The following is a 144,179-nucleotide window of genomic DNA, read 5'->3' as shown; positions in this document are numbered from 1 at the left end:
TCTGTATAGTGTAGGGTAAAAGCCCACAAAAGATGAGGTTTCATGGTGGGAGACCAGATTTCACGGTCCGTGACGCATTTTTCATGGCCGTGAATTTGGTAGGGCCCTACCTATGGTGTCACGGCTCATCCTTCTGCAGCTGTTTCACTCTGGGCTGTGGGATCATATCCCATTTCACAAGATGGCCTGGGATCTCCAAGGGAAGCCCAAGGTGTTACAGGAAGGGATGCTGCAACTTTAGCAAATGGTGCTCTGCACTGAGGCCATATTGAACCAACTTACCAACACGACGTCATGGAGCTCTGTGTGGTTGGAAGTGTCCGTTCTGGATGCGACATGAGACAGTGTTCTCTCCATGAGTGGTCACTAAAGAGCCACAGTTGCTTTTTGCAGGAGCAAGGGTGTCAGCCCCCATGTCCCTGCTTCACTTACATTCTCCTGGAGTTTCAGCTGGACAAAACATCCTCCTGCACATCTTGTCCTAAATAATTGCACATTGTTGATGTACACAAACCTACTCATTCTCACCCAAACCACCCCCTTTCTCCAAAGATAAGTCATCAGTTTAACTCAACCCTCATAAAATAATAAGCTATCCCCTACAGACCATCTCAAATCCACGAAGCCCCTTTCCATTAGCCAGAGACCAAGAAAACAGATGAGCTTTTCAGCATGCCCTATAGGTCATCAAATTCTACGTCAGTTGTACAACAAATATTGTGTTGGAATTTTGCGTCATGTGGTTGAAATGCAGAATAATCATACTAAGAACTTAAGAAGTGCTTTGCAACCTCAAAGATATCTTTGTCCATTAGCTAAATGGCACTGTTTATTACAGGCAGGGGGAGAGATCTTTGTTGTGTGCGCTACAGATTACCTGCGTGTATCAAAGTTAAGTTGGTCTAGAAATTTTCTTTCATATCCTGCAAAACAGGGTTGCAGGTCTTGGAATGCAAACAAGGAAATTGGGACTGTCCTGTGTTTGTTTTTCAGGACCAGAGGCAAGCAGCTGTAGCGGAAATAGGGCTTTGGTTAACTGTAACCCTACTAAATAACATTGCCATGCCAAGTGAGACTGTACTGAAACCCTAAAATTAAGTGACAGCTCCCCCTCCTGGTGGAGGGATTTGTACACATCCATTATCTGTGATATATTCTTACCTTATATGTGTAAAAGGGGGATAATTGTTACACTTAGAGGGATGTGGTGAGGCTTTGACTATTCATGTTAATAAAGTTCTTTGTGATCCCTGGATGCAAGATATCATGGAGAGATAAAGTACCATGTACCATCATATATTTGACATGAATTTGGGAAAACTCCCCTTGACAGTTTTGCTCCAAAAAGGCAGCATTCAAATATGATTTTAAATTAAATGCTTCAAGAGATCCACTTTAAATGGTGCCTTAGAGAAATAGACAGGGAACCCTAAAAAAAACCCTCACCCTCTGTTAAAAGCAACAAGGGTCCAATTACATTTTGTTTTTAAGGTAGATGCGCTCTAAAATAAAAGCAAAGGTTGGAACCAGCGTGGTGAAACAGCAAATCACCAGGCATGCTGCAAAGACTAAAACCTTGAGTCGATTTTTAGAGCTTTCCCAAGGCTTTTTTGCTCTCAGTTCCCCTGCTGACTTGAATGACAGTCATGTGGCTGTGTGTCACTTCAAAATGGGTTTAAGTATCCCAGATAAACAGAGGGGAGAAGCATCCAGACAGAAGGAGAATCTATTCTCTGGACTCCCAGACCAGTCATCCTTTTCTATCTCCCTGGTTTTAACGGGAGAGGTTCACCACCTCAACAACTTTTGAAGAAATCTCTAATCTGAGGGTTTGCCTGGAGCAGTGTTATTTACAGACTCAATCATCCATCTTTAGGTGGCTGGTGTCTCTAGAGAAACCGCGTACGCTACATTAAAGAGCGCTAAGTCAAGGGTTGGGAGACAGGAGCTGGGGGAACTCAAAGTTTCCCACATAGGAAGAAAGATGGTGAAAGGTGAAGTTTAAAGAGCACTGGTAGGGGTAGTTGGACAAACTGAAAGGAGGGCCAGCAGCAGCACAAAAGAGGCAGAGCTAGGTTTTGAAGCAGTTAGATGAGCAATTAACTCAACTGCATGCTTAAACTGGGCAACAGTGCGTGCAGGCGGTCGGCTATGTCATGAGCTGGCAGTGGCAGGTCTCAGTTAACTGAATCCAGAAGGCAAGACATTTAGTTCAGGAACAGTTCGCTGGAGCACCAGGCAACAGATACACAGGGCAAAGACTGCAACTTGTATAAGTAGGTCTAAGTCATCCAGGCTTTGTTGGACTAGCTCCTATTATTCGCCATCCGGCTCATGCCTTCCACCACCAGCAGCAGCACCTCCCAGACATGTTTTTCCCACACTATGGCTCCAGCTGTGTCTGGAACCAATTTATAAAGCCCTGCAGAAGGATCAGCTGGCATGCAGCCAGCCAGTCGGGGCAAACTCCCTGAAGCTTGTGCTGGGCAATTTCATCCTGCTTTACTCCCCCTTCTTTTCTCTTCTTGAGCTTCCCAGTACAGGGGCAGCACATATGGGTCTGTCTGGAACTAACAGTGTGAAGCGCATGGTTTGATTTCCAGCTCTGGGCCTACACCTGTGCACTCGCATTAACATCTACACACGCACTTGCTCAGATCAAAGACTTGGGTATTGTGCTTGCAAATGCTGACAACCATATACACAAGTGCTGGGGACACTCAGCCATGCACAAGTGTGTGTGTGTGTGTGTGTGTGTGTGTGTGTGTGTGTGTGTGTGTGTGTGTGTGTGCGCGTGCAGAATTATCCAAGCAGAAACAGAGTCTGGTTATGGCATCACTGAAAATCAGGCCCTAAACACAATTAAAACCAAATCCCTTCATTAAAAGTCTCGCCGCACTCTTAATGAAAAATCTTGGAAGGCTCTGCACGGTACCCTGAGAATAAGAAAGCAGCTTCTAAAGCCTGTATCAGAAAAGGATCTATTGCAAGCTTAATTCCTGATGATCTAGTTAAATAAAGATACACTTATCTGATTAACTGTGCCCTGAAGCCCTATTGTGCTTCTATCTCATGAGTCAGCAGCCACAAAAAACAATCCCCTGGAGATTTAAAAATTGGGCGAGGGAGCAGACTGTCAGTGGGGAGAGGTCTGACATGCTAATAACTTCCAAAAGCTCAGACTGATTGTGTCCTAAACCAGTGGAGCTCCGAGTTCCTCTCTGCAGTGTGATAACTGTGACCAAGCAGCCGGATGGGAGGAAATGAAAAAATCAGGTAGCAACTTTCATTCCATTTCCCCCTTCAGGGGGAATAGGTCTTGCCATGACCCATCAGAATGCGTCTCACAAGATGTGTGAGTTATGTGCTAAGAACATGGCTCCCAGCGTGTAAGCAATTGTGACAGCTGCCACAGGGAAATCATTGAATCACCCATGGGAGGGACGATGCCCTGCATGCTATGAATGGGAATGCAAGTTGGGCCACGCGCAGTTGTCCATTAAGAGGTGAGCCAGGCTTTCAGAAAGTTCCCAGAGTTGGAGGAAAGGGGTGGGTGCAAGTACAATGCACAATATTAGTAATTTTGCTTTTAATCTGTAGATTTCCAAATGCTTTACAAAGAAGGTCAGCGTTGTTATTCCCAGTGATCAGATGGGGAAACTGAGGCACAGAGAAGGATGGTGACTTGCCCAAGTGGCAGAGGCAGCACTAGAATTCAGGCCAGCACTAGAATTCAGGCCAGTACTTTCTCCACTAGGCCACATTGTCTGTCTCGCTGCTGTTACTTTCCTACAGGAGGGCTCTTTCCAGGCAACATGCCTAATTCACATTGTGCCACTTGTGGTTTTGACTGGAGTAAACGGATGGATACCGATGGAGTTACAGCAGCCTGAAGCTCACATCGCCCCCTGGTGAATGAGAGCTAGCCACTAACACAAACCTGCAGAGAATTGCTCTTTTGTTTAAGAGATGTTCAAGGGTGAAGTGTGTCCGAAAGTGACAGAGGTATAAAGGCATTTAGAGTAAAATCAGGTTTGGTTCCCACCCCCTTCCTCCGTCGGCGTGGAACTGGAAAGCAGGTCGCCACAGTTCAGGAGGAGGCTTTAAATAATACAGCATGCGCTATAAATAAATCATCGAATAAAAGCAAAATGGTGTTTGTCTCCCACCCTTGCCCTTGGTTTGAAGGGAGAGAGGTCAGGCGGGCAGTGCTGGAGGAGTTGAAAAGAGGGAGAGGCCTTTTTTCCACTGCAGAGAACATGCAGAAAACAGGTTAAGCTAGTTTGTTTGGCCAGCACTTTTAGGGAGTTGGGGAGTATGTGTATGTGTGTTTCTTAATTCCTGGCAGTATGACAAGCCTGCACCTAGTTAGCTGAACTCCCTAGTGCAGGAGCTGCATTGTGCAGAGGTATGTTGTTATAAATCTGATAAATATTATCATCCTCACATTTCACCTGCCAACTTTCTGAGAGGGTCATGGGCGGCTAGAGCCAATAGGACATCCCACCCCTTCTTCCTCCCGCTGGTTCTCCTCCCATTGGAGGATGGGGATGCAATTAAAGAAGGGAGCATGCAGGCTGCAGGAGAAGGCCCCTGCTGCTGTTGAGCTCAGGGCTGGGGGCGGGGGCAGGCCCAGGGAAAGCCTGCCTGCATGGCTGCTATGTATAAGCATGCACCATGCTGCACGCAAGGATCAGCCAGCACCCAAAGGGAAGGAGGTGCCCTGATGGGTAACTCAGGCATGGATGTTGGGGGTCACTTGGGCTGTTTCCATGTGAATTTTCTAGGTGAATTCCTGTCTCCTCAAAGACTGTAGGGCAAGGCAAAGGGTGGGAATTTGGGACTAGCTGCCAGAGATGGGAGCCCCAACACATTTGCCGTAGCACCTAGAGGCTGTAGGCAGGGGTCATGGCTCCATAGTGCTAGGTGCTGTACAGACATTCATCAATGCAAAGTTGGCCCCTGCCCCAAAGAGCTGGTAATCGAATGAAAGTAAAAGACTTAGAGCCATTGCTCCCCATCCTCCCAGGCAAGGGGAATCATCAGGGGGGTGATAGGAAACCCCAGGCCTATGGGAAATGAACAGAGACACTGCCCTTCTTTTCCGACAGGCTCCCACAAAATGCAGCCTCTCCTGGACCCTGAGTAACTGAACGCACCTGGCCGCAAAGGGTGGGCTCAGCCAATCAGGACACAGGAAGAAATGTCACTTGACTTCAGCCACTGACCTCATGCCATGGAAATAACCCCACCTTGAAAGTGCACTGTAAAAAAATAAACAAAGATGGGCCCAACTGGAGTGACAAGTTGGCCAATGCAAAGCATTTGTCTGCAACGTGGCCTGTGTGTATAAGCTCTGCAACTCCCTCGACAGGCCACAGGCCACTTTTTTACATCTGGCACTGACTAGCTTGTGACCCTGCCTTGTCGTTGTAATCTGGGGCTCCACACAAGCTTAGGAGCCTACAAGACTCCTGTCCATCTAGCCATCCCGAGCTCAGGTTTGCTTCCATTCCATCGCATGGGGTGGGTTTTAAGAGGACAAATGCCCACGAGCAACCACACGGAGACAGCCAGACATGATCTCAGCAGGATTGGAACCCCAATCTCTGGAAAGGCAGGGCCCATGATTTAAACCTGGGAGCAACCTCGCATCCTTGAGGGAATATTGATTGTTTTTAATGCAAAAACTACATTCCTTTTAGGGAATCAGTTTTTTTTTCTCTATCTGTGCCATTTTGCCAGGTTAAGGCTGTTTTTCTGAATGTGTAAGTAGCAAAAGAGTAACAGTGTGTAATTACATACTGCAGATGTTCTTGATGTTTATTGGTAATTTAAAGCAAGAATATAGTGACTTCCCTCGCAGCATTTATATCAAGGCAAAAGATCATAGTATCAACCACTGCTTACTCTGAATGAAGCTGATATCTCTTTGAAAAACCTCCTGTTTAACTCCAGCCCATTGATGTAAATGAGAAATCCGCATCAGAGACTATCTTTTGTTTCCTCCTTTATTAAAAATGGTGCATTTGTGAAATTCAGGTTCTTGGCTCCTTAAGGATTCATCTGTTCCTGCAATTTATGTGCAATCCGAATTCACGATAATCCTCTCTTTATGATCTCGTCATTATCTCCCACGCAAACATTAATTCTAAGGTCTGAGTGGGCTGGGTAATTCCCAAGGAAATCCATTTGAGTCTGGCAATTTGGTCATTTAATTTAAATTATTGAGCAGGGCCAGGTGGCTTTCTGGATTCTTCTGAGCTGATAAAAATAAAAATCAGAAGAGAAAGCAAATACTTTCAGATCCTGAGTTTGCATGCTGGTGGTGTTCTGACTTTGCCATGAATAATGCTTCCCGTCCTCAAACAGGGTAAGGCAAGCCCCTGGAGATAGCTCAAACGACCATTTAACTGCGTAGGAATGGCTTGATTTTGTTGCTGGTGAACTATGTTAAAACAAATAAAACAAGATATATATATATTTTATTATTTAATCAATCGGCTTTTGAAGCCCCAGCTCTGAAAGCATGGCTTTGTCCAGCAGCACAAGAGACTTCTGTCTCTTGCACCAGCGTTCCCTCTGAGGCGTGTTAGCTCTGCCATCTAGGGGACATTCTTGGTGGCTTGCTCTTGCAGCTTTAGAATGTGTCTGATTTCCTCACTGGGTAAACAAAGGAATGGTGAAGGGTTTGATTAGAAAGGGATGAGCTACTTTGGGCTTTGATTATCTGCGGAGGAAGGAGAGAGAGAGTGTGAAGCAAAAGGAGCCATTTTAATTATTATTTGTATTACTGTGGCACTTAGATTCCCTGATGATAAACAAGGACCACGTGGTGATAGGCACTGTATAAACCCAGAACAAAATTATTTGATTAGGGCTGGATAATAAGAGGCAAGAATGATGGAGGTGCTTCATTTATGATATAATGTACGTGATTTAAAGTGACATCCTGGTGTCCACAGCTTTACAGAGGAAGGGTGGCTTGTTATTTTAGAGAACAAAATGTTGCCAACTCCTGTGACTTTATAGGGAGTCTTATGATATTTAGTGTTTTTCAAAAAGCTCTAGCTCCTGGATTCATGTGATAATTAGGGGGAAGGGACGCAAGCCAAAATATAGGAAAAGAACAGATTAAAGAATATTTAGGTAAGTTGGATGTATTCAACTCGGCAGGGCTTTCTGAAATTCATCGCAGGGTACTTAAACATATAGCTGAAGCCATCTTGGAACTGATAACAATTACCTTTGAGAACACATGGAGGAGAGGTGAGGCCCCAGGCGACTGGAGAAATGAAAAAATAATCCCTATCTCTAAAAAGGGGAATAAAGAGAACACAGGGAATTATAGGCCAGTCAGCCTCACTTTGATACCTGGAAAGATACTAGAACAAATGATAAACAATCAATTTGTAAGCACCTAGAGGATAATAGGGTTATCAGGAACAGCCAGCATGGATTTGTCAAGGATAAATCATGCCAAACCAACCTTATTTCTTTCTTTGACAAGATTACTGGCCTAGTAGATGGGGGGAAACAGTAGATGTGATATATCTTGCTTTTAATAAGACTTTTGACACAGTCCCACATGATATTCTCTTAAGCAAACTAGGGAAAAAGACAGTTACCTTTTCCATAACTGGTGTTCTTTGAGATGTGTTGCTCATGTCCATTCAACTTAGGTGCGTATGCTCGCCATGTGCACTGGTGCTGGAAGTTTTTCCCTCAGCAGTATCCGTAAGGGATCGGCTCCAGTGCCCTCTGGAGTGGCCGCGGTATATAGGGCGCTGCTGGTTCCCCCCACCCTCAGTTCCTTCTTGCCAGAAACTCTGATAGTGGGGAAGGAGGGCAGGTTGTGGAATGGACCTGAGTAACACATCTTGAAGAACACCACTTATGGAAAAAGTAATTGTCTTTTCTTCTTCGAGTGATTGCTTATGTCCATTCAACTTAGGTCACTCCCAAGCAGTACCCCTTGGAGGTGGGTAGGAGTTCACAGACCTGTAGATTGCAACACAGTTCTGCCGAACCCAGTGTCATCCCTGGCCTGCTGAGTGATGGCGTAGTGGGCTGTGAGTGTGCATCGTTGTGGCTCGACAGATGTCCTGGATCAGGAAGTGTGCCAGGAAGGCCGCCGAAGATGCCTATGCTCTGGTCGAGTGGGCTCTGGCAATTGGCGGTGGAGGGACTCTCACTAACTTGTAGCAGGTCCGAATGCAAGAGGTGATACAGTTAGAAATCCGCTGCGTGGACACTGGGAGGCCCTTCATCCTATTAGCTGTAGAGATGAAAAGCTGAGTCAATTTACAGAAAGGTTTTGTCCAATCTAGGTAGAAAGCCAGAGCCCTTCTTATGTCCAAAGCGTGAAGGTGCCTCTCTTCACTAGTCTCATGGGGCTCGGGGCAGAAGACCGGAAGGAAGATGTCCTGGCTCATGTGGAAAGCGGACACCACCTGGGGAAGGAAGGCCGGGTGGGGCTGGAGCTGGACCTTGTCCTTATAGAAGACAGTGTACAGAGGTTCTGAGGTCAGGGCTCGCAGCTCTGAGACTCGCCTCGCCGACGTCACCGTCACCAGGAAAGCTACCTTCCATGATAGGTCAGACAGGGAGCATGAGGCCAAAGGTTCAAAGAGCGGGCCCGTGAGTCTGGACAGAACCAAGTTGAGATCCCACTGAGTGGCCAGGGACCAGACTTGAGGACAAAGTCTGTTGAGGCCTCTAAGGAACCTGACCATCATGTCATGGGAGAACACCTTTTGCCCCTGGATTGGCGGATGAAAGGCCAAAATGGCCGCCAGATGCACCCTGATAGAGGAGTGTGCCAGGCCTTGCTTCCTTAAATGAAGCAGGTAGTCCAAGATCGACTGCACTGAAGAATGAAAAGCGGAGATGCCCCTTTCGGCCGCCCCGCAGGAGAACTTCGTCCACTTTGCCAGGGTAGGTCTGCCTAGTCAAGGGCTTTCTACTCTTGAGGAGACCTTCTGGACCCTGTCTAAACAGCCCCGCTCTTCCGGGTTCAACCATGCAATATCCACACCGTGAGGTGGAGGGACATGAGGTTGGGGTGCAAGAGTCAGCCATGATCCTGTGACAGCAGGTCCGGTCGATTCTGCAGCGGCCAGGGAGGGATCGCTGACAAGCTTGATAGCGTCCCGAACCAGTGCTGGCGAGGCCATGCCAGGGCGATCATGATAACCTGTGACTTGTCCTTCTTGATTTTCGCTCAGACCTTGCTGATGAGCGGAATTGGAGGGAACACGTACATCAGGCTTCCTGCCCATGGCAGGAGGAAGGCATCGGAGAGGAAGCCCTTCCCAGGCCCTGTGTGGAGCAAAACCTGTGGCACCTCCTGTTCTGCCTGGTGGTGAACAAATCCACTTGGGGAGTTCTCCTCTCACCACGAGTGGGTGCTCCACCTGGAGGTAGCCGGCACGATCTTCCAGATGTGGGGAAGTCCCTGCTTAGGTGATCTGCTAGTTGTTCCTGGCACCCAGAAGGTGACACGCCTCTAAATGGATTCCGTGGTCGATGCAGAAGTCCCAGAGATAGAGTGCCTCTCAGCAGAGGGACAGATTTTTTGTCGTTCACCAACAGGCCAAGGCAATGGCAGGTGGCTAACAGCATCGTGACATCCCTTTGGACATGGGACATGGCTCTGCCCTTGACTAGTGAGTCGTTAAGGTACGGGTAGGTCTGGACACCTCAACGTCTGATGTAGGCAGTCACCACCGACATGCACTTGGTAAATACCCACGGTGCTGTCGCTAGGCCAAACGGGAGGACCACAAACTGATAGTGGTTGGGACTTACTGTAAACTGGAGAAAGAGTCTGTGTCCCTTAAGATGGCAATGTGAAAGTACGCATGTTTCAGATCGAGGGCAATGTACCAGTCTCCCGGATCCAAGGAAGGGATGATGGAGGCCAAGGAGACCATGCGGAACTTCAACTTTGCTAGGAAGCAGTTCAGGTCTCGCAGGTCTAGGATAGGTTGTAGACCGCCTTTGGCCTTAAAAAGTAGCAGGAATAGAACCCTTTGTTCCTGAACTCTGGAGGAACAATCTCCACCGTGCCTAGCTGCAGTAACCCCTCTACCTCCTGCATGAGGAGACTCTCATGAAAAGGCTCCCTGAAGAGGGACAGGGTGGGGGGTGAGGAGGGGTAGAAAAAAAACTGAAGGGTGTAACCCCGTGCCACCGTACTGAGGACCTATCAGTCCAATGTTATAGATGCCCACTCAGGGAGGAAAGGAGAAAGGCAATTGGCAAAAATAAGAGATTTATAAACACTAATAGAAAACTGGATAGTGTATATTACAAAAGATAACTAGTTCGTACGAACGAGCAGCTACAGCAGTAACTGAAGCAGCAACAGTTCCAGCACCGTCACTGGTGGCAAGAAGGAACTGAGGGTGGCGGGAACTGGCGGCGCCCTATATACTGTGGCATGTGCACGCCACTCCAGGGGGCGCCAGAGCCGGTCTCTTATGGTTACTGCTGAGGAAAAAACTTCTGGCACCGGTGCATGTGGCGAGCACACATACCTAAGTTGAATGGACATGAGCAATCACTCAAAGAAGAATGTGGTCTTAATGAAAGTATTGTCAGGTGGGTGTAATGAGTAATTATCAATGGTTCACTGTCAAACTGGGAGTGTTGGGAAAATATTTGTACCCAAGTGTGATGCTTTTACTATAGGTATAGTCATTATTTTATATTTTAAATAGATGAAACAGGAAATTAACAAAAAGAATCAAACAGGTAACACGGCTGTTCTTCGTTAATTCTGATAGTGTCATTGTCAACAAGGAGACAGACTCTATGAAATACTTGAATTGATACCCATTTTATCTACCTGAGACATGGAGGAGTAAACTGTGTCAATGCATCTAAAAAGATCTGTTAAATAAATAATCAGCGAATGTATAATTTACTGATGTAGACAATGGGGAATTGCTGTTGGTTCTTTTAGGACTGGGATTAATTTAATTGAAGCTGAAAAATTCCTGATCTTCAAAAGATGCTCCAAAAAAGTTTTTTTTTTTTAATTTCCTTGGCACCAAATCAGTGGTTTTAAAGCATAACCCAGTTAGTATGTTGCTTATATTTAAAAAAATCTTCTGTATGCATTCCCTGCTTTTTACTGTAAGAACAATGTTGTATCAAGGGCAAGTGGTTCAAGGAGCTTGTGGATGACTTCCATGTATAGCAGGGAGTGTGGTAATTTCATGTTCTGTGGCTCACTGAATCTTTTATTTGTGCAAGGTGGCGTAAGTCTCTAAATTGTCTTTTGAATAGCCTCTGACTTTGGCAATAACCTCCACCATATCTAGGAGAAATTCATGCATTATCATTCATATGCACATTCCTAATCTCAAAACTATACATAGAATAAACTGTAATTCAGGAAAGCACATAAGCACGTGCTATGCTTTAAGATCACGCTTAAATCCCATTGATTTAAGCCTGTGCTTCTCTGAATAGAGAGAGGTTTTCCCAAATCAGAGCATAGATGCTCAAGTCTGTTATTTCAACAGGTTTTGGTCTGTGAACCTGATTTGAACCTTCAGAAACTGATTTTGTGCACAGCAAATTTGCACTTGGGATTGTTGTGGCTGTGTATGGGAACTGAGTAACTGCAAATGCGGCTAGTTACCTATTTTTGCCTAGTTACCTGGTTTGTGCGTGCAATCACAGTACATACATGCGTAAGATAGCTGGGCATTTTGTGTGCGCAAGTGCAGACTTAACTAGTTTGAAAGCTTATGCTCCAATACATCTGTTAGTCTTAAAGGTGCCACAGGACTCTCTGTTGCTTTTTAGTTTGAAAATCTCACCTTAACACTATCTTATTCTCAGAAGCCAGCACCTTATTTTCAGTTAGCATTACGTGCAGTTCCACACACTGATGGGGAGTGGTCAGTCTTTCTGCCTTGTCCTCTTGTGGGAGAGCATTGAGACGCTTGAGGAAACTGAGAAGAAATTACAATATTTACATTAGTCAGGCGTGCATAGTCTCACCTTCTGCTTTCTGACCATGCGAGCGTCAGCAAAGTTGCCAGGTGTGGTGATTTCCAGGAAACTGGCTTTTAAAAAATAAGTTCTCATGTCCTGCAATGTAAGTTACCCTGGAAAAGCCTGCAGAAGGGTGTAAGTAGAACTGGTTGAAGCGTAACTTCCCCTCCATGTCCTGGAAGTATGAATATGCTTTGCTGCCCTCTGCTGGTATGTACAGTACTTGGATAACAGTTCTTTAGCTTTCTGGGTAGAATTCTGTGCTTCTGGCACTTCAGCTTGAATCTCCAGGGTACAGAGCTGCCCGGGATGTCTGTATCTATGTGCACGGAGGATTGGATCTCCAGGTATGCCAGAGCAGTGCTCAGTAGACCAGAAGGGGGAGGCCAGCCCAGGTGACTTTCTACCACTGTGCCCCATTGCAAGTTAGAGCTTGAAGACTGCTCTAACTTGCACCAATGGATAATAGTCCCCTAGATACAGCTCCACCAGCTGGAATCCCCATAGTGTTTTGTACTCTGAACCTACTGGGTGAATTCCTGACCCCATTGTAATCAACAGCTTTGCCACTGACTTCAATGGAGCCCCCACCCACTTTCTCCTGGTCCTGAGTCACCCTAGCCCATGCCAATGTTTTTTCTATTACAGACACTGTAGTAAGAAACGTAACTAAGAGCTCTGAATTTCATGTCTGTACTACTTGAGTATACACACAGTGTTGATTAAGCTTCCACAATACTGTCCCAGAATGCACTGGGCTCAATACCAAATTTGGAAAGAATTCACTGGGGACAGTGTATTTTGTTGTTATAAAGTTCTGGATGGGATAGACCCAGGGCATTACATTGCTGCCATGTAAATGGACATAATATTTACCTACTAGATCATGTGTGCAAAGCTCTACGAGACCCTGTGATGGATGGTGCTCGAGAAGGACAGCCTGTTGTGTTGTTAAAGGTAGTCTTTAGTCTTAAAATTAAAAGCTGCTAAAAACAGTACACTGAAATATTCTGCCTGGAGCAGGCCCCAGAATCTGTTATTAAGGCCTGAAAAATGCTTTGCAGTCCTTTTGCAGATCAAGAGTTAAGTGCCTGCTCTGAAATAAAAGTGCTTCAGAAAAACTGTTGACACTTCAGTTTCTATCCCCTAGGGTAATGTTTCCAAAGTCAGTTAAGCAATTTAGGAGTCTAAGTATTTCTCAGGCTAAGGGGTATAATTTTCAAAAACACGTAATGTAGGAACTTAAATCCTGCTGATTTTTAATGGGACTTATGCTCTTATGTGCCTGAGTCACTTCTGAAAATGTGAGTTAGAGTCCTAAGTCACTTAGGTGTTTTGAAAATGCTGCCCTCTGAGATCCAAACTTGTGTCAGGAACTGGTTTTTAACTTTGTGACATTAAAGCCAGCCAGATTTTCCAAACCATTCAGCAACCAGCACCTCCGGTTGTTCTCAGTGCGGGTGGTCTCTATGAGACCAGGACCTGAGGTATAAAATCACCTCATTAGCACATTTTGCTGTTTTTCTTTCCAGAGGGGAGAGAACCCTTGAGTTCTAACTCACATCTCTTTAAAAGGTTCAATATAAAAGTTTTTTTGGTTTTGCAAAATATCAGTGTTCTTTCAACCAATCTGGCTGTGGAAAAGACTGTCACTCTAGGACAGAACCCAACAGCATAACAGAAATGTTGAAAACCAGGACACATTTTTGTTTAGGGCTTATGCTTGGTAAAGTTTATAACTCTTAAGCCATACGACCTTTTCCCAGTTCTGTAGACTGGTCCTGAGCCTACCCTTTTTCAGATGTTACCCGCCTCCACTATTTATAAGGGCGATATGGCCCTTATACATTGTTCCTTTGTCTCTCAGTCAAATCCCTTATCTGTCAGGAAATGACTGATGCTCTGTGCCTTCTCACATAAGCAAATCATTGTTTTCAAAGGGCTCCAATGGAGAAATGTCTTTAGAGTTCAAGAAACCATGAACTTGGAAATCTCCTGAGCTTGATTTTGCCCATCAAAAAGAGAAGCCTTTGTCTAGCTTGGTGTTTGGTCTCACACCACCCCAGTAACTGGCCTCTCGTCTGCGTTTCTTGTTAATAATACACATTTGTCCACATAGCGGTTTTAAATAAAAGAAACACAGTGAACTGCAGGAGAAGTGCAAAGAAAAATAAATGTGTATTTCATCTCACAAAGGTTAAGTCTCTGGCATATTTACTGGATGCAAGTTGTCCATTCTGATGCTTTGAGACAATTTTTTTTAAAAAACTTTCCTCCGTTTCCCTTAAGATTGCAACTATTTTTGTTTGTTTTTTTTAATTTCACACATATACATTTTCTTGGCTGTCTCTCATCCACATGAAGGTACACATTGTTTCATGCTCAATGTTTCTATGTAAAAGTCTGTGCTACATAGCTCTTCAGTGGTAATAATGTAAAATGATCGGTGATTGTGTCATTTTATATCGTAGCTATTCTAATAGAAAACTATAGGTCATTTCCTTGGAATCTATCCCTATAAAATGTACAGTGCACAAAATCCATGATCAAAATGTACAGAGGAAATTACACATTCACAAAAAAAGTCAATTTGCTATATTACAAGAGAAGTGTTTACCATTCAATACATACAAAATGTTTAAAATTGTACATACGTACGAAAGGCATTATGAAATATTCTTTGGAGCTGGAACAAAAGTGCAAAAAAGCCAAGGCAACAGAGCAAATGAAAGGAAGCAAAGCAGCTGCCTTTGCTTTCTAAAGGACAACCAAACTTTAATGCTTAGTTGAGTGTCTGTGGAATTTTATAAACATGCTTGAGAGGGAATACACTATCACCCAGTCAAAACCCTGGAGCAAGGTGAAATTCATCTCTTTGCAGAGAGCCAGCATAAAGTCTATGTGCTATCTATCTTCCAGTTAAACCCTATTCGGACAGATCCTCTGCAGATGTAAACTATCAGAGCTTTACAATGGAACTATGGCAATTTACATGAGCAAAGTCATCTGCCCCTATGTTGAGGACTTATGTGGGACTTCAGTAGTACCTAAGTCTGCTGCAAACCATCTGCTGAGAGACAGATTTCATGCCAAAGAAGAAATGCAATTACAATTCATTCAGATATGTCTTATGTTGGAAATCTTAATTATTATTCTTCAGGTGTTTTATTTTTACTTTAAGTCTTTGGAAGAAAGACAAATGCTACAAGGGCCAAGAGTGTTGGCAACACTTTAAAAGATTAATAAAACCACAGGGGCTGATTTTCCTATGTACTGAGACATGATGGCTTCTATGGATTCAGACTGGAGGCCAGGATGCCGAGCAACCTGGAAAATTAGGTCCTTAATTGCTCAATATTCATTGCTTTATTCATCTCAGCCTTCAGAGATTGAGTGGCGTTTGTGCAGTTACTAGACCAGGGTTTTAAAAAATGGGTGCTTAAATTTAGGCACTGAAGTTCATATGTAGAAACCGAAGTTAAGGGCAAGATTCATGACCCATTGAAGTCAATGGGAGTCAACTGCTGAGATCCATGGAGACATAAGACATTTTTCTCATGAATCTCGGAAATTGACACTTTGTTTTTGTAAAGATTGAGCCCATATCAAGAAGTTTTGCCCATGTAGACAGATATGTCTGAAACTGGCACTCTCTAAGGAATGTTCTATTCCCATTGATGTCAATGGGAGGTTGGCTATTGATCTTGGTTGTGGCAAGTTTTGGATGCAGAATTGGCACAGGTCGATCCAATAGATTTGCTTTAAAAAAAAGAAAACCAAATCAAATATATTATGGCGGTTTTTTAATTTCTAAATGGGATGTGATTCCTTTCGAATTAGACTTCCTAGTTGGGATGTGAATCTGTGTCAGTCCTGTTACAAACCAGAATAGTTTTCCATTTTGATATAAATTTTATCAAAATAGTCTTTCCTTTTGGTTTGACATAGTTACTCTCAATCCTCAGATGAGAAAATAACATACTTTCTTTTCATTTTATATGCATTTTTCGACTTCAAAGCATGCAGTGTATATGTATATGCACACATAAATATAGATACATGTATATATCTACATGTGTGTACAAACACACACACACACCACCTTTTGCAGCCAAAGCTATGTTGTCCTTTTATCTTGCAGTTCATGACCGAGATACTTAATACATCATTTGATCTGTACAGTATTTACAGCTCAGATGAATAACCATGAAGAATATATAGAAATACAGTATTTTAGGTATTTCAAAGAATTAACACTCCAGAAACAGTTTCACTTATTTTTGCTTTCTGGTGAAATATGTTTAGAAGCATTCAGATGCAGTGTCTCTCTTAACAAATGAGGATTCCTCCCCCCCACCCCCGGTACTTTGAGTAACATCACAAAATAGGCAGGTAACACTTTATATTTGGTGTCTATTGAACACATACAGGCTAATTACATATAACAATATCTATCAGCAATTGGCATGTAATGTGCAGTTCTTGTGTGCTTCAGAGAGCTACTGTGCCAAAGTGATACTAACCAGAAATCTCATAAATACAATGCCTTTGCTGATGACACAAGAGTATAGTATATGGGGCATTACTGTTAAAGTAATGTATAGTGAAGTCCGCATATTTGAATTACTGGGAAAAGAATGAAACATTTATAAGAATAATTTATTTCATCTCCCAAACAATTTTATATACGCCTGAATAATGGCAACTATTTAAAAACCTGCTGTTAGATCAAAACAAGGAACATCATAACCCCCACTGTAAATGATCAGTTATACTTTTTATTTCTGAAAACTTCAGATTCTCCACCCAGTGCATGACTTTGGAAGCTGTGTAACCAGCAGAGAATGTTCTGCTTAAATCTTGGGGAAGAGGGTAAGGTAGTTAGCGTAACCATCATGGAATATTCCACATTCTGGTCCTAGAACAGAGGATCTCAATCTCCAGGACAGATGCTAAGCCAGCGAAGGGGACAGTGCTTGCTCATTGGCTGGCACAGAAGAGCCCAAACACCAGGAGGAGTTGTAATGACCATCATCACCAGGGATTGAACTGGAACATCCAGAGCTACAGCTTGAACTAAAGGACAAAGCCATCCAGCTGGCAGCTATAGCAGATTGGTACCCTATGTGGATCAGGCACACAGGGAGATGCGTTACACACACCAAAGGGTGGGTTAGTCAGTGTATTTGTCAGTTTTAAAACATTACAGTAAAAAAACTACTTATACTGTAATAGAAAGTGTCCACTGCATGCTAGAGCAGTGAGAAATTAGCCAGGCTGGGTTCAGACTGGTTGCCCACCTCTCCTTGTTCGGTGGACAGAAGGGGAGATTATCCCCCAAGTTTCAACTTAATTTCAAATGTACCTGAATTTCCAAGTGAAACTCAACTGCTACCACCACGTTTTCACCTGGTTTCAGACCGGAACCATCCAAACTGTAGAGATCAGCATGGTTTCTACCCGAAACCATCAGCCCTGCCCCAGCACCTGAAAAATAGACCCAGCTTGGAACGAAATTCTGCCTGAGCTTTGTACTGAATCATGTCGCAGCTAGCCCCGGTTTCACCGGGAATGAGGGGAGAAGTTGCGACTGCCAGGATGAATCTGGTGCTTTGACTATGGAGACTTAGGAGCAGGCAAAATGCTTCCCTGTGCAGCAGGAGCATGCTTGCTAGCCTCCTTTGAAAATAGCATAGCTTGTGCTATCCACCCAGCCTGGCTCTCCACTATCAAGCTGGTTCCTGGTGCGCATGGCCACGGACATGCAACTTCTGGGAGATGAAACAATTCTGGGTGCACTAAAAAGCTTCCACTTGCACTCGGGGACCAGAAGCAGCCACATTGCTAGGGGCCACATGCTCTTTCTCTGAGCTCAGGGGACCAGTTCTCACATTGTTTTATCATGATCTGCTATTGACGTGATACCAGCAGCATGTTGGGTGCTGAAGAGATGGGCAAAATGGCTCAATCTAAACAACCGAGGGACATTTTGGACCCACAGATGGCTCCATGGGGTGAAAAAGCAATAGCTGACGAAAAGCAAACACCGATCCACGAACTGATATGTATGAGATTGTAGGGGTTACTGTGGGGTGTAGTCACGTGACAAAACTCAAAAATAGGGTTGCAGCTCTGCTAAGGCAGTAGCTTCCTTTGTACGTGCTCTGGACTAGGAACACTGACAGCAAGGGACCCGGTGGGCACAAACAGGGACTAGAATCACACTAGCAAAGAAATAATGCAGCAGGGACTGAGAATTAAGGAGCATGGTAAAATTTTACGGACACTCTCTGGAAGGGGTACTGTGATGCTCTGTGGGAAATAGCATCAAGACATTTAGTGGGCGTTGAGGGCGTTCAGCACCTTGCAAGACCGGGTAGAAAAAGGATCAACTGCACGGTAGAAAAAACTTTTCAAGGGTGGCTTCTCTTGCTACTGGCCCAATTTTCATTCAAAAAGTTTGTACTCTCCTGTTTGCGCCCACAATTGAACTGCAGGCACAAAGGTATAAATACCTGTGGTCCCCATTACCCAATGAGATAATGGTGACATTAGAATGCTCTCATCTCCTCCCGCAGTGAACTGGACAGGCAAAAAATATGCAGGTGCCAGTTCAGTGGTTTCAAGTTGCATCCACTAAAGTGGAGGCCTTAGCTCTTTAACATATGTACCCCAGTATCCCTCCTCCTCAATGCTTTCCACAGCCCTCCAGATGGGGTATTCCCCTTCTCCCTCTCTAGCGTGCTCCTGTTATCTCTGCCCGCGTGAAATCCACAAGATTTCATGCACAGCTAACCACCATTCTTTTTTCCATATGCATATTTCTACAGACCTCTTCACCAGTGGCTGCACATGACACATGTATGCACCCCTCAGAGTCACATGTAGTAGAACCAGAATTTATGCATGTCATACCAGACATAAATAAATTAATCACAGTATCAAAGCCACTTGGTATAGTAGTGTTACCTAAAAAAACCCATTGGGTTGTTAATGAACTTTTGACACCCTATATAATGTATAACTGACAGCATGTTTGGTTTTTAAAAGAAATGTTTTGCAATTGCTTTTTAAATTCTAATTCAGATACAGATATAAGGGTATCAATTTCTACTCATCTCAGACAGCATGCACTAGCAGGCAAAATCGAGAGTACGGTATGTGACATAGGCTAGAAAGCACATTCATATGTTGAAAATGAACTCTCTGCCCCTCCTTGGTTCATCTGATAGGAGGGGGCCGCAAGTGACTCTGGCTGATATCTAAAATCTGAGCTTGGTTACTATTGTATCAAAATATTGCATACGTCCTTTCCCTCTAAACATAATCTAAGGCAAGCAATATAGTGCCAGTGGAGAATCAAACACTAGATACACTAAAGATTCCTATGTATTTATATTAATTCTTGTAAAAAAAAAAACAAAAAACAATCACCAACCCACACCCTGACATTTTAAATAATGTTCAGGTTGTGATATGAAGTGGAGAAGTCAGAGAGGTTGACTGTAAAGGCAAAAGTTCTCCTTTCTCACCATTGAGTAATAAAATGACCCCCACAAGAACGGGACCAAGATGTAGAGGAGTTGGTTTCCATTTGAACATTATCGTTATGTCTCTGCCTTGTGTAAGAGGTTTTGTATCTGATTTCCGTGTTTCACTTTTGTTAAATGAAGTGTATAAAATGAAAGCTATTGACCCGAGAGAGAAGGCAAAGGGAGAGTAATATGGCTCTGGCTTTAACTGGCTGCCACTACAACCCAGGTGCAGTGGAAAGTCAATTCAGGGAGGATTGCAGAGGGACTGAGGTTGTGCTTAAAAGTGGGAGGTGCTGGATGGAGCAGGTAGTGTGGCCAGCACACTCTAAGGAGATGTGCTCACTCAATGCACTCCTTGGGCAACTCCGCAAGGAAGGCTGATGGGAACACTTATGCAGAAGTCCTACAGGGTTTAATAGAACAAGCTAGCCTAGCTATAGAGTTTTAGACCTTTGTCAGAACCTAGTAGAGAATTTATATCCTTGCTAGGTAACTTTATAGGATAGTTAAAAAACAAAACAAAGAAACCTAAAGGAAGGACAGAATTCTTTGTTACATTTTATAGGACTTTGGCCAAAGGGAAGTCCCATCTGAAAACTAAAGCTGCCCTTCTTTGCAAATAGCACCTGCTTTTTCCTAAGAATGAATGTCCCATTTAGGATACAATAACTCCAACTGTGTCTCTGATCACCAGGAAGTAGTGGGGGCAAGAAGCCTAATTGGTTCTAAACTGGAGCTTGATACATTTATGAAAGGGATTATATTATGTGGTTGTCTGCAGTGATGGGGACTGGGCTCCATTACCCTGGAGGTCCCTTTCAGTCCTTTGTTATGGTCTTTCGTGAGACAACAGTATCTCTGCAGGGTAGGGCACTCAACCTCTTTGTGGGGTGTCGGGAATAACTGACATTTCTGAACAGCACCATCTCTGCTTGATTCAGGAAGAACACTAACATTGTTTGGACAGCTGAAAACACAGGGATCATGGAGTAGGGAGTGTAAACACCACAAGTAATTCAAAGATCTTCATTCAGGGGTGTAAGGAAGCTGTGGAACAATTCTCTTCTCTCTTGGATAAATATTACAATTCTTACATTTTAATTAGCATATTTAAATAGTTTAAGTATTATGACTCTTAAAAAGAACAGGAGTACTTGTGGCACCTTAGAGACTAACAAATTTATTTCAGCATAAGCTTTTGTGGGCTACAGCTCACTTCTTCAGATGCATAGAGTGAAGCTGTAGCCCACGAAAGCTTATGCTGAAATAAATTTGTTAGTCTCTAAGGTGCCACAAGTACTCCTGTTCTTTTTGCGGATACAGACTAACACGGCTGCTACTTTGTAACCTATGACTCTTAAGAAATTCTGTTGACCTTTTCCCATCAAATTTCCAACTAAACACAACACCACGCTCAAGTTAAAAGTTTTATAGATTCATAGATTCTAGGACTGGAAGGGATCTCAAGAGGTCATCGAGTCCAGTCCCCTGCCCGCATGGCAGGACCAAATACTGTCTAGACCATCCCTGATAGACATTTATCTAACCTACTCTTAAATATCTCCAGAGATGGAGATTCCACAACCTCCCTAGGCAATTTATTCCAGTGTTTAACCACCCTGACAGTTAGGAACTTTTTCTAATGTCCAACCTAGACCTCCCTTGCTGCAGTTTAAGCCCATTGTTTCTTGTTCTATTCTTAGAGGCTAAGGTGAACAAGTTTTCTCCCTCCTCCTTATGACACCCTTTTAGATACCTGAAAACTTTCTATCATGGCCCCTCTCAGTCTTCTCTTTTCCAAACTAAACAAACCCAATTCTTTCAGCCTTCCTTCATAGGTCATGTTCTCAAGACCTTTACTCATTCTTGTTGCTCTTCTCTGGACCCTCTCCAATTTCTCCACATCTTTCTTGAAATGCGGTGCCCAGATCTTGTTTTAATGACATTAGGTTTCTGACCAAACTGAAAGCCAAGTCATTCAAAATTGTAGGGCCAAATTCTATCTTTGAAACGTGTGTTTATTTGTCACTGACTTTGCCTGGTATACATCTCAGAGCAGACTATGGCCCACCAGTCTTGACTGCACTGGGAATTTACCCTGATCCCAGCCACTGAACATGAAGAGCCATGATTTGCACTGGCACGGCTTCCCTTTGCTTGAAGCATGGCTAAAATCAGAACAAATTCTTCCTGTAGACAAGCCCATAGCTGCCACCGAGTCATTCCAGCAAGATGTAAAGCTGATGTTTCAGCCCTGACTTTAGATTTCCCCATTTGTTCCAATTATGCCAGAAATTTCAATGCTATTTAAATATTTTAATGTATTTTTTTTTATTTCTAATTGACTGGTAGGGGAAAAATCATTTTTAAAATGTCTAAATATCCCTATTTACCCTGCAAATAGAAATGACCCTGCTGAAGATACCTGAATCCATGAAGCTGCTTTAAAAATATTTTTTACGTATCTGATTCATTACATGATTTGCCTAAGTACCTACAATGGCTCTCTGGATCAAACAATATGTTTTTCATTCATTTCCTTGACATTTTTTGTTTGTTTAGAAATTAATGTTAAGAAAATAAGCCAGCAAGGACATTCACATACAAAATCTACATTTAAATAATGTTAAAGTCCTTTCCCAAATGTTGGGAAATTCAGCTTTGGGCTGGTGCTCTTACATTGCAGGGCAATAGTCTCCAAAGGCCTGCTCTGGACTGAGCTTGTGATGTCTGCAACCTCAGTTCTTTGTCAGATGTGCACAAATTGCAAAAATTGCATTCTAACGTGGACTTTGAACACCCCCAAATTCAGTATGGTTTCATACCCAGTTTTTGAACTGGCCCATTACAAAGATGGGGGACCTTTGCAACATTCAAAGCAAGATCTGGGACCAGATTTTGAAAACTTTCAAAGTTTCCTGGGGTTCAGATCCTGGGTTTTGTTTTAAGGACATTTCTTCTTCTGCATCCATGTGGACACACACACAGCTTCTGTATGCCCAAACAGACACAGTTGCCAATACCACAGGTGCAGGTAAGAAGGGCCATTGAAAATTTGGCTCACGGTTTGTCTGGAACAGTGTCATTAACTTTGAATTTCCTAGCTTTTCTTGGGTTTGTTCACAACTTAGCATATCCTAAAACTAGTGTCTGTGTTTGAGTGTACAGAGATTATATAGCTAGAAACACAGAGGTGCAACTGATGCTACACACAGGCTAAGCAGCAGTGAGGCAGAGGGGAGAAGGTTTACTTTGCATTTCTCATTGGAGGACATTTATGAGCCAAAAATCAAACCTTCTCTCCAAAAAATTAATGTTTCTCAACCATCAAACTGAGAAAATGTTGCATTACTGACTCTCCAGCAACTGCATATGCAATGGGAGTGGGGGAAGGAATGGAGATAGAAGGATCATGTGAGGAGTCATGGGGAGGATTAGACTGGAATTTGCAATGAGAAAAACTATGTAAGTGGATGAGCAAAAAAACCATCAGTTAGGTCCAAATTCTGTTCTGAGTTACACCAGTGTAAATATGGAGGAAATCCACTGAAACTGAGCTGTGAGTTTTTCTTTGCTGTGTAGACGTACCCTAGGTTTACTTGCACGTGCAAAAGCACATGTATTCCTCGCATTGGGTAACTGTTTACAGCTGAGCAGTCAGCTATGCAAATGCGGATTTTTGCATAAGTAAATGGAATCCCCTGCAAATATCATGGGGGCATTTCTAGTGGTCCATTAGAAAATGCATCTCTGTGAGCCCCATTGGAGTTTGCCAACATTTTTGTGCTCCCCTATCTACACCCTTTTTTTGCACATTTAAATACAGCTGCAGGTGCAAAAGCCAGATTTACACATTCATTTGCAGCAATTTTCCACGTAAATGTAGCCTGTGGGCCACATCTTATGAAAGTCAGGCCAGGTGAGTTTAGAGAGAGCGTGGGAATAAGCTGCCCTTTATAAATATGGATTTTAATGTATGATAGTTCCAAATTCAAAGCAAACACTCTTATTGAGGTTAGGTGTATCATACAATAATTACTTTTAGTTAGATACATCACAGGAGCTACTCAGGATTCGGAATTCTAGAGGCAAAGGAAGGCTCCAGGCAGCTTGAGTGGGGAAGAAAGAATTGCAGAATATGGCAGGAATGGGGAGGAAGCTCTGGACCTGCAAAGGTCCCTCCTCTCTATCCTTGGAGACATAGATGCACAGGACCCCCTAAGAGCAGGTTATCTACCTCTCACTCATATACTGAGGCTAATTGGATCTGAAGATTATACATCATTTCCCCCCACCACGCCCAGGCAAGTGCTGCATGTTGCCCCTGATTAGCTGTATACAAGAATTATTTTATTTTCCCTCCAGAAGCCGTAAAGACTCACCTCTTCAGTAGGGGATTTCCTGCCCTGGTGGGTGAATCTCACAGACTCAGAGACTTTAAGGCCAGAAAAGACCATCATGATCATCTTGTCTGACCTCCTTCACACTGCAGGCCATAAAACCTCCCCCACCCATGCCTGCAATAGGTAACCTCTGACTGAATTACTGAAGTCCTCAAATCTCGTTTGAAAGACTTCACGTTATAGAGACTCTCATGGAATCACATTGAGTTCCTGGACAAGAGCTGTATGTTTCCCTCTAGGTGGTGTTTTATGGCTGCCAGATTGTGTGCAAACACCCCCCCCACACACACACACACACTGATACCACTGAAATATAGTGTGTTATGCCTAAATTTGTCTTTTCCCTCCTTAGCTTCCCAGGCTGCTTCTCCTAATGACCAGAAGGAACAAATACACCAGGTTTCTCCTTTCACCACCAGCAGGTCAACCTTGCAAAATGGAGGGATTGTATCTGTATTAGGTGCAGCAAGGCCTAAGGGAAATGGGGGGCATGCCATATATTTGAAATATCATGAAAACTGGCCATTGACATTGGCGGGGGGGAGAGAGGGACACAAATAGCTGGCACAGTCCTGACTCCACTGCAATTTTTCCCCTTCAGAAAACACGCAAGGTATAGGGCTCTAGTTAAATGGGTGGATTTGGTGGACATGGCAACGGCTGTTGTGTAGCAGACCTGGCTGTGCATCCCATAATGCACCAGCAGATTTCCTATGACCCATCCAGTTGAGCGACCCCTGCAAGCTCTGTGACAGGAAAGGACCACTTTGTGACTTTGTTTTGGTCCTGAAAGAAACCTTCTGCATCATCAGTTTTCCCCCAGCTTTATGCGCCAGTAACGATGCCATGATCTGGCTTTTCAAGAGGGAGAGAAAGAGAAAAAATAGAAAAACTTCTGCTGCCCGCATTTGTGGATAAATACAGATCACAGGTGTATTAAAAAAAAAAAAAACAGGAGGAAACAAGGAAGCACCTCGGGTCTCAGCATGAAGGATCTAAACAAAGCAATGGAGAAGTCATAGCTTTGTGATCCGGGATGGGGTAGTGGAGGAAAGGAGGAAGGAACTTTGCTGGGAGTCTGGTGCATGCAAAAGCATCCAGGCATAATGCGAACGCTGTACAAAATGGGCAATATTTTGAGTTACAGGGCCCAGCCGCTGCTGGTGCTCTCGTTCCTTGCCGTGATCTCGAGTAACGTCCCTCTCCCCATAGCTCTGTCTCTTGTGGCTGTAAGTTCACCACAGTGCTGCTGGCAATATCAAAAATTACGAGAGCAACTTCAAGTTACTACACCCCCGTAGGTGGAATTATGGCTTCCCGTTCTGTACATTTTGGCAGATACATTATTAAATATAATACATGGTTTAAATGTAAAATGCCTTATCCCCAGTCCTATGTGGTGTTCCTCTTTGCCTTCAAAAACACATTTTGTGTCTTTGACCTTCCTCCTCCACCTAAGCCCCATGACAAATTTAATTTGAAAATCATTCTGGTTCCAAATGGTGCCTGCTAACATTCTACCTCGACTCATCTTGACAGCATACGTCTGTCTTAGGGCAATACCGTAACGTGAATGTAAACACCCCAATTTGACAAGAGCCAACTGGGCTTCCATGTATTATACAGTAATTACACTACATTCCTGAACGGTTAATGGAGGATCACGTTCCATAAATTCAAAAGTAATCATCATGTAACCTGGAATGTTTTACAAGACAGAAATAATCATGTATTTGCGGTGCAACTCCAAAGTATTTGACTGTGTAATCACCCAGTGTCAAGGTAAGGTAATTACCACGTAAAAGATATGTTCAGTCATCACTTAATCCCCCCACTGCCCCCAAAAAAACCTTGCAGGTGATATTTGTGCCCTGTACCCTAAAGGATTACCAAGAAATGTGGTTGCCTACCCTGTACTGTGACATCGTTTCACCTAATTATCTTAGAAAGATAGTATGAAAGAAATCCAGACACTTCAAGGCTCCGAATTATTCACCACAGTGGCATCTTTCTACTGAATGCTGGCTCAGCGTCTGTCCCCAGAGTAAGCTATAAGAAAATATCCACAAGCTAAGTATGTTCTGGAGTCATAAAACCTTAGCTGTAGATCTCCTCCAGAAGTTCGATGTGGGGACGGCATGAGTGGGCGGCTGGCCAGTGCGCTGACTTGGCTCAATAGATGTCAAAATGCTTCACTGTCTAGGGGCCGACCAGCCCATGTCACTGAAAGGTCCTTCACCTGTGGCTGATCTGGGAGGCGGGCCACAAGGTGTGCAGAGGTCAGAATCAGTGTCTGACTCTCCTTCTGCAATGTAGGGTCTGATTTTGGCACAGGGGGCCACTGCTGCATAGCAACCGTTGTTAAGGACATCCAAATTTTCTTTGGACTGGGAAATGCTAAATCCACTAAAGGAGCGTTCCAGTTCCTCATGATCCACCGACGGGATGGAAATGGACGTGTCACTGTCTCTCAAGGCGCTGTCATGGTGTTTAGCTGTAATGTCTTCGTTCCTCAGGTACTCGGCACTGGCCCTATTCCCGCTACTGTAAGCGGACAAGGAGCGCTCATGTGAAGGTGGGGGTGGGATTCTTACCAAAGAGCCAGGATCTCCAACTGGGGAGGATCCATGGCTATGCCGCTGGTATGGCTGGTGCTGCCAGGACGTTGAAGGGGGACACGTGTTGGTTGGCATTGTTGGGGCTGGTGGTGCAGAGAAATTCTTTTGTCCCATTGAACTGGTGGACCTGATGATCTTGATGATGCAGCCATTTTTGTCCATGTGCTCCCGGCTTTCTTCTGGACTGTGGTAGGGTGGCGCCGGGTCTGGTTCTTTGGACCCAAAATAGGCTTCTGCTTCCGTTGGTGCGATACCCATCCGCTGCATGTAAATGTTCACCAGAAAGTCCAGCTTCTTCTCCATGGACAGAACCTGCAAAATGTCACACAGTTCCCTGTGCTGAGTGATGTCTGTGGACCAATACCCTCTATACAAAGAGCTCCACTCCTGTCCATGCTCGAATGGGGATCTGAATTTCATAGATGACCCCTTCCTACACTGGCACAAATCGGACTTCCTTGAACTTTGAGAGAGAGCTGGGATGCAAATCCAGTCTGAACTTTGGCAAGGGCCTCTCTGCTTTTATGGAAGATGGATTTTTAAAAATATTTTTAAGTTGTTGTACCCCAAAATTGTCATTTAGTGCGTTGATTTGTTTCTGCAACGCCCTTCATGTTTTCTTTAAGCAAGCGTAAATGCTTGTGAAATGTGACCGATTTCAATGGGGCTGGAGAACACTCAGCCCCAGGCCAGAGGTGCTCAGCACTTCATTGGGTCAGGCCCTTACAGTGTGTGTATGGGGACTTTGTGTGAGCCTTGTGCTCTGGAGTGAATTTCACCTTGAACGAGGCATGGATCCGGTGGCAATGAAAATCACACCCACGGCCTCACTTGAAGTTGTTTAGGTTAGAAAGGGAACATTTCAAAGGCTCCGAGGTCACTTTGGAACCAATGATCTGTTTTCAAAAGGGACTTTGAGATTGAGGCTCCTAAGGACCTATGACTTTCAACGTGTCTTAGGCCCTTAAGGCTCAGATCCTCAAAAGTATTTTGGTGCCTATCTCCCAGGGGAGTTAGGTACTGACATACCTTTGAGTCTCTGGGCTTTAAGTACCGAAAGATCACTTTTACAAATAGGGTTTAAGCTGCTAAGTTATTTAGGCACCTTTGAAAAATCTTTCATCTATTCTTAATCTTAACTACTTTTAAAATCTCAACACACAACATGAACTTTTCCCTTATAAGAAACATCCCCCCCCATACCTGCTTTTCAACTTTTCCAAGTCTGCCCATCATGCTTGGGTCTTCTGGAAGCTCCCCCTCTGCTGACCCTTTGGTTCGATCCTTGTCGGTCATTGATGTCCCTCGTCCAACAATCTGGTCCACTCTACCAGGAACAGAAACAACCCCCCCACCCAGAAAAGGCCGTTGAGTTAGTCAGATACATCAAGGAAACAGGACTCTGCTAGCTGCTGACTCTTTGTGGACAAAGCAACAACCTCTCTCCCAACGAGCACTCAAAATTACTCACACAACCAGGGAGAGGCAGCTAAGTGTTATCTTCGATGTAAACAAGTCGCTATATTTTCACAGTAGTATTAGCAGAGTTTGAAATCTATCGATTCTGTTTCTATAGATAAAATCTGGCACGTTATGTTCAGTAAATTTGCCCACAGGGAAGAATTTCACTCTAAGCAGGGTTTCTACCAAATTAAATAGCATTTTATTTGTTACTGTTCATAATTTTGTTGTGAATAAAGTTGTCTGCCTGCTTTATCTAGATGAGATTCATGGTTTTCCACATCTTTACAGCCGAATCTTTTGCCTCTATAATAAATAATAATAAATTAATGGAGATATCCCATCTCCTAGAATTAGAAGGGACCTTGAAAGGTCATGGAGTCCAGCCCCCTGCCTTCACTAGCAGAACCAAGTACTGATTTTTCCCCAGATCCCTAAGTAGCCCCCTCAAGGATTAAACTCACAACCTTGGGTTTAGTAGGCCAATGCTCAAACCACTGAGCTATCCCTCCCCCCCACATAGTCATGTCCATCGAGATAAGAGTCTATAATTCAGCACTGGAATGGTTACATACCTTATTTGTAATCCCTTTTCCCCTGTCTAAGAATTTAAGGCTCCACATGGAAGGCGGAGGAGTCCATATAGGAAGTCACAAGCTAATTATATTTAATGCATCAAACCTAAATTTGCTCTATAGGTAATTAAACACGGGCATGTCCTGATCTAATAAAAACCAATAAGACATCTCCAAGCCAGGACATATTCTTAATCTTAACCCGATATATAGCCATCTCCCTAAACATAATCCTGGCAAACTTTACTCATGCATAATGTGCCAGAAGTGTAGGTGACAAAAAACAGATTAATTAATCTGGTTGAAACCAAGTTAGTTGTCTTGAGCAGGAATAAAAAATGCTTCTTATGCAGTTCTGCGGTGTGGGCAATGGATCCATGCACCAGTATGAGACAAAAAATGGGCTGAACGCAGACCGACAAAGGAAAATTAACAAACAAAACACAAGGAAAGGGATGAGACACAAGGCCATTTCCAACAACAGAGCAGTCTAGTTGGCTTTGCTTTTGTGTGTGTGTGTGGGGGGGGGCTAGCTTTTTATACTTTCTTTTTTTAAACTAGGGGGTTAGATCATCAGTTGATACGTAGTAGCACAGCTCCCTGGACCATATTAGAGAGACAGCAGTTTATACTAGGTGAGGATCTGGCTCAGGGAGATAGGGAAGATGAGCACCTCATAGCCAAGGTAGCAAATATATATAAGCAAAAAATATTTGATCCAGGTGAACTGACTTAGGTAATCCTTTATTTAGGCAGAAATTTTCGGTACTACTGCTTCATCTATAAAGTAACGTCTGACCATTTACTTACATGGTGAGTACCATGCGCTATAATTACAAGGGTGAGTAACATACATGCCTTATTTCTGTGTCGTATGCAAAGTGCATGTTATTTACATTTATGAAGACTACCAAATCTTCAGCAGAAGCATGTAATTATCAACATGGTAAAATCCTACAAAAACGTTGCAACCATGTAAGCAAAGAGACATTTAACAGGAAAACTGGGGCTACCTTGATTTGGAATCAGAGGCCATGATGTAGTAAAGTCACACTCTGATCTCCTTCCCTGCATGTATAAACATGGAGACCCAGTAAAACAATAGTCAGGGCATGTGTTTAAAGAAGCTAAAAGTCTAATCACTCCTGATTATTTGGAGAGGTCAAGGAAAGAGGTTGCTTTCTTGTCCTGGTGTAACATCCTGATGTAGTCATTGTACTGGAAGAGTTTTATTATTCTATTTGAAACCAAAACCAAAATGCCCTTCAATAATAATTGCCAACTAAGGAAATGAGAGAGAACAATTTGTAGTATGGAGGAAATTAAGGCAGCCCCACTGGGGTGCCTCAGAGCATGCGCTAACCCTAGAAATACTCTTTTGCTCTTATAACCCTGATCCAGAATGCACAGATGACAACGTAAGACTCCTGTTGACTTTGATGCAAGTGACTTAAGTTAGCCAACTGTTCAAAGGAGGGAGGGAGGGGAAAGCCTGAACAATGGAAAGCCTTCCTGCAACTTCCTCCAAAACCAGCATTTGCCTACACCAGCTTACCAAAAAAGGGCTTAACACACAAGCAAATGAATGCACTATTTCCCAGCTGGTGTGCACAAATATTTGTCCTCCCCAATGGTATTTTTGTACGTGCATTGTTTGTGCATACAAGTGAGCCTCCACTTTTTTTTTTTTTAAGTGGCCCTTACATCTGAACATTTCTGATGAAAGGGAAAAGAGAATTATTTTATAGCCTTCGTGTTTCGTTTCCATTTTAGAAATGTTGTTTGGCTTCATTTGGTGAATTTGGTTACTAATGGCCATCAGGGACTTTCAGCATTGGTTATTAACAGGTATTTTGCAGGCTGGCTGCTATGTAAATTTCCCAAATACATCTCTGCTTATATGTACACATCCTTGGCCTACAGCACACTTTACTAGTCTAGTCTTAGCCCTGGTCTACACTGGGGGCTGGAGGGATCGATCTAAGTTACACAACTTCAGCTACGTGAATAATGTAGCTGAAGTCGACGTACTTAGATCTATTTACCGCAGTGTCTTCACCGTGGTGAGTCGACTGCTGCCGCTCCCACGTCGACTCCACCTAAACTTCTCGTGGCGCTGGAGTGCAGGAGTCGACGGGAGAACGCTCGGGGGTCGATTTATCGCATCTAGACTAGACACGATAAATCGATCCCCGCTGGATTGATCGCTGCCCGCCGATCTGGCAGGTAGAGTAGACATACCTGTAGGCTCTTGCAGGGCACAGATTGTTAACTCTCCCTGTTGCATGGTGTTTTTACTGGGATGTAACTGAGCCTGACCATAGTAATTTCTGCGTAATGCTTTTTCACACAGATTTCTAGAAATGAAAGTTAGTGTTAGGATAGGATTTCTAAAGGGGCACATAAGGAAATTAGACAGCCAATTCCCACTGACCTTCAGTGGGAGTTAGTCCCCAATCCTTAAGGCACTTTTGAAAATCCCTTCACTTACGTATCACTAAGCCCCTTTTTCATCATTTTGTATTGCTGCTTTTTTTTTTTTTTTCAGTTCAACTCCATGGGAAACTAGATGTGCACAAAGTTTCAACGATAAACCAGCACGCTAGGTCTTCTTTCAAACCTGCCATAAAATGAAATCAAAGGCATCAATTCTTAAAGGCAGGTGCCAGAGTTGTGCCCCAAAGTGTTGTGCGCCAACCCTTTGTGCACCCCACTTCCACTAAATGAGCATTTCAACACCCAAGTCCGGTAATTATGTACCTAGCAATCCAGATGTCTGGGCAAATGCTGGATTGCAAGCAAAGGGCCATGTGTGTGTGTGTGTGTGTGTGTGTGTGTGTGTGTGAGAGAGCATGGGTGTGTGCTTAAGGGGGCACCTTTCCCCCTCTTACATCCCTGTGCAGGAATCAGGCACAACTGCAGTCCCTGTGGTCATGCGAGTGCAGAAAAGGCTCCGTTGCCAGCATCCCTGGGGCACCCCACACAGGGCAGGAAGAGGAGCAGAGCAGGTCGAGAACATGTTACACTTTCCTAAGGGCAGTGCAGGGTGAGCATTCTCACTGCTGCTGCGGGGAGAGGGGGGAATTCAGGAGGCCTCAGGCTTAACCTAAGGTGCACAATGTCTCCTGGGAGTTCCCCTGAAGCAGTGTGCTTCTGCACTAGCCCCAGGGAAAAGGCTTGTGCCATAAAGACACTATCTGGCCCCAAGTGGGTGCACTCACAAATTCCTGGGGATTTGTTTTAGGCATCAGCCTTTGAAAAATCTGTCCCTTGCTTTAGATTTGTGACGAAAGAGGATCAAAAGATTGCTGACGCTATGTGACCTACGGTATCACCTGCTAGGTTTGCCTGGTCCTGCTGCACCTTTAGTTTGAAAAAGCTTTATTATTATTTTATTATTTATTATTAAATTTTAAATAATATCTTTCCTTCTTTTGAATGATACAGAAAAATGTAAAATTCTTGCATCAGCCATGGTGCAGTTTTTCTCATGCTTCATGCTTACAGTTCATGCAAAGAGGTGTGTCGAATGCCACCCTCCGGCCAGAAGCAGACATCAAAGGTCAAACGGCTCAAATGAGGAAAAAATGAAAAGTTTGGAAATATTTATTCAGTTTCTTTTTTTTTTTTTTTTTACACAATCCAGGCACAGACACCAAACCCCCTTCATCCATGTCACATGACTGGCTACTTAACTTCTGATTGGTTAATAGTATTTGTACAAGACATATTTAATCTAATAATACCAACTACGCATGTCTATACTGCTCAAAAATATAGCTGGGGCTACCTGGATTTTAAAGTAATTGTATCTTGAATCAGCTGAACATCTGAAGTTCATGAGCATACAGTATGTGCTATACACTATAGGCTAAATTCTGCCCTCAGATACATGCTAGCAGTCCGTTGTCTTCACTGTGAGCTATATACATGTATCTGAAGGCAGAATGTGGTACTTACACACCCTTGGGCTGCCAAATACAATCCAGTCGGTTAAGAGAGTTCATGTGACTTCCAATAGTTTGGAACCACTGTTCTTCTAGCTGACCAAAAGGTGGTTTTTATTTTATTTCATGTTTTTGTAATTGTCTGGCCATCGGTTGGCTGAAATGAGGACATGTGATGTAAAATAGAAGAAGCTCAATGCAGGGTGGCTCGGCTGCTGTGGCACATTTAGGGCAAAACCACCTCAGAGCTGGGGTGATTATCTTATCACCCACTTTGGGCCAAATCTGGGAGGTCTTACTCAGCTATAATGTTTGCTGTAGTTTTGCCTGAATAAGAATGTCTGGATTTGGGGCTTGAATCCCGCAGGGTGCTGAAAGCTCTGGCCCCGCTCCATCAAAGCACTCAAGCAGGCGCTTAACTTTAAGCATCTGAGCAGTCCCCATTCACATAAGTGGGGCTATTCATGTCCTTAAAGTTAAGCCCGTGCTTAAGAGTTGTGCTGGATTGGGACCAGAATGCCTACAGGATTTAACTCTTTTTCACCAGAAGGGTGGTGAAGCACTGGAATGGGTTACCTCGGGAGGTGGTGGAATCTCCTTCCTTAGAGGTTTTTAAGGTCAGGCTTGACAAAGCCCTGGCTGGGATGATTTAGTTGGGGATTGGTCCTGCTTTGAGCAGGGGGTGGGACTAGATGACCTCCTGAGGTCCCTTCCAACCCTGATATTCTATGATTCTATGATTCTTGGTCCTAGGGTCCATTTGGGACTCCTCTGCTGCTTTCTAAGATTGTCAGCTGCACCCTAGTAAACAAAAACGATGGGGAAAATTAAATGAAAATGGGGCAATAAATACAAAATACCCCTAGGAGCCCCAGAGGGTAAAGCTCAATCATGCTGCAGGTAAGAATGGAATTATTTTCTGGTACTAAGGGTCAGAAATTGTTTATATAGCAGGAAAAAAATTCACCCCAAACAGTGACTGTTAATTTTAGCTCTGCAGTCAACTGAGGGAGGGTCAAAGTTCCCTGCAAGCTAAAAATGGAAGCAAGTTATAAAAAAAATATTTCCCAAAGGGTATAATAGTGTTATGCATACAAACATCCTGTTTTCGGTTGCGGGAGTTATATGCTTGTGAAGGAGCAGTATTAGGCTAATACAAAATAGAATTTTTAACATATGGGAGATAATATTATGCCTTGGGTTGAATGAGTGACCTGGAAAGGATAACATAAATACCCTCAGTTTGGCATTTTGGGCATCCTCTCTCATTTTTTCAATCTGCAAGGCAGTAATTTTAGTGTATTACCTCCACTCTAGCCAAGATATTTTGTACATTGTACATAATACGTAGCTACAACTATATACAATCTTTTTTTAAAGTGCATTTCAAAATATTGTTATGGCTGAGGAAACAATTTCATGTTTAAAACCTGTTTTCAGGTCCTGAACTTTCAGAAACAACTGTGACCTTTTGGGTTGAAATTTCTCAAGCTAGACCTAAGTTCAAAGTGGGAGGTTTCTGCAAGGTACAATCCAACTGGTTTTTTTCCATCTTTGAGTTAGCAGAGTGTGAATAAATAGGTTTGAAACAAAATTCACACACGTTTCTCAGGCACAGATAACTCAAAACAGCTTATATGGAAAACTACAGATCTGTCATGTATCTATGTATTTAGTTCTAAGTGAGGGCAAGCATATTTGGAAAAATATTTTGAAGGAATATCATAATTGTGTTTGAAAGCACCTTCCACCTGTGCACAGAATATGGCTTTCTACCAAATATATACATATCTATTCAGGTGTGATGCTCTAGATAAATGGGGAATATTTTGGTCAAAATGTTTGTCCCCATTCTTAAACCCACAGTTCACCTGTGAGTGTAAATCTGAGTATCAGAGGGGTAGCCGTGTTAGTCTGAATCTGTAAAAAGCAACAGAGGGTCCTGTGGTACCTTTAAGACTAACAGAAGTATTGGGAGCATAAGCTTTCATGGGTAAGAACCTCATTTCTTGCATCTGAAGAAGTGAGGTTCTTATCCCGAAAGCTTATGCTCCCAATATTTCTGTTAGTCTTAAAGGTGCCACAGGACCCTCTGTTGCTAAATCTGAGTAGTTACTTTGAACTATCTCATTGGGGTAACTACTCGTGTTTGTGCCTGCAACACATTTTGTTGGTGAAAGCTCACAGACACATAGGCGAGACCTCCCTCCAACTGAAAATGTGCATGTAACTGAGAGCACACTGTTGTTTATTTCACTGATAAGACCTACAGGAGTAAAATTTTCAAAATCACTTGGTGCTTCTGAATATTTTACCCAGAGTGAATCCTCAGTAATGTCAATAGTAAAATTCCCATTGATTTAAATGAGGCAAGGATTTGACAGAGAGTTTATTTTTGTACATATAATTAAGGATTCTTTTGAACACTCGGCCCAGCGTATGTAACATTTTTAGTGATACTATACATTTACTCTGGTCAATAGAGTTCGACCAGAGGTGAAAATGGTTCAGTGCATTTATTCACTTCCTTCCCTATAAATATGAAACACATTTGATTCTAATGTTGCCCACTGAAAAAAACATGGAATATGTTCATTTCAGTGAATATAGATGGGTAGATACACACACACAGAGTGAGAAGTTTTCCATTCTTTAGTTAATCTTAATTTACCTCTTCTTCTAGATGAAAATAACAAATCTTGTTGCTTTTGAAGGTATTTTTGTAGTCTTTTATAATTGGCTGCAATATCACAACAAATTATGATTTTACCATCCCAAACAACTACTTGAGGAAGACTGAATAATGCTCACAGAAGAAATCAATGGCTGTATAATTTTTTTCCTTAGACTTGTCTTAGTGTGAAAACCCATCGCCAAAGTACATCCAAGGGATTTTGAGTTATATGTGTCAGCGAGCTGCCTTATTAAGTGATACATGCCGTCATATACCTGGCATGAAAGGGGTTTGACATTAAGCAAATGAAAAATCCAGAGAAAGCGCCATTTTGGTTAATCCTAACCTAGGCGAGTATTGGGGTGACTCTTTAGAAGAGAGCATGGGTCCTTTGGTTGGATACTTCTTATGCCGGGGAGTTGAAGGGGGCGGGGGACCCACAATCATATCTATCCTGGCAAAGTAAATAAGAAAAAAGACACCAGCAAAATGCATAATGAAGCAACACGTAGAAAAAACTTGGTCGGAAAGTTGCAGAAACATAAGGAACAACTAAAAAAATAAAAAATAAAAGACAGAGAGAGAGAGAGAGAATTGGAAAATATATGCTGCTCGAAAAAGAATGCAGCATTATATTGCCTGATCGTTCGTGGTTAATGCCAAATCTTATCTGGCCAAACATAAGATTCATGGAACTGGGCATCAAAAGAACGTCACCGCTGCTTAAAATGGGAGTCACTCTGCATATAATAGGCAACATACTGTACACACTGGAATATATTTGCATATATGTGGCAATGTCCCATTGGAAATGTCAGATATAAGACAATATATATTCTCCTTTCTATTACAGTGATAGATAAAACATCCTCAGCAAGGTGTAAATGAAGTACACTGTGGACTTGTACACTCAGTGAATGAAATGTATCCATGGTTGGAAAGGTGTTGGAAAGGGAGGTGAGCCAGGGACAGAATACCAAAAAGAACCAATTACAGACACGTCACAAGAGCAGTGACAGAGAGTTATGAATGATTAAAGAGAAAAGTGCATGTAAAGACCACCACACGTTTGCCTGAATAAAGATTTAACCCAACAAAACACTGGCCACAGAAGGCTAATGTTAAACATCATCACAAACTCACTCTCTCTCTCAGAGAGAGAACGTATTGCCTTGGTCCCTCATTCTTGCAGGGAGTATTAATCGATCATAGCTCTACACCAGTGGCAAATTGCATTGTCCCATTTCCCTGCCCCCCATACCAGCTCCACTGTGCTGATCAGCATGTGATGGGGCGCACCCAAGTCTCGGCCTCTTCCCCAGCCATGCCCTGCTCATTCTCCACCAACCTGTTCTGGGGACGGGGGAGTAGGTGAGAGCACAATGTCCTGCGTGCATAAGATGAAGGTCCAGGTAGCCTACATGGGGCTCAAGGAGATAGTTTTACTGCTTCCTTCCTTCCCAGGATAGAAGGAAGTACAGTCTACGTCACAATCTGCCCCAATGATTACTGCATGTCACTGCACAGATGCAACTGAGAGGGGCATTTGGCCTTGTCTTTCAAAACAGCCACTCCCTGTTCCACCCAAAAATCAACGAGCCGCACAACTTTCTTTTTGGAACACACAATCTCAGAACAAGAAAAATGGAGGCAGGACTGGAGAACCTTGCCAGGGACAAGGTTCAGCTGAAGACCCCAAAAAGTATGGGTGCCTATCTAGATCTTCCCTAACCTAGACAGACTATTTTACTGTGCACACCTCGGCTGGAAATCTCAAAAGGAAAGATTTTACTCAAGTGATTTCATACTCTTACAGCTAAGCCTGGGCTTAAGTGCTTTGCTAGACACAGTGGGTTTGTGATACCAAGCTCAGTCCTACTCTTCGAATGACTCTCACAATGACATGACGAATCAAGAATTAACTGGGAATATAAGTAACACACAGTATTCTGGCAACACAAGTACTTTTATGGGGGATATGAGGTAACAGACATTGATTTATCTCCAATTGTGGCTCCATCATTTAGATTTTGAAATTAAAGAACCAAGGACAACGTTCAGTTTCCTGTCATATGCCTTATCCGTGCAAAGGACCCAATCTAATTCCTTTTGAAGTCAATGGAAAAATTTCCATTGGCTTCAATGGGGGTTGGAGAAAGACCCTTTTAGGCTGTAGAGAAGCATCCACTTGAGCACCCATTTTTCATCTATAAGTTTGCAGAGGCAAATATTTACATGACGTTACTTGGTTGTCTCTACCTGATACACAGGCACAAGCAGTTAGTTAGGCATATAAGTGACATTCACTTTGACTGAAAGTAATTTAAGGTGCCTTGAGTTACATGTATCTACACATTGTAGGCCGCAAAGGGCAGGTTTTCTTAATTGACACGATTGAGGGTTATTTGTAAGGAGAGAGGGTAGAGTTCTTACTGTCAATGGCTTTTCTCTCATCCACGGTTCATAGGTTTGAATTCAAACTTTTTCTGAGGTAAAATAATTTGGGCGTTGGAGAGGAAGGGTGGAGTTTAAAGTATCTCTCTCTCTCTCCCTCCTTTTATACTCTTCCTAATGCTTCCTCTTCCATACAGTTTAAACACAAGGAGCTCGATCCTGTCCTGCGTTAGTGCATCCCCTTTATGCAGTCCCTCGTCTACAAAACCAACTCAGTACCCTCGGACAGTTATACAGCGGATGCAGTTTAGTTCCTGTTTCTCTGAGACTACCCAGCTGGGCTGATATGTTAAACTCCCATATTTTTAAGACATTCTTCCCCCATTCCCACCCAATCCAAACAGAGGTCAGACTCCTCCCACTTCCCAGGGCAGAAGCTGTAAAATAATTACAAGAGCCTCTCATACTGGGGCCATTTTTCTAATAGCTCCTTTATTCTTAACAAGAGGGCCAAAAATGGTACTTTCAAGGTAGCTCCTTTATTTTATTTCACTGCTGGAAAGGACACCCGATATGCCACACAGCCCCCCCCCCCCCCCCCGAATGGTGATGTCAAATCGTAAGTATCCAACAACAAAGCACTGAGACGTATGTTCCAAAATGCTTTTGAAAGATTTATGTACACCCCGGTCTGCTCTTTGACCACATGCTGGGCCACAGTGAGGGAAGTTCTTCACATATTCTCTGGTAATGGCTGAAATGTGAACAACCAGCTTGTGTGTGTGGAGTGGGATGGGGAAGGGGAGAGGGCAGGATCCTTCTGTAAGGATTCTCTGGTGGTGCCATGGTATGGGAAGTAACACAGGTTTATTGGCACAAGGAGATGGAACAGAGTTTGCTTCTGTTTCATAACAGAGCCTCAGGCTGTTTCTGGAGCCTGTCTAGCACCCTTACCCAGAATGCACAGCTCCCTCCCCTAGACTGGACACTAGAAATAAGGGGCACTATAAAACTAATCTGTCCTCCCGGCACTCTGTGCCAAAAATTCACCCCATGTGGCCACCTCACAACCAGACGTCATTCAGAAATCCATTGTTTTCCATTACGCTTTTTCTTAGAAAGAAAAATAGGATGTGGCTGTTTAAAGAAAGGACTTTATCTTAACCCCCTCACTCCTATCATCCACCACTGGGATGCTATCACAACAAACAGTGGAGTCTCTTGCCTGGACTGGAGATTTTTAATCCGGGAGAGCATGTCCAAGTGACCGGCTGAATACTGCTCGATGACATCCATCACATCGTAAGGCCGAAGGCTCTCCTTGAACTTCCGTTTGGAAACAAGGAATTTCATGATGCTAGGGGAGAGAGAAAGGAAAAAATAGATTCCCCATGCTGGAGCCGTGTGCTGTAGAGTGACAGGCATGCCAATGCTGCAGAGAGCTACTTGGGAGTCAGAGCGGAAGAAGACATTTGAAAAGCTAACACTGTCTGAGGCTACTTTAGATAAAGCAAAGAGAACCAAAGCTCAAGCTGTAGGGCTCCAAACGCTTCCAGGGCTGCTGGTCTCACTAGCCAGGTTGGTGGAAAATCTTCCAGGTAGGGGAGGAGCCTCAGTAATGCACAGCATCCACAACCCCCAGCTTGCCCCACTGGAGATCTTGGGGGGCAGATTGGACCAACCCAGCTGACCAAGAATAGGGTCTGATCGGGGCACACAGAGAAGGTGCTGATTCAGTGCCTCTCCTAGGTGGCCACAGCAATTTAAAGCTGCTCCCCCTGGCAGAAGCCCCATAGTAGCAGTCAACCCTCCCAGCCCAGAGGTGTGCAAATGGTAATCCCCAATGCCTCAAAGGTGTCGATGCTGTGGGTTAAGGTATCTAGGATGGGGAAAGGGCCAGCGTTTTCTTGAGGCTCTGTGCTTGCTTTAATATCCTCCTTATGCCTTTCATGCTGATGCCAGCAGGAAGCACAGATCCAGCCCCCCCAAAAGTTAATAATTGGACAATATTCTCTGGTGGGTGTGTATTTTTTCCTGCTTATTCTTCAATCCTCATGCGGGGCAGCAATGCATTTAGTGGGGCGGGGAAACGGCATCTATATATCCCTGCCTCACCGAGGATTGAAGCTCAACTCCCCAACCCAGCAAAGGGCCCACTCATAATCCAAGCAGTACAGAAGGGCAAAGCCCTTGGTATTTGGATGGTGCACGTTAGGTGGGGGTTCCCAGTATCTGAATACTGTCTGGATCTCAGATATGAGCCGAATAAGAATAATAGGCCACCCCTTAGCCACAGAACTTTCCTCTCCTAACAACAAGCCCTGTGCTTCTCTTTCTCCGCTTACCTGTAGCCATTTTCTGAGGAGAGACTGATTTTTCAACCCCTCCCAGAAAATTCTGCGGGAAAATGGCTCCTCCTTTAAGGCAGTGGAGAGAAGTGGGACAGACAGCTACTAGGTTTCTATCAGTAAATGGCTGAAAGTAATGGAGCAACCTGGGCCTGTGTGGGGTGGGAGTGGCAGGGGCCTCTGGGAAAGGAAGGGAATGGTTATCCCCTTCTGACCTGGATTGCTTTCCTCAGCCTCTGATGGAAGCCTCCTGTAAAGACATGATATAGTGACAAAGGGTGCCAGATGGTTAGGACATGAGCTCCAGTGGTTCCCAGTGGCTCAGAAAAAAACTTCCTGAGCTGGAGGGCATGTATTATACTGGGTGATCTTGTCTGAGTGTGCATGCCTACCTCACTGATCTCTAGGTGCCAGACAACTAGAGGCTGTAAATCTTAATATTGTTATTACGATAGCTAATAGAGATTATCATTTAGGATGAGTCAGAGGAGCCCATGGTTTTGAAGCCCAGGGGCCTGTGTCCCCTCCCCAGAGCTGCACGTGTGCATTGTAGATGATGACTCTTATGTCTAGATCTGTGCAAATGGCCCATTGGCAACATGGTGGGTGAATTCCAATGTTTTCACTTCTTGAACCTTGCCACTCTCGAGGTGCCCCCAAGGCGCTGTTCTAAAGCTACTCCCACAGTCTTTCCAACAAGAGGAGGCTGGGTCTCAGAATAAGATCTGGATCCTCTAGGTGGCAATTCTGTTTGCTAGGGCGTAGGTCACCGGACAGACATCTTGACTGAACCACACAGGAGAGGAATGGAGATGAGCACCCAGGCCCCAAACTGGTTCTAGCACCCAGGCCCCAAACAATAAGTTTGGCTCTGGATCCAGAGTGTAGCTGAATCCTCCAGCTCTGTGAGGAGGAGGAATACCAGTGCTAGACACTGCCAGATTGTGGGGATGTTCAGCCTAGGATCCAAATTCAAAGTGTGTGGCTTATAGAGAGGGGTAGGCCAGCTGGACCCACCAGTGTAAGTGGGGATTTAGATAAGCATTTTGTGTCCATACTTCTGACAGCTAAAAAGGACAACATAGCCCCGGTGCCCTTCGGTCCGTCAGACTCGTGTGTCCTCTCTCCATCCGGTTTTGTAAATGTCAGCATTTAACCACGAAGCGAGTGATATGATTTGGAAGTAACACTGTTAGGGTGTTTCCCCATTTCTCCCTTTACTCCTCCTCCAAGCAAAAACTGTTTTCCCCGCTTAGCTTTATACAAAGGAAAACAGAGCACCAGGGGGGGATCCAGCCAGCAGCAATGGGATTTCTGCATTATTCAATGCTGCTTGGTTTACAAATACCCTTATTATTTATTTTCCTTTAACATTTCACCATGTAGGGAGGCCTCTCCATCCTCCTTCCTCCTCTCCTCCTTTTCCTTTCTTACCACACTGCCCTGATGCTGACTTTAAGTCCTGGCGTTAAATCTTCCGTCACAAACTCGCAGTTGCAGCTTTTGTTATCATCGGGAATGTCTTCTCCAGGGAGGCTCGCTTCTGGGTTTAAAAGAAAGAATGAAAAAGAGAATCCACAGCTAATCATTGCAGCAGGAGGAATGGGAGCATCAGACTCCAGAAGTGAGCACATGGAAGACATAAATGGCATGTTACCTTTGCATCTTAACAAAAGCTTTCTCTCCCTCTGAGCTAGGCTAAGATGACATCTGATACCACCAGTTTCAGTCCCTATCTGTCTTTAAGGGCAGCACATAACTGAATCCTCTTTCCTCTCCCACCCCAGCATCTTCATGTGGCTAAAACAATACCTTATGACGTGCTAATAAGGGAGAGAACGAAACAGATCAGTAAGTCTAGATGGTTCAAATCCCCTTCACCTCCTCCAAACTGGCTGAGCCAGTAAGGATCCTGTTTAAATGAACTGCCTATTATTAAAATCTTCAAGTAAGAGTAAGAATCATTGGATATAGATTCTCCAACTTCCCCTGCTACTGGGTAATCGGTATCTGATCCCTTTCGTGGTGGGCACATAGATGGTTGGAGACAAAGAGATATGCACAGAATATCCAGAGACAACTCTTGATCAAATTATTCTGAGAAGCTTAAATATCTAAATCAGAAGGTAAATAATTTAAGGATCAAACCCCCCATATTTCCTATGTGAAGCTGAATGCCTTATACTGTACCAAGTAATGGAGACATCCTTATTGACTATCTGCTGGATTCACACCTGCCAGCAAAATTCCTGTTGTGGCAGCACCATGCAGATCTTCCACCCAAGCGCTGACCCAGCCTGACCCCACTTAGCCTGGGAGGAAACCAACAGGATGGCAGTCCATGGTGACAAGGCAAAATGGCTGCCCTCAGAAGCTCTCACCTTCAGAGTTCTGTCGAGACGCAGCTCCCTTGATCCGGAATGCTTGCCGGGCTCGGCTCCGGTCTCCAAAGCTCCAACTTTTGGGCACTTTGCTTGGGCTATCTTCAATGCTCTGATCAGCGCTGGGGGATCTCCGGAGGCTCTGAGCCTGTGGAGAGCTTTTCCCTTTAGTTCCAGAACCTCGGGGACTGGAGAAGACACGGTCTTTCAAGCTGACCTTCTGACTATTCATGGAAACAAATTGAAACAAAGACAAAAAGGAGACAGCAGGGGGAGTCACTCTGGAAACCGCACATCCCTTCCCCGTCAGTCCTTAGAAACCCACGGCATTACAAAGCAGCAGTGAGATGTGTCCAGTTTTTATTTTTTTAGAGCATTTCAGAATGGTTTCCATCATCGTGAATGAAATGCGAGGGATCGTTAATTAGGAAAAAATAATGGAAGTTTAAACAGAAACCCCTCCTATTATTAGAGGGCTTGCTGAACAGAATGGCATGAAACAATGATGTCGATGGTTCCTTCCATCATTTATTGGTTCCTATGATGAGTTATGATGCTTTTTTCCACAGTTTCCATCAAAAATCCTTTTTCGATACGAAAATATTAGCAAAAGTTTACCAAAAAAGTTTAAAGTAAAGTTAAAAAGCTATTTATGCCTTTTCAGGCCAGTCACCTGTCTCTTTTCCCCTTCCGCTCACGCCATCTTTTCTACCGACTGAAAAAGTTCTCAAGCCCTTTTCTATCCTCAGGTTAAAATAAAAATCTTTTTCTGTTCACATAATGAATGTTAACAACACAGTTGTGAATTAAAATCCTAATAAGGATTTGAGGTTAAAAAGCACTTGCATATTTACTAGGGCTGCTCAAATATTTGCAGCAAAATTGGAATACTTCAAAATCTGAGATGTTTGCACTTAATTGCAATTTCTTTAAAATGATCCAATTTTATTGCAAAATATTCTGGTTTTTGCTTGAAAACCATCCTGTTTTTGGAGTAAAGATGATTCCCGTTGATAAACAGTCTTATTGTGGAGCCAAACCTCTCTATTTTCAAATTTCTGAATTCTGAAATTTCAAATGAAGATGATGAATTTTCACATGAAACTTCCAAAAAATGATTTTGTGAAACTTTATGAAAGGGACAAAACTTGATAATTGCAACATTCCCAGGAACAAAACTGAAAATATTTTTAGTTTTGCATAGACCTAATATTTGCCAAATGCCAACTGATTATTAACAGAAGATATTTATTGAGAATAGATAACTACTACAAAGCACTTCCTCATTTATCCAATATTTTATATAAATGTAAATTCAAGCCTGAGTAAAGTTCAGACGTAATTTCCAAGTGGTTTCTACCACAATAACAGTTAACATTCTGCACTGGAACATCTTACAAACTCAGCAGCAGAGGTGCAATGAACTGACTGAATCAAGGCGCTGATTATGCTTAGGAAAGTGACTCAGAGAGAAGGGTATTGTGGGAACTTATCCTATCTCAATGACTTCTAGGTGAAACTTGCTTAGTTAAAGTAGCAAAGATTTATTTTTTCTAGCTGTCAGTGCCGCCACCTCAGATCTAAGAAATAAGCTGCCTCTTATTTCATCGTTAATAATAAAGATTCTGCAGTTACAATATAGCTGTGGATATGTGAGACAGCTTTATCGGCTGCACTGCGCTGCCAGGAGCATTTGGTTTTGTCAGTAAAGGAACCAGACACACAGGGAGCAGATCCGTTGTGCTATTTTTACATAGTCGCTTTATAGTGTGAAACCTCATTGTACAGACTGATCAAAATGCTTAACTAGAACTCTAATTCTATCTAAGAGCAAAACACAGGTGCCCTAAATTAGAGGCACAGGTGAAGCTACTTTTTAAATCTGATCCTAAATGAAGGGTGTTCTTGTAGCCTATTCATTTGCAAGGCTCATTTGTGTTATATGTACAGTTTGATTTCTTTATTCTACAAGGTCTGTTTAAATATTTTATCTGACAAAGTCTGCCAAAAGCTAAAATCCAGAATTCAATCGTATCTCTTAGCGCTTCATCCTGAGAGGTGCTGCATACCTGAATTGGTTTTCTTGAGAATTGTGCATGCTCAGCATGTAAAGATTGTTTATCCCTAAGAACGGCCATACTGGGTCAGATCAAAGGTCCATCTAGCCCAGGGGTCAGCAACGTTCGGCACACGGCTCGCCAGGGTAAGCACCCTAGTGGGCCGGGCCAGTTTATTTACCTGCTGACGCGGCAGGTTCGGCCGATCGCGGCCCCGACTCGCCACGGTTCGCCGTCCTGGGCCAATGGGGGTGGCAGGAAGCGGCGCGGGTGAGGGATGTGCTGGCCGTGGCTTCCCGCTGCCCCCATTGGCCCTGGACAGTGAACCGCGGCTAGTGGGGGCCGCGATCGGCCGAACCTGCCGCGTCAGCAGGTAAATAAACTGGCCCGGCCCGCTAGGGTGCTTACCCTGGCGAGCCACGTGCCGAACGTTGCCAACCCCTGATCTAGCCCAATATCCTGTCTTCCGACAGTGGCCAATGCCAGGTGCCCCAGAGGGAATGAACAGAACAGGTAATCATTAAGTGATCCATCCCCTGTCGCCCATTCCCAGCTTCTGGCAAACAGAGGCTAGGGAAACCATCCCTGCCCATGCTGGTTAATAGCCATTGATGGACCTATCCTCCATGAACTTATCCAGTTCTTTTTTGAACCCTGTTATAGCCTTAGCCTTCACAACATCCTCTGGCAAGGAGTTCCACAGGTTGATTGTGTGCTGTGTGAAAAAATACTTTCCTTTGTTTGTTTTAAACCTGCTGCCTATTAATTTCTTTTGGTGACCCCTAGTTCTTGTGTTATGAGAAGGAGTAAATAACATTTCCTTATTTACTTTCTCCACACCAGGCATGATTTTATAGACCTCTATCATGTTCCCCCTTAGTCGTCTCTTTTCCAAGCTGAAAATTCCCAGTCTTATTAATCTCTCCTCAGAGGGAAGCTGTTCCATACCCCTAATCATTTTTGTTGCCCTTTTCTGAACCTTTTCCAATTCCAATATATCTTTTTTGAGATGGGGCAACCACATCTGCATGCAGTATTCAAGATGTGGGCGTATCATGGATTTATATAGAGGCAATATGATATTTTCTGTCTTATTTCTATCCTTTTCTTAATGATGCCCAACATTCTGTTCGCATTTTTGACTGCCGCTGCACATTGAGTGGATGTTTTCAGAGAACTATCCACAGTGACTCCAAGATCTCTTTCTTGCATGGTAACAGTTAATTTAGACCCCATTATTTTATATGTATAGTTGGGATTATGTTTTCCAATGTGGATTACTTTGCATTTAATTTTATCTGCCATTTTGTTGCCCAGTCACCCTGTTTTGTGAGATCCTTTTATAGCTCTTTGCAGTCTGCCTGGGATTTAATTACCCATCACTGAATAAAACTGGGCCCTTATTCTGGTTGCCCCAATCCCATTTCCCAAGTAAATGTGTTGCAAAAGATTCCATGAATTAAGGATGGCAAATCAGAAAGTACTGAATTTCCTACAGAACATGAGAGAGAGGAATTTCATATTAAGACATCACAAGGTGCAATATTTTACTCATTAAAAATATCACTTATGAATCTGAGGAACATTTAAATCCATTCAGGTCTGATCCCTGAGTACTCAAACTCTCGACATTTGGAATGCCTCCAACATTCCTTTGTATTAAACAAACAAACAAACATTAACAATAAAGACAACATTGGTAATCCATTACGGTTTTCCTTCTGCCATGCAATTTTTTCAATGTAAAAGCTGACTAGAATCTGCATGCAGACACAGGCCCTGCAGTGGAAAATGCAGTTGAGAGGCGGCCGGAGCAGGGGAGGGAAGAATGCAAAAGAAAAGCAAATGCTTTCAGCTAATCTAAGATCATGTCCTCATCCAAGCAGAACGTCATGCAAGGTGAGGTGCAGTGTGTCAGAGAAGTGATACTTAGATGCCAACCACGCAGATGGTAGATGGACATTATTTGGTAGTACAGTATGTGCGTTGAGTGGAAGGGGGAAGGAATGGTTATCCCAACACACACAACTGCAAGAAAGGAGGCTTGTAACTGTGACACTTGCATGAACTGAGGGAGAATGGGACATTCGTTCTGCCTGTTCTAAGGGGAAGGGAGGATAAAGCGAATCACAAGGTTTTGTAACCTGTACCAAAATCTATGGGAAATAATAATAGAATCAGATGGTCTGGTTGGTTTCTGTATCAAAATGAGGTAGCTACTCTTGGTTAATATTTGTTTAAAACCCATTTTTTTTATTATTAAAAAAAGAACCCTACAGCATTACTGCACGGACTTAAATGAGAATTTGCTCAGCGTTTAACCTGAATCCAGTGAAGGGTGGAAATGTATAATTTACCTTTTCTCTGCTACTGAAATGTGCTTTTACTTTCTAAGGCAGATTCCTAGCAAACATCTACTCCAATAAATGAAAGTTCATACCTCACTAGCGCACTTAGGGGCCCAATCAAAATTCCAGTGAAGTTAATGGAAAGACTCCCACTGACTTCAGCAGGCTTTGGATTGGGACCGTCTGGCATGTGATGGTTACAACATTCACCAGAAAAGTGGTTAAGAACTAACCCTCTGTGTACATACACAACACAGAACAGTTGGTTGACACACAATGTGTTTATGGATATTGATGGTTTAAGTTCTTGTTGGAAATCTCCTGGGTTTTGACGGTTCATTTCATAGCCTTAGCAATCTCCTGATGTTCTGTTGTTGCATTCCCTTACTCATTCCTGATTCACAGTAATTTTGGATCAATAAAAATGACTACCTACTGGTTTTTGTCAAGTATTTGAAATTACACTCGTCCAGCTGCTTCATTTTCTCCTTTTGCCTGCATGTAGCAAAATACTAGCCAAACTGATCAATACCATCCAGTATGCAGTGTTGTTGTAGCCATGTTGGTCCCAGGATATTAGAGAGACAAGATGGGTGAGGTGATATCTTTTATTGGACCAACTTCTGGTTGGTTAGAGAAACAAGAAGTTGGTCCAATAAAAGAAAGCTCACCCGCCTTGCCTCTCCAATACCATCCTGGACTAAATAGTCATTTATATACGAACTCAGCTGGCAATAATATTAGTTCTACTGAACAGTATATCCAGGAGAGGGAGGGAGAGAGAGAGCAAGGAAGATTATGTCCTGCTGGAAATGGGGCGGTTGTTCAATCCACAGTTTGTGCCGAGTTCACGGCCTGTCAGACCAGTTTGTTAAAAGTAGGCAGAACTGCTGAGATTGAAATAATAGCCATTGTTGACCACCAGGTTTCTGGTGTGAATAATGGGTAGAAGCCAACTGCTGAAAAGATCAAAGAAAAAAGATGTGGGTACACAATGCTTGCCCTGGCTGGCTTAGAATTCAAAAGAGGACAAAAATTCATGCCTCGAGTATCTCTGGCTTCCATAGAGTTAAAGCAGGGGTGAATATAGCCCAGGGAACAGAGGAGAAGCAGGGCTCACAGAGTAAAAATTCCAAGTAGAATGTGGAAGGAAATCACCCTTTCCCCTGCTATAATCTGAGCGGGCAGCAGTGCTCATACTGGGGTGACTATCTTCATACCTACAGCGCTGAGTTTGAAATAACTGAAAATGCTCGAGCTGCAATGGTGCCTGAGGCCCAAATATTTGAAGGTATTTAGGCATTGCTGCGCTCAGTGCCAGAAGGCCTCACTGATTTAGGAGCCTGTATCTCATTTTCAAAAGGGATTTAGGCACTTAGGAGCTAAAATCCCACTGAGAGTCACTACAATGCTACCTACGCCCTGGAGACCAGACAGAGCAGGGAAGCCAGAGAAGAAACACTCTAGAAATGCATCTGGCTCTTGTAGTGAATCAGGAAACCTATTTAACCCTGTGGTTAGGTATTTTTAAAATACTGCTGACTTTTTCCGCTGTTCTCCACCTCGGCGGTTTCTAGCACACAGCTTTTGTCCCTTGTGTTTTTTTTGGCAGCTAGAACTAGTATTGGAGAGAACATTCTAGAATGCACTATTGCATGACTGAGAATCTTCTAGAAAGTCCTGACATCATCTGCTCTTTGCCAGTTAAGCCAGGTTTGTGCCTGTTTTGCATTGCTGGAACAGTGCTAAGCCTTCAGAGCACATCAGCAAATCTCACCTATTCTTTATTCAACCAGAATCACCTAAACTACTGTATAGAAAAATCCTACATTCCATTTCAGGCATCCCCCCATGCTACCCCATTGTTCTGCAAACACCCTTTGTCCATTATCAGTCCACACATCATTTCCTCCTATGATTGGTAAGAACATCTTTCTTGCTCCACTCTGTCAGGGTAGACTCCAAATACGTCTTCCCCTTCTACAAAACAAAATATGGCATCAATGATTGATGCAAATAATAAAAAAAGATCTAGCTATACCAAAGACCAAGATTCCTTTATGGCTCTAAGTCCCCAATTCTTGGAGACTCCCTCTTGAGATCTTGTATAGATTTGGAAGGATCCTCAGTTAATGAATTGGTTCCTTTCCTCCTCCAGCAGAAGTCAAGAAGGGGGAAATAAAAGAAAAAGCCGAGTTGGAAGGAAGGAGTTAGATTTCTTCTAAAGAAAGCAAGGGTGAACAGTGATTTATACTGCCTTTGCATATAAGAAAGTATCCATAACTAGGAAGTCATACAAATTCACTTGGCCACTGACACCAATGTCAGAATACAAACAAGTGAAGATCAGAGTTTCCAGTTTTCCAGGAGGTGGTATTGTGTAATGACAGGTGAGAAAGAAGTTGTTATTAATATTATTAATATGTGCCAAAAAGAGCCCTAAAATTAAACAGCAGACACCATCAATGCGCAGGAAGGAGGCGCTTTCACCAGCTAGAAGCATACACCTCCAAGGATAGAAAAGTCTGCACTGGTAGATGGGAACACTGAAGATAAGATAACATTTAAATGTTCTGAATGAAGAAATATATTAATAATATGTCTAATTTGAAGCAGACTTTTTGTGATCTCTACATAACTCACCATGCGCCAATGATATTTAAGTCAGACATTCCTAATATAAACTCCACGGGGGCCATAGCACGGCCAGAACATACAGCGGGAGACCATATGAAGATTCTGGCTATTCGTTTAGCTACAGAAGTATCTCACTATGGAGAATTGGTTTCTGTGAACCTTCCCCTTTGTCACCCATTCAGACATCGGATTTACCTCTGATTCTGAACTTTTGGTATATAAAAATATTCCCAGATAAACTAGAAGCTACCCATTCATGGCAGGTATATAGAGTTATATATATAAAAAAACAATAGCAATAAAGGAAAAAAATATACAGGGCGGAATAATTCATTGAGAAAACCAGAGAGATTTCTTTAAAACTCTACTTCAGCTGCTTTCTAACAAAGAGACAAGGACTCGTGATTTTGAGGATTAAAATGGATTCCAAAAAGAGCATGCATAAATCCCATGTCACAATCATGCTGCATCACTCAGCTCCCTGCTGCCCCTGTGCCGGTGATCCTGCACTCATTGCAAGAAATAAATGGGAATTCACGGTCACTATTCAAAGCATGCAAATGCTGGGGATTAGTTGTTCAACCACAAGGCGCTTGTTGGCTGCCTATAAATTCAGTGTTGGGGAGGGGGGCAGTTGAATCTAATGTGAGCAGGAGAATAATGGACATATTTATATGTCAAGAAAAGAAAAAGGACACTGGAAATTCCTTATGATCCTCAGACAAGTGTGTCAAGGAACACAAGTTTGGGAGAAGTCTTTGAAGATGGTTTGCAGTCAAGTTGTCAACTGCGTGTATCAGACTCTAAAGTCTATCTATTTATTCCCCACTCGACCTTTATGCAGGATCACTTTTAATGCAAATAGGAGATATGCCCACAATAGGAGAGACAATATATCCCCTATGTCGATTACAATAGGCTGAAGATTAGTCCTTCTCTAGCTGCGTAGTAGAGGTGCTAGATAGGCAAGCCATGCTTCCAAATGCCACAAGATTGGGAAAGGCCCATTCATAGGGATTCAGAGAGCCAAAGGAACAATGTTTAGTGGAGGTGGAGAGCAGGTGATTTTTCTGTTACTAAATTTGTATTGTTTTATAATATACAATTAACTGTGCAAGGGTTCCTTGTAGCTTAGGGTGGGGTAGAGAGATGATGAATGTTTTTTTTTTTAATGTTCTATTTTCCATCATTGTTTTAAGCTCAGTTCTTGGCCTCCTTCATTGCTACCAGTCTCTGGCTTGCTAGCCCATATCCAGTGTCAGCATTACACATTTCCCCAGCTTCTGTTGATTCTTGTGCGCCGCATTATTGGAAAACAAGAAAGCCTCTGATTTCGGAGAAGGACATGGGGAGGCTCTTCAATTTGTTTTACTCATCTAGTACCTCTATTAAGCAGGGAAGTGATCAGAACGGGTGGTAGCAGGGTAGAGAGAGAATGAGCCGTGCAGCTTTAGATTAGTTCCGTGCGACGCATTTCCCGTGGTACCTAGAGTTTCCTGAGCAGCATCCACATAGTGACTCTCTGCATGGTTTGCTTTTACTGGAAATGAGGGGAGAGTAAAGATTAGACCCGGAAGCAAATGCCAAACAGGAAACTTTGATTATCGTTTCTAGGTTTAAAAGACAGGCTGTTTTGATGGCTGCGTTTGTGATGGGATATTAATATCTGACCATTTAATAAAAAAAGGGGGGTTATTTGTTGCAGTGAGATTCATGAAAGGAATTGCTCTGTAGTAAATTAGGAATGACCCGCTATTAGGAATGACCCCTTCTGCACTCAGTTGGTTGCATTACTTCATCAACTGTTGACTTTACTAAAAAAAATGAATCCGGCAGGTAGATCCTATCACCTGCTTGGAAAAAAAGTAGTCCCTCCTTAATTTCTTGTAAATAAATTTAATCGCTGATTTTTCAGTTCCCCGAGCATGTGGAGTCCACGTTAATGTCCTAGGATAAAAACTGTTTCCTCCAAAGCCATTCAAAGGGTTTATTTCTCTTTTTCCAAGTATTTAGTTATTAATTATTTGCGCCTTCTCTGCTTGCCACAGTGCTATGTGAAATTAGGTGTTAAAAACCCACACCAGTGGAATGTGGCAAATCCCCCCACGCTAAGGAATTGGAATTTCAAAATTCACAAAATCCATTTTTCATGTCACTTGCAAATCAGGACCAAAAAAAGTGTATGGGGAGGGGGGGGCAGTTATGGGCTTGTTAATGAATCAATAAAGTTCCCATGAATCTGACCCGAATCACTTTTTTCTGTGCTCAGGGACTTGCATACTGTTAGCCATTCACCAAGATAGGGTTCCCCTGATACGGAGCTGTCTTCTCTTTGCAAAAAGGTTACGGGGTAGCCCACTGACATAACCTGAAAATGCTTCAGACAGCTGTGCTCAAGTATTACTAGACGACTTTGCAAATACATTTAAATTTCAGAAGGGGGGGGAACCCTATTTGGCATTCCCCCCGTTTTCTTAAATTTGAACTTGGCAGCCTGAGGAGCTCGTGTTTAGTAACAGAAGGAATTTGCAAAATTCTTTCTGCTCTGTAGCAGCCAGGGCAAGTTCAAATGGAATCCACCCTCTCTTTCTTTAGGACTCCGAAGGCCTCTGCAACAAGTTCAGTGCAGACAGACCCTGCACCCACATAGAGTCCAAGTGACAGGTTAGCTGCCTGGATAGCCATTCCGCTGGGCTCTGTAGATAACATCATAGACAGAGAATATTCAGCATGCACAGATTTGGAGAGACACACTGGTTACTTGGTTTCTTAATCTCCTTTTCAGTCTCTAAAGAAAGTAACAGTCCCTTATTTTCAAATAATCAGTCCCCATTATGGCAACTGATTATTCCCAGATTACACACAGTCACAGCATGAATATCTGACACCAGTTTTAATAACAATATCAGTCGAATATTATATATAGATATATACACACACATATTTTTTAAAAGAAATATATTGCAGAGGGACCCAATCCTGCACCCATTCAAGTTCATGGTAAAAATCCCTCTGATTTCAATGGAAGTGAGATGGGGAACCACAATCTACAGCTTGAAGATGACCTTTTAAACTGGTTGCTAGGGTTATTTACACAATCTCAGGTGACCCTAACTCATGCTGGAGCATGTAATCTGCTTCTTCTAACTCTACAGTTCCCTAGAATTCTCCTGTTTCTTTGCACTCTGATTTTTTTTTTCAGTTTGCCTGATCCTGTCCTGAAAAATACAAAAGGAAGGGCATAAATCTCATCACAGGTGCCTATAGATGTTCAACAAACCATTTTTAAAGAACATCTGACATATATTTCACATAGAAATCTCCACAGCCCTAGCTAAGCCATACATGTGCCCCTTAATACTTTGGTCAGAAGACAAAATAAGCAGAGACAACTTGCCACACTGAATTTTCAGCCGGATTAGTACGTGAATAATCACATCCCATTACCCTATCTGAATGGTAAGCCTTGCTTAGTAGGAGTAGTGAGAAAAGTCACACCACGTCCCTTCTGCTTCCCCTGAGGCTATCAGACAGGGCAGCCGGCCGGCCGGCCATACTTTCATCTCCTCCTTTTTAGAGGAAGTGATCATAGGTAGCTACCCTGTATAGGTCAGCCATCAGGACATGCACAGCGCTGCTTCCCCACCCCTGTCATAAGCCAATTGCGATGCAGATGGACAGACAGCACCCAAAGCACTTTGCAACAGAGCAGACTTTATGAGGAGTTTAAAAAAAAAATGTAGCCAAATACCAACATGGTTTGTGTCCATCACAACCTGCACTGCAGGTCACAGAGAAATGAGCTTATGTTTCTTAATAGCTGATCAGCAAACAACTTCACAGAGCTTGGTCACGGGATGAATGCAGACGAGTTTGAGAGTAAAACAAAACAGAGAAATGGCAAAGACAAAACCCATCTCCAAGCTGCGATGCCTAATTCAAATCCAAGGCAAAATAAACTACCTCCCTTGGTAATTAAAAAAAAGATACTAGAGTGCTACACAGTAATAGGATAACCCCAAATAGTGTAACTGCATTATGTGTAAAGGGGCCTTGACTGTCAGTTCTGTACAGCCCCTAGCATATTGGGGCTTTGATGCATGATTGGAGCCCTTATACCATAATACAAATAATAAATTAATAATTGAACCCCTGTGGGCTTCAGGGCACTGCATATGAAATTAGGGATGTGGTCCAGCAGAGTATATACTGGCTTCTATTAGACCTTCCGGTGCTACTCAATGTAAGGGTATTGGGGTCTGTTCTGAAAGGGTCCGGATGTCTATCTGAGTGGAACGAGTTTCTTTATGGGCACTGAGAAGGCTGGCAATTTCAGCCCTCACACGGGAAGATGTGCTGATCTTTGTCAAGTGCCTTCATCAGTTCTGCAGCAGTGTCAGAGTAATGGGGTGGAAGGGAGGATTATTGCTCCACCAAAATATTGGGGGAAAGGTTTGGCTGCGCTAAGGAGGCTGTTGAGAACGATATGAAAAATATTTTAATGCTATTATAAAAGTCAACAGCACATCCTGTAGCCACTGTCCTGGAAGAGCAACAAAAGTGATTAGAAGCATGAGGGGAATATTATAAGGACTAAGAAAACTTAGTTTGGAAAGGAGACAGGTGAGGAAGTTATCGAGAATAATGAATAGGAAAGGCCAGTCATGCCACTCCGATTTACCCTCTCCCCTAACATAAGCATAAAAAGATGCTGGATACAATTAAAAGGGAAAAAATTAAAACCACTAAAAAATATTATTTTAACACGTGTATTAACCTGTGGAGCTTACTGCTGCAGGATGTTAGTGAGATTAAAAGAAAAATGCTTCTCTGATTGAGGATAGCATCTGCAGTTACAGTTACACAGGCTAATATAAAATCACAAAGGGCTATCAATCCTCAGACTTCAGGGTCTGAACAGAACCTTGGCTGAGACCAAGTAGAGATTCTTCCACATGGCCCAATTAGGTGCAGTCTGGGGATTTTAATTTTTCCTCTGAAGCATACAGCACATGCCACTGGCAGAGACAGGATACCAGATTAGCCAGATTCTTGGGCTGACATCCTGGCTCCACTGGACTCACTGGCACTGGGGCCAAGATTTCATGCTTGGTCTCTTCCAGGAAAACACTCCTGTGTTGTTTTCCTTGCTGATGATCAGGGGCGGCTCTAGCTTTTTTGCCGCCCCAAGCACGGTAGTCAGGCAGCCTTCGGCGGCTTGCCTGCAGGAGGTCCCCGGTCCCACGGATTCGGCGTACCTGCCGCCGAATTGCCACCAAATCCGCGGGACCGGCGGACCTCCCGCAGGCATGCTGCTGAAGGCTGCCTCACTGCCGCCCTCGCAGGGCGCCCCCCGCAGCTTGCCGCCCCAGGCACGCACTTGGAGCACTGGTGCCTGGAGCCACCGCTGATGATGATATTTGAAGTGGACTGGAGGACGGGAGGTTACATTCCTTCTCACTGCACAAGGTTAGGCCTCAAAGCAGGAGGAAATAAGGTCTGAACTGTGAAAACGTGATGTTGGTGATTAGATTTATTTGGCAGCTTGCGGATGGAGCACTTTGGAGATCCTACATGCACAGAAAAGCTCAGATGAGTGACAGGAAGGAGATAAAGTGGAAATAATAGTAAAGCTGGGCACTTAATCCTCTTAGTTGGCACCATATCTACTTAAATATCCTTTACTGGATTTTGTGCCAGGGAAAAGTTAACTTGTTTCTAGCCCCTTAGATTGAAAGGTGCAGCAGACCTTTACAGCCAATACAGGAACACCATCCTGAGACAGTTCTGGGTGCCTAACAACTGTCTTGCTATATTTATAATGTTCGTGAACTGCAAGAAGTGTTTAGATCCAACAGTATTTCCTTCTTAACATGTTTAGGTCACCAACTAAGTGGGGTGGAGTGGAGGGTTAAAAACATTCAGTTTGAAATTCAACCTGAAATGACTTCCAAGTAGAACTGGTAGGATACGGAAATGCAATTAACTAGGCTGAGCTGGATGGAAAATGAGGAACATTTGTCTCCAAAATTGTCATCAGCATTTCCCTCGCGCCCGTTTTTCACTGGAAAATCTGTTTAAGCTAAAACTTTCCAGCAGCTCTAGTTGACCGCTAGCATGCAAAAACATTGGTCGCATACATTATTCAGTGAGCTCTAAGGCAGAGAGATCTGTGATCCAATGAGGCGTACCTTACTTTAGGTGATTCCTCAGTTCCACTACCTGCTGCCAATCATGCTAATGGCATCCTCTGTATCTTGCAGTGATGGTTTGAAACAGGTATAAAATATTATGCCCGTGCTCTTTAATTATATTGGGCCAAATCTTGAAGCTTTCCTTATTCATGCAAAACTCCACCTGAAGTCAATGAGTAAAGACTATGGGATTGAGTCCATAGAGTATAATCAGTTATTGCATAATGGGTTCTGGCAAGAAGGGGTAGCCAGGGGAGTGCTGGGAGGTATTTGGAGCTGTTGATGTACAAAGCGATTGCACGGCATGGAGGGCCAGTGGACGTAGGCAATGCTACATTTCTCCTAACTCCATGGCCTGGGAGAGTTCTGAGAGTGTCTGGCTGAACGTGCTTTTGTTTTTTGGTACAGGGACTGAAAGAAGCCAGGGTTAGGTTCAGTCATGGGACATGCGGTGGCAGGGGAACAAAACATGAAGTGTTAAAATTGGGTCTGCGTTGTTATTTCAGCTCCCGGATTCTGGAAACAGGCGGAGGAAAGAGAGGCATAAAACAGTCCCCTTTTCCCATGTATCCTGGACACTCATTTGCCAAAAACTCAGAAGACATCAGCCTGTGACAATACATTTCTGAGGGCAAATTTGACACACCTCAAACTTCATCTGCTGCCAGCACAACCCCCATAAACACTATCCATATAGCTACAAAATATAGTCAAGATATACTGCGAAGAAGGAAAATCTGATTGAAGGCCCAGCATTACATATATGTATGACACACAGAGACATGTCCCACAGCACAGAACAAGCACGTACAACCCGCTAGGCTGGTTTTAATGGCGCTCAGCTCCTTGTTGGTACAGGCATACATAGTGCGCGCACTCTCACGGACATGGAAAGCATGGAAATGGCATGTGGGCAGTGATACAGACCTGGGTGATGGCTCAGGCTGCTGCTCTTTCCTTTAAACAGAAGCAATAGTACATGATCAGTGGTGTCAGGTGGGAAGGAAGCTGCTACATTCACTGTTAAAACATAACGAAAGGACAGTACCAAACAGTACAACTAAGTGAGGTGGATAGAAGGGAGGGCATGGAGCACTTACTCCTGGGGCTTCCGGACTGGAGAGAAGATAGCCGCCGACTCACACCACCTTGGGAGGAGACACACGAGACGTACAGGGTCGAAAAGTCGCAAAACCCACCTCTTTGTGCACAGAGTTCACTATGGAGCCCCGCGGTTACACCACTCGCATGAGCAAATGCGGGACAGTGAATGGTCATGCTCCTTTGAAAATTTGGCCCCCTGAGTTTGTTTCTGAACAACTCCCCAGGACTTTCACAGACCTTTCATAAACTTTCCTTTCAGCTCTTAGGCATAGAACTGACTGTGATGGGGTGTAGCCTGCATTTGCTGCCCCTACCAGAGGCCCCGCCCAACCTTTGCACACCTCTCTCTACGAAGTGGTCCTTTTGGAAATGACAAAAAGTGAGTTTGGACCTCCAGGAATTATCTACAGAGATCTCCCAGGATCAGCTGCCGGTGGAACCAATGAGACTTGGTCTTCCTGCAACTAGAAGGGCTGGGAGCAGGCAGAAGCCAATCAGGGCTCAGCAAGAAAGATAAAAAGAATTGGCTGCTTCTTTCAAGGACCAGTGCTGGGTGAAGCTGTGACAGGGAAGGCAGGCTCTCCCTCTCTTAAACTTAAGAAACCTGGCCTATCAGGGACCTCGCTCTCACACCATTTTGCCTGGCTCAGCAAAGGGATGGTTTTTTTTATGTCATGGTCTTTAATGTCCAGGTGGCCATTTTGAGTTGTGTTAATTTATTTTTCTGTAAAATTAAGGCAAGTCTGTTCTGCAGGACACCCTGGCTCATGCGGGCCTGTTACACTAACTCTAGGAGATGTTGTTTCATCGATGCATCTGCCCCATGCAGTGGGTGAGTAGTGCAGAAGTTTGGGGGGTGGGGTTGGCTGGAAGGTGCACATCACTCTTTTTCCAGCTCCTGCCGGAGCCTCAGCTGTGGCTGAAGGCTCCACATGAAAAATTATCTTTGGCAACTGCTTGTTGAGAGAGAGAGAGAGAGAGGAGCCATGTTTTCAAACTCTGGCAATTTGGGGATGCAGTTGCTGCATGTCATTGAGATGTCTAAATACCCGATTGCCCCAGTAAATCAAGGGCATAGAGGACAAATTGAACTAAATGGCATCTCTACAATTTCAGGCACAAAACCAGAGGCCAAGTTAAGGCCAGGCTGAAAAACTCACCCAGGGTTCATATGCGATTCAGGAATTTCTCTCTCCCAACAAAAAAATAACAAAAAATGGCCTGGCGGCCTAGTGGCTGTTCTTTGCATTTCCACCCAGGAGAGCTTCATTTGATTTCTGGTCCCCATCTCCCATTCTCCATGCTGGCAGGGATTGAGAATCCTGCAGAGGCAGTTCACTTAGTCCTTGGGAGAGAGGGAGCGACACGACATCCCCCAGTGAGTAGGGATTTGCCTGAGCCAGAACACCAGATTTCTCTGGGGAAGTTCAGAGGCAAATCCAGGGACAGATTTCCTAAAACTCTAGTGGAAATACAAATGCAGATCTCCTGGGCCTGGCTCTACTCAGCAGTGACCATTTTAGGTAGTTAAAAAGTGGTCTTGATGAGCTCTGAAGAGAGTCCCATCTAAATTCCCCTGAGCAGAAGGAGAGCAGCCATGATACACGGCCTGGGGGAACATAACACAGATGCCATTTACAAACAAGCCAGGAGCCAGGCCCAATCCTGGGATTAAATATACAAATTGTAAAGACCTTTAGTCAGGCGTGTTAAACTCCTGAGGCTTTAGCAAATTTTCTGAAACATGAGATAACTCCAGAGGTCTTGAAAAGCCCCAACCCCCTTCAGCACTTTGCTCAGTCTGGCCAGGTAGCCAAAGTGGGAACCACTATTATTAAGTGCAGTACTGCACCTTCCAGGGACGACGACTCCGTAGGGGTTCACAGTCCACTGGGGTAGGGAGCCTTGTTAGTTTAAAAAAAGAATGACAAGGGGACCCCCCCCAAAACTCACTCTGAAGATATAAATTGCAGCGGGACAGTCCTTCCAGGTGTGGTCATTTCTAATTTATCATAGAGGGCCTATCAAAAATGAGTTGGATGCTTCTGATTTACATTGATTAATATCCATTGGCCAGTGTTTTTCACCTGGCTAGTTAAGGAAAGAAAAAGAAATCTGCAAATAGCGTCCAAGCTTTGTGGCTGGGGGAAGACAGACCTCAGTGAACGTCCCTTCCATTTCTGGGTTACTAATTCAACCTTATCGGTTCTGGGGGAGCAGCGGAGGTGGGGGATTTAGTGGGCTGCAGAAAGAACAGCAAGCTAAGTAAGGACTGACCCCAGGCTGGGCTTGACACTCCTCTCACACCAGTGAAAATCGGGTGTAACGACCCCCAAGTCATGGGGTTATCCTGGTGTATGTGAAAGGAGAATCAGGCCCTGTATCTCTTATCTACATCAACTCCAGGAATCAACTCCAGGCTTTACCTCATGACATATTCCTTTCTGTTGTCAGCTGCACACCCAGAGAATATTTAATAGAAGATGATGTAGGAAAGGATCTAGGAAAGGAATTTACGAGCATCACCTGGGGAGAGGGATGGGGGCCAAGGCACCACATAACCCATAATATGGCAGCATCCAGGTACACAGAATTCTCCAGGGCTGTGCACATACCATGGAAGGAAGGAAGGAAGGAAGGAAGGAAGGAAGGAAGGAAGGAAGAAAAGAAATTGGTTTGCCAGCTGGGTGTTTTCTGAGCTCTCCCAGCTCTGTTGCTAACCTGAAAGTCAGTCCCGATTTGCTCTTCAGGTTCCTGAGGAGTTCCAGCTGGTTCAGAGGCGGAATGAGTCTAAAGTGAGAAAATGAGAGACAATGACATTCAGGCAGAGACAACATCACAACTTCCTGTGGCGGGAACTTCCCCACCCACCTACTGTCAACCAACCTGAGCTTCGTGTCAGGGTTTGCAAACACTGGGTGGCTTGGGGAGAATGAACAGGGATTGGACCTCTAAGGCCACTTTTCAAAGTGCCCAAAGGTAGGTGCAGGAGAGAGAGATAGCAAGACAGTGAGAGAGAGAGAGAGAAATTTCGTCTGCGTTCTTGTATCTCTAAACTCTCCGAAGTTGAGCAGTGGCCAGTGTTCCTATACAGTACTGTTGCGCTTGGCAAGGCAGGTGTTTACAGCATGTTGTTTAGCAGTTGGTCCTACTGTGTTAGAGGTGCCGTGCAGGCCCCAGAGACATGGGCTGGCAGAACTCAAAGTACACTGTAGTATGTTCCTGTTGCCAGGGGGCAGAACTCCAGAAATTGGGGGTATCCTGGAGGAAGAGGCAGAACCTTCCAGTGGGAGGGGAGACAGACTTCCAGAGGCTGCGAGTATCCAAGGAAACTGGCAGCAGTTTTGAAAACTTTAAACAAATGCTCGGTCTAGCTTTGAATTTGGTTGAATGTTTGATTCATACTTCATATATCCAGTCCTGGTGAAGACAAACTAAATGTATGACACACCTTTTATTTTAGGGTAGAACTGAGGTTTCCTCCTCATCTGTGATCTGAAACTTACAGAAAAAGAGACTGACCCTACCACCCTGATCATCCATTGGTTCATGAAAAATTCTGCCTCTCTGGCTTTATCTTTCTAATAACATCAAACCTACTGAGTTGCAATGGCACGGCAGGTATTAACTGTGCTGCCCACCTTTATGTCAGCTGGCAGAAGTGTAGGAGAGACGTTTATGTAAAGGGCAGAAAGAGTGCTACTGTGAGTTCATGAAACCTTTGGGGATCTGAGGATGGCTCTATAAATATTTTACATTGATATTCACAGTCGAGTTCTCAACTGCGAGAGAAGCAGACTGGAAATGTCGGGAGATGGGATTCGTCTCCGTAAAAGCCACACTTGGCTGGAAAGAGCAGCATCCACCCAAGTGTCTGCCCAGGGACTCTGTGCTCAGGTCCAGATGCTTGTTGAGACTTTCTTTGCACAACCCTGATGTGTCCTTGTCAATATCTGAAACTGCTCCTTCCAGCATGTCTTCCCGGAGGGCATGAAATCAGCACAGATAACCCTCCGTCCTGCCTGTGACAAGTCTCAAAATATTTATACTCTTGCCCGAAATAAATGGGCCCAGATACTAGCTAGCAAAGCCTGGAATGGGTGTAAGAGCCTGTCTTCACTATCACTCTATAATGGTGCAGCTGCGCTGACAAAGCGCATCTGGTGAAGACGCCCTATGTCACTGGGTGAGCGCTCTCCTGTCGACATAATTACTGCACCTCAACAAGAGGTGGAAGCTATGTTGGCAGGAGAGAGTCACACCCTGAACGACGTAAGTTACCTTGGCTTAGATGGTAGTGTAGACAAGCCCTAGCTAGCCAGACCCTTATGCAGCTCTTGGCATCCTAAGGCAGCACATCAAGGAATTTATGCTCATTCAAAGAAGAGTCACCCACTCTGGACTGCTGCCTCTTCCTCAAAATATACAGCACCTCCTACATGGCAGCTGTCTGGGTTCCTTACAAATGTGCCACTCACCGCATGTAGGGGAGGGCAGTTCCTAACGTCAGAATATCAGTGCACAGTTAGCAACTAAGGAGGACAGAGCATCAAAACAAGCTGCACCTTCCCCCACCATCTTCTCTCAGGTGACCACTTCTGTGACACATCCAGACTCCTGGCGAAAAAAGCAAGAAGGTGTCCCCTGCATGGGCAGGATCTCTTTGCTGACATATGACCCAGCAGTTCAGATCTAAAACTGGGCTCTACACTTCAAGTAAAGGAGATTCTGCATTAGCTGTCAGCAGTCGCAGGACTGATATCTAGTCATTACAGGGCAAGAAGCATTACAGCATTTAGATGTTCCACATGGCTTGGATGCACCTGTCCTTCCCAGATGAGCTATCACACTGGTCATAGACACTGGTCCACGTTTCTTATGCACCTACTCAGTCAATCTTGGAACAAAGCAGGGCATAATTATGGACAGTGTTCTTCAGCAGGTTTAAATCAAAAGGGCAACATTTTCAGTGGTCTTGCTTGACTGAACACAAATGATTACAAGAGCATGTGTGCCGCATGTACAAAACTCACATTTAAAAGCACAATGATCTATCCAGGCTAGCCACCCAAGTATGGACCCAGAGGGTCAGGCGGGCTTGTACTCGGGCTGCTAGGCCATGCTACTGCCAGAGCTGCAACGTCTATTTTTAGTGCACAGCTCAAACTGAGCTAGGGTGGGTCTGTCCACCCAGGTTGGGAGGCACGCTCCCAGCGGCAGTATTTCAGTCCCCTGAATGTGCTCAGGTGGAAGAGAATTGTGTGTGAAGTAGGGTGTGGTTGTGTTTTGTGCTAGGAAGTGGAAAAGAACCTGAGATTGTGGTGTTTGACATTTTCTCTCTCTCGTCCCAACATTCGCTTCACTTGCTTGAAGGGTGCATGTTTAAAGACCAGCAAGGCAAGAGGATGCACACACCAAGGTACAGTACTACACATAGCTCATGCTACCCGACACAGCAATGGTTAGAATTCCTGCTTCCTGCACGGGCTCCATTGGTTTGTACTTGTGGCTCCAGAGTGAATCGTCTCATCTCTCTCAGTAAATTGACCGCCCTGCTCTTGTTGATACATCACAAGAAACACAACACTAGCATCCGGCATTCCCTGCCACAGCAAAAGGAGCACAAAATTACTGTTGCTGGGAGCACAAATATTCAAGCATAACAGAGCCAGGGCCGTAGGGTTCTCATGCCTCAAAGCCCTCCACAAAAAAAAAATACAATACCATCGCAAAACACAACACGGGGAAAACAGCTGGACAAGGGAGTGTGCGCACACACACACACACAGAACCGATAGTCATTATTTCATAATGCAGCCCCAGGGAGTGAAAAAGACTGAGTAACAGAGCAATGAGAAGACGTGGATGTCAGAGCTGGGTGGACAGCATGGTACTCTGAGAGGCCCAAGATGCTGCAAGTCCTGTCTCTGAGAGGAACCACACAATGAACCCTCCTTTGCATTGTAGTTTTGTCTTTATGGGACAGAGAATGATATACACAAAATTGATAATAAGGAACCCCGTCTTATAGCTTTTACTCACACAAGCAGTCCCATTGACTTCACTGGAATTACTCTTGTTAGTAAGGCTTGCAGAACTGGACCCTATGGGCTAGATCTTTGTTGGCGTCAATAGAGCTATGCTGATTTATACCAGCTGAGGATCTGTATGCATATGAATTTTGAATGCATATGAATTTTCAGCTGCAGTCCCTGATTTTTGCATGCCCATGTTTGCGTATGCAATTGATTCTGCTTGCAAAAATGCATAGACTCATTCTGCATTTAAATATGGGTACTCTGGGCACTGTTGTCAGGGTAGGCAAAAGTGCACATGCAAAGTTGAAGGCCAATTTGAGGCTGGCGGACGTTTGGGCCCACTAACTTGCATAGGGTTTTCTTAGCTAAATTCCACTTAGTCTCTGCAAAATTGTTATGTACTGTAGCTACTGGGGCCTGATCCTTATTCCAGTGAAGTCAATAGCCTAGGTGGCATTCAGGCCAGAACTAACCATGCAGTTGCTTTATAATTGTAGAGTAGTAAGTCTGTACACAAATGGCTAAAATATAAAAATCGAGGTGAAGTATGTGTCCTGTAAAATAAACTATTTTCTGAAGTATGACTGTGTGGCTCTGACCTGAACAACTCTTCATAAATTTTCCAACTTCGGGAAGTTTGTAAATATCTTTATTTTATGGACTGCAAACAAGAGGCCAGTTTTTTATCTCCATTATACCAGGGTAAAGGCCTGATTTTCAAACCGAGCTTCCATTCTTTGCTGCAGTGAAGTATATCCACAACTCTAGGGTTACCATATTTTGTGCCTCCTAATGGAGGACACTCCCGGGGGGGCCGCCCACGCCCCCGCCCCAACTCCGCCCCCTCCCAAAGTCTCCGCCCCCTCCCCTGCTTGAAGCCTGAAGCAGGTAAGGTAAGGTAAGGGAAGGGAAGGGAAGGGGGGGGGGGAGGGAGAAGGAGGCGCGGCGCGGCCCAGGCTGGCCCCCGGCGGCTCCAGCCTGGGTCGGCTCGGGCCCTGGCCGACCACCCCCGGCGCACCCCCCGGCTCCCAGCCCCGCGGCCCGGCTCCCGGCTCCCCGACCCCGGCCCGGCCCGGCTCCCAGCCCCGGCCCGGCTCCCAGCCCCGCGGCCCGGCTCCCGGCTCCCAGCCCCGCGGCCCGGCTCCCGGCTCCCCGACCCCGGCCCGGCCCGGCTCCCAGCCCCGCGGCCCGGCTCCCGGCTCCCAGCCCCGCGGCCCGGCTCCCCGACCCCGGCCCGGCTCCCGGCTCCCAGCCCCGCGGGCCCGGCTCCCGGCTCCCAGCCCCGCGGCCCGGCTCCCGGCTCCCCGACCCGGGCCCGGCTCGGCTCCCAGCCCCGCGGGCCCAGCCCGGCTCCCAGCCCCGCGGGCCCGGCCCCGTGGGCCCGGACCGGCCCGGCACTGCGACCCTGGCCCGGCCTGGCCCCCGGCCCGGCTCCCGGCCGGGCACCATGCCCCCGGCCCCGCACAAAGAGGCCCCGGCCGAGCCTCCCGATTTTCCCGGACATGCCCGGCTTTGGGGGATTTCCCCCCGGACGGGGATTTGAGCCCCCAAAAGCCGGACATGTCCGGGAAAATCCGGACGTATGGTAACCCTACACAACTCTGTACCTGCAGTTCATTGTTGCTTTTTTCCTGTAAATTCACTGCAGGGACAATGCAGTTCACTGTGGCTGTAAAACGTGCAACTGCAAAAACTGAGGCTGGGTTTGGAAAAACAGGCCTTCAATCAGATTGACATCAATGGAGTTGATGTGGATTTACACTGTCGTAACAGAGAACAGAATCAGGCCTGCAATTTTGAAATGCAAAGCAGCAAATACGTGATCACTGTTCTCCTTCTTAAAATAAATATTTACTTTCCTTCGGGATTTCCCTCATGTATAACATATCCCTGTGATTTGAAAATCCACTTTTACTAGCCACTGAGAAAATATCTATTCATAATAAATCTTTTACCTGTATCATATATAGATCCTTTCAACCTGAACGACCCCAAAAGGTTAGACTCACTGAATGAATTATTTACTGCAAACAGTTCGCTCAGCTCTAGCTCTGACTCAGAGGGAAAAGCGCCACCTACTGAATTGCCAACAACGCTCATAAACCTTGCTGAGGTTAAACTGCCCCTTCAAAAGCCAGCATGGGCTGTCAGGTGAGGTAAAAACGGTCATTTCGATTTAACATATCTTCATTGGTAGCTAGTGGCCACAGCTGCTACAACAAAGAGTGGATTGGGATAAGAGAGGGTTGGAGAGGAGAAAAAAGGGGTGAAGGAGAGGAAAAGTTGAGAGATGGACGTAAGAAAAAAAGGATGGGAAAAGGGCAGAAAAGAACAGGGAGTTTTCTTGTTAACTGTCCTATGAATCTGAAGATGCTCATAACTTGAGCTAAGAAAACCAAGCTCATTGAGAAACCCCCTGTTCTTCTTCCTGACATTGCCACTTAAATGTACAGTTCCCCAACGCTTGTGCAAACCACCAGCTAGACTGTAGATGAAGATGCATGGAATTGAGTGGGGAAGTTGATTTTGGAGATTTAAAAAAAAAAAAAAAAACAACACGGGGTTTTGGTTGTATTACAGGCTTAGCATGTTATGGTCCCAGACGAGGAAGGAGTGACATAACACACGGTTTCAGATTCACATGCGCTTCATACCTGGAGGCACCATACGTTTGCGTTTGCGAGCTTTTCATGTGTTTTCACCAAAGAAAACAAAAGAGGTCAGAGAAAGAAAAACAGCAAAAGGGGGGGAGGGAGGGAGAAAAGAAACAGAAGAAAGAAAATTAGCATGTGAGCTACCGGTATTTCAATGAGCAGGTGTACTGTGAACCAGGCTTACAGGTGGCTGGCAAACCTGAATTGGCTCCGGCATTCCCAACCTCAGTAGGACTACAAATTGCTGCATATCTGCATCACCTTCAATAACGGCTAGTCTAGGGTTTGCTCAGAAAGCAAAGGTGGGCAAAAGAGATTGAGGTAAAAATGTAGAAACCTCCAACCTTTTGCAGACATACCCTGGGGGAATCGTTACACTCGGAGGTTCTGTCAGCAAAAAGCTGGGGCCTCTTCCTGGAATCACATGATCTCCTCACTCTGAAATGCTGACTAACGAGGGACCTCTCCAGAAGCATAGCTCCTGGGTTCAATGTGTCCAAGAATGAGGTTCAGAGGACCTACACTAATTCCATACCATAAGCATATCTCTAGCGGCCGTTGATTTATACATAGGGAGAGCATTCCCATCAGGGATAATAACGTAGTCGAGAGCTGGGTATCGTTATAACTGGTGGTGATGAACACAGTCCTTTTAAACAAATCTGGTTACAAATTTACCCAAAAGTTTCTGACGTCTGGGTGTATAAGTATGTACATGCATAAATGCCCATTACAATGTGCTTTTCGCTGCAGATTGAATATCGGCATGTATCCATATGTTTCACACATTTTATTTACTTGAACTTTGGTACTGACATACTTTGAGTGTAAGGGTTCAATTTTAGATTTTCTAAGAGAATAAAATATCCTCCCAAAAGAAGTGGGCCTAACTCTACTGCAGTAGGTCAATGCAATGAGGTTCCAGAGAAATCTGATGTTCCCCCAAGGCGTACGTAATAATTTTCCAGTATGAAACAATCCATTCTTTGTGGGAGCAACATCGAGAAGACATGTAAGCCCGTGTCACAGGGTTCCTGCTGACAGCTACTTCATGAGCAATAAGCAACACAATGTGAGCAAAAGATGAGTCAGTGCCAACCTACCTGCTTTGTGCCAAGGTACCAGTCACCACAACTTACTTATCACGTGAAGGAAATACCCACTTCCCCATAACCACTTTCAAAACAGACTTATTCATCTGCTAGATTACAGCAGAGGTAACCCACGGCAGGGCTATCCTGTGTCATTTCAGGCCATGGGACATGCCATCAGTGACTTATATTGCTTATTTCATTCGCCAGTTTGAAATATCATATGAATTCCTTAGGGAAGTGGGTAGAAGAGGGCAGAATGGACACTGTGCCCCTGTGTGTGATGAAAGCTACAGCCAGAATATAAAGTTAACCCTCCCCTTTTTTTAAGGGTGGGGGGAACGATCTGTATTGAGCTTAGCCTGATGGATTCCAAGGGATATTGACATGGGAGGTGATACATTACAGAGCGAACCCCATCCCGTCAATCATTCCCTGTGGAAGGCTACTGATGTTTCTGTGAGGCAGCCAGGAGGATGTACCACATCAGATGAGTGACACCGGCACTCAGTGCTCAATTTGTAATGAACGAGGTGCCGGGGCTCTGAACTGCCCAGCCCAGAGGTGCCGGGGCTCTGAACTGCTCAGCCGAGAGGTGCCGGGGGGCTCTGAACTGCTCAGCCGAGAGGTGCCGGGGGGCTCTGAACTGCCCAGCCCAGAGGTGCCGGGCGGCTATGAACTGCCCAGCCCAGAGGTGCCGGGTGGCTATGAACTGCCCAGCCTAGAGATGCTGGGGCTCAACCCTGGCACAAATGAAGCATTGCTGGCACTGTGTTTCCTCCAGCATGTCGGGCACATTATGCAGCAGCACTTCGGTGGTTCATTTATATCATGGTAATTCTGGTTAAATGGCACACCTTTCCCTGTGTCAATTTAGCCACTGTAATAAGAGGATCTTCAGTGGTTTACAAACGTTTACTAATACTGCTGACACCCATCTGAGGCCAGGTTTATTATCCCCATTTACAGTCAGGGAGATTTTGTTATGAAGAGGTTACAGTAAGTGACTTTTCCAAGATCATACCACAAGCCAGTGATAGCGCTGAGAACAGAACTCTGCTGTCCTGGCTCCCACTTCCATATCTATAACCTCCCGATCATACATACTCCCCTGGATATGGTGTTATATGAGACTTCATAGTAATGACAGTATTGCTACATTTAGAAACTGTAGTACAATAGAAACCTGTTAAGCATTAACAAGGTGCAAACCAAATCCCTAGACATGCAGACCTGCCATTTGGGGAAGTTCATCAGATCTTGTTCCATATTCAGATCTGGCTCCAAACTATGTGGCTTAGGCCATATGTAACATATTGGTGGGACATGGTTTTCTTTTGACCTTTTGGGTGACATTCACTGTACCTGCACATAGCACAATAATCAGGGTTTATGCAGGTGAAATTCGGTGGGAAAGGAAAGTGAATGGGAGACAAAATCTACCCTCCCCAACCCAGGGAAAATGCATTGGACTTCAGCCCTAGGGATACAATAATGGCCATCATTTGTGAGGGGTGTGATGGCCAGTGAACCCACGTATTCAAATGTCCCCAACCCTTAGTCACCTCCAGCTCCACCCTATGGGCCAGCCTGTGGAGGACTAGTGGTGACACCTCCTCCAGGGACCACAGCTCATGCAGTTGTCCCTCAAATGGTGCTTAATTGACTTGCATCAACCCCCCCACTCCCACCCGCCATGAGTAACTCTCATCCTTGAGGGGGTTTTATTTAAGATGGCTCTACTCTTTCATAGGCTAAATTTCAATTCCATGCATCCAAAAGGTCTTCATTTAACTGACCAGATTAGCGTTCCACCTGGATTTCAGCTTTTGGTCCATGTGATGCAACAATTTTAACAGGTTAATTGCTTCAGCAAATAGTCATTGAAAAGGGTTTCACTGTATGTCCGGCTCTGTCCATAGGCTTATTCTTTCAAACAGCCTCCAGGCCTGATCCACCACAGCCCACTGAAATCAATGGCTGTGCTGCCACGGACCACAACGGACCTTGGATCAGATCCAACGCTCTCACTCTCGCTGAGAGCTGACTTCGGTAGGAATTATTTAACCTCAATTAAAGGCAAGGAGAAGGGAGGGGGAGACTCAATGAATGAGTGCCATGCTATTGGGAAACAGGTTTTTTAAATAAAACACTGAAGGTGGTTCATAAATGTCTTCAGCTGAAAGAAATAAACATTGGGAATGAATCCGGTTCAAAATTTGCTGACCATAATAGTACTGTGAGTTCCAGTGGAGTTTGAAAATGTATTAACAGACTGGCTGCAGGGTTTCTGATAGGCCCACCCACCCTAGGAAACGTATTCGGATTGGCTGCTAGGATTCCAACACGTACCAATAATCAGGGAGAACAGAAACAGAACAGAAACAGATTTTTCTGCAGAAAAGGACCTAGACGAGAAGTTGGATATTAGTCAACAGTGTGCCCTTGTTGCCAAGAAGGCTAACGGCATTTTGGGCAGTATAAGTAGGGGCATTGCCAGCAGATCGAGGGACGTGATCATTCCCCTCTATTTGACATTGGTGAGGCCTCATCTGGAGTACTGTCTCCAATTTTGGGCCCCACACTACAAGAAGGATGTGGAAAAATTGGAAAGAGTCCAGCGGAGGGCAACAAAAATGATTAGGGGGCTGGAGCACATGACTTATGAGGAGAGGCTGAGGGAACTGGAATTGTTTAGTCTGCAGAAGAGAAGAATGAGGGGGGATTTGATAGCTGCTTTCAACTACCCGAAAGGGGGTTCCAAAGAGGATGGATCTAGACTGTTCTCAGTGGTGGCAGATGACAGAACAAGGAGTAATGGTCTCAAGTTGCAGAGGGGGAGGTTTAGGTTGGATATTAGGAAAAACTTTTTCACTAGGAGGGTGGTGAAGCACTGGAATGGGTTACCTAGGGAGGTGGTGGAATCTCCTTCTTTAGAGGTTATTAAGGTCAGGCTTGACAAAGACCTGGCTGGGATGATTTAGTTGGGGTTGGTCCTGCTTTTAGCTGGGGTTGGTCCTGAGCAGGGGGTTGGACTAGATGACCTCCTGAGGTCCCTTCCAACCCTGGTATTCTATGATTCCATTATATGATTCTAATAGGCAGTTCTACTGTCTGACAGTTCCTCCCTGGGGTAAGAGACCTACCATTCCAATACTGTACCATGCTATTCTCTAGTGGGGTAAATAAGAAATCCGTGGGCTGTCTCAATGCCCAACAATGAGAATGACAAGACAACGGCTGGCACCATTAATCAATTCCTACTGTGGAACTAACCCGGTTGATTCATGTGTAGCTCCAGGTAAGCACATTAAAATGACAGGGCTGCACAATGCTGCCTGGCGATGCATTGCACGTTAAGCCTTGGATGTGTAAAATGACACTCATTTCTATTTTTGGCACCAAGGGAAATCCATAACCGCCCCCACATCTTGGCATTGCTATATTGTGGAGCCTGCCTGTGGGGGAAGGGGAGCACAGTCTGTTTCGCCACATGCAGAGGACAGAGAGGGACTGCTGAAAAGGATTCTTATTTTTGTGAGCTTCTCTTCAGGGCATCATGCCTCATCCTGGGGATTTCCTAGGATTTTCCTAGGGAATTTCAGTGCATCTGCAAGTCCCACCCTGAAGGGAATGCCACTCTCCAGCTATCCCCACTCTAACTGGGGTCATTTAAGCTTCAAATGCTGCCTTAGTATTAACAAGAGGTCATTCCATTTAAACCATGCCAAACTCACACGGATGCCGTTCAAATGTGGTGGCTGCCCTGTAGCCAAGCAAATCAGATTTATTTCTTGCAGCTCTTCAGTCTTTCCCGGTTGTGTGGAGCTGCTCGTGGTGGGAGGGAGGGGCAGTGCACCTGGAAATCTGAATTTTCCCCCTTTGGGACATGAGTTGCGGGGAGAGGGATCTGGCCCATGTGCTGCCTGGCCGTGGGTGCTGCTGGCTTTCTGGGGACTGAGGATCAGTGTATCAGCCGGGGGCTGCATAGAAGATGGCTGGTGGGTAGGTGCTGAGAGCTGTATGGGAAGTGACAGCGTCTGGGGATTGTGAGGAGAAGGATGGAGGCTGTTTGGAGGGGTAGGGGAGAGGGCTGTGTGGGGACTGGCTGGTGGGTGAAGTGAGCTGGGCGCTGTGTGGGGTTCGGGCCTGGATTAGAGGTGAGGGCTGAGAGCTGTATGAGGAGCAGCTGGGGGGCTGACTGGGACAGATGGAGGCTGGGAGTTGCCTGGAGAGTGAGGGTGGTAGGTGGGGGCTGGCAGGGAGAGTTTGGTGACCCTCCTTGAGACCCTCCCCTTCAGTCCCTGCCGATTGCCACCTACTCCTCCTGGATTCAGCAGGGGCAGCAGAGAGGCTGCCTGGATATCAGGCACCACAGCCCCTCCCAACTGCCAGGAGAAGCACCTGCAGCCCTGCCTGATGTGTATGGGGACCCAGATGGGCTGTGTGACAGCACAATGGCACTGCCAGGTGTATGTGTGAGTCACACAAGATGCTGGGCTCTTGGCAGCCCTAGATTGCCCCCCTCCCCAGGGGCAGTTCAGGCTGCAGGCAGAGCTGTGACATACACAAGCAGTTTCTCCTATAGGTCTGATACCGGCAAAGCTGGGAGGTCAAACTTATCCGCAGGCCTCTGATAGGATGGGTCAAGCCTCAGGTCTTAAATAAGCTGTATCCCCCCTGGCGTAAAAGCTATGGAAGATGCCTGGGCATCCAAACCAGTTGTCTGGAAACAAACTTTTCTGCTGCTCTCCTCTTGAAGATGCAGGAGAACTCACTGGGGCTGGGGCAGTCCTGCCTACCGATCCGTCTGAGAGACGCTGTTATCCGATGTCACAAAGGCAAGCCTGGATTTCAGGCTGGGAGCCGTGTGTCCCTGATGCCATGACTGTCAGAAAGTGTCCACTTGCAGGGAAGGCTACAGTGACTATTCTTTTCATTAACATCTACCTTGGGCCATTTAGGATTTCCCTCCTATTGCAAGCAATTATCCGGTCTCAATATTTGAAGAGACACAGAAGGGGAGGCTTTGCCTCATTCAACCCTCCCCCCCCCCCCCCCCCCGGAGAGAGACGTGTGCTCTGTTTAATTTCTGACTGAGAACCATTACAATAAAAATCAACGTGGCTGCCCCAGGGCCTCATCCTCTCTTTACCCCACCAGCCTAGGTGGAATCAGAGGAGGCTGCCAGATCCTGTGAATGCCAATCACGACTCAAGGAAGCAGTAAACAAAGTGCTGCCCTGGGGCAGAATGTCAGGACCAGGCAAGGGATGGGAGCAGAAGTTTGCTGAAAGGCAGAAGAACCATCAGAATCCGGTTACAACGACATGACAGTGCAACTCAGAACAAAGATCTGCATGGCAAGGCAAAGGACGCATTTACCTACTTTCCAAGGCTGCTCTGGAGGAAGTCTTCACACTGCCGTAGCAATTGTCACAACACAATGCAACTACCAATGGATACAGAAAAATAAAGGTGAAAACAACAACACACACAAAAAAGAAAATTAATATCATGGACATTAAAATAAAGCAAAAAATAAATACCAAAAAAAAAAAGCCAAAAAGAAACTTAAAATTACACCAGCTCTTGCAAGCTTTTCAAATCAAATTTAAAAAATTTATTTAATATAAAAAACGAATGGGCTGGATGGAGTCATTGGCATCATGAAACAGGAACCTGTAAGAAGGGGTTTAAAGCAGGTACCTGTACATGGGAACGGTGACTGTCCGTTCATAGTACTGCCAGGTAGAGTGCAGGTCCGTTCGAGAGAGGTTGGTGGCATAGAACCTCCAAGCAGCCTGTGGAGGAGAAGGGAGATGTACATGTGAGTGAAAAACAGCTATAACTGTCCTTCCCACCCCAACCCTCCAATCCACAGCAAGAGAAATATGATGAGCAGATTCATCAGAGGACCAGAGTGCTAACCAGCTGCTAATGGAAGGGTGCTTCTGTTGATTCAGACCAGTATTTTTAAAAGAGATGACCAGACAATGAGCCTATGAAAATATACAGTAATGATTAGTACTGCTGCTCAGTAAACAGTTTAAAATTGTAGATGTATCCCTGGCTCATGGCACCCGCCTCTGAAAATGCTGCCCTCGCTTTGTGGCTGGTTGCGTTAAAAACAAAATAAAACAAACCAACAAGTCTTCGCTGGGGTTGTAAGCACCGGTTCTGAGTCAAGGGGAGCATCTCTGGAAATCTGACCCTTCAAGACTCTCAGAGAACACCATCCTGATAGTCAATATCCATTCAGCTGGGACACACATCAGTTTTCAAGTCAAAGGATTACATGGCTCACAAGTAGTTCAATCTAGTAGCTGAAGAGCCTTTCTGCTTCCTAAACCCACCGAGTCAGTCTGTCACAGATCCACTCTTTGAGTCTGATTCTGATCTTAAATTGGTGCATCTCCATCGACTCCAACAGTGCTGCTACGCCTGATTTATGAGAGTCTGACTGAGATCTGAATCAGACCCTCTGCCTTGAATCAGCAGCTCTCATTGGGTTCCTGCTCTGCTGGGTTTTATTTATAAAGAACAGGGTCTCTGTAGCCTGGAAGACCTGCCAGTCCATGGCTTTACTGCTACAATAGCAGACTGTTACTTAGATTACAATAGTGCCTTATGCACAGACATCTGTTTCCATCAAAAAATGCTTCCAACTGCAGCATCACATTCAGAGACATTTTCTCTTTGCATAAAACCCATTTGGGGAAAACAGGCTGAATTAATGAATTGTCTGCATCGTGTAGTAACTAAATCAGCTTGAATATTGTCTTTTCTCCCCCCAGACTGGCTGACAGCATCTGCTGTCATCCTGTGGATGATTTCCTTGCATTTATTTTCAGGGCTGCTGTCTAGCACCTTTTGAGCTGCCTCAAAATGCCACCTTCCCTCTTCCTCCAGAGAGTCTCAAAGAATAATGAATCGGAAATGATTCGTCTGAGACCGTTTAATATAAAGGTTCCTTGCTTGAGTCCCAGATGTTGGTCCCTTGGGTTCATTTCCCACCTGGAATGTTCTTAAAACGTGTCACTTGCACTGTTTCATGCCTTAGCGGTATTCTTCAGCGCAAGAATAAAGGGTACGTCTATACTGCAAATCTCCCCCTCCCCCGGCACCAGCGAGGCACAGAGCCCAGGTCAACTGATTTGAGCTCACAAGGTTTGCACAACAGGGCTAACAATAGCAGTGTAGATGTTTGAGCTCAGGGTTGCTGGATTTCAGAGCCCAGGCTCCAGCCCAAGCCACAACGTCTACACTGCTATTCCCAATTCTGGACTGGCTGGGGGGCCAAAATGGCCCCATAGGGACCACTGCACCAGCTGAAGACCAGGCAGAGCTCTGGTCACTTCACCCCAGCCATGGCACGGCCCCTCCCCACCCCCTACGTGTAGGTGATGTGGAGCCTCTTTGCCAGCAGGAATCTTCGGCTGTCCCACTAGGGGAGGTTTCTGTCTGAGGCTGTGGAAAGCAGTCAGAGCAGGGACCGAGGACCTGGCCGGTCGAGTCAACTGTGGGTGAGGCCAGGAGTGGAATGAACGTGCCAGTCTCAGCTTAGCCCATAGCAGACACATATTCACTTCCCCCGGGGTGCGATTTCCAGGCTCCAGGAGGGCAGGTGGAGATGCAGTGACAGAGCTAGCACCTGCCTGCACAGCACCTGCCTGCACTATGCCTTGTCCGGCAGCCCAGGAATCCGCTCAATTCTATGAGTGTAAAAATATTTCCCTTAAGTAAAGACAATTAATCAGAAGCAATTCTGCTAAAACGGTCCAGATACACAGGCTCCTTTGTCAGTTAATTCCTAGCCAGGTATTGTTACCGATACCGAAATGTAACAGCAGAGATGACTGTCCAGGGTGGATGGGTTTTTTGTCTGAGACAGAGCAGCTGCTGGCATCAGGGGAGTTCATGCAGCGCATCTCTGTCGTCAGGATCGGGGCACTGCTTGCTAACCTGAATCAGGCCCGCTGCAGGGTTTCGCCGCTTCTCAAAGTGCTTTTGCCGATGCTGTTCTTGAACCTTCAGGGCAAAGCCAGAACCTAAAATGCCCTGGAAGAAAGAATGAACGAGACCATTTGGAGTAATCTATGTGTTAGCCTTGCTCTAAAGGGTTGTGTTTGTGATAGCCCTACCCTGACAGCTCGCTCTCTCCTCTGATTTGTTCTCTTCTCATGTTCTGTCCCATTGCAATCATCCTGTACTTCCCCTCTCCCTAAGCTAATCATTTCCACCCACTGTCAAATGCTATGACTGAGCGCTATGGAGTCTGGGGGTAAATGTTTTACTTCTCTCAGGTGTTGCAATAAAGTGTAAGCTGTTCACCCAGTGCTGCAGTTCCAGCAAGAAAAAAAGCAATTTTCTGCAGTGAACTCCCAAACTTTTGCAAAAATGATTGTGATAGCTTAATAAAATCTCCCCAGTGGCCCAGGAGCGAGAATTGGCACTATCACTGGATTGTGACTATTTGGGGACAAAAACGAGGCCAATGGTTTCAGTTGCCCACATATTTGTAAAAAGAACGAGGAGGACGTGTGGCACCTTAGAGACTAACAAATGTATTTAGGCATAAGCTTTCGTGAGCTAAAACCCACTTCATCGGATGCATGCAGTGGAAAATACAGTAGGAAGATATATATATACAGAGAACAGCGAAAAAATGGGTGTTGCCGTACCAACGATAACGAGATGAATCAATTAAGGTGGGCTATTATCAGTAGGAGAAAAAAAACTTTTGTAGTGATAATCAGGATGACGTATTTCCAACAGCTGGCAAGAAGATGTGAGTAATAGTAGGGGAAAATTAGCATGGGGAAATAGTTTTTGCTTTGTGTAATGACCCATCCACTCCCAGTCTTTATTCAAGCCTAATGGTGTTTAATGGTGTTTATTTTGCAGCACACAAGCCAGAATTTTTATCCTGTCCTATAATTCCCATCATGCCCCTTATTTATTCATATCTAAGGAAGCCAGTGAGTGCATGCAGTATGAATATACAACTGTAGCTCTCTCGTGTTGTCCTCTATGTTGATTCAAAGGAGTATGTGTAGCCAGAATACAGAGTTGCATGGAACATATTACGCTATTGTTACTTGGCTGTTTTTTTCTGATCAGTTCCAGTCCACAGAGATGTAAGCCCAAATAGTCTTCAGTATTATGTGGTTGTTTTCATGTTCCTTGAAATGCCATGTTCGTGGCAGGAAACAAAAAACCAAAACACAGGACCAAACTTTCAAAAATGTGCAGCCCCCTCAACTGGGACCAGGTTTTCAGTAGAGCTTGGCACATTTTTTAAAAAAACGTTTAGTTTGTGGGAGCTGAGAGTTTTTGGAAAGTCTGGCTCCAGTTATGGGTGCTGGGCACTTGAAAGCTAATCTGAAGGGCTTCACTGTAACTAATGGGAAAGTGCTCACCAATGGGAAAGGGTTGCTCAGTCAAACCCTTTGTGTTTCTCTCTCATAAATAAGGATTAATTAAAAAAACTCCTTTCATGCATAAGCCTTGGAACAGATCCTTTCCTGTTGTAAACCAATGTGGCTACACTGATTTACACCAGCTCAGAATCTGGCCCTATCTATCTTATCTATGCAAAAGATGGAGATGTTCTAATCTTTTAGTTAAGAAGACTAAATCCTGAGAGGCACCAGGCAGACACAATGCTCACTGCAGTCCCTGGGCATCTCAGGGTCCTGCCCCTCTTAGTCAGTGTTGCCAACTCTCATGATTTTATCACAAGTCTCGCGATAGTTGATGTTTTTCCTTAAAACCCCAGCTCCTGGATTCATGTGATTATGTGATTTTATTTAAAACAAAAATAAGTGTGTCACCCTCATGATCGCAGAGAAAAGCTCAAAAATGTAAACCCTAAACGTTAAAAAAACAGAAAGCAAATCCAAATAAATCCCAAAATGTGTCCTTCCCCGCCCCCCTACCAATCTCATGACTCCATACGGCAGCCTCAGGACCTTCTGGGGCATGACTCATGAATTTTGAACACTGGGTGCTGGCAGTACTAGGTTTTGGCCATTGAGCTGAAATCCTTTTGCTGCAATAAGTAATTAAATGACTGCAAAGTTAACAACATCATCAAAAAAATTGGAGAGAACCGTACAAGCGAGATGGCAGCCTCAGTGACTGTAAGTGGGACTGTCTAGAGAAAAGATTGTGTTCTGCTTTCACAGTAATGTTTGGGTGCTTACTTACAGCAGGGAGGGCAAAAAAGGAGACCCCGATGAGGGTGAAAGTTGCAGCCAGGAGACGCCCATTCCAGGTCTGTGGATACTTGTCCCCATAACCGATGGTGGTGAGTGTAATCTGAGGAAAGAGAGAGTTCACTCCAGTGCCTTTTGGCTGGCCCCATATTGAAAACTGAAACAACAGCTGAATGCAATTCTCTCTTCTGCATAATCTCCCCCTTCCCTGGTTATTCTTATGCCAGCTCCCAGGATTCTATCCTGTAGGGTACTTCACTGACCTATTCATCACTGTGGCCATTTCTATAGAAATACATATGTACAGAGGGGTGTGGGAGCCCCATAGATAAGTTTACAGGATCTTTTATGTTTGCTAGCACGATGGAGCCACATTGCTGAGTACTTACAGAGGCAGTGCAAAGTTCCTCTGCTTGCTATATCTGTGCACAATGGAAACTGGTTTGCAGAATTGAAAAACTGGTTGAAAGAATTGGGTCTGTTTAGTCTAGAGAACAGAAGGCTCAGTGGGGACATAAGTCTTCAAATATGTAAAAAAGGACAGTGATCAATTGTTCTCCAGGTCCGTCCAGGGTAGGACAAGAAGTAATCCGCTTTACAGCCAGGGAGACTTAGGTTAGATATTAGGAAAAACTTTCTAACTATAAGCTCTGGGTTAGGTTACCTAGCTGGTGGCAGAATCCCCACCCCTGGAGTGGTTAAGAACAGGTTAGACAAATATCTGTCAGGGATGATCTAGGTATATGTAATCCTGTCTCAGTGTGTGTGCTGGACCCCATGGCCCCTCGAGGTTCCCTTCCAGCCCGGCATTTCTACGATTCACTCACAGCAGTGTCACAAATTCTTTCTTTCTTGTGCCTACGTATCTGCACCTTAGCACAATGGCTGCTCCCAGCAGCAGCCAGCTACAATCAACAACGTACTGCCACAGACACTCCGCCTACAGGGGGGAAACGGCAACTTGCCAAGGCAACTTCAGAGGTGTTCTAGCCATCTGCCTCAGCATCCCCATCACCCGAGTATCTCGGGTCCTCCCAAAGATCTGTGGATGTATCCTCAGGCACCCCATGTATTGCTATCCCCATTTCACAGTGGGGGAAGCTGAGATTTAACCCTTCCTTGGTGCCACTACCAGGAGGCAGCTTGTATCTCTTCTACTATGGGGCTGCCCTACTGCCATTGGCCGGGCACACATCTCCCAGGCACAGGATCACCCCAGCCATGCCTCCTCCCATCCCGCTCTCTCCCATCATTCTCTGGACCACCCCAGCTCGTCCCAGACCACCTCTGCGGTAGGAGGGAGGGGTTCCACAGAAGTGCTGTGGAGTTTACACCAGTTCTAGGGCCCCTTTCTACCAGCTTATCTTGCCTACGTTCACCCAGGGAATCCGTGGCAGAGCTAGGCACTGAACCCAGAGCCTCTGATTGCCAGTCCAGTGCGAAAACCACCAGGCCATCCTTCCTGCATGCTGTGCGGAGGGATACGAGCTTTTACTTCCGTCCCTCCGAATGGGCAGCTTTTCTCATTAAACAGGCGTATACACATCACTGCCTTCTGGGGAGAAGGCGTCTGCGCTTGAGTCCAAAGCTTCCATGTAGGAGATGGAATGGCTCCTTCAGGGCTGAGAACAACAACCCAGTATTCCCCAAACTCACATCAAGCATTTCAGCTGAGGACCTTTCAAATGAGGCACAGTTATTTCCATGCATAAAGGTCTGAAGCTGTTTATTCCTAATCTTTCCAAAAGTGCCTATTAACTGGTTTCCCTTCCAATTTCAAAACAGCGCAGTACCCTGAAGGTAGGAATTACTGCTACTTAATACAGGCTGGTTCACGACTGTGAATATATTACTGATTATATTGCTATACTATTCCAAGCAGGGGTTGGGATGTTGGCATGTATGCGTGTTGTGGGAGATTTGCAAAGATACCCTGGAACTCCAGAATGCAGGAGAAGAGACCGGTATAGCGTTACTGCCAAGATTCTGCTGGCAAAGGATGGAGAAACTTAGGCTTGTAGCCTCCAGCAATGGAAAGTCCACCCAGAGCAGGGTCACAGCGGGCTACAACCCTGCTTCCCCAGGTGGTCCGGCACAGCCCACAAAGTGGGTGGAGCAAGCCAGGATGGGGTGAAGCAGGCAGGGATGCGGTGAAATCAGTTTCAGAGTAATAGCCGTGTTAGTCTGTATCCGCAAAAAGAAGAACAGGAGTACTTGTGGCACCTTAGAGACTAACAAATTTGTCCACGAAAGCTTATGCTCTAATAAATTTGTTAGTCTCTAAGGTGCCACAAGTACTCCTGTTCTTCTTTTTGGTGAAATCAGAACATCTTCCAGGCAGCCTCTGTAAGCAGCACTGTGTATTCCTCTCCAGAATTGAAACTGCCCCTCCTCTTCAACTGCTTCGGGTACAGCTGCCTCTGAAGGTTCAAACTGCACCCCAGCCCTGCACCTATGGGGTTAATTAAACCTACTGCACATTAACTTAAAACAAACTCATTTTGATACGAAGAAAAATATAATCAGTGGCTTTCCCTGAAGCATTTTATAGACCATAAGCACTATAAACGCTTTCCATTAGATGCCATTTAGACAAAATATTTAGCAAAAAGCATCTTAATGATTGTTCTATATTGAAACACATCTTGGAAACCAGTTTTATTCTATATTCACTGAGATGTTACTACACAGATTTCAGGAGGGAGTTATCTAGGCCGGAGCCACTACGTGCAGGTCCAGAAAAGGAACCAAACATTCCCAAAATATGGGGGGTGCTTGCATTTGGAGTTTGAATTCAGACCTACCTCTTTGTTGTTATTTATTTGTACTGAAGTAGTGCCTACAGGTCAGATCCCATTGTGCTCGGCACTGTATAAATATACAACAAAGAGACAGCCCCCTGCCCTGAAGAAAGAATTCACAATCTAAGGAATATGTGATCAATCACTCCTCCATTAAAGAAAGTGTTGCTACAGACATAAAAACAAATACAATCCTGTAAGGAAGGATTGAACTTAGATACAAACTCGTCTTAGATAGTTCTTCTGCCCTGTACCATTCACTGTAAGTTCCAGGGCCACTGATCAGTATTTCAGGACCACGGTCAGTGATCAGAACAGTGGAAGGTCAGATTTGTTCTTCCCCAGAGACAGGTCTAATTTGCAAAATTTGGAACTCAGGTGAAATCCTGACCCCACCGACGTCAATGACAAAACTCCCATTGATTTCTATGAGGCTAGTAGATCACCCCTGAATTTCAAACCCCCTGTGGCCGTCTGCTCCCTGACTTCCAGCAATCAGGGAGTTAAATCTTTATTTAGACCTCACACAAAGTGAAATATTGAAGCAGGGTTGGGAGTGATGGTTCGATAAGGCTCTCAGAGGAATACCAGAAACTGTACGAGTGGTTATTTGATAGTACAACTGTTCCAAATTTTCAATGGAAATTTTCATTGCAATTTTGAATATCAATGAAAAAAAACCTATGGGAAAAATATTCAGTGAAGTGTTTGCAATATTTTCCCCATTTTTGAGCAGCTCCGTTTGACAGATAAAAAGAATAGCTCCAAGTAAGTTGTCTTGGAGGGGAGGGAAGGGTAGTAAACTTGGCTTTGAATTTTTCTCATTGTTTCTTTTCTAGTTACTTCAAACCACGCTTTGTTTTCCCAACTGTAACCAATGTGCTTGAAAACCTTGATGAGCAATTTACTAACAACAGTCTTCCCACTGTTGAATCAGCTGATTCCTCCCAAAGCTTGGAGCTGTTAAGATCTCAGATTTTGGTTGGGGGCCCATCTGTAGGTTTTAACAAGCTTTGTCTTGAAGCCGAGACTGGCTTCCAGAAGTGTGGGAGCAGGAGAACAATAGACAAAGTAGATTAGAACCTTATTAATTCTCCCTTTGTTAATCTGCTAATCCAATAATTCACACACACACACACACAAAGAAAAACTACTAAACAACAGCAGTGTCCTCTCTGCACTTGTCAGCAAAGATTTAATAGCACAGTGACTTCACGACTGAAAGCATTCTATTACTAAGAGCTCATTATTTTTTACAAAATGTGCTCCAGTGCATTTAACAGCACATTATGATGTATTATTATGAATAATTAAAAGCAAATAGCACTTGTCAAAATACAGGATCAAAATGCATTTAGTAATTCAGTATCTCTGGTAGATATGGCTCAACTGTTCTGGTGCAACTAAGTCCATGGTAGGAGGTGATATTGAGTTGTAATATCCCAGTGGGAGGTCCTGGAAGCATTGTGCCTCTGATATTCCTAGTGACCCCACAGAGCACAAGTGCTGTTCCAACCTTGAAAGCCATGGTCTGGACTCCTTTGAGAAGACTGGTATGAGGAGCATTTCCTCCAGGAAGCCTAGGAGATGTTCGCCAACTAACACCGACTTGGGCTGAAGCACATTTAAGGATTGAGGCTATTTAGCACTTGCTAAGTAAATATTTGGGTTGATTGTGTGCTTTATCCCTTCCCGCCAGCCCTTTGGAAGAAGCCTATTGTCTTAAGCAGGCAACTGTTCAGCGCTGGAGCTTGGGTGGGATTTTCCAAAATGCTGAAGCCCAATGCGACTTGTGTGGCTAATTACTTAGACCTTGTCTGCACTTGTAGGGTACATGTGGCTACAATGCTGCCACACGGGGGCTGGAACAATGTGTATCGTGGGGGTGCCGAGAGCCATTGAACCAAACTGTAAACCCTGTATATGATGGAAACCCCTTCAAACGAGGGGGTGAGGCAGCACCTTCAGCACCCCTAGTTCCAGCGCCTATGCGCTGCAGTGAAAAGCAAGATGCGTCCCCACTGTCTGAGGTGTGTTGCAACACGCAGCAGTGAAAGGCTCCGGCACAGGGGAGCCTGTCTCTGCTTCCAGAGTCTTTCCCTGAGATGGGGAAAGGAGCCAGGAGGCAGCGGGATGCTACGAGGCTAAAAATAGCAGTTTAGATGGGGCGGGCACTGCCTAGACCTGCAGAGAGCCATGTAGGGTATATACCCGTGGGTTCAGGCACATAGGGCACTCGACTCGCCTAAGAAGTGCCTCACCATCTACCCGGCCATTTATACCCATGTTAGTTGGGCATGCAGCATCTGTACGCTACACACCACAATAAGTGTAGACCTGCCCTTAGGCACCTTTGAAAATCCCATTCTTTGTCTATGGTCAATATCTAGCACTGTTTGGACGCCAGCGGACTAACAACAGCAGAACTTGCCTCAGACAGCTCTTGAACTCCCAGCGTTTAAAGACTACGGTTGGGTCCAACTTGTATGAGGCTTAAATTGGAAGGCCAGTGAACTCCTCCTCCACCTTATGTGCCTGCATAAGCGCAGAGCTCACTCTGGTCCACATGGTTTGTTGCTTATTCACTAGGAGTCTACTCCAAAGCCCAGTGAAGCCAATGGGAATCTTTCCATTGGCCAAATTCCATCCCCAAGCGGAGTCCCCCAGTCATTAGCATGAATTAATTAGGTTCTGCTGAACTGCTCTCATTGCAGAAGACCAAAGCTGGAAGGCAGATCACATCCCAACAAGGCTGGCTAAAGAATAATAACCCCAGTGGCATGGGACTTATGCCTGAGGCATAAGGGACCCTTATAAGTGAGGAAAATTAATTGAGAGAGGACACAGAGAAAGGATGACAAACCTCCTTGTGGCCACAAACACAGAAGAAACGTGGGTAGTAATACTTAGCACCTCTAGGCAGCTTGAAGTGTTCAAAGCACTTTACCAAAAATGAGTCAAATTCTTCTCTCTGTTGCCCTCAGGTAAGAGGAGAATTAGTTAACTAATCCTGGTCATCCCTCTGAAGTAGGAGAGCATCGTTATTCCTATTTTACAGGTGGGAAAGCTGAGGTACAAAGAAGTTAAGAGACTTGCCCAAGGCCAAATGGTATGCTGTGGCAGAGCTTAGATTGGACGGCAGGAGTTCCTGGCTCTTTGCTCAGTTCAAGCCACTAGACAATGCTGGCAGTTTCATATCCCAATGGCGCAAGACTGGCATAGGGCAAGTCTGAATTGATTTCCATTCCACTCCCTGATTTTCAAGCATAATCGAACATAGTTTAGTGTTTGAATCTTCTTCTCCTTTCCTGATTTTGCTTACATTTCCTCCCTTTCTTTCCACTCCCTTGCTCATGGTGCTAAGCTTCCTTGAACCCTACATGACTGATGTCCGAGATCAACCCAGCTCTCTCCAGACACACACCTACATGGTGACATCTCCGAGGTGCTCACGTGGGGGGAGCTGCTGAGTGGCACTTCCTATAGCCCAAGCTTCAATCTACCATGGTTCACCTCCCGCCTGCAGAGCTGAACACAGCTCCCTTCAGAACCTCATGAAAACAGTCACTTTTTGGCCAGCTGGTGCCAAAGTTGCAACGGCCAGACTGTCCTTCCCTAGTCCTGGGAGCAGAGGGTGCCTCTCCTGTAGCCGTCCATGATCTGGCGAACTCAAGGAATGAAATAGTGTAGCATTCTCTGAGGGGAATATTTGTGAAAAGTACTTAACTGAGTAGCCGGAAACCGTTTAATAATAACGCTAGCTAAACACACATCAGTCAACTCCTCACATAAGTGATAGAGGATGGGAGGGTTAATGGCCATTTCATTGTAATAGCCGGCAGCTGCTGTTTTGTGAAAATTACTCACCAGGCCCCACCAGAGTGCATCTGCGTATGTATCAAAGTGCTCATTTTCTCCTTTCTCGGCCAAGTACACCAGGAAAGAGGCCAGAATGAGGCACAGGAAGCCAATATACCAGGCAGTAATCAGCTCCTGCAAGATAGTTAAGGAACAGAATAGAATAATGTGTTTTCATACAATGCATTTCAAACTCGGGGTATCCCCGAATGCAGAGCTGGGATTCAAATCTCAACTTTCCCAAAGTTAGTGGGTGTTCAGCTCTGGGGTTTGGTTTCAAGATTATTAGTAGTAGTAGTATTACAGTAGTGTTCAGACACGCCAAATGGGCAGGGCCCCATTGTGCTAGGAGTAGTATATACACAAAAAGTAGAGATAGTCCCTGCCCTGAAGCACTGACCATCTGAATAGATAAGACAAGGTGGGAGACAGGAAGTATTATTATCCACATTTTAAAGGTGAGGAACTGAAACAGAGAGACAGATCCCAAAGGTCTTTAGGTACCTAACTCCAATTGATTTCTAAGTACCTTTGAGGATCCAGGCCGAGGTCACATGGAGAGTCTGTGTTAGAGTTGAGAACTGAACCTAGATCTCCTGGGTCCCAGTCCAGTGGTCTAAGCACGTCGGTCTCATGATGGAGACCACCTACAAAGTTTGACTATGAATCTGGATCTTATCCCCAAATTTCAGGGGTGTTTGGACCCCAGGATTTTAGCCTGGGCTTACCTTTGCTAGAAACTTTATAATAGTGAATTATATACTGAACTGGTAAGATCATGCCTGCTAGGCAGTGGAGCAGACATTTTAAGTTGAGCAGCAGTAGCCGCATAACCTTATTGGAACTTTCATTATTTCCTACTTGTTTAGGAAAAACACCACTACTTGGATAACCATCAGTGTTTGACACAAGAGAGCTTGGTCTAACGAAAGCTGTGTAAACAATGGCAATTTTGATTTGTATGGTCTTGGCTTTAGTTCACATAGCTTCGTGTGCATGGTTTCTTTGGTTTGGATTGGGTGGGGTTGGTAACCCTGGAGTTTTGTGTAAAGGTTCACACCCAAGTGAAGCAAATGCACTGGGAAACATCAAGCTTCATTCACCAAAAAGGAGCCCAGATTGGCTTTAAATCTTCTAATGGAACCTGGAGGAAGTTTGTAACACATCGGGAAACTGCTAGGTATTATATTGTATCTGGTTTCCTTGGAAACAGTTTGCACAGCTCTAGGTTTAATATTTCACCTGACAGCAAAGCATCTAATGGTGCAGAATCAGAGAATACCACCTCATTTCCCTCTCTTATTTTTCCACTAAAGTCATACAATGTCAGAATGATAACATACTTGATCCACACCTAAGGAAAAGGTTTCAATAACCAAAGCTGCTAAATCAAATATTGAGGTATCTCTTCATCACATTAAACTGCAGATGCAATAGGATGATTCACGCTTTCCCATTTCCCCAGCCTCAGAACCACAAAATGATTCATTAGTTTGCTGAGACCCACTATATCCACATTTCAGCGAACTGCAGAAGAAAGGTCGCATTAACTACATAGGAAAGTATGGCAGCGGTAAATTATGCATCTTTAAACTGTCACATTCTTGGACAAAGCTAATACAAGAGCAGCTGAAGGAAACCTGGTAGACTGTAGTTTTCTGGGATTTTTTACTAAGCTTTTGATAAATTTGCTAAGGCTTTTAAAGAAAAACAACAAACAAACCTCAAGATAAGGGACAAAATATTGACATAGATTAAGTGATAGGAAACAAAATGTGGTTGTGAATGAATGCTCTTCAAACTGCTGAAAGGTGAATAATTGAATATACTTGGGATCAATTCTGGGCCTGGGACTAGTTAAAACATTCATTAACGATTAGGAGATTAGATTGGGGGGAAGGATAGCTCAGTGGTTTGAGCATTGGCATGCTAAACCCAGGGTTATGAGCTCAATCTATGAGGGGGCCATTTGGGGACTGGTTCTGCTTTGAGCAGGGGGTTGGACTAGATGACCTCTTGAGGTCCCTTCCAACCCTGATATTATATTCTAGGAGGAGGACATGGTCAAGATGGTGGTATCTGCAAATGGATGACCCCAAGGGGTAATTTTCAGACATGCAGCCTCTCTGAAATACATGCTTTATATAAAGCATTTGCAACATCATCAGCATTTAATCACATATATATTGGCTGCTGCCAGATGCAGTTTAACCAGCCTCCCAGCTTCTTCATGGCTGTGGGTTTGGGCAGGCTAATTACTAACCCACATTGCTTCTGAAAATAGCCACTGCAACCACCTTCAAGGTACTTCCCACAAATGATAATCACACAGGCATCAAAATATTAGGAGTTGGGGGGGAGGGACCAAAATAGTGTTCATTGTGGGGGAAAACGTGTAATGAGCTGATCGGTCCAGTTGTCCAGGTCTCACTCACCTTGCTGTGGGCATAGACCACAGACCCAAGCAGCTTCCAGGTGCCGCCTCTACGGTCCATTCGTATCATGCGCAATATCTGCAGGAACCGCAAACTCCTGAGAGCCGAGGTGGCAAAGACATTCCCTTGGGATCCCGCTGCCAGAACGGCGATGGAGGCAATCAGCACCATGATGTCTGCAAGGAAGCAGGGCATAAGAGGAAGGATTTCATGGCCTTCACACACCAACCATCACCTCCCCCGGATGGGCTTTTACGAACTGACTCCTCCATCTTTCCTACCTCTGTGGGGGATGAGACGTCAGGCTGGCACTACTCTAGGGTGAGCCCTCGCCTTTGGTCCAGAAATGACCCCTCACACATCACCTCTGTTCTCACCTTCCCTTATCGGCTGGAGTCAGTTTGGTGGAAAGAAATAAAACAATTTTGGTGCCATCAGCCAGGGTCAATGGTGACTCTGCTACTGCCTGACCATGCCAGTTTAGTGATGGATGCGTCTTCCTCAGGCTAAACCCTACAACAGAATCTTTTATCCACCCAGGCCCCCGAGTCTCAGACACCCCACTTCACTGCTCAGTGCTAGGCAGCCACATCCCCCAACTGGCCTCCTGAACACCTCTCTCTCTTCCATGGCTTTCCTATCCCGGTATTCAGGGCATTACACTGCACCCATCTCCATGGGATCTGAGCTCCTAACTCTGCAGAGCTGGAGAAAAGAGAACATACCACCTCAAAGATTCCGACAGGTATCAACCGCTAGGAAGCCCATTGGGAATAGGGGTAGGTGCGCGTGTGTGTCTGTTATAAAAATGAGCAATGTGTCTGTCACATCTTATGGAGGAAGTACATGGCCACGTACAACTAATATTAACCCACACTGTGTGATTCACTGCACGGTTTAATGAAATTCACATTCCTCTTCTCCTCACACCTCCTCCACCGGGAGAGAGGTTGCCAAGACTCCAAAGACTGAATTCTGGCTTGATGCACAATGCAGCATTTCTAGCCTGGAATAAGCCTCTCCAACGTGCATCAGCAGAGGTGCACGATCTTCTTTAGCCAGGCAGAGCAGTGTACTGCCGTTTCTAAGGTCCACCTTGACATGGGAGTTCCCACTGCCCGTCACATTCAGGAAAACCTAAAGGGCTGTGTTTTAGGAAGGCCTGTTTCTGCCACTGATGGAGGAAGGGTGGGTGGGTGGGAGAGTACTAAAAGCACCCACCTTTGCTCAAAGCAAAAGCCTAGGTCTCAATACCCCAGGGCTTTCAGGGCTCCGAGAACCATAATTCAGATCGCTACGTGAACTTTGTAGATGCCCCTGGTTTTATAATGGGCTAAACCAAAACCCTGCATACAAACATCCCCAGCTCTGTGATGGTCAAATCAGGATCGAGATCCAAATGTGGTAACTTGAGCCCATCTCTAGAAAGCCCTGAGAACAAATGCATCCCTTCTCTCCCTGCCCACCTCTGACCCCTCCTCACCCTGCTCAAAAGAACTGCTTTGCCCAGAGACAGCCCCTTCCACCAAAGGATCTCAAAGAACTTTACGGCCAATAATTAATTAAGGTTTATAACTCCCTTGTGAGGCAGATAATTACTGTAATATCGGTCTTATGGAAAGGCAAATGGAGATACAGAGTGACTTGTCAGTGAACCAGTGGCAGAGACAGATACAGAACCCCGGACCCTAGCTCCCATGCCCATGTGGTTAGACCACTTCTCTCAGAGGAGACACAAAGGGCCTGATTCTGAACTATACTTATATTATTGCATCCTTCTCACATCCATATTGGCACAGAGGGAAGAAACCAATCTCTTCCATCCCCCTCTGTCTTTAGCTGCTCCTTCCATCTGCTCCAGTGTATTGAGATCAGATGTTCTGCCCTCCCTGCTAAGATTTCTCTCGGGCTCCCTGTTTCCTCACACCAGTTGGTTTTCACTTGACAGCTTCATGGAGGAGTCTGTGCGTCCGGAGTACATGCCCCAGATATGGCCAATGCTTCCTTCTAAGTCTAGTGGAGACCAGCTGCAGGTTGGTGAGTTCTCGGATCTCTTTGTGGGTGGTGAAGTCTCTGCATCCTATGCCCTGAATCTTTCCTAGGCACTTGTTTTCAAAGGGATCTAGGTTTCTAGCTAACATTTTAATAAATCTTCAGCTCTCGGGGCCATATGTTGGCTCTGAGCTTACATTGGAGTGGAAAATCCTCCCTTTTGTTTTGGTGCTGTCTAGGTTTGATTTCCATACACTGCTGAGTTACGTAAATGCTGCGGATGCCTTTCCTTTCCTTGATGTCACTTCTTTCTTGAGGTTTCCGTTGGCTAGTATGGTGCTGCCCAGGTAACTGAGCTGTTCTACTTCCTGGATCTTTTTGCCCTCGGTTACTATTTTACTGCTTGACGTCTGGGTTTCAAAGATATTTGTTTTGGTGTAACTGATTTTGAGCCTGGCTTGGCCTGCTGTTTTTGCTAAGGATTCTATCTCTGTAGCTTTTGGGGGGTACTGCTCAAGCGCGTGACATCAACAGCAAAGCCGAGATCGTCTAGGTGTTTGCCATCTACCCGTGCTATGTCGGTGTTTGTGCTGCTACTACAATTCTTCATTATCTAGTCCAAGGCAATGCCAAACAACAGCGGAGATCGAAGGCAGCCCCGTTTCACGCCAGCATCCACACGGAACCACTGTTATCTGGTCGTCCACCCTTCCAGTGCTCTTTGCATTGATGATGGTGATGACTTCAGCTGGAATTCCGTAAGACTGAAGAACATTGCACAACGTCTGCCTCTGCAGGCTGTCAAATGCCTTTTGAAAGTCAATGGCATTGATAATACGTTCTAAGCATTGCTCTATGATGGCCCTTAATGTGGATATCTGATCTACCCAGGATCATTTGGGCCTGAATCCAGCCTCCTCTTCCCTAAGCTTTGCATCCACTGCCTCTTTCATCTGGTATAGCATCTTACTACAGAGGACATGAGGGTCAGCAGCATTCTCTGCTGAGCAGCCACCGTTACTGGTTTTGTTTCTATAACCGTGGAGTTTGGGCTTGGTTGGTTTGTTTGTTTTTTATGAGGCTGGGTGATTGGCCTTGCACTCAACTCTCCCCCGCTTTATCTGGGCATGGGAGCGGCAGCCACATCAAAGTGCACTTTATGCCATTCTGAGGCTGTTCTAACTTTATCCGGGACTGGCCAGGGCCCTGAACAGGTCCAGAACATGAAGAACTCAAAGGTGGGTTGCAACCACCTTTGTCCCCTCTTCCATCCCTGCTCCAAGCATGAGAATGCAGTAGCTCAGAATCAGGCCCAGACATACAATAAGCCCAAATACTCCATGGTGGACTCACTGTCCTCTAGCTCCCTGTAGGACCTGTACACCAATACTATACATTCCTCCCAGGGAGGCCCACTAAGCAAACCAGACAGTTCCCCTTGACCTTGGGAGCCTAGCGGCGGGACTGCCAGGGGTCACATGCCTGGCTGAAAAGCCAGTTGCCTGTTCTGATAACATTTATACGTTCTCCCAAAGAACAGCAAATTCAGCGGTCATCCTGAGCATGACCCACGTGGCCCTTATCCCATTCGTCGTGCATTCTCAGCAGTAGCTGCTGGGTGGCAGTTCTTACCAATGACGCAGAAGGGTTTGCGGGCAAATTTTAACCTTCCCCTCCAGCCCCGGTATCGACAGCAGCAACCGGCAGCCCAGATTCTCACGAAGTATTCCACACCAAACACCACGATGGTGACTATTTCCTGCAGGGGAGACAATGCAATTAGTCCAAGAAGGCGGCGCAGGGAAGAAAGTGTTGCAGATTCAATGCAGAGGGCTGAAACAGCGTCTACTAATAAAGCTCATTTTGTTCCTCACTGTTACAGTCCTTTCAGAGGAGAATTGTGACTCTGACCAAAAAATGGAATCAAGCCACAAAACTGGAATCTGGATCTTGAGTTCTAACAGTTCCAAAGAGATGAGATTGTGATGCACGATAAAGATAGAGACTAATTGCTAGAGTCGGGTCACGGTCCAGATTCAGCTTTCAAATTCCTCCAAAATTTGGGGGGAGGGGTTGTTATTTAGCACGGGACGCTGTGGTTCAGGTCCATCCCTATTTTGAAACCTTCTCCCTCATTTCAAAATTGATCTTTCTCTTGGCAAGACAGTTTTAGCTCTGTAGGGAGACAAAAGTTTAGCTCTGTCACAGAACTGGCGGTTTCCTATTTTTGTCCCTATTGATGGACTTCAGGACCCGAGGGAGGTGGTGGAGGAAAGAGAATTATGAGCTGGATTCTTAAGAGCTCAATCCCTTGGGCAGTGAGCAATTCTGAAAAATCTGGGGACAAGGGTCACAATGGGAGCAGCTGGAAGGTGAGCACCTTACGTCCTTAGTTCGGTGTCTAAGTGGGAGCTGAGATCTTCTGAAAATCTGGCCCAACTGTCAGTGCTGAGCAATTGAAAGTCTGGTCCTAAGCCCCTTGGAAAGTCTGGGCCTGTGTTCTTCTGTGTCTAAATATATTTCTATCGGTTTCTGAACTCTAATGGGTTTATCCAAACTACCTAAAAATCCACACCAGTCTCGACTGAGTTCCTACCCTGTTCCAACAGCCTTCTGCCTCGCCAGCTGAGAGACTTCACTATTAACCTGCCGTTTGTACCAACACGCAGTTGCTTTTCTCCCCACAAACAGAGATACAGAGGAAATGAGCCCACCATGCTGCCAAGCTCCGCTCACTGTCAGTATGTTACAATCTCTCTGATTTCTTCACTCGCGGGGTTCACCTCACGCGGGCGGACGCTGAGTCGTACAGGGCTCTCATTAAGCTTTCACTAACTTCTGGTATCTGGTTGATGTGCGGAGTGGGAGTGGAGGAAGGGAAAGGCAAAGACAGGGAGATGCGATGAATTCTGGGTGCCCTATGAAGTAAGCATCTGTGCCGACAGGAATTCTGCTAGCTATCACTCAGCACGTTACCGGAAGCCAAACTGTCAGTGTAAGGCATGCCAAGCTGTTTAAGTAGTAAAACCATTCGGCTTTATGTCAGCTCAGATAAATGCAGAACTGTATAGCACGGGGAACAGAGGCTACCACCTGGGCTGATTCTGCTGTGGTACAATGTCAGCTTAGCCGTTTAGGGCCACACGTTTAAACGGGCATCAAACCAGCTTCTAAATGCGGGCCCACCATGCTGCGGGATTTTGCAATCGCAGAGAAACACACACGCCCACAAATTGAACATGCACCAGTTCGGGTTTTTAAAGTCATCCTTGAGACTGTGAGCCACATTCTTTCCTTGTTTACACTGGGGCAAATCCAGATCACTTCAGATTTACACTCAGTGTAAATAAGAATTGATTTCAGCCCTGTGAGTGCTGGCTAAATGCCGTGCTATTGTTACCCAGACCTAACACAGAGACAAGAAAAATTAAAGATGATTCCAAATGAACCAGGTGGCACCAGAAGCTAATACACCAGCTTAGATTTTGAGCCATATTTGTCTTTCGCCTTAAGAGAAAGTGGTTATTGCTGGATCGTCAGGATTTTTACAGGTTAATACAAACACTCCCCAGTCCTTCCAAGGGGTCTTACTCTTAGGTGCTTGCTTTTAAAGATTTACCTGGCTTTGGGTTGGACGGCATGTCAAATCCAGACAAATGTTTGCAGAGAGAGAAAATACTTATCCCTCACTTAGAAGGCTGAATCTCTCCATGCCCCAGTGATGTCTCAGCCAGTTCTCAGACACAGCCTCTGCCCCATCCATCCTGAACACCGCAGCTGAAATGCTTGCCATGTTTGAAAAGCCCAATATTGTTTATTTCTTGATCGTGTTCTATCTTATGTTTGCAACTCCCAACTTACCAGTATGTAGAGGGCCCCTTCAGAGCTGTCCTGATACTCATCGATGGTTGAAAAGACGGATAGTACCAGGCAGGAGAAAACTAGGAGAAAACTGGATGACACAAAGAAAAGGAGAGAAAATATAATGCCAATCTTTAGAGTAGTTCATCGAGCTATTTAACCTATATCACATTTTGAAACATTCCACACAATGCTATTTTAACAGCACTGTCACTCTTTATAAAAGTGCTCTCTAGCAGATCGTCAGTGGAATATTTGACCTGTGCTCCCCAGGCATTCTAAAATCGATAAGTCATTGATGAAATCCTGTAGTTTGTTGCAACCGTGCGAACTGAGCAGAATGTGGCTCCACAAAATACGATCAGAGTTCTCATTTAACAGCTATTAGAAAAGTGTGTGCACTGGGTCATTTCCCAATTACTTCACTTTACTTGACCAAATGAAATTGTTGCAAGTTTTGATAGCAATTGCATGGAAACTAACTGTGAAATGAGTGCACATCACCACTGTAGATGCCAGGCAAATATATTTCCATATATATTCCCATAGTCATTAAGTACTCCTGCACAATGTCTCAGTTATTATATTACTCACAAATCAATTCAAAATCTCTGCCATGTCACATGTTGTTTTTAGCTCTCCAAAGAGAACTTCAGTTCAGGAAACAAACAAAAAAATGACCTCTGATTAACCTCTGATTAATTTTTTAAGGCCAAATAGGCCTGTGCGGAAGGGCAAATTTGGCTCTTAAAATTCAATACTGTTCTCAGGTATGCCAGTATAGACCCAGTTTCATCCCACTGAAGTGAACGGAGTAACTCCAGATTCACACCAGCCTCGATGAGAGCAGACTACGGACCTCAACCTATCCCTGAGTAGCTCAGTATTTACAGCATGGGGAGAACAGGTTTGGGTGGGACTGGAGAATGAACAGTCAAAATTTGCACTTATCCCTTGAACTGAATTCAAACCTTTTCCCCCATGTTTGCTTTTGGCAACTGGTCAAACAAATGTTAGAATGCACAAAATACTACTGAAAATATTATGATGCCATTACATAATTCAATTGTACACCTTCATCGAGAATACTGTGGTCAGGTCTGGGCACCCCATTCCAAAATAGGTACAGCAGAAATGGCATGAAAAGATTTCCAGTGACTGGAAAAGATTAGGGTTGCTTAGTTTATCATGTCATCCCTCATTAGCCTCCTCTCTAAAGGTATATGATATAAACACTCTAGAGAAGGTAAATCCGGTGTTCCCATTTACCCTTTTCCAGGTCACCAGTAGAAGTGGATATGCAATTAAACTGAATTGCAACAAATTTAAAATTGATAGAGATTATTATTAATATGATGCAAATTTAACCTGTGGAATTCACTGCCACATGATATTACCGAGACCAGCAGCTTTACAGGATTCAAATAAACATTAGATTTGTACATGGAAAAATAGGAGCATACATTTAAATTAGGATAAAAAATATAAGGGATATCAATCCTCACAGATCAGGGCATAAGCAAATCAGTAAGTGATGAGAGTCACAAAGAAATTTCCCTAGGACAAGTTATCTTATAGTTGGTCCATTACTCTGGATTCTGAAACATCTGGTCTTGGCCACCATCAGAGACAGACTATTCTATCTATCTGTCTTAGGGTTCTCTACTGCTAATAGTATCTGAGCGCCTACTATTATTAAGGCTGAATATTGGATTCCATGTTCACTGCTCTGATATGGGATGGCAGTCCCTGTGTTCCTATGGTGGAAAAAGTTCCAGCCTTCCTCTCTTCCAAAATAGATGCCTCTCTTTCTTCACAGCCTTCCAGTAACATTAAAGGGAACCATGTGGCTAAATCCTTGCATCTCGCACTGAATATTTAACGCTGAATCTTACTTTAGCACACGTCTCTGTCCTGTTTGCTTTTCACTGGGGAGTGAACTTTCTCTCTGTGAAAATGAAGAATTAATCTCGCTGTCTGGCAGCAGGCTTGGTGCCATGCCTCGGGGAGAAGGAGAAAAGTACTAGGCTAATGATGGAGAAACCTTACCCTAGAGGTGTCACAATTCATTAACCCCACTGAGACAGCCCCACAAACCCCTGGGAAACTAAAGGGATGGGAGAGTTAAAAGGCCAAAGGTACTGGGAGACTATGGGGCAAAACACACACTCCACTTTCAGGCTAAAACATTAGCAAGCCACTAATAATTCAAAGGAGTTTAATGGCAACCTCATGCTTTGTACGGCCCGTACATGTTGGTAAGTCAGCACTAATGTAGAAATTACAAATACCCGCCAGCCTTTTGAAGAGATCATTTCACCATAATCCAATTCCCATATGCCCGGCCCTTTTGACTTTCCCTACGGCCATTCTCTCCTCTATGCAATCCCTAAAGGATGGCAAACATGCGGCATGCAAATCACCAGCCACAACAGAGCAGGTAGAAATATTCTGCATCTTACAGCAGCAGCTACATCCAACAGAGCTCTCAATAGGCTAACTCCTCATCAGGGCACAGGAGGTCTTTTTAGGTCACTCTCCTTTTTTTGTTTGCAAATTCTATTTGGCCTGTAGGCACTGTATTATAACTGGATAATGTATAATATATATTAGCTATCTACAGAAACTACTGATATTATTGTGATGTATGTGTCTTGCAACGGCGCCTCGGAACGCCAATCTCAGAGCAATGCCCCATTGTGCTAAGTGCAGGTGCTGTACAGACACGTTTCAAGGAAGACAGCCCTTACCCTGGCCAGCTCACAATCTGAAAGACAGACTGGATTCAACATGTGGAAGAAACAGACAAGCTGAGTGGGGGGAAGATAAGGTGACAATAAAAATAATTTATCAGAAAAGATACCACCTGGTGCCTTTTTATATAGAGACTAGAAATGAAAAACTAGGGTGAAAATACACCATTCAAAATAATGTCAAGAGGGTTTTTTAAAATGGTGAATATGACTCAGTAGAGTACAGCATCTTTCTCTGAAAGAGCTTAACGCATTTTACAAACATTCATGAATTAATCCTCCGTGTGAGAGAAGGGTAGTGTTATTGCCAGTGTTCATGGGGTAAACTGAGGCACAAAGGGGTTATATCAGCAGTTCTCAAACAGGGGGTCGGGACCCCTCAGGGAGTCGCGAGGTTATTACATGGAGGGTCGTGAGCTGTCAGCCTCCACCCCAAACCCTGCTTTGCATCCAGCATTTATAATGGGGTTAAATATATAAAAACGTATTTTTAATTTATGGGGGGGGAGGGTTGCACTCAGAGGCTTGCTATGTGAAAGGGGTCACCAGAACAAAAGTTTGAGAACTACTGAGTTGTATGATTGTCACCTATCAACATCATTAGTGATACTACCCAGGAGTCCTGCATCAAAATCCAAGTCTGTAACTACTAGACACCATTTCCCCCTATAACATTAATTGAATATCTAGGTTTATCTGCAAAACCTAAAGACGACTACTCTGTATTTGTACAGTACCTAACACAATCTGGTGCCACTCTTGGTTGGCCCTTAGCTACTACCATAATAAACATGATTAATTAATTAACAAGTGTAAAAATAGCACTTGGGCAAAGCCTACAAATGCTAAAACCCAGGGCAAAACTCCCATTTACTTCAATGAGATCTGGATTTGGTCTTTTCATACTCAATTAGCCTTGTCAGAGCGATCTAGCGGGATTGTGGAATGTTCAAGGGATGAGGTTAAGAAGCTGCAGATATGGTGCTGTCAATAAAGCAGTCTCATGAGTCCTCCTCCCCATCTCAAACGCACTGCAAAGGAATGGAGGATCTTCGTCATCCCTCCTGGAGAATGCAAAGATTAATAAGCCAAATGGAGGATCACAGCTGATGACGTCTTAGCTGGAGAAGACGGCTGCTATGTTTTCATTTGCACTGTGAAAGTGAGGGGCTGACTGCACTGGCTTTAGCAAGGCATATTACCAGGAGCCATCATACTAGCTTCTTCCACAGTGCTGTGCAAAACTCTCAGTCCTGACCTAGAACACAACCTGTTTAACCCAGTCCTACGCCTCCCCTGAGTAAAGAACGCTGGCCGTGCATAACTGAATAGTGGAGCACCAACCACTAGAGGCAGGGACAAGAACACCAGTAAACTCATCCCTGGGGTAACCTCATTGACTTCACTGGACTACTTGCTTTTTTAAACGTGTTCAGAATGTGGGTGCAGATCTCTCCATTCAGAGGCTCAGTCAACCTGCCCTGTGCACTGCTTCATCCAGCATCTCTGTTGCGTTCCATGAAAATTATGGGTGAGGTTTTCAAAAGCACCTAAATGATTTAAGAGAGCATGGATGGCCCAGTAGTTGGGGCACTAGCCTATGTCTTGAGAGACCTGTGTTTTAGTCCCTGCTCTGCCACAGACTTCCTGTGTGACCTTGACTAAATCCCTTAGCCTTTCTGTGCCTCAGGTCCCCATCTGGAAAATGGGGGCAATCACATTGCTCTGCATCCCAGGGGCATCATGTGCATCAATACATTAAAGACTGTGAGGGGCTCTGGTGACAGGGGGCCATATGACTACCTGAAGTCGACAGTCATCCCATTGGCTTTCACTGGGACTCGTGTTCTTAATGCAATTAAGCACTTTTGAAAATCCTGCCACATCTGGATTCTCTGAGATGGGTGGTACTGAGATAAGGAACATTTTACCACTCAGCCTCCAGTTTAGATCCAGCCCACAGCAGCGAGAAGTATTATCAAGTGAATAGTATTACCATCCAGTGGCTCTTTGGTGGCCTAGGGGAAACAAGGTGGTCTCCGTCTAATCCCTAGTGGTCAAACACCTACAAATCCAAAATCTACTCTTAGGATTGGCATCCTCACAGCACTCTCAGCAGAGAAAAGCCAGGGACTAACAGGGCCCTGGTTCCAGCAATCTTGTCACCCACGGATCCGTGGCTAAAGGCAGGACTTCAGTCTCCAAGGCTTTCTGTTTTGTACGTTTTTCAAGTACTAGATGCACTAAAACCAATTAAAAGACAGAAAGAGAAGGACCCTGACTCTATTGCCTGAGGCCATAATGAAATCTCAGGCTATTTGGAAGCCTGGGATGCTTTGTTAAGAAGATATCTGGCATCAAATCCCGAACCAAGCAGGTATCAGTCAGTCAGCAGCAACAAGAACTGGCTCAAACAAGATGAGTGAAATTAATTTACTAACAATATATTTAAAATACAATAAAGGACGCCAGCTCGGAGATAAACTAAAAGCCTGCACTTTGTAAAAACATTCAATAATTCATCCCGCTGGCTCCGCTTGATACCGTTGCAAATTGAATTTTGACTATTTCTAAGATTATGTTCGTTTGGGGGTTAGCGTTCGCTTCTGCTACAAATAAACTGTGTTTTGTTCCACGGAACTCAGTCAATGCCACAGATCTCTAGCCTCACGCTGGCCATAAACAGGACAGCAAAAAGTCCAGGTGGGATGGAATTACAGTATTTCTTTGAACCCTGGTATATGATGAAAACTTGCTGCCTCCTGTAGGGTGACAGACATCCAGAGAAACGTCAATAATGCTGCATTTTTGTGATCACCGGCCCTACCCCAGCAGATGTCATGCAGTGACTGTGAAAACACGGACAGGATCCAATATATGCTTGTTCACTGTGGAATCCTTTTTCTGACATCACGTTCAGCGCACAAAGGCTGAGGACAATGAGGGTGAGTAACTGACTAGCCATTCTATCCTTATAGGCTAGAGCTTCTGTACATCTCCCATATGGCCCCCAGTGGCCTGTCTAAACAGTGGCTCTAGACAACCACAGCTAACACGCCTGTGACTTCCATATCACTCAGTGGGAGCTTCAGGTTTGCAGCACCTCTCAGGGTCTGATCCCAAGTATTTCCTCCTCGTTTATGTATCTTTGGGAATGCTCAGCATTGGAGCCCTGCGTTCAAATTCTGAGCTCAGTCACAAGTGAAATTAATGACGGTTCCATCTTAGCACCTGTCCCCATCGCAAAAGCACCATGCCACTAAGTACAGCTGGGAGATGGTGCGGCAGATCAGGAAGGAACCCCCAGCCTCTGCTCCTAGTGCTCTGAGCAGCAAGGGCGTGCTGAACCACAACCTCTGCTTGGGTGGAGAGTGGCGCTTAAGGCAAGAAACTTTAGGGCCAAAAGCGTGAGCCTCCATCACTTCAGCTAAAGAATTAAAACCATTTGCTGGAAACATCAAACAATCCTATCGACACAGGGACCAGCCTCTGGAGAGGGGGAAGAACCAAACTCACACCTTATATTTCTAGGAACTCCGCTTATCTTTGCTGCGAGCTCTGGCAGATGGGCCCAGCCAAGCATGAGCTCCCTGCGATGGAGGCAGATGCGGATAACCAATCAAATAAATCAGAAAGAAAGATGAGAGCTTCTTATAGACATGCATGTTCACCAGACTATCCCAAGGCCTGGGCTGCAGAACTCAGGGTGTCTGTATGAGGACGAGCCAGCCCCCGTGTCTCTCTTCCCGGGTAGTCTCTTTAACCCTAACCATTGTGACTCATCCTTTTGGGCTACCCACGGCTACAGCACAGAAGGGAGTCCTCCGGGCACCAAGAAAGCAGTGTCCTTGGCTAGTAACGTATGAGGCTCATGGGAAGTTGATGGGGTCCGATCACAGGATTCATCTCCACAGTGAATCAACCCAGGCAGGTAGGCAGCTGTGCACTGAGGCCATCCCTCTCTTTCTACAGTGGAGAGAGGGTGTGAGGCTCTGATTGGGTGTCTGGGGGACCTGTCTGAGAGCTCCTTCCGCCACTGTCTCCTGCCCCATTCCCATCTCTCTCTCCTCGTCTGGATCAGCATATTTTGGGCGGGAGCTGGGGTGGAGATGAGGCTTAGGACCCTCACCCCGCTGAACAAGCTGCATTGCTGTAAGGTAGCCGGCTGGTCCCTTTCCTAAATGGATCTGTAGAGCAGGCTTGCATGGGAAGGTTGGCTAGAGTTCCGCCCAACAGGCCCAGTGGGATCGACAATCAAACCTGTTATCTCCACTGAACACACTCCACATGGCCAGGACAGGAGCACAAGGTGTTTAGCCACTGCCGCTACAAACACAAACGGTGTAAGAATCAGTCCGGAAGATACCCACTGAGGAATGGGGGACAAAGGAAGGAGCACTAGGCGCTATGCTTTCCCCGTCCAGTAGGAGCGTACAGATGCCCTTTAGCCGCACATGAAACGTTCCAGCCACTGGTGAGCCCAGGGTAGGACATCGCTGTGGACAGAGACCTGCTCCCCGGAGGGACTTGCTGCTGTCCTTTGCTACAGCTGCCAAACCCAGTCCAGAATCCTTTGCCCCTCTGTATTTTACAGTGCATCCTCCACAGAAGAGGCCACTGATTGGCAGCAGAGGTTGCCACAGTTTTACTGGGGGACCATATATGAGTTAGCCACCCCTCCAGCGTGCTGAACGGTACCTAGTACAGTCTCTCCATAGCCAGTCTAGCAGGCAGCCACCTGAGTCCACTTGCTCTTGATTTCCCCCCCTTGCTGAGACAGCCCCATGACAAAGCAGAAATACCGAAGCAACGCAGCCTATAAGGGAGTGTGGGAAGGGAACCACAATGGGCTGAGAGACAAAGAGCAAGTGGCCTGTGGCTGCATGATGCGTCAGCAGGAGGGAAGCTGAGAGGAGCAGAAATCCTGGAGTAGCCGCAGCTCCGAGTTGCAATCAATAGATGTGGTGCTACTCACGTGCCAAAGAAGTTTGACACGTTGGGTCTCAGAGTCTCAGCATTTGGAAACAAGACTCCAGTCCCCAGGTTGCCAAACTCAAGCAGCTTCTGGTTATTCTCCGGTGCCTTGCCAGGTGTGCCATCAGTGACAGCTGTGCAAACTGGGTGTAAAATGCTACCACTCTGATTTAGCAGGATCGGGCCCAGTGTGTCCCTAAGATGTTTTCTCTTCCGCAGTGGATATTGATTCCTGGATCAGCTCGCCGTTGTTGAGATGAACTGCTCTGGCCTCAAGTGACTCACCCGAGTGCAGAAGTTCTCCTAGAGTAAAATTGTTTCCTGACTGCACAAAGCCAGGTTATCCCCGGTTCGTGCAAGGAACTCCGCAGGAGTGGGGATATGCGACTGGCACATCTCCAACTCACAGGAAAGGAATCGGAGTATAGCACAGCCCCTCCGTGGCTACTGCCTCTCCACTAACCCCTACGTAATATATTGGGGCCACTGGAATATCCCCTGACCTGCCCAGGTCCACCCCAACTGACCTGTACATCCCTGTCTATCCAGGGATGCTCAAAGCCCTGCTTCATGTCTTAAGTGGGGCTTAAGGGGTATGAAAGGCTTTGTATGGGTGCTCCATACTTGGTGAATTTCTCCCTTTGAGACTAGCTGCTAGATAGAAAGAAGAGCTCAGTGGAGGAGAAATGAAGGTGCAAACATACAAACAGGCCAGGACTTCAGTGCTAAGGACAACGCTCAGAGGAAAGGCTGTATTACCATTCAGAGTCAGGAACTAGGGGCCAGTAGTTGCTGGTGGTGGATTTCATCTTCACCCAAAGCTTAAAGTAGGAAAACAAAAGGAATACTGCAGAGCTGGGAAGCAACACGGGGTAACGTATGAGGGACAGCACCGCAGGACAGTTTCTGAGTTAAAGGGACATTGGCAAGATAGGCCTGAATTGGACACCCCAGCTTCACTTTGGTTTTCAGGAACACAATTCGCGTAACCCCAGTGCATTCCCTGTGCACAAAGATGGGGCAAACCGGCAGAGTGAAGGGGTGACGCGTAATAAGCACACACTGAACTCGAGAGGGACTTAAGACCCTGGGCGAGTCAGTTGGATTTTAACTTTTGCAGCAAATTAATTCCAGTCACTGTACCAGTTCCATTAAGGGCACTGGAAACAAGCAGCCCCATGAAACTCCGGGTAAAAGAGACACCAGCAGACAAATTTGTCTCAAAAAAAAAAAAAAAAAAAAAAGAAGTCCTACAGAAACTCACTATTCATTGTAAGTCTTTGTAAAGTTTCCAACAGATGGTGCTTGTTGGCACTGACTACGGCTTCCGTTATGAACCACATGGAGCCAGAGCTGTCACTCTGATATCCTTTCCTTAGCTGTTAACCACCGGTGTTGGCCCCTGGCCCAGCTCCAAATAAGGGTAGGAAATCAATCAGATTTCCCCACCCCTCCATAAGCCGCCTGGGCTAATGGCACTTCACTGGACAAGCAAACAAAGCTCCGAGCGTACACAGGAATGCATTGCCCAAGTGAGGAGAGAGCGTCCAGAGGACCATGACCAAACACATGGCTTTAAAAAAGCAGGTGAGATGAACGCACTCCAAGTGACATTCCGTATCCTGCTGCATGTCACATCTGACCTTAGCAATGAAGCTTGGGGGCTTGCAACAAGTGAAACTCCTCAGGCCCCAGGAGGTCTTTTCATCTCTAAGTCCTAACCATGTCCTGAGAAGTGCTTTTAATGAAGATGTATGGGCCCCTAAACGGAGCTCCCATAGAATCGACCCCGGCCTGCAGCCCTTCTGGAGACCCAGGTCTGATGCCTTTTCTTGGCTTCTTCTATTCCCAACCAGCTGAAGTCAGGAGCACAGCAGAGGGAGCTGTCTCAGCGCTGGCAGAAGCAGTGTCAAAGAGAGTTGCCCAGCACTGATTCTTTAGAGGCTGATTAAGGAGTAGCTGCACGGTCAGGCTACGGGGAAGAGCTGTCCAATCCTCCCATGCCAGATAAACTCCACCATCGTTTCCCCCCCCCCAAACTTGCCATGGAGCCGACCCAAGGGCAGAGCCCGAGTAATTCCTCAGCAGGTAATAGCTTCCTGCAATACTCGAGCTATTTCAGAAGATTTGGAGTCTGCCAGGAGATTTACAGCTATTCATCCCATTTACGTGGATCGACCCCCTGGAAGTGACAGATTGTAACAGAGAAACCAACCAAGCATTACCAAGTCTGGGTCAGCCAACCCTATTCATGGCCTGGCCTAGATTTTGCTGCAAAGACTTACTTTGGAGTGAGAAAGAAAGAAAGAACTAACTTACAGGGTCCGGTTAGTGAACAAGGAGGCGGGTTACATTTTTGATAGTTTTATTGATAACAGGCTGTTAAACGTCTCAGCAATAAGTGCTGATACGAGCACACACGCAAACCATTTCGCCCACCTAAGGCAGCCACCTCTGCTGGACCTAGGAACACGGCAGCTGTTTAACGACAAGCCCCAGGGAGAAAAGAATGCTGTGGCCCACTGAAATAGCATTTTGTACGTTATATTTGTCATTTGCCATTGTTCCCTACCAGGCATGGAAAAAAGAAAGAACTGTACAGTATCTGTACAAGTACCGAGGGCCTGAGTTGAAACTATAATTCAGTGTGTGCAATTACTGGGCAGGAGGCGCCAGGAAGACACAGCCCACATGTGCAGAAATGACTAGTGATCTTTCCTTTGCGCATGCAAAGCGGGTGTGCAAATGAGGTGCCCTGCAGTATGGGGGGTTGCTGAGTGCTGCTGATGGTGCAGAAGCCTGGGTGAGGGCTGCTGCCGTGGGACACTGGTACTGAAGGGTGCTGGGGCTGGGTGAGGCTGGTGCAGAAGGCGATGCTGGGTAAAGAAGGCTCCTTTTCCTCCATCCCCTCCCCCGCCACTCAGCCTCTTGAAGAGGTGCTGAGCATGGCATGAGCGTGAGGAACTGCAGCAGAGCATGATTAGGGTAGAAGTGAGGCAGGGCATGAGAGGAGCAGGAGGAAGAGGGAGGGAGGGAGCAAGTAGTTTCTTTCATCCCCTTCACTGAGGCCTCCTGAGATCTTCCCTCCATGGGAGTTTGATGCTTTTTTTTTTCCTTTTCTCCACCCATGGGGTGCTGCAAACCAGCCCAGCCCCTGTGCATCCGGCCCCAGAGTGGAGATGTCTCAGGCCCATCTTTTCCTTTGGATGCCTGGGTCTAGAATGCAGCATGCATTCCTTTACAAGACAAAAGGCAATTTTCCCGTATGCCGAACCGCTGCCTTTCCCACCGGTCCCCAGCTGCCAGCTGCGTCTCTGACATCCGAAGACGAGAGTGAGATGGGAGGAGTGACATGTGATTACTCTGCTCACTGCCAGTGCACAGTCTCCTTAGTGTTATAATTGATGCGAGCTATAGACACAGGTGCTCGCTGGTAAGCGTTCCCCTGGGCTCTGGTTGCCATGGAGCCCAATTAAGAACTGATGCCGATGACACTGCCAGGTCCAACATTAATTACAGCGTCGCCACGTCTCTGCACTGTGTGGGAGGCTGCGGGAAAGACACTGGCAGTCTGATGTCCAGGCTACTGGGAAGCCGCTACTTCCTGCTCTCAACTCCATCGGTTCTATTCATCGCTGAAGTTCCACAAGCAAAATCCCCTCGTGTGGACAAGAAACCCATAAACCCCAGAAATACAGGGTCCACCGGGAACCAGAGCAAGACATGGTACCTCGTGATTGGTACAATTGTTAGCAGCAAAGCTGAATAGTTGTGCCATCAAGGAAATGGCTTCTTTCTTTCTTTCTTCTTTGGCTGTAACAGAAAGAGCTGGCCCTTTAAAGGCAAAGGGCCACCATCTCCTCCATTAATGGGTCTTTTAAGGGATTCTGGGAGCGTGATGACTGAGAGACAGGCCTGCTGGGATACAAAAGAGGCAGCCTTTCTCTCAGGGAGCGTGTCTCTCCGATGGGACCATAAAGAGCTGGCGGAAGAGAGGCTACAACCAGACACTGGTGAGCAGCACAAGGGCAGCCTGAAAGGGGCAATGCAGACCCTTGCAGGCCAGGGACGATGGAACTCTCTGCAAACCGTAGGGCTGTGGGAAGGAGGGTTATTTGCAACCCCTAGGGAGAGAGTGGTGAGTGGAACGACGACTACGCCCTGTAGGGGTAGGAAATGCTAGAATGCCTGTGCAGCCTTAATTCAACCCTCTTTGCTATCCACCCTTCAATTCCATCATCTCCTTTTTTTCCCACAGGACCCCTGCCTCATTCAGTGCCCAGGCTGGCCCTGCTCTGGGGATGGATCAGGCCTGTGTAGTGAAGGAGAGTGTTGTCTGTAGGACCCCTCTCTTATTTGCTATCGAAGTTTTGTAGAGGGAAGGCAGGGGAATGCAGGAAGAGAAAGGACGGTCGCATGGTTAAGGCAAACCGATTGCCACCCCGGAGGACTGGATTCTACCCCTGTCTCTGCTACAGAGTTCCTACCTGATATGCTGAGCAAGCCACTCAAGTCAAACTTTTCACGGGTGCCTCATTTTCCGGGGGGGGGGGGGGGGGGGGGGTCTGATTTGTAGAGGCTCTGGCCACTCACAGCTACATCGACATTCAATACAGTATTAATAAGCACCAAAACACAGCACTGTCTGCCTAAGAGAATGGCAACGAACGGGTGGCCTGACTCGCCAAAAGCAATGCTGTAATATAAAGTAGCCCTCAAAGTACCATCCTAGTCTAGGGCTTCTAAGCATTATCACTGCACAATTAATAATAATAGAATCCTTACTGGATTTAACAGGCAACCAGCCTAGTATAACTTAACCACCATGGAACGATGCTGATTTCACCAGATGGAGAATAGAAAGCGCCTCCCCAATATGGTAGAGGGGAGAAACAGCTCTTAGGAGGACTCCATTTCTAAGCATTAAGATGGGGTCTGTTCCCACACCACTCACACAGATGGAAAATCTGGAGAACCAGAATTTTTGAGCCTAGTTTAATTTTGCCTAATCCACCATGACAATGCAGGAAAGGGCTAAGGACAGAAATGGATAGCTGCGGAAAGGGAAATGAACCAGCAAAGGGTGTGGAGGTTGGAATGAAATCTAATTTTTAAAGCAATACATCGAATCAGAGCCAATTATCTCTGCAGCCCTGACTCCGGGTAACGTTAACATGCAATAAGGAATGTTAATGTGAAATTCATTGGCGGGGGCCTCATTAAAGGTGCCAGTTCTGGTTACAACCATGGCGAAGACAGTAGCCTACTCCAGAACAGGGGTTGCGAGGCCCTGCAGGATGTTATCAATGGAGGTAGCAGTATTGGCTGGCTCTCATGTGCAGAGCGTGAATATTTATCAACTGGGCTATATAAGAGAGAGGTATTTATTATTTATTATTATTATTAATTATTATTACTTGTAGAAATAAAGCTGCTGGTAGGATGCAAAGCTCAGATCTGGTGAAACTTTCTGAAGAGCAGGGGTACTCAGATATGGGGTCATTTTTAAGGCAAGCATGGACCAGCGGGTTAGAGCACTGGCCTGGAAGTAAGGAGATGTGGGTTCCATTGCTGGCTCTTCTGTGTAACACTGAGCAAACTGCTTCACCTCTCTGTGCCTTGCTCTGTCCTCCTACCCTTTGTCTGTCTTCTCTGCTCAGACTGTAAATGCTTCTGCTGCAGTTGTACAGTGCCCGGCACCATGAAGCACCAACTTAGCTGGGTCCTCTAGGTGTTCCTGTCATAGAAATAACTAATAATAATAACTCCAAAGTCTGCTGAAATCAATGCATGTCTGTCCAAGAGAGATCCAGGTGCCATGTTAAAACAGCCTTGCAAACTGACAATTGACCAGCCCTGGCACAAAATCTGCTTGATTCAGGATGATAAATGATAATGAAACGTGCGTTGTATTTAACGTAGCCTCTCTGGAAAAAAATAAATACAATAAAGCTACTTGCCCCATGAGATGAGTGAAAAGATTTGTCCAAGGCTATATTAATGAATCACTGTCAAGCTAAAAAACTGACCGTCCTTTAAAGAGGTATGTACGTGTGACTCCTCTGAATCTAAACACCTCTTTTTCACAACAATAAAAAGTCCATCAATTTGTTGCTGAACTAATTTTTTATAAATAACCGCTGTTTACATAGGTCCTACAGAAATGCAGTGCATGCACCTGTGCTCCCTCTGGTGATGCAGCTACTATATCGTTTTTACCATATAGTTATAAAATAAATCAATTGGAATATAAATATTGTGCTTACATTTCAGTAGAGCAGTATAAACAAGTCATTGTATGACATTTTAGTTTGTACTAACTTCCCTAGTGCTTTTTATGTAGCCTGTTGTAAAAATAGGCAAATATTTAGCTGAGTTGATGTACCTCCTGGAAGACCTCTGTGTACCCCCAAGGGTACATGTACCCCTGCTTGAGAACCACTGACTTAAACAACAGGAAAGGGGGAAATGGGAAGGGAAAAAGCATTTTGTTTGATGGTATTTTAGAGCCACACAACAGAGAATAAAAATAAATTTCAAAATATTTTTGAAAGGACTTGACAATGATCTTTTGGGAAATAAACTAAACACTAACTGTTGCACTACAATAAAACCAAAATGATTACTGGCAATGTGCCAGTCATTCCAGTAATTCTGTGCTGTGATCTCTGGAAACTGCTGACTTTAAAGGAATTCAAGACTTAGTGTAAACTGAAGGCTATGCAAATGCACCCATGACAATAAACCAAGGTGAATTGGTATTTTACATTTAAGGTGACCAGAGCCTGTAAAACTTACCCTGAAAGCCATCAAGTACCAGAGGTATTTACAGCTACATTTTAATCATCGGTAGCGCTGTGATGAGAACCCTGAAGATAGTATGATTTTACGCAACGAGGTCAAGTTTTCACCCATTTCCTGCAATTCTTTAGCCACAGGAGTAGTCCAAATTCACATGAGTAATCTCAGCATCCCTTCAAATCTGGCCACTTAATTTACATTAACAAACATGAATTTAAGTGCCAGATTTTAAGCTCCCATGTTTGAAAATTCAGGAAGCCCCTGAATTCCTGGGAGCTTTGGACGTCTTTCTAAAAGTTTCTCTCTAGCTCAACCACAGGTCGCTGGAGCTGATGAAGAAATCACTGGGGAACGTTCTGATGCCTGTGCTGGGCAAGAGGTTGGGCTAGATTATCTCAGTCGTCCCTTCTATGACTCCAAACCCAAGCCCAAACCCAACTCCCAACCTTATGAGATCCATTCATCACTAGTAATGGATGGAAGGAAAGCAAGAGGATTATGGATGAAACTAATAAAAAATACCTTATACCTTTATCTGTTCCCAAACAAAGCCAACTTCTCCAGCTTTGCACCAGGCCAAAAAAGGATTCATCCCCTTTTCCCAACACCCAGCATGGTTGTGGCCTCCTTCTCTCTCCATCCATTAAGACTCAGATCTTTCCTGCCTTCCCTTTCACCCTCCAAAAGGACCCAGATCTTCCTCCTTTCCAACCTGCAGTCTTCTAATTAGTAATAAGAACCATCTGTGTCAATGGCCTAAGAAGTGGCAGGGAACAGACTTGCTTGTTTGGACAAGTACAGTTACCATGTTGAACTAATGCACTTAGAGTGAGTTTAGTCTTGGTGAAAGTTCCCGAAGCCCCATATAAATACAGCTTCTGTGGCAAGAAGAGCTGGCAAGACCCAAGAATGATTTTCATGGTTTATAAACTTTTAAATAGCTAAATCGGTGAGCAGAAGCCTGCTTGGATTAATGTTCGCATTTTCTATTCCATCTGAGCATATTTAATATCCTGTCAGCTGAAAGCCTCAGATAAAAGGTTTTCTGTAAATGCAAAGCCTTGAGTATTATGAATGACAGCAGCATAAAGTGGGAAGTGTAACATCTACAGAACCCTCCAAAAGGGACAACTTCTGGCCGCAGCCTGAACATCTGGGCTGTGCTCTGGAGAAGTCTGTAAGGGGTAGGTTGGGCTGGATCTCCAAGCTGCAGAGGGGAACCCCTGCACAGCGCAAGCAATATGGCCGCCCTATGGCTGGTCCTCTGAATACTGCTGGGGGGGTGGCAGCAACCACTCCCCTTGGACACAATGGAATCATGTTGCAACAGTGGAACCAGACTGCAGTCAGTGCTGTCCGCAGATCCAGAGAGAACATGGGTAGGATTTGCCCCATAGAGCATGTCCTAATTTTCAGAGACAAGTCGAGACGATCGATGACACCCTGAAATTAACCTTTCATCTATTTCCGTCATACTACATGAGGCTACTACGGGAGCCTCATCAGGGCACTGGGGTTTGAAAACAGACAACGTATCATTAGTCTCCCTATAACACGTCAACATGCAAGAAGACAACTTAATCAGGCCCTTTGCTAAAGACACAGAAAGACGGGCTGGAAAGGTTAGATGGAGTCGCTCGGCATTTCTTTTGAGCTGCGGGGGAGGGGAGGAAGGGGTCATTCTGAGTAGACTGAGGCTTTTTAGGAAGTAATTTTAAAGCATATTTGGTTCTCTGGGGCTTTTTGTGAACATAAGGATACTGGTGGAAGAGTGACTCTTTAAACACAGCACTGTGTTTGCACACACCTCTGTCTCCCCTCGTGTCTATCTAGACCCGTCTCCCTATTTACTTCCCACGACCATTTGTGTGAATGAGGTTTCGGCTGCACCAATTCTCAGGGTGAAGCTCATTTTCGTTTTTGTGCGGGTGCAGGTATCCGCAGCTCAGTGGCCCACGTGGTTGTCTTAGACTGGCACTGAGGAAACAGATCAAATGGGGCATAAAAACAAGTGGCCACGACCTTCCAAAAGAGGGTCTGTAGTTGTACACACACACAAACACAATAACCTTGGTATGGATGAAAGAAGAATAAACTGAATGTAAATTCTGCTGGAAAAGACCACTACTATCAAGAGCTCATCTCACTCTCTCCTTCTCAGAGAGGAAAGTACTTGATATTTTAAAATCTGAGTCCCGTGTATTTAACCAGTAATGCTTTTTTTTTTTTTAAGGAAAAAGGGCAGGAAATTTCCCTGCCCCTTAGAGAATTAATGTCCCCTTCTCAATCCCAAGACCTACAGCAAGCATGTCTACACTACAGTCACACTGCCGCAGCGCCGTAGTGTAGACACTTTCTGCATCGACAGAAGGGAAATTTCCATAGATTTAGGTAATCCCACTTCCCCGAGCAGCAGTAGCTAGGTGATGGAAGAATTCTTCCATCAACCTAGCTGTGTGCGCACCGGGGGGTTGGTCAGCTTACTATGACCAGAGTTTACTAGGCCTTTTCCTCCTGTTTATAAATTATAGCCACCAAACCAAAGTACAGGAACAATAGCACATGACTGGATTTCCCAGTCATACAGCTCAAAAATTGAACGGCAACTATTCAGAAGTTGTATATTGGTGGCTCAGTCCATGAGCCACTCCTAGGCAGAATTTTTTTTTTTTTTTTTTTTTTTGCACAGCGGATCTGGACCTAAGCCCAGCAAAGCATTAGGCATACGCATACCTGGAATGCACGTGGTTAGGTGTTTTGCTGGATTGGAGCCTTGTAAAATAAATACAAAGAAAGAAAAGAGAAATGAAAAGCAAGATCTATTTGTGGAAGATCCACCAGTGTGGGGTGGAGGAAAGAGTTCAATCCGAGAACTGAAGTGTTAAGAAAAGTTTACCTGGCGCTAATCATTTGACTTACATGGGGCAGCTGATCATGGAATAAAAACCTTATTAATAAAAATCAATGCAGGCAAGGCTCCAGCCTCATTTGTTTCTCTTTGTCCTAATCCAGGGGTTCTCAAACTGGGGGTTGGGACCCCTCAGGGGGTCGTGAGGTTATTACATGGGGGGTCACGAGCTGTCAGCCTCCACCCCAAACCCCGCTTTGCCTCCAGCATTTATAATGGTGTTAAATATACAAACAAGTGTTTTAAATGTATAAGGGGGGGGTCACACTCAAAGGCTTGCTGTGTGAAAGGGGTCACCAGTACAAAAGTCTGAGAACTCCCAATTATTTGGTAACGCTCATCCGCATATTCACGTTGCACTGTGCAGACAGCCACAGAAGAGCCAGATGTCTGGAGGAAAACCCTCAGTATTAATCAAGACTGGTATAGCTGCCAAGAGGGTCTGTGCTGTGCTACAATGCAGCTCCGGAGTGCACTGCGGGGCTGAGAGATCTTTTTATAAACTGTATGCACTTGACCAACCTGTATGTATGAGAGAATCGGTCAATTACAGCACCTTATGAAGGGAAGTGCGCATTAAGTCCATTTATGTTTAGCACCCATTGTTTGGAATTTAACCCATTTCAAAGCAGGCTGTGTGGGCGTTTATTCAGAGCCCATCCTTTGAATTGAATATGAGTTACAAGGCTCAAACCCCAGGCAATACTCTACAAATGTTATTCACCCTGAAATATGAGTGCAACCTTTGATTTTACAGCGCCCTCCGAAAAGGGTGTCTCCTCTTCCCCCACCCCTGCTGAGAAACTATCAGTCCCCGCATCAGAGTTCTGTTCTTGCATAAACAAACCAAACCCCTTTGCTCCTCAGACGTCAGTCCCTGCTCTGCCTTGGTCTCTGATTTCTCATCAGAAATACACAGTAACGCAGAAGAAAGTTGAGAAAAATGCCGTGTGATCTAATGGCTCGAGCATGTGAAGCATCCTCTTGCATTCTTCTCTTCCTGCTGAGGTCATGCTTCTCTGAGTGACTTCAGGCAAGTCATTTGACCTGAGTTAACTCAGCTGTAAAACTGGGTGAAAAGCAAGATTTCGGTGAAGAGCCAGATATTGCATCTGGTCTAAACATTCCTTGGGGGGGAAATGAAATAGACAAAAATAGGGACTCTCTAAAGGATGCAGCCTACGTGCAGGCAGGAGGACTGTCTCAAAATGAACATTTATTGGACCTAACTGCATACCGGAATTGTAGCAATCCTGCCCCAGAATGTGAGATTCAGCTTGGCGCCTGTAGTTTACGCCATCTGAAGGACAAGATCTCTACCTCTCAGCTCACCTAGGCTCCGCTGGGTTCTGCTTGGCTGTGTGTGTGAGAGCAACACCCAGTAAAATGTCTTAGAAACAAGCACCAGACTCTGAAAGCTTACGTCGGGGATAGTTAGGGTTGCCAACCCTCCAGGGTCGGCCTGGAGTCTCCCGGAATCGGCATCGATCTCCCGGTGAGTATTGGAAGCAACCCGGGAGAGTTTAATAGGATATTTTAAGAAAATGACATTACATCACGTTGAGGGGGGAAATCTCCCGGAATAGCTTCAGTCAGAGTTGGCAACCCTAGGGACATAGCCATGCCATTCCTTCTGAAGTGAATGCAAGTAGTATCGCAAAGTTGGCTTTGGAAATTTCAGCCTATAGGTCCCTGGTCCTGGCCTGCCCCTAGTTAATGCTTTATTCAAGAAAAATCATCTAGTCAGCAGCCACAGAACTGAGGGTCCAGGTGCACTCCATGAGAGGATGGAGCTTTGGTCTGATCCAGTATGCCCATTCTTATGTTCTTAAATGAGGAGGCAGTGTGGCCTAATAGAGCAATAGACTAGAACTCAGGAAACCTAGAGATCTCCTGATAAAAAGAGATGTACAAGAGCTAGATATTATTATTAAATGAACAACTAACACTAAGAAATAATTATTTAAGGTCCCTGAGTGATCATTTTGATGGTGCATAGGAGGTTTCATCAGTTCAAAGAAGCCTGTGCTCCATTGTAACTTAAAGGCATTCCCTTCTTAAGGAACAAGTGAGGTTCAGGCCCCAGCACTGTGACTAGCAGCAAATTATAGCAGTTGCCTGCAATGCTGGGAGTCAGGAGACCTGGGTTCTATTCCTGCCTTGGGCAAGTCACTTCATCTCCCTGTGATTCTCTCTCCCTGCTTGCATTTTGCCTGACTTGTCTAGTTAGATTGTAAGCTCTGCAGGGCGGGGATTGTCTGTTACAATGGGTGTGTACAGCTCCTAGCGCAATGGGGTCTCGAGCTCCATTGGGGCTTTTAGGCACTGCCATACACATAAGAACAACCATTTTTATTGTGGAATATCTGCCCCGGTTTGTTCGAGTCATCTGCCAGCTGTCTTGTTCCCCACACTGCCTGGATAATGCAAGAAAATAAGAAATTGGTGTCTCTGAGCCAGAGGCTAATGAGCGGTGCAGATCTGGGGGGAGGGACACTTCATAACCACAATTAATTTCATTTGCTCTTTAGCTAATTTATTTAATTAACTGAGTTCGGGGCGGGAGGGGGGGGATATTTTCAGGTATCTAAAGTGCCTTATACTTGGTAATTCCTACGTCTGTTTAATTGTATTTTCTACTGTCTCACTTAGTGATGAAAAGAAACTCTGGGCCAAGAGCCAGTAACTCTGATTCCTGGCATTTTTCTCATTTGCTCTCCAGAGGCTAGAGAACCAGGAGATGGGCACGAGGAGGAATGTACACGATATAAAGAATAATGGATGGGGCTGCGGAGAGGGGAGTCACATTCCCGCTAGGGGTTCGGCAACATTAAAACCCACAAGACCAGAGCGAATGAGTCTGATTCTCCTCTCAATCATCCCAGCATAAATCCGGAGCAGCTCCACTGGAGTCAACAGAGATGCACTGATACAAGAGGAGAATCGAACCGACTGGTACCAGAACGCAGTGACATGGTATTTATTCCCTATGCCTTGCTGTAAGGCCAGTTCAAACTATTAAAATGCTAATGCTCACAGCTTGTAGAAGTGATTGGAACTAGTAAAAAGGGCCCTGGATTAGAGAGCTCTTAGTTGACGTTTGTGAATGAATTGAGGCCAATGGGAATTTTGCAGGGATGAGTCTGATAAGAATAAAAGTGAAAGTCCTGAAGTCGCTGTTCTAGCTGCCTGTTTGTTCCAGACCAGACTCTGCAGCCCTTACTCACGTTGGCAGATGCGCTACTTCTCGTGAATGTGGGTGGTGGCATCAGCCCTTAGTGCATTATATGAGCAAAACGAGGACCAGAACATTTCCCATCAATTCCCCACAGGGATGAGTGCATTAGAAACGCAGACAGGCTGAGCAGCTAGGGGCAGCAATAAAGAAGGGCTGCAGAGTGAACTGGGATCCCTAAAGAGCACTGAACAACAGGGCCGGACCTCTGGCCCCAGAAAAATACCTGCAGCAGTGAGTAATGCTCCTGGAAGTTGGGGGTTGGAGGGGGGACAGAACGCTGAGGAGTACAGTATAAACGTAAGTGGCTGTGAAGTTTTGTTCAACTCCTCCTGCATTACAAATGTTTTAGTTCTTCAAGGAATGCAGATGTTCTTTACCGCTGTCCTCCCCTTTATTTTGGATGGATGATATTTGGGCAGGGGATAAAACTGCTTCTTTGTCCCCCCTTGAAGGAGGCAGCGAAGCCTCAGCAGGGTTTTTTTTTTTTAAACTGGAATAATATTGCAGTTATACAGGACTTTTACTCTTCCCGGCACTTTACAAACGCAAATTACACCACGGAACAGTCCTCTGAGAGAGACAAGTGAGCGGTATTTATTATTATTATGCCCTGTGTACACGCAGCGCATGTGAGGAAGGAAGATTCCAGTCACACACTCCAAAATGGCCTCTTAGTTTGGATGTCTCCATGTTCGTGGGGCCTTTCTTTGAGGGACTGAGTAGTTACAGCTCCCACTGCTTGCCCTTCGAGTTGTGGGCACTCAGCACCTCTGCCAATCAGGCGCTAGATGTTTAAAGGTAAGATTACGGCATCTAAAATTAGAAGCCACTTTGAAAATCTGGCCCTACAGTGAGATGTGTGAGGCCGGAGGAGTCAGAATCAGAACTGGGCGTAGAAGTGAGCAGTTCCTGGCTGCCCGTCCTGATCATTTTCATGAAGCACAAACCCCTCCCACATCTTGCTCACAGCACACAGCCACCTAGCTCACCACGGACCTTCTGACCAAAGCTCCAATAAATCTGCACCGGTGCAGAGAGAACAAAGTCAGATCCACTATAGCAAGGCAGCGCCCTTTCTTTGCAAAGCAGTGTGAATTCATCCCCAGTGTCAGCCGGGGATTAATCACTGCTATTATCTCAGACTTCTTCCCTGGCATAACTCAAACACAGCAAGCAGGTGAGAGGAGGGATTGGGCTGGGTGCTAACTGCCTGCATCATGCATCAGCTGACTGTCTGGAGAGTGAGGGAGAGAGGAGACTATGCCTGGCTGAGAGGTTTAAGGCAGTCAGTAGAGCGCATTAAAGCAGCCCCAGGCTCCCTAACTCCTGACCCGTCCACACTGGCAAGGCACGTAGAGCGCCTGGACTCTGCAGCTGGAGCGCTCCTGGGAATCCACCTCCACGAGAAGCATAACGCTTGCTGCGCCTCGGCTGAAATGCCCCAGCATCAGTGTGAACATTGTGTTGCATTACTGCGCTCTGATCAGCCTCCAGAAACTCCCATAACCCCCTGAAGTCAAGTGGCCACTCTTGTCATTGTTTTGGAATCGGCTGTAGGAATGCAGATATGCCCTTTGAAAGCTCCGTTTCTGACAGCCGGCTGCTTATCTGCTCCAGGACAAAGCAATCATTAGTGTGGAATGCTGCTTGCTGTGAGTGTGTGAGAGAGGCGGGAGAAAGTGGGGTCTGAACTTACAAGACAGCATGCTGACACACTCTCAGCACCCCAAAAGCCCACTCTCTCTCCCCCCACATACACACAACACACTCCCTGTCACACTCCACCCCACCCCCCCGCATTTGAAAAGCACGTTGCAGCCACTTGAACACTGGGATAGCTACCACAATGCACTGCTCTCTGTGGCATTGCAAGAGCTGCTAATGTGGCCACGCCAGTGCGCTTGCAGCTGTCAGTGTGGACAGACTACACCCCTTTCCCTACTGCGCTCTACATCTGCAAGTGTAACCAGGCCCTGGATGTATGTCTTACACTGAATTAGGAGTTAGAGAGCAGGCCGGAGGGTTCCTCTGCTCTTGCAAACCAGGGATCCTCAGAATGCAGGGATCTCCTGTATTTAGTAACTAGGACATGCCCATTTTTAAAGCCTTCTGAGTTATAGTCAGTTGTTGTTTTTTCTAAATTACTCCAGGGCTCAGTTGTACGGTGCCATTTAGTGACGGCCCGTGAATGGTACTGCAGAGCTGCTCAGTTCTAGGGCATGCTTGGGGGGCATTCTGGTGGGATGCCTTCAGGAGCTCCCTGGCACACAGGACACCACTTACTATCATGGGCCTATCTCCTCTCCAACATCAGTGGACTAGGGAGGGAACACTCCCTGTATTCCGCAGGGTCCAATTCATTAAAGTGCAGAGAGCCAGAATGAGGCCTACACACCACTTAGACCCATATTTAGTAGATTTTAACGGCTGCCTAGGTCTTGTGCTAGCTCTCGCCACAGCTCCGTGTCACATGTGCACCCAGCCCAGAGCTCAAGGGCTGGAAATCTTGGGCGAGCAAATTACATACACAATTGTTCAGGAAAGCTGAGACCTGGTTAATGGTGTGAACTAGGCTCTTCCGCTATTTTTAGCGTTCTGTTTTTATTATAGTGCGACAGGAAACGCCACATTAAATGTAAAGTTGCAGAAGCAAGAAGAGGGTGTCGAAAAGAAGGCACAAGCTCAGAAAATTATTAAAATAAGGAGATGAGAAAATAAACCAGCCTGACTATTTATCATCCTCCTCTTATGATGGTTTCAGCAGGCGAAATGGGATGGGGGCCTGGAGACGTTTCCTAGCCCATGTGGCAGATGTATCTGCTGCTTCTCGGCTCTATTTAACCCTGTTTAACCCACTACGTCATCCAGAGCATTAAAACGCTGGGCTCATTCCTGATCTCTGCGTTAGTCCTTCCTATGCACTGCCTGACCTATTCGCTCTTTATGAGAGAGCCTCTGTGAGGAAAAACCTCTCCACTATCCAACCTAACGGCCAATACCTGCATGCAGTGTTCACAGGTAGCTGCTGTTGACCTCAATGGGAACCATGTGAATGCATCCAAGGGTGGAATTTCACCCTAAACGTGCCCTCCTTTAGTGCCAATGAGCACATATCTGTCCTGATCATGGGTCTGATCCAGCAAATCCTGGCACACGTGTCATCCTTACACAAACAGTCCCACATGACGGACGAGGCTCTTCAAAATAAGTCACTGGGCCTGCTTCTGAGAAGGAAGACTACTCTCAGGAGTAAGGATCAGCTCCAAGGTCTTGTTAGGCCCAAGAATGGTAAGAACATAGTACATGGAGAGCAATAAAACTAAAGAGAAATGATCTAATTTCCACTTGTTAAAGTCATACAAATGAAGATATAGAGGAGCTGCACGTGTCTCTATCCATTTTGTTACTTAGGAAACATTCTTTCCCTTTAATATGGCAGGACAAGATTTGGCAAATAGGGTAACTTTAGCTGCCTCGTATTTTTGCAACTAAGGAGGGGTTCTGGAAAAAAGGAGAACGTATTTGCACACGTTGTGTCCGGGAATTAGACAATTTCTGAAGGAAATTATTAAAGAGATTCATCTTATGACAAAAATGCCAGCTTCTTAGAGGTCTGCTGAACTGCTAACTTAATGCTCCAGTAAAAGATCTACATTTTAAACAGAACGACAAATGAATTTATTTTCTGTTGTTAGCAGCTAGACTCTGTCTAGCACATTATCGAAAAAGTGTGGCCCCTCCCCCTACGGAATCGTGGTACAGTCAAATTGTGGTACAGTCGTGGTACAGTCAAACTGTCAGACTGTGCTGGAAATGGACAAGCTGTCATTATCAAGTACATACACAAAAGAAGCACCAAAAAGAGGACAGGTCTATTATTAAATAGCTAGAAAACATGCCCTATGAGGGAAGATTGAAAAAATTAGGTTTGTTTAGTCTGGAGAAGAATGGACCCGATAACAGTTTTCAAGTACCTCAAAAGTTGTTACAAGGAGGAAGGATAAAAAATTGTTCTCCTTAACCTCTGAGGATAGACAAGAAGCAATGGGCTTAAATTGCAGCAAGGGTGGTTTAAATTGGATATTGGGGGGGGAATTCTAGCTGTCAGAGTATTTAGGCACTGGAATAAATTGCCTAGGGAAGTTGTGGAATCTCCATCATTGGAGATTTTTAAGAGAGGTTAGACAAACACCAGTCAGGGATGATCTAGATCAGGGGTCGGCAACGTTCGGCACGCGGCTCGCCAGGGTAAGCACCCTGGCGGGCCGGGCCAGTTTTATTTACCTGCTGACGCAGCAGGATCGGCCAATCGCAGCCCCCACTGGCCATGGTTCGCCGTCCTGGGCCAATGGGGCGGCGAGAAGCCGCGGCCAGCACATCGCTCGCCTGCGCAGCTTCTCGCCGCCCCCATTGGCCCGTGGGGGCCGCGATCAGCCAAAACTGCCGCATCAGCAGGTAAATAAAACTGGCCCGACCCGCCAGGGTGCTTACCCTGGCGAGCCGCGTGCCGAACGTTTACGACCCCTCTGTTAGAGTTTTATTGTAGTTTTGCCTCAATGAAAAGGATTTTTTTTAAGGGTAACATTATTATTGTTTAAACCTAATCTTTCCTCCTTAACTCAGGTGTTGAGTGGATCTTACGTAGAGCTGGTCAAACTGTTGGCTGCCAAAGTTTGTTACAGATGCGTAATCCTTTTCTGATTAGTGAACAGTCCTCAGGCCCAATTCCTTTGAATGTGAAAAATCTGAGAGAAACTGCCAGAATAGTTGCATAGCTAACTTTCAGATTACGGGTTGTTTACAAGCTGTTCATAGTTTGAGTGTTGGCTATTCGTTAATTGCATTAATTTGCCTAGGACATGTGTTATTGTCTCTGCTTCCAGATTGGCGGAGTTAAATTTATTAAGCAGGAGAACGGTGAATAATGCAACTCTTGTCTGGATTATTCCTGCTACAATCCATGCACTTCTGCAACTACACAGCTGCACTCTGATTTCTCACAAATAATAAAAATATGACCCCATGAATTATAGCAAACTGAACTTGGCACTTCTATTTGTGAAAACGTCTACACATCCAGTCTTTTATTAAATCATCTCTAGTCTTCACCTGCATACAAGACCCCTTTCCTTTGTACTTTCTAACTCTAAAATAACAACCATTTTAGACAGGAAGTCCATATTTTGCTTATTGTGTAGGAGAAAACAAAAGGACAGAAACACAAACCAACCCCCCCTGGACAATATTCTAGTCTGGATTTGTCACTGGCGCTGTCTGGAGAACACAGACAACACCGCCCAGTTAATAACAGGAAATGTTGGGCACCTAGCATTCCCGGATCACAATGATGGGAATTTCTCTCTGTAAATCTGGCATCTTAGAATTTACAACATCAAACACTCTGCAGTCTAATTACTTTCACAAATTCCAATTCAGAATGTTTCACCATAGCAATGGTTGCCAAGGAGATCTGCTTCTTGCGCTACAGGTCCAGGCACCTTCAGTCACAGAAACGGCTCAGACAGCCTGCACAGACTCTGTTAAAACGCCATGCTGATCACTCCCAGTGATATGCTGCCTTGCTCTGAGTCCAGGAGACCCATCCTGGGTCCATCATTTATTTTCCATGAGATATTTAAGGCATTATCACCAGGGACAGTGAAGTAAAAAGGAGTCATGAGTGAATTTTAGGATGCTATCAGGAAGGAATGCTTAGATACAATAGAGATGGTTTCTCCATAAGTCAGGCAGACACTGTTGACAGATAAGCCGAATAATTTTATCTGTTATTTTTTAAGTTAAAGGAAACAGGCAAGTAACTTTTTCCAATAAATTCCACATACACTGAAAGCCTAACCACTTTCTTTGCAGAGTCCCTCACATTATCTTTTCACTTTAAATATCCATCATTACAGATTTTTTTTTTTTTTAATTCCATTCATTGTAGATCCCAGAGACAGATGAAGCTGTATGTTTGCTGTGGTCACGGGTTGTTTATTTAGGAAAAGGGGCGATCCTCCATGCTGAGAACTAGTTGTTTCATAACAGCTTTAATAATGGAGCTCAAAGTACTTATTTAATAATTAGCGGTCTGGGAAGGCCTTGGACAAGAGAGATGTTTTGTCGAGTATTCTAGTCTCAGTGGAGATTAGCATTGTCATCAGAGAGGATGATCTTGTGGTTAGGATCTAGGACTCAGGACAGGGTCAGTTCCTGGCTCTGCCACAGACCACCTGAGTAACCTTGGGCAAGGCACTTAGTCACGCTGTGCCTCAGAGAATGGGGATAATAATGTTTCCCTCCCACACGGAATTGCGGGTTGAGGCTAAATCCATAAATACCTGGGAAGTGCTGACCTCCTACAGTGAGGAGAGCCCTGTGGGTATGTTTACCCTGCAGCTGAGAGCGAGCCCCCCTGCCTGGGTCGAGAGATCCCCACTAGCTTCTGAACCTAGTGCTAGTGGAACCTGAGCTAGCGCTTGGAAAATGTCAGTTCTGAAGCCTCTGGGGTCAGGTGGGCTGGAGCGTCCGAGCTTCTGCCTGAGCTGAAATGTCCACATTGCCATTCGTAGTGAGCTCACTTCAGCCAATGGATCATACTTTGCACATCTCATTTACCCAAAATGTAAGAATCCCATTCGAAAATCAAATGCACACTTCAGTATTTGTAGCACAGTCCTCTGCCGAGGCATCCTGATTCTTTGCTCCCAACTAAGCCGGGTGAGTCACCTTCACTTTGTAGCATCTTAGAGAGGTCTCCTTGGCGACCCAACAGCAGACTCCTAGATATGCTCAGCCTGTCTGGGAATTCTGTCCCCAAGCATGACAAATATCAAACCGATGTTTTATAATCTCTCTCTCGCTCTCATTCCTTTTCCTTCTCGCGGGGAGTTGTTTTGATCTTCACTTGGAATCTGTATGTGCTATAAATTAAGGATGACAACAGTGCTAAAAAAGCAATGAAGGAAGAACAGCTGTGCATTGTTCTGACTGATGGAATCATCAGCCTGCCTTTTCCCAGACTGATAAGTAGCTATTGAGAGTAGCCTTACAATCGTTGCCCATGGTATATTTCCCATAAATAAGGGGTAACCCTGCACTCCCTTGAGGAGCAAATTCTGTTTCCATTGCTCTAATGAGAGGGGCTGTGCAGATTCATTTCCTCTGTATCCCATTACGTTAATCCTTTTCCCTCCACACCAGCTAGAAATAGCAGAGTGGGGAAAATTCAGCTTCAATTAAACTTCATTTAATTTCTGCAAGGCCTTCAGCAAATGAGAAATCACTGAACCACCCAGCCAGGTTGAAGCTGGCTCGACTTCTCCCTGGGCCAGCTTTCCCCTGACTCACTATCTTTCGCCTTCCCAAGATCCGGCTCCGCATGGAGGCTTGCAGAGGGGCCCGCTGCTCATGAGATGCTGGTTAACGCATTGCAGGGGCAGGCTCCTCTCCAGCTGCTGTTGTTTGCTTATGCCCCACTGGGATTTGGGTCCTGCCAATAGGCCTCTTTGGATTTGGAGGGGAAATGTCATTCCATTCGCGTAATGAATTTCTCCAGGGTACTTTAAAGAACGGCCTGTTCTCCCTGGCCCGAATCAAAGCTCCAGCTACGGAAAGCAGACCAGGAGGCATCTGGGTATTGGCCAGATTGAATGGAACTATGGGTAAAGCTGAGAAACCTGCATTTTCTCTGCAGAGAGTTTGCAAAGTGGCAAAATTTATTGAATAAATTACTCCTTAGGCATTGTCTCCCCTGCACTGGGGCAGCCTGGTAAAGAGCTACTGTCATGTCTCTTAAACGTGTCACTTCACACAAGTCACATGAAGGCAACTGAGAGATTTCTGCCCAAGAGTTTGCCACTTCCCAACCGGGAACCTGGGGGGGCGGAGGGGGAAGGGTTGCTGAGCAGGGCAAGACCAGCTGTTCATATTCAAGACATTATCTCACCAAGGTGCACTCAGAAATTGGCCTAGTGAAGTCACAGGCAGGCAGCCAGCAAGAGGCTCTGAAGTCGGAGATATCGGCCACATCCCACACTGATCCAAGAGTGAGTGAGGACCACCACAGCTCCCCAGGCTGGAAAACGGGGTGGAAAGTCATATTCCAGGCACCTACGTATTAAACGCTCTCTGGCTCGGCTTAGGACACAGGAGTTCGCAGGCTAAGGTTCATTAGCTCATTCTGTATCACTCATCATAACTTGTGAAACATCAGCCTTCTGCAACTGTGACTCTTAGCTCATTAGGGGAATGCAGCCCGAGTGTCCTAGAGGGGCAGGCAAGAGGAGACGTCAAATCATATTTCTTTTCCACTGTGCAAAGAATGCTGGTTTCTGGAACTCTCCTGCCCTTCCCTCCATTAACAAACTGCAATATGTTAAGAGTCAAGCTAACGAATGGCGGAGTATCATTAAAAAACCCAGCTGTTAGCACTGGGCCCGATCCTACCTGCACTTAATGGAAACATGAGCAAGTGATTTCATGATTGGGCCCTTTGATTTTTGTGGTCTGTTGTGAACTACTCAGAATGAATAAACAAAGGGTTCATTTTTCCATGCAGAGAGCACAGGGTCCCACCTGCAGCTCTGCCTCCTGGTGCATCTAACTCCTCAGGTTGCACACTGAGAAGTTTCCCCCCCTCCACACACACCCACACACACCACATCCACATATACCACAATGTGGTGCCTGTACACCAACCCTCCCGGGCTCTGTCCCAGCCTCTCCCAATATCCTATGGAAGGCAGCTTCCAACACCTGGGAAAGGCAGCAGACCCCCCCTCCCCGTGTGCTCCTCAGGAACAGATCCCTGTGGTGTCTCTATCTGTATCACGTGGACTGGTCCCTTCAAAAGCATTGCTGTTCCTGTTTCCATGACGCTGCTGGAGGGAGGCTGAGATGGCTTCCCCTCAAAGCAGTCACAAGCTACAACATTCAGAAGAAAGATAACGAGAGCTATTTTTCCTCATCAGGTTGAATTTTCATGACTTAGCACCACACAGCTAAAAAAAACCTGAGTGTCAGTGATTTTCCGGATGGTGCTAATTTGCTACCTCGCTGTCAGCCCCTCCACAGCAATGTGAACCCAACCTCCTGAGAAAAGAACCCAGGGGAAGAGGTCCCAGTATCATAGACTCATAGACTTTAAGGTCAGAAGGGGCCATTATGATCATCTAGTCTGACCTCCTGCACAACGCAGGCCACAGAATCTCATCCACCCACTCCTGTAACAACCCCCTAACCTATGTCTGAGTTATTGAAGTCCTCAAATCATGGTTTAAAGACCTCAAGGTGCAGAGAATCCTCCAGCAAGTGACCTGTGCCCCACGCTGCAGAGGAAGGCGAAAAACCTCCAGGGCCTCTGCCAATCTGCCCTGGAGGAAAATTCCTTCCCCACCCCAAATATGGCGATCAGTTAAACCCTGAGCATGTGGGCAAGACTCACCAGCCAGCACCCAGGAAAGAATTCTCTGTAGTAACTCAGATCCCACCGCATCTAACATCCCATCACAGGCCATTGGGCATATTTACCTGCTAATAATCAAAGATCAATTAATTGCCAAAATTAGGCTATCCCATCATACCATCCCCTCCATAAACTTATCAAGCTTAGTCTTGAAGCCAGATATGTCTTTTGCCCCCACTACTCCCCTTGGAAAGCTGTTCCAGAACTTCACTCCTCTAATGGTTAGAAACCTTTGTCTAATTTCAAGTCTAAACTTCCTAGTGTCCAGTTTATATCCATGGAATGAACCTCTATTTTTAAAGGGTGATGGGCAAGACTGTGAGTTCAGAGACTGGTCTCAATCCAGACCATTCCACTCCAGCCCTAGGGGTGGCTCTGGATTTATACCAGTAAGTCTGAGATCAGAATCTAGGGCCAGATCATGCCCATACACAGGGGAACTCTTTGGGTACTGATTCCCCCCAAAAGTGCAAATGGGAGGGGTGCTCAGGTGCCTTCAAAGCACTGTCCGTCCGTCCCCTTTTTAGGACCAGTGAAACCCTCTTGATGGGGGGAGATGCAGCCCCACACTGAGTGGGGTTGGGGTCAGGGAAACATTGTCCCCCAGCCAGCCCCACAAAGCTTACCCAGAAAAGGTAAGACAGCCTGAGGAGTCCCTAACAGTACAGCTTAACTGAATCCTGGGGAAAGGCCAGCGAGGGCATAAAGTCAACGTGGGAGGCCAGGAAGCCCTGACTTCCTACAGAAGCTCCCTGGGAATCCTCCAGGGGATGAGCCCTGCAGCTCAGTCCCCCCGCACTGGAATAACCGAGGATCCACAAAAGGCTCTTCATGAGGTTTTTACCCCTTAACCTCCTCCCATGGATTGTACTGCAAGAGGGAGTGTGGTCCAGCTCCCCACCGTAGCTCTCCATTCGCATTCCGTTCAGATCAGCTAACAGTCAGACTATGCAATCACCCAAGGCCAGTAAAACTGTTCACTTAAATGTGTATTTATTTGGATATGTGATTGTCTGAATCTCACACCACCTATTGACTCTGACAGCTGATAGAATATCAGGGTTGGAAGGGACCTCAGGAGGTCATCTAGTCCAACCCCCTGCTCAAAGCAGGACCAATCCCCAGACAGATTTTTGCCCCAGTTCTCTAAATGTCCCCCTTGAGGATTAAACTCACAACGCTGGGTTTAGCAGGCCAATGCTCAAGCCACTGAGCTATCCCTCCCCAATATGAGACGTCAGTGTGCCATTGCTTACAGTTCTTCTTTTTATTTATTATAAAAGGGGAAACCAAGGAAATCCAATGCAAAGACCTTTGGGGATGCAATTTCTGATGGAAAATTTAAATGCAAAGAGGTCAGAAAATACTATGTATTTATCTAGGTTTTTATATTGTACTCCTTCCTCCCCAGAGTAACTGAGCACCTCTTAAGAGCTAGAACAACGATATTGATATCTGTCCGATTGTCATAGTAACCATAGCCTGACTGCATTGCATATACAGAGACACACGTTTTACACAACAGTCCCTAATATAAGTTAGTGGACATGTGCAAAAGAGAGTGAGATCCTAGTTGCTGGGGGAAGCACAACTTTGAATTTGTGTGTCTGACTCCTCAGCCATAAGGTCACATTAACAAAGTTTGTTTTGCACAGAATACATATTAAAATCCCCAGCCCCCAGGCTGCCGCTGTGCAGCCCGCATGAAGCACGAGCAATTTAGTTTTAAGACATAATAACATGAGGACTCTCCCCGCTGGCTCAGAATGAAATGCCTAATTGGGTGTGAACGCAGCTTTAGGATGAATACTCACTGCCATTAGCTAGAAAAAGACCTCACTTCCTTATGGAAGCTGGATACGTTGCAGGTATTTGGGGATCCATTGCATGGACGTAGGGTGACCAGATGTCCCAATTTTATAGGGACAGTCCCGATATTTGGGGCTGTGTCTTATATAGGTGCCTATTACCCCCCACCCCCTGTCCCGATTTTTCAAACTTCCTGTCTGGTCATCCTACATGGGCAAGACCATTTCTTGCTCTTCCAAATTCGGAACTGTTGTGCACCTAGTCAGCACTCTGTCTGGCCAAACACATGAGAGAGACTGAAATGGCCCAAAATGAGAAATGGACCCAGGGGAAAGTGCCCCAAATACACTGGGAAGTCCTATTTTGAGCAGATGGCTCATGTATTGTGTACACCTCTGAAACCTGAGATGTCTGTCCTTATTTACAGGTTGGCCTCACTAATTATGCCAAGGGAGAGAGAGATGTGCTCAAAAATATCTCAAGTACCTCACCACCTCCTAGGCAAAAAAATCCAACCAACTAAAAAAAACGTCAACAGCCACAAACCCTGAAAAAAACCACCCTTAAAAATGAGAGTAAATTCATAAAATTATGCACATTTATGTATAAATGTTTACACCTATTATAATTTATGAATGAAACAAAAGTAGAGCTTTTATCCCGAAAAGGGAGATGTTTCAGAAATGCCATGAACCCCACTACCGACTTTCACTGTTGCTATCACTTTTATTAGTAAGGCACTCAGATACTACGGAGATAGGTAGCCACACAAAGTCCTGGTAGAGAGACAGAGAGATCTCCTAAGACAGAGCCAGATTTTGCCATCCTTACTCACACTTAGCTCCTTGGGGTCAGATTTTTAAAACCCCATTTTGATTTCAGTGGGACCTATTTCCCTACATACCTTTAAAAATCTAGTTCTTAATCTATGAGCAGCCCAATTAATTTCAGTGGGAGGGGCTATTCAGCGTGAATAAGGGATATCCCCTCCAAGGCATTTGCTTTATTTAACTTCTAGGTGCTGTACAAACAGAACGATGATACGGAACCTGCCCTGAAAAGGCTGAAGTCTAAGTTTAAGATGAGAGACGTCTCAACAGATGGATTCAATAAAGTGATGAGGAAGCAAAAGATACCAGTGAAGTGATACTGGTCAGCGTGATAAGCAGCGGTCCCAGGACACCAGCTGCCTGACCATTGTCAAGTTTCTGTACGCGGGCCCTATGCAGTTACCTGCTCCTACAAAACCCAGGGTCGAGGTTGTGGATCAGGCAGTTGCACACCGAGATGGGAATCTGTGCCCAGAACTACCCAATTTGTGTACATACATACTGGTTTTAAGGACACAATTAACTGTGCATGTGCATATTCTGTGCCCCGGTCTTTGAAAACCGGGGCCATGATGATTCCATAAGACTGGAGGGAATAATATACACAGAAGCTCAGATTCCTAGCTGCACTTGGTGCATCTCAGGGGGGGTGAAAAAGTGGATCTCATCCCCCTTTACACTCCCCCTGTTTCTGGCTGTGAATCAGAGTAGACTGAGGTCTGCTCCAACTTACACCAGTTGCCCAGAACACACACATCACCCAGGGCTGTTCTAGCTGCCAGGGATCACTGAAGTGTACGGATGTCACAGACAAGCTCCTATTCCCCTAGTCATGCCACCCTTTGCCTAAGCAGTCCGGAGATTCCTACACCAGTTTTCAGGCTCTCTGGGCTGCTGACTCAAGCCCAGAGTATATATAAGGAGACAGGGCAGGGTCTGGGAGCGGAAGAGGTACACCCAGTCTTCTGAAATGTAATAGAAACACTGAAATAAATAGCTCTCTGCCTAACGAGATGACTCAGGAGTCTCAAATCAACATGCTGAGGTGTGAGCGAAGGTCTAGTTAGGAGGATTTGGCTAGACAGACTATGGCAGTTCCAGTGGTGTCAGACACATCGAAACAAGGATTTATGAAAGGGAAGCAAAACAATGACCTACCAGCTCAACAGCTACATCAGCCTGATCCCTCCAACTGCCCTAGCTTTTATACTGTGACACTTTGGGCCTCATTACTTAGCACAGGTTCTGTAACCGCAACATGTGTATGGTTTGGCTGGATCAGGGTGTTAGACATCAATTGCACTACTAATCAACTAATCTCACTGTGTACTTTGGTTGGGCAAATTCAAAAGCACACCTACCTGCAGAATCCACCATAAAACAGCAGCACAAAACAGAACTGGTGGTTTTGTTTCACTTCTCTTACCCTTCCCTTTATTAATTGCTGAACCATCAATATCATGCTCACATTTCTAAACTGGCAAGAGCAATATATAAAATGAATCCCACTGATTAAAAAAAACGTTCTTCTTCTGAGCCTACCTTCAGGTATTTTCATTAATTATTATTATTACTATTTATTATTCGTATCGAAGTAGCTCCGAGGAGCCCATTGTCACAGCCTCTGTACAAACCCACAACAAGTGTATGTGCACACATTGCATTCATTTGAATTGCAGAGACCAGACCAATCTCGCCACATGCACAGGTTCACTGCTAAAGCCAGATACGGTCAGTGGACATTTCATTACTGGAGTATGTTATTCTGCGTTGGACCAGCCCAACAGAAATTGGAGTTTCTGTTGGGACACTAGAGCGTGGAATCAATCCACAAACATACACACACTGCCAGAGTGTTGAACTAGCACTTTTAACAGCATAGGGTTTGTGCGGGCTAGAATGTTTGGCCAGATTTTTCAAGAGCTATTTGATCTCAATTATTCAACCTACCCTGTTGAGCTACTCTCATATAGTAAGTGCCCTTTAGAGCCGGAACCTCAAAATTTGGTGCACTCATTTATCACAGACACGTACCTGATTACAGAAAAGAAAACTGGCATGTGACATATCTGTCATAGGGCACCACAAGGTCATTGGCCTAACAAATCATCAAAAATAATATTAATTTCCTCCAGGAAGTGGTCACATTGCCCAAGAGATATGCAGTTTGTAGAAATTAACTGTGATGGAATCCCTGGGGTAAAACCTGGAACTGTGGGACTACTCTGCCCCCTTGGCTGTCTCTCACAAAGCTATGCCAGTGACAAGCAACCAATGCCCTCCATAGGATCATAGAATATCAGGGTTAGAAGGGACCTCAGGAAGTCATCTAGTCTAACCCCCTGCTCAAAACAGGACCAATCCCCAACTTTTTTTTTTTTTACCCCAGAACCCTAAATGGTCCTCTCAAGGATTGAACTCACAACCCTGGGTTTAGCAGGCCAATGCTCAAATCACTGAGCTATCCCTCCCCTCAGGAGGTACAATCACAGCCATGAGCATGTGGAGCCTCACACCCAAGGAAATTGCATGACTGCTGTCTAAGCCACTCACGAAGAATATAGAGAGAGGCACCAGCAGATAGGGTGACCAGATCACCCAGGTCAAATATCGGGACGCGGGGGGAGGCGGGCTGGAGCAAAAAAAAAAAAAAACGGCAGCAGAGAAAAAAAACAACCCCCCACCCCCTCCGCAAGCGCTGTAGGGAGGCCCCGGAGATGCAGGGGGAGCGCGGGGCCGGGGTGAGTGAGAGTCCGGCCTGGCCCCGAGTACAGGCAGGACTCAGTCGGGCGGTACCTGGAGGGAGAGCAGGGGGGCGCCCGCGGGGCCAGGCGGGGGCTGTTCTCCCCACCTGGGCAGCGGGACTCGGGAGCAGCCGCTGCTGCAGCTCCTACTGCCGTGGCCGGAGGAAGCGGCCATGGCGCTCAGCGGCTGCGGCTCTGGCACCCGGACCCGAAACCCCCGAGCCCAGGCCTGTTGCGGGGACCCAGCAGCGCAATCCCGCGGGTCCCGAGCAGGATGGGGGGGCCAGGGCCACCCGTGGGATTGCACCAGCTGGGCAGCCAGCCCAGACGTGACTGGCCAGGGGCTGGGTGCGCGCAGCGTGCGCGCTGCTGGGTCCCCGCAACAGGCCCGGGCGTCATGTTTATATTCAAATTTATGAATATTGGCTGTGTACTGGCTTGATTTTTAAGTAGCCTTAGTAAAGCATTTGGTCAGCTTCTTGAGAAAGGAATGTGCAAGTTAAGTGCCCAATCAAGAAGCACTTAAGGGATAATGGATCTTGGGAGGCTCCAATCCACATAAGACGTCTACATGAGGACGTTCAAGGTAGCAGATAAGCCATGGCTGCTGCCTGTAAAAACTGAGTCATGCATGGACATGTGACTTGCCCATGTGACTCCAAAACTCCATCTTGGAGCTGGACTTTGCACAGGAGAGAGGAGGGGGTCTCCACCCACAAGAGAAAGTCTACTTAAACCCCTGGAAGACCCCTCCATTTTGTCTTCAGCTGGCTAAAGAGAGAGTCTCTCCACCCCCAAAGATACCAGAAAGAAACTGGGACAAAGGACAGTAACTACAGTGGGTGTGAATGATTGCTGAACCCAGACTAGAAGGAGACTAGTCTGTAAAAGGAAGCTTACTGGAATTCCTCTAAGGGTGAGGTTTTTATCTGTACTCAGTTTTCTTACTGTATTAGACTCAGACTTGCGTGTTTTATTTTATTTTACTTGGTAATTCACTTTGTTCTGTCTGCTACTACTTGGAACCACTTAAATCCCACTTTCTGTATTTAATAAAATCACTTTTTACTTATTAATTAACCCAGAATATGTATTAATACCTGTGGGGGCAAACAGCTGTACATATCTCTCTATGAGTGTTATAGAGGGCGAACAATTTATGAGTTTACCCTGTATAAGCTTTATTCAGGGTAAAATGGATTTATTTGGGGTTTATCCCCTATTCAGAGTTGGGCATCTCAATGTTAAAGACAGGAACACTTCTTAAGTTGCATTTAGTTAAGTCTGCAGCTTTGGGACACGTGGTTCAGACCCTGGGTCTGTGTTGGAGCAGACGGGCGTGTCTGGCTCAACAAGACAGGGTGCTGGAGTCCCAAGTGGGCAGGGAAAGCAGGGGCAGAAGTAGTCTTGGCACATCAGTTGGCAGTCCCCAAGGGGGTTTCTGTGATCCAACCCATCACAACGGGGGTTCCAGGGTGCTATTTGGAGGTACAGAGTGTCACAAACTCAACTGGAATCCTTGGATCTATGTACCGGATTGTAGCTAAAGATATTGTTGAAGGCAAATGAGCACACTGTAGGCTGCGACACTGATAGCCAGGTCCAGCCAAAGGGTGGACAGCTGTCAGGTAGTATCTTATCGTGTGTGCATCTTAAAAGAGCTTCATTTGTGGTTCCCACATCTGGGGGTTCTCAAGAACCGCGTCATTGACAAAGGGAAGGGAAACTGATGCAACTGGACATTTTCCTGATATGCATGTGTCTCAGAGATAACAGGCCACCTAAGTCCCCCATGCAGGATATAGCCAGCATTCCTCAAATGCACCATCAGCAACACTTGGGATAAAACACAGGGCAAGGCCACAGTTTATGAAATGCAGTGGATAAAACAACACAGAGGATGCTGGAGACTGATATTTATGATTATGTTATTCCTGAGCAGGATGTTCAGGATCATCATCGTCATCAATTTCCTATTGGGTTGGAAAATCTGAATAAGCTTGTCTTTCCCTATTAGCTCCTCCCCTCCTGCCTTCTCCTCACCCCACCTCAGCCCCAAGAACTCAGACATTCTTTTGCAAACCCCACAAACGAAAACAGAAAAAAAGCAAACCAGAAATAACATCCAACGGTAGAGCGGAACTAAGATGATGTTTGGGCAGACACCATCCCGATAGCTCTCTGCTGCAGCCCTTTCTCCTGTCTTTCATCTGTCTTGTCTTTTTGATACTGTAAGCTCTTTGGGCGCGGGACGGTCTCTTATGATGTGTATGTGCAGCACCACAATGGAGCTCTTATTTCAGTTGGGGAGACTGTTAGCATAATAAATATGGATTATCGTTACTTTTTACTACATATTACGTTAATTAATCTTTTCTTTGACTTTTATATTTTCCTGTTGCAGTGGGTATTGAAATTACCCTTCAGCTGCACTGAACAGATATCACAATAAAGAGATGGGCTGGGTGTCTACTAGGAAACAAACTCCTAGGTTTACTCATTCTTGAAATATGAGACGGGGTGGTTTCTGTACGTACGAGTCACCTTCTATGTCAGTATTTATGGTAATGCTTTCCCCCTGCGTGCGGTAATAACTTCATAAGGACTGACAGCCCGTCAGTAGAACCTGTGTTCTTATCTACTGCCCTACTGCTATAAGCTATTGCAGTGCACAGCAGTAACTCCAGCTATCTCAGCTGTATTTCGCTATGGTTTTCTCACCTCCCTCGGCGGCACAGCTATAAGAAGAGAGCACCATAAAACAACGCTTTCAGGAAAGCAGGTGTCCGTTTACAAATGAGGTACCCGGAAATTCACTGGCCTGAAAGTTCACAACTAAGAGGGTCTCCTCCTTTCAAACTAATGGCCAGTCTACTCACACTCAGAAGGGAGAATAAACCTCAGTTCTCCAAGAGACAAAGTGCCAAACGTCTCATGATTCACCCTGGTGATCCTGCAACCAACGCCTCTTAGTACAATGGTTGGGGAGCAGGCAGGTTGTGACTGCTGCTTACTTTATCACTGTAACCTTGTCCTTCCCCTCATTTCTCTATCCATCTCCAACCGTTGTCTCTCATCACATGTTTAGAGAGTAAGATCCTTGAGACTGTCTCTTTGCTAAGTATTTGTACAGCACCCCGCACAATGGGGCCCTGATTGGGTTATGAAGTGCTACGGTGATTAATACATTAACAATAAAATAATAATAATGATGATTAATAATAAATAGTTCCATAGGTATTGATTCCTTATCACACCTTCCCACATTTCTTTACTCCTGCATTCTCTCCCACATTTTTATTGGGGTCTGTTATAAAGTTCCCTTTGTAAAGAACACCTCACTCATGGAGCTGAGCAACACACCGGTGGTTGGTTTGGTTTCTCAGAACCTCATCAGCTGGGTTTAGGCTTTGAATAATCAAAACCTGGGGAGGCTCATCTCTAGATCTCATTTTGCCTGAATTTCAGGGGATTTGGAACAATGGCTCTGTATTTAACCCACAGAGAGGGACCAAACCTGGGCTGGGGCTAGGTTTTGCAACGTCTTGTCAGTCTGGTTTTTAGTTTGCATATCAAAGCCAGATTCTGTTTTCTATTCCTGTTCCATTTCAGTTCTTATACCATCCTCACCACCGGAGTATCTGAGCACCACTGGCATTCTGACTGCATCCTTTTTAAGATGCACAGTCCACACAGGAAATGTCGGTACTTTGCTTTTGGGCACCTGTTGACACACTGTCTGAGCTGAAACAACCGAGTATCTCGCTGACACTATTAATCTGTTTTTAGCTAATCAAAACAGCAGCCTCTCTGAGTGACTTGTCTTCTGTAATCCAGTTAGAGCTCTAATAGCAAAGGAAAGAGCATCAGTCTCAGTAGGTTTTGACTGTGCAAGTGCATAGCTGTGGCACATCAAGGTTGCTAACCAGCTCCACTCCACGAGATCCTATAGAACAATCTGTCATAGGACTAACAGATCACTCAAGACAGGGCTCTTTAAGGTTCAGGCTACATCCAAGACTGTTTATCAACTAAGCTTCATACACATCATTCTTGGTGTATCTTTCAAACACTCTCAGAGAAGCACAGCAACGAGACAGGAAAAAAAGAACTATGAGATCATCTAATCCATTCCCCACCCCAGGAGTAAGATTGTCCCTTATAAGATATTATCTTTCTATAGAGGGAATGAGTTAGATTGGTGCCTACAGGACATCACCTCCTGTGGAATCCAAGGAGATTTTAAATGTCTCAAGTAATAGGGATCCCACCCATTCACGCGGGGAGTGATTCCGTAGTCAGTTAATTTCATGGCATTCAGCCTATATCTTCCCTTTCGTAAATTCATTTGATTGTTCTTACTCCCATGCGACATCCTGAGGGATCGTTTCTCCAGCAGTGGCTGGAGCCCCAGGCCCTTTAAATTGCCACTAGAGCCCCACTGCTGGAGCCCTGGGGTAGCGGCGGCGGGGTTCCGGGGGTTATTTAAAGGGCCGGGGCAGTAGAATCAGGGGAGTCCTGGGCCCTTTAAATAGCCGCCGGAGCCCTGGAGTAGTGACGGGGCTCCGGCGGCTATTGAAAGGGCCTGGGGCGGTAGAGGCAGGGGAGCCCCGGGCCCTTTAAATAGCCACCGGAGCCCTGCTGCCGCTACCCCAGGGCTCCTGGGGCTATTTAAAGGGCCGGGGCAGTAGAAACAGGGGCCTTTAAATAGCCACCGGAGCCCTGCTACCGGAGCCCTGGGGTAGCAGCGGCAGCCAGGGGCTCCGGCAGCAGTTTAAAGGGCCCGTGGCGGTAGCGGTGGCCGATCCCTGGGCCCTTTAAACTGCTGCCGGAGCCCCCAGCTGCCGCTGCTACCCCGGCGGGGGAGGGCACTTACCAGTACAGGGCGGGCCCAGGCTGGCTCTGATCCCATTCCTGCCCCTTCTGCCCGAGGCCCCACCCCTTCCGGGGGCCAGAGCAAGCCCCAACACAGCCCCGTACCGGTAAGTCCCAATTTCTACTTTCACCCCTGACTATATCCTTAACATTCCCCATCCCGGCCCTCAAGCTCTTCCCCCTGCAAACCCTGTTTCCCCACCAGGTGTCTGTTATAGCACAAAACGACGTGGGTCTACGGGGTTTACTGCCTTTTGCTTTATTTCTTTGTGCATGCGTCACAGCCATCAAGAATGTCAGCAAATTTCTGGGACTTAGATTAGTTCGTTCGCTTGGGCTCCCTCTGAAAGAACTGCTGGGGCTTCCACTGTGCAGAGGGTACACAATACTTCACATGAATGGCGGATCATAAAATTTGTTAGTAAAGTCTTTTTTTGTGATTTAGGGTTTTTGGAGGGGGGGTGTCAGAAAAATAACTTTAAAAAGTAGGCCAGCCACCCTAGTTATAACCAAAGAGATGGCTTTAGGGGAGAAAGTTTCTAACATGCCAACAGCACCTTAGAAATACTGAAGCCAGACAGAGCTGGTGGACAGGTGGAAGAACTACTTAGTTTAGCTCCCTATTGGCTGTCATGCAGTTAAAAAAGCCCAAAGGCCACGATAAAGCAATCTCCTCTCTACACCAGCTCATGACTTCTGCTTGAGATATTTCCCAACAAGCTGCCCACACTTCTATATTTCGGTGCTTTATAATCAATGGATATGATCCCCCCGCTTCTTCAAGTTATATATTATAGGGTGTCATATTCCGGCTGGCCAGGATGAGCCGATGGAATTGTGTGGGGAGCTGAAGTCACTTGGCATGTTCAGTGAGGTGAGGACATAGCATCATTCATTTTTATTGTGGAAGAATTACTCCTGCCCTGCACTCTGAATGGAAAGGAAAGACAACTGAGGGTCCGCATTTAAAGAAAACATACTTCTCTGCAACCCCGAGGGTCCGTTCTTCCCCATAGGGTAACTGTCAATGCAGCTCAATTATTTTTACTTAGAATCTAGTTAGTGTCCCTTTAAATAATTGAAGTTGCGGAAATAGAAGATTTAACAGCACTGGGTAGAGCCAGAGAGAGGGCTGGCAAGATCCCCCAATATGCAATACACCTCTGTGCCAATCTATGATACCTTTATTTAGCAGCAGTGAGATCGCCAATCCTCCCCCTTGTAATGTGGGTCTGTTATAACTAGATAACAATGTCTATTGTAACTATGTTCGGGAGACCAAGTTAAGGTCACCAGAATAATTTGCTTATTTTCATTTGAGACTTAAGCCATTTTTGACCCTTGATCACCAGAAGCCATAAGTGAGGTCAATAACCTGTAACTGTGCAAAATACTATGTGATACAGGGCCTGATCCTGCCAGGTGCTGAGTGCCATCAGCTCACATTGACTTGGTGGGAATTAAGAGAATTCAACACCAACAGAAACGGGTCCATGTTTTTGTAGGAAAGATACTCCAAAACCAAAGTCGCATTAGTTGATATGGCTTCACTGCACCAACCTGACCCTGGTCTCTCACAAACACTACAGTGGAGCAAAACATGGAAGTATTAAACATGGTTGTGATTTTTTTTAACATGGCTAAAACAATGTATTTTCTCCCAACCTTGTTCTGAGAAATGGATGAATGATTTTGGTTGAAATTTAAAAAAAAAAAAAAAAAAATCAGCTTGAGGCACAGACTGATGTGATAAATTTACTAGTAATAAGTCACCAGGACCAGATGGTATCACCCAAGAGTTCTGAAGGAACTCAAATATGAAATTGCAGAACTACTAACTGTGGTATGTAACCTATCATTTAAATGAACCTCTGTACCAGAGGACTGGAGGATAGGTAATGTAATGCCAATTTTTAAAAAAGACTCCAGAGGTGATCCTGGCAATTACAGGCCGATAAGCCTAACTTCAGTACCTGGCAAACTGGTTGAACCTACGGTAAAGAACAGAATTATCAGACCAGATGAACACAATATGTTGGGGAAGAGTTAATGCAGCTTTTGTAAAGGAAAATCGTGCCTCGTTATTCTATTAGAATTCTTTGAGGGTGTCAAGAAGTATGTACAAAAACAACAAGGAGTCTGGTGGCACCGTAAAGACTAACAGATTTATTTGGGCATAAGCTTTCGTGAGTAAAAACCTCACTTCTTCGGATAGAGGTGAGGTTTTTACTCACGAAAGCTTATGCCCAAATAAATCTGTTAGTCTTTAAGGTGCCACCAGACTCCTTGTTGTTTTTGTAGATACAGACTAACACGGCTACCCCCTGATACTTGACACCAAACAAGTATGTGTACAAGAGTGTACTTGGACTTTCAGAAAGCCTATGACAAAGTCCCTCACCATAGGCTCTTAAGCAAAGTAAGTAGTCATGGATTAAGAGGGAAGGTCCTCTCATGGAGCGGTAACTGGTTAAAAGATAGGAAACAAGGGGTAGGAATAAATGGTCAATTTTCATAGTGGATAGAGGTAAATAGCAGAGTCCCCCAAGGATCTGTAGTGGGACCAGTGCTGTTCAACATATTCACAAATGATATGGAAAAGGGGGTAAACAATGAGGGGGCAAAGCTTGCAGACGACACAAAATTACTCAAGGGAGTTAAGTCCAAAGCTAACTGCGAAGAGTTACAAAGGGATCTCACAAAACTGGGTGACTGGGCAACAATATGGCAGGTGAAAATCTTGATAAATGCAAAGTAACGCATTTTGGGAAACAGAATCCCAATCATACCTATAAAATGATGAGGTCTAAATTAGCTGTTACCACTCAAGAAAGAGATCTTTCTCTGAAAACCTCTGTTCAATGTGCAACGGCACTCAAAGAAACAAACAGAATGTTATGAACCATTAGGAAAGGGATAGATAATGAGACAGAAATATCATAATGCCACCATATAAATTCATGGTACTCCCACTTATTCAGCTTGAAAAAGAGACGATTAAGGCGGGGTATGATGAGGTCTATACAATCACGAATAGTGTGAAAAAAGTGAATAAGGAAGTGTTATTTACCCCTTCACATAACACAGGAACCAGGAGCACCCAATGAAATTAATAAGCAGCAGGTTTAAAACAAACAAAAGGAAGCATTTCTTCACACAATGCACAGTCAACATGTGGAACTCGTTGCCAGGGGATGTTGTGAAGGCCAAAAGTATAACTGGATTGAGAAGAGAATTAGATAAGTTCATGGAGGACAGGTCCATCGATGGCTATTAACCAAGACGTTCAGAGACACAACCCCATGCTCTGAGTGTCCCTAAACCTCTGACTTACAGAAGCTGGGAATGAACAACAGGGGATGGATCACTCAGTAATTGCCCTGTTCTGTTCATTCCCTCTGAAGCATCAGGCACCAGCCACTGTCAGAAGACAGGATACTAGATATTGCATCCTATGAACAGATTACAGTGAGCAAGATAGAGGAATTTGAAGAAATATGTGAAATAGGCAAGAGGGAAAGACAACCTCAAGCCCGAGTACCAGCCACCCACTCAAGCTCTGTGTAGACAGCCAGTTCAAGGCCTATGCACCAGCTGTCTCCCCAGGAAAAGCCTATGTTGGTACTTAAGCGGGGCTTCACTTGAGCATTATCAGGCCCCATTCTACTTAGGTCAGACTCTGACAGGAGAAGCAGAGCAGGCATGAGAGAAATAATCCAATGAAAATCATAGATACAATGGAACTGATTTTCAGTGGGGGCAGAACCCAACCTTCACTCCAGCCGACACAGTTTTGCACATGAAAATTCTGTCCCCTGTATGCTCGGCTGTTAGTGCATGAAAGTGCTTGTGTAAAATGGTGTGTTTACAAGTGAAGGCCCATTTTATATCCTATGAACAGGCCACCACTTGTGTTAGCCTGGGGATGGTGTCAAAAAAATCAATCGCAATACAGAGACACAGAATAGTCCGTGGGTTTGCCCCCAAACTGGCACAAAGGGGCAACAGCACATGTCCAGAGGGAAGCAGACCCGTTGGGATGAGACTGCATCTCACTTGGATTCCTGTGGTGAGCTAATCATCAGCTGTGAAAACTGATCACCAGCCCCGGGAAGCTACCTATCTGCTCACCTCTCCAAGAGGAAATTCAGGGGATCTGACCTTTTAAAGCCAAAGTACCAGCCACGCACACAATGTCTAGAGAACGCCAGCACACTGCTGTGGTTTGCCAAATCCCAGACTTCATCCCTGAAAGAAGACAAGGTCCAACAAGAACATGCAGAGCTAGCATTGGCTGAGAAAGGATGCCATTACAGCTAGGGGAGTGGAACAGAGGACACAGCAGATCAGTCCCAATTGTTATATGGCTGTGTGCCATCACTTTCATATAGTCAGCCACAATACTGCTTTAACTACCTTTTTGGACTGAATTTCCTTTGTTTTTTTAAACAATCATCATAGTGTGAGATGTGAGGGTCAAAAACGAGAAAAACCCTGGCTGAGACCTGCATGGGGAAATGAACATACCATGCGCACTTAGATGTACAATAGTTTACTTCACTGTGTGATGTCAGACTCTAACGTGTGGTGCTCCAGATGTTACAGAGTTACCTATGCAAATGCATCTATCGGCATTTAAAATAGAATCCATGTGCATTTAGGACATTTCGCTGTAAGGAGACAATATTTGAGAGTCTAATCACTGACACAAACACACCTGCCTTCATTTCAGTGGGTGAAGCGCTCACTACCTGCATTATGGCGCCTGAAAACTCCCCAGAGCTCCGCCCCCTGGTGGAAACTGAGTCCAATACTACACATGTGCATCGCAGATGAAATTCACTCCTGTGCAGAAGGCCTATGCACCACTTATGCTCCCCAAACAGGGCTCAACTGAGGGAAGAAGTAGCAAGGTCTAGTGGCGAGGGCACTGCACTGGGAGTCAGGAGACCTGGATTCTGAGCCCAGCTCTGCCACTGCCCTGCTGTGTGACCTTGACCAAGTCATTTCACCTACCTGTGCCTCTACTCTTTCACCCTTTGTCCGCTTTGCCTACTTAGATGGTAATCTCTTTGTAGCAAGGACTGTCTCTCATGTGGGTACGGCACCTAGCCCTATGGGACCAGTGTTATTTGGGTTCTCTAGGCACTAATGTAATACGAATAAATAATTACAAAAACAAATGGGGCATAACAGGTGCATAGGCTTTCATTCGTCTATATGTGTATTATGTGCTTTACATCTGTAAGTGAGCAACATACCAGGGCTAACTCTGGCACAAGTATGGGCCAAAAGACCAGAATGCTGGGCAGCTTCCCAGTACTGTGTAACACGCGTCTGAAGCATCGTAACATGTAGGCCCTTGAAATGGTCACTGGTCCAGCACTGAATGCAGTATAAGCTTCGACCGCATTTTCCTGATCAGTGCTTGAGGGGAAACAGTTTTGTGGCAGAGCCTTTAAAAAACAAAGTGTCTGGAGGTTTGGAATGCACTGAAGTATTCCTGAGAGAGGGGGATAGGTGGGAAAAGTTCAGGGAAGGTGGTCAATGGTGCGTCACATGGTTGTGGAAATAAAAACACTTATTCCCTGGACATGGTGCCCACATACGGAGCATACAGGGTGAAATTCAGACACTTACCACAAGGTCTAAGCCCCGCTTAAGCCCAGTTTTGAGGACTTCAGTAGTACAGGCCTTGTGATGGTCCTTTGCATGGGGCTGGATTTCACCTCTGGGGAAGGACTATGAGGGATGATGTAAAGTTTGTAGCTGCATGGATCTGGGATGATCCCCTTACTCCCTCAGGAATAGCAAGTGACATTATAAAGCTTTGTTTCTGAAAGGGGCCCCGAGGAGATAAATTCAGGACAGTGTGTCTGTCTGGATTAATCACACAGGAGTCAGGCAGGTTAGCTACACTATCCTTTTTGTACTAAAAAAGCTTCTTTGCATGGGGTTAACCTGCCATGTGCCATTTTGCTTTCATCCCATTCCACTTGTGTCATCTTTATCCTGACCCCTGCAATCACACTGGCTATCGCAGCTATAGTCAGCCCCTAGGGACTGATTTAGCCTTTGTGTGTATTTCATCATCAAGTATCCTGGGCACACATACACAGGGCTTGTTCACAAAATACGAGCCTGATTTTCAGAAGTGCTGAGCAAGGGAAGCCCATGAGAGCCAAAGGTGCTTGGCAGCTCTGAACATCGGATAACACGTATTCTGATTGTGGACCAAATGGAGAAATGAAGATATATTGGTGTGATTTGCTTCTCACTCAGTTAAGATCTCTCTGGGAGAAACCTGGGCCCCATTGAAGTGAACAGTCATGGACCTCAGTGGAGCCAGAATTTCATTGTCTAAGTTTACTCAGCAACAAGATCTCTCTGAAATGCTTCCACTTACAAAATGGCTGAGCACCTGAATGCACTTCCCAACGCCTTTTGGTACCATCGCCATCACGTAAAAGGGAAAAACTTTTAAAAAACAGGTCGGGAGGAGGCGAACCCTCAATTCAAAACAAACCCCAAACATACCACAACAAAAGGAAAAGCCAAGCACATGCCTCCACCTTACATCAGATTTGGAGAAGAGCCTGGTGGGGACCATGGAAACTCCCAGAGGGAAGGGAGTTGCAGTAACACAGCAGCACATCATGCAGCTTGGCATCCCCTTTATATTCCCACAAACAACAGGAGCTGATCTCCGCTTTCTTCCAACTGATCGGTGGAATACAAACATTACTTGTTAAAAAAGGGCATCTGAGTGCAAACGTCTGCCTTGGGACTGCTCCATTGTCTACCACTCCCTCTCTCTGCTGTCAGGAATCAGACACTGATCAGCATTTCTTCCCTGACACAGCACTACTTTAGCTGGTGTCCATAAATACCTTCCAGTCCACAGCCCAAAATGTTGCCAGACACAAATCCATCAAAGCTGGGGATAGAGGAAGGGGCGGATGGTGGGGGAGAGAAGGGAGACACAGCACAGACAGCAGCGCCCGAGCCAGATTTTTTTCTGTCCCTTGCTGCTAACAGCATTGCTAGGATGATTCCAAGCAGGACCAAACCCCCCCCCCCCCCCCCAAAAAAAAAACCCAGCCACTGCTCCATCTAAACCAGAACCAAGTGATCCATGAGCATGTCATGTCCCACAGCACATTGTGATCAGGGAGAGGAGGCAAGCACCCACATATACAAAGCGAAGGAGCTAGGCGAGTGTATTCACCTAAGAACCAGAAGTGTTTGTATTGCATCTGGTTCAGGGCTGGGAAATGTGCATCATCGCGATCAGTCTTAAGCGACCCTTCAATTTTGCAGGGCTGCTTGTTTGATTTTTTTGGGGTGGTCCCTCCCCCCTCCTCCTTAATAACTGCACCCTGCATTGGGGCCCAGGCAGCCCCCAGCAGGCGAGGCACAACACACAATGCAGGCAGCGCAACCAGGGCTCAGGCAGGGAAGGCAGAAAACCGGCTGGCTCAGCGGGTGTTACCGAGCTGCAAGATGCAGACAGGCCAGTGTAGGGGGGGGGGGGAAACGGGGGGTGCTTAAAACCTGCCACCCTGCAGCTCGCCCCTCCTCCTCCGCACACAGCGCCGCTCCCCCTGCAGCTCGGTTTTAGCCCCCCGGGGGATGAGCTGCCAGGCATCCGCTGCCGCCCGGGCTGCCCCCTGCCCCGGGCTGCAAGGTGAGCCGAGCTCTCCAGCCATCGCCAGCCTCCCTCTCCGGGGCAGGCTGCGCTCCAGCGCCCGCCCTGGCTACTCACACGTAGGCGTGGTAAATGAACGCCCAGCCGCGGGGTCGCTCCAGCACGTTGTAGAGGAAATTCTGCAGCTTGCGGTAAAAGGCATTCCTTTTGGGGGGCTTCCCCGTCCCGGAGATCCCGGAGCGGGGCTTGCTCAAGATGCTGCCCCGCTTGGTGCTCTCCGAGCCGGCGATCAGCAGCGCCCCATCCCGGTTGGAATCCGGGGCGCCTGGATCCAGCCCCACGAACCCCACTTTCAGCTTCTTCTCTCCGGTCGCACCCGGGTACACGCCTCCGTTGCGGGATTTCTGCACCATCCTCTCCCTGGGACTCGGCCGTTCGCCCGGGCTGGGGTGGGACCGAGCCTGGCTGGCTTTCAGAGCGGGCGCGGGGCGGGGGGCGGCGGGCAGGGCTGCAGCCCGGGGCCGGAGAGAGGCATGGCAGGGCCGGGGCAGGGGGAGCCGGAGACTCGGGAAGGAAAAGCCGCAAGGGCGCTCTGCAGTCTGGCCAGCCCCCTCGCTGCAGCTCCGCCCGCCCGGCAAGCTTGTCCCTGCCTCTCCGGGGTGGGGCTGGAGGGGGGAGCCGGGGGGGGGCACCCCCGCCCCGGTCCTCATGCCCCCGGCTTTGCAAACGAGCCTTCCAGGCGTGCTCCTTTGGGGGAGCCCGCGGAGGAGACGGGCCTGGGGATAGATGTATTGGTGGTGGGCAGGGTTGTTCGCCGCCGCCTTTCCCCGTTGTGCTTTGCAAAGAAATAAAGAAAATCCAGGCTCCTTCCCCCTGGCTTAGCAGGGACACGGCTCTGAAAATGAGCCCCGTTAGGGATGGAGGTTAATGGTAGTGATGCTGCTACACACAGGGCTTAATTTGTGCCGGGGCTGAGCCCCCGGCACCTCTGGGCCTGGCAGTTCCTAGCCCCCCCCCCCCCCCCCGCACCTCTGGGCCTGGCAGTTCCTAGCTCCCCCCCCCCCCCCCCCGGCACCTCTGGGCCTGGCAGTTCCTAGCCCCCCCCCCCCCCCCCGGCACCTCTGGGCCTGGCAGTTCCTAGCCCCCCCCCCCCCCCCCGCACCTCTGGGCCTGGCAGTTCCTAGCTCCCCCCCCCCCCCCCCGCACCTCTGGGCCTGGCAGTTCCTAGCTCCCCCCCCCCGGCACCTCTGGGCCTGGCAGTTCCTAGCCCCCTCGGCACCTCTGGGCCTGGCAGTTCCTAGCCCCCCCCCCCCCCCCGCACCTCTGGGCCTGGCAGTTCCTAGCTCCCTCCACCCCCCCCCCGGCACCTCTGGGCCTGGCAGTTCCTAGCTCCCTCCACCCCCCCCCCCGCACCTCTGGGCCTGGCAGTTCCTAGCCCCCTCGGCACCTCTGGGCCTGGCAGTTCCTAGCCCCCCCCCCCCCCCCCGCACCTCTGGGCCTGGCAGTTCCTAGCTCCCTCCACCACCACCCCCCGGCACCTCTGGGCCTGGCAGTTCCTAGCCCCCCCCCCCCCCCCCCGGCACCTCTTGGCTTGGCAGTTCCTAGCCCCCCGGCACCTCTGGGCTTGGCAGTTCCTAGCCCCCCCGGCACCTCTTGGCCTGGCAGTTCCTAGCCCCTGCACCTCTGGGCCTGGCAGTTCCTAGCCCCTGCACCTCTGGGCTTGGCAGTTCATAGCCTCCCAGCACCTCTGGGCTTGCCCCGTCAGTTATGAAAGTAAAAAAATGACATGACCCCATCACCTCTTTCATTACAAATTAAGCAGTGGCTGTACACCGTCCAAAGGTGTACACAACTCATCTGTGGGGAATGCATGCCCTCCCCCCACTCGTTAGCCATCCCCCATCAGCCCATCCCCCAACATGCACAACTGTATCCCCTCCCAAGCCAGGAAGCCAGCCCCCTACTCCCCCCCGCCACACACACTCTCCAGGGCCAGAGTGACTCCCCTCCCAGCCTTCCCCACATTCATATTATCACGCAGACACACAAATGGCCCCCCTCCCCAGGCCCAAATGGATTCTCTTCCCCCAATTCTTCCCTGCCAGACCCTGATTCTTTGGGGAACAGACAAACAAAAAAGCCCCTGCCAGTAGAGGTGCTACTACTCCTCCCACCCACCCATTCCTCTGTTGAAGGCAGCAAGCAGGGGCCACCCCCACTCTTCCACTGGGTGAGGGGAGCAGGAAAGAGTGGGAGGAGAGCCGTCAGGGTAGGTCCTCTCTACCCTGGAAGGCTTGAGGGGGAAGCCAGCTAGGAGCTAATCCTTCCCCTTGTCTCTCCATGAGGAGAAGACACTCACTGCTTCTCCCCAGGATGAGGGGAGGGGATGAGGCCAGGAACCACTGTCTCTGACTTGGCTCTTCTCTGCAAGAAAAGGGAGAAGGTTATCCCGGGTGGGGGCGCTGGCTGCCTCTGTCGTTGTTGTGCCTTGCTCCTTTCTCCTCTAGATAGGAGATGTGGGAGGAGTGGCACCCAGTGCAGGGAGCTCCTCTGTCAGAGTCCTGGCAGAACTTCAGGACTTCAATGCAGCAATTCTGCTAAGGGCATCAGGGCAGAGCCAGGTCTGCCTAATAAGTCACTGGTCTCCTTGATGTTTAAGCCAAGTTTCAGGGAGACACCACCCAAAACCTTACAGAGCATGTATCCCCAGGGCTGGCTCTGGCTTTAGGGTCCTCTATCTACTTACCATTGGGTTTTGTATGGTCTCGCATCACCGTAATATTTCGACACCTCCCAGGAGAAGCTGACTTAGCAAAGTGAGGTCCTTAGTGGACTAGAAGAGCTCTGTCTGCTCTTCAGATTCTACCATGTGTGGTCCAGAAATGAGTTCATTTGGGACAGCCGTACAGTAATGTGCACAAAGGAGAACCCGTAATGCACTGTCCCTCCAGCACAGGTCAGAAAGAGAAAGCATCTGTGCAAGTCATTCAGAAAACAAGAGCTAGTTGAATAATAGAAAAACTGATGTGCAAGTCTATCCATGAAGAAATTACTCAAACTCAGAGTAGGGTCATGCTGTTCCTTGTTTGTGAATTTTTGTGAATCATTATAAGAGCACTAGTGTTCTTTAAACATTTGTGCCTTATTATTCTGGTAAGTAGTTTCAGCCATGCCAGCAGAGTGCAGAAAACATACTATGCGACCAATCACGGGCCATGAAAAGCGAATGACCTAGCTGAAGTGAACAGTTTGAAAATAGAACAGGAGTACCTGTGGCACCTTAGAGACTAACAAATTTATTAGAGCATAAGCTTTCGTGGGCTACTGCTCACTTCTTCGGTTTGAAAATTATTTGTCCAAACTATTGGGCAAGCGTTTACAAACTTTACATTCACAGTAGTTTGCAAATGTTTTGTGAGCCCAAAAGAAACACATGCATTGCATACCATTTGCCCAGCTCACCTGCTCATTATTTTATGTCATACTTCAGTGGTACCCATCATGCCACATGCATCTGAACAACAGGGATAGAGCTCATGGTCAGAGGACCCGGGGCAGACCCACAAGTGAGAGACAAGAAGGCACACACCTAAATGCTGCCAGCTGGCCATTCTTGTTGCCTCACTTGGGAGGAAGTTCTGGAGTGAGTGGAAAACAGGAGCCGACTGGACCTGAGAATAAGAGTTGGTAAGGGAGATGGAAGGAGTCTGCCATTTTGAATGAAGCCCCAATATAACTGAGCCGCCCCTGCCTAACCCACCTAACTCTACCTTGGAATCTAAGTGCATCCCCACCTCCTCCTTCCAGGATTTCCTATAGATTGTATTTTGTGGCACAGTGTCGAGCATCACAGTTCTTCAAATTGAGAGGTACCATGGTATAGTGGTTTTGAACATCAAGAGAGCTGAGTTCTATTCTTGGCTCTGCCACCAACTGCTGTGTGACCTTGAACAAGTCACTTCTCTTCTGTTTCCCTTCCCGCTCTTTGTCTGTCCTGTCTGTTTAGACTGGGAGCTTTTTGGCTCAGGGACCCTCTCAGTCTGTGTTTGCCTAGCGCAACCGGGTCCTGATCTCTGCTGCAGCCTTTAGGTGCTACTGCTATACAGACAGCAATAAATCAGAGAAGTGCTATATCTGTGTAGAGCAGGGTCATGCCACAGAGTAATTCCACTTGTGCTAAGATATTTTTGCTAGGGGCGCAGAAAGGAAAAGGTTTTGTGAAAGCTCTGTGGTTTAACTAGGCATGTGTAAGCAAGACTAGGAATGGACTTTGCTCTGCTCCAAGGATGTTAAGACCCACAAACAAATAACTAGAAATATGAAATCAGCCCCTTATTTTCAATATTACTGATAGCTTTAAAAAGAATGGTGTGGTGTTGCCCCTTCTGTGAAATGGATCTTTCAGGCTTGATAGATAGTTGAAATATATAGACTAACTAATATACAGACTTAAATAATTATTTGCCTCTTAATAATCCTTTTTACTACAGGTGAAA

General features: G+C 45.8%; 1 protein-coding gene across 8 annotated transcripts; it reads right to left on the bottom strand.

Moving 5' to 3' along the window:
- Positions 1 to 25,551: 25,551 nt before the first annotated feature.
- KCNQ2 (potassium voltage-gated channel subfamily Q member 2) lies at positions 25,552 to 140,096 on the bottom strand. 8 transcript variants are annotated; one of them, XM_054046025.1, is made up of 18 exons: positions 139,801 to 140,096; positions 91,638 to 91,728; positions 89,409 to 89,535; positions 85,785 to 85,960; positions 83,359 to 83,484; positions 76,683 to 76,793; positions 74,436 to 74,531; positions 72,180 to 72,274; positions 65,381 to 65,410; positions 59,410 to 59,478; positions 56,512 to 56,541; positions 50,877 to 50,930; positions 42,349 to 42,572; positions 41,402 to 41,510; positions 38,845 to 38,976; positions 35,572 to 35,679; positions 27,772 to 27,895; positions 25,552 to 26,880 (listed from the first exon to the last, which is right to left on the bottom strand). In XM_054046025.1, the coding sequence occupies exons 1-18, from the start codon at positions 140,094 to 140,096 to the stop codon at positions 26,143 to 26,145; spliced, it is 2,736 nt and encodes a 911-aa protein (XP_053902000.1). In that variant the 3' UTR covers positions 25,552 to 26,142. The 8 variants fall into 8 exon arrangements, 6 of the variants coding, with proteins under 6 accessions (XP_053902000.1, XP_053901996.1, XP_053901997.1 ...); XM_054046021.1 differs by lacking the exon at positions 35,572 to 35,679; XM_054046022.1 differs by lacking the exon at positions 35,572 to 35,679 and having other exon boundaries at positions 41,402 to 41,507.
- Positions 140,097 to 144,179: the final 4,083 nt, after the last annotated feature.

This window comes from Malaclemys terrapin, chromosome 12, assembly GCF_027887155.1.
Source record: "Malaclemys terrapin pileata isolate rMalTer1 chromosome 12, rMalTer1.hap1, whole genome shotgun sequence".
Taxonomy (NCBI): domain Eukaryota; kingdom Metazoa; phylum Chordata; order Testudines; family Emydidae; genus Malaclemys; species Malaclemys terrapin.
The sequence above is the reverse complement of the archived record's forward strand: the minus strand, read 5'-3'. Positions and strand labels throughout refer to the sequence as shown.

Excerpts from the sequence above, each read along its gene's own strand:
- KCNQ2 (XM_054046025.1), bottom strand. The coding sequence starts at position 140,096 with ATGGTGCAGAAATCCCGCAACGGAGGCGTGTACCCGGGTGCGACCGGA. Across the intron at positions 41,511-42,348 it reads GTCTCGACAGAACTCTGAAG|AAGCGAGCCTCCCTGGAGAA; the intron begins GTGAGAGCTTCT and ends TTTTAAACCCAG. Across the intron at positions 38,977-41,401 it reads GTCAGCATCAGGGCAGTGTG|CATCATGAAATTCCTTGTTT; the intron begins GTAAGAAAGGAA and ends TCTCTCCCCTAG.